Source organism: Odontesthes bonariensis, chromosome 23, assembly GCF_027942865.1.
Source record: "Odontesthes bonariensis isolate fOdoBon6 chromosome 23, fOdoBon6.hap1, whole genome shotgun sequence".
Classification (NCBI taxonomy): domain Eukaryota; kingdom Metazoa; phylum Chordata; class Actinopteri; order Atheriniformes; family Atherinopsidae; genus Odontesthes; species Odontesthes bonariensis.
Window position 1 is genome coordinate 19178896 of NC_134528.1, and position 140970 is coordinate 19319865.

The 140970-nt window shown below is 41.5% G+C and overlaps 10 protein-coding genes across 25 annotated transcripts in view; 5 read left to right on the forward strand and 5 right to left on the reverse strand.

Moving 5' to 3' along the window:
- Positions 1 to 988: 988 nt before the first annotated feature.
- On the reverse strand, positions 989 to 14591 carry LOC142373955 (sodium-dependent neutral amino acid transporter B(0)AT2-like). Of its 2 annotated transcripts, none has more exons than XM_075457437.1 (12): positions 14501 to 14591; positions 9149 to 9368; positions 8674 to 8831; positions 8261 to 8381; positions 7958 to 8133; positions 6428 to 6538; positions 6081 to 6322; positions 5685 to 5868; positions 5375 to 5576; positions 5006 to 5165; positions 4752 to 4914; positions 989 to 4381 (listed from the first exon to the last, which is right to left on the reverse strand). In XM_075457437.1, exons 2-12 carry the CDS (start codon positions 9366 to 9368, stop codon positions 4142 to 4144), a joined length of 1977 nt encoding a protein of 658 aa, XP_075313552.1. In that variant the 5' UTR covers positions 14501 to 14591; the 3' UTR covers positions 989 to 4141. The 2 variants fall into 2 exon arrangements, with proteins under 2 accessions (XP_075313552.1, XP_075313551.1); XM_075457436.1 differs by lacking the exon at positions 14501 to 14591 and adding an exon at positions 9965 to 10375.
- A 613-nt stretch (positions 14592 to 15204) lies between these two features.
- LOC142374410 (epidermal growth factor receptor kinase substrate 8-like protein 1) lies at positions 15205 to 24549 on the forward strand. Of its 3 annotated transcripts, none has more exons than XM_075458078.1 (19): positions 15205 to 15283; positions 16023 to 16074; positions 16191 to 16349; positions 16804 to 16953; positions 17060 to 17139; positions 18177 to 18289; positions 18548 to 18603; positions 18710 to 18839; positions 18935 to 19023; positions 19109 to 19183; positions 20451 to 20599; positions 21141 to 21285; positions 22443 to 22498; positions 22592 to 22694; positions 22859 to 22984; positions 23092 to 23242; positions 23534 to 23699; positions 23799 to 23931; positions 24197 to 24549. In XM_075458078.1, exons 2-19 carry the CDS (start codon positions 16045 to 16047, stop codon positions 24281 to 24283), a joined length of 1998 nt encoding a protein of 665 aa, XP_075314193.1. In that variant the 5' UTR covers positions 15205 to 15283; positions 16023 to 16044; the 3' UTR covers positions 24284 to 24549. The 3 variants fall into 3 exon arrangements, with proteins under 3 accessions (XP_075314193.1, XP_075314194.1, XP_075314195.1); XM_075458079.1 differs by having other exon boundaries at positions 15226 to 15283; positions 16026 to 16074; XM_075458080.1 differs by lacking the exons at positions 15205 to 15283; positions 16023 to 16074 and having other exon boundaries at positions 16197 to 16349; positions 16793 to 16953.
- A 470-nt stretch (positions 24550 to 25019) lies between these two features.
- On the reverse strand, positions 25020 to 31138 carry luc7l (LUC7-like (S. cerevisiae)). Of its 4 annotated transcripts, XM_075458084.1 has the most exons (11): positions 30926 to 31008; positions 29865 to 29935; positions 28590 to 28684; positions 28312 to 28410; positions 27884 to 27994; positions 27608 to 27751; positions 27307 to 27483; positions 27099 to 27187; positions 26977 to 27006; positions 26672 to 26839; positions 25020 to 26322 (listed from the first exon to the last, which is right to left on the reverse strand). In XM_075458084.1, exons 4-11 carry the CDS (start codon positions 28405 to 28407, stop codon positions 26211 to 26213), a joined length of 927 nt encoding a protein of 308 aa, XP_075314199.1. In that variant the 5' UTR covers positions 28408 to 28410; positions 28590 to 28684; positions 29865 to 29935; positions 30926 to 31008; the 3' UTR covers positions 25020 to 26210. The 4 variants fall into 4 exon arrangements, with proteins under 4 accessions (XP_075314199.1, XP_075314198.1, XP_075314196.1 ...); XM_075458083.1 differs by lacking the exon at positions 29865 to 29935 and having other exon boundaries at positions 30926 to 31138; XM_075458081.1 differs by having other exon boundaries at positions 28590 to 29935; positions 30926 to 30953.
- A 3569-nt stretch (positions 31139 to 34707) lies between these two features.
- On the forward strand, positions 34708 to 40464 carry fam234a (family with sequence similarity 234 member A). Of its 2 annotated transcripts, none has more exons than XM_075457829.1 (12): positions 34708 to 34810; positions 35515 to 35819; positions 35905 to 36015; positions 36125 to 36307; positions 36510 to 36634; positions 36885 to 37017; positions 37482 to 37614; positions 37735 to 37875; positions 38504 to 38585; positions 38665 to 38817; positions 38926 to 39028; positions 39179 to 40464. In XM_075457829.1, the coding sequence occupies exons 2-12, from the start codon at positions 35549 to 35551 to the stop codon at positions 39382 to 39384; spliced, it is 1641 nt and encodes a 546-aa protein (XP_075313944.1). In that variant the 5' UTR covers positions 34708 to 34810; positions 35515 to 35548; the 3' UTR covers positions 39385 to 40464. The 2 variants fall into 2 exon arrangements, with proteins under 2 accessions (XP_075313944.1, XP_075313945.1); XM_075457830.1 differs by having other exon boundaries at positions 34713 to 34810; positions 35512 to 35819.
- Positions 40465 to 41016: 552 nt separating this feature from the next.
- Positions 41017 to 58158, reverse strand: LOC142374534 (meiotic recombination protein DMC1/LIM15 homolog). The gene is made up of 13 exons (XM_075458251.1): positions 58131 to 58158; positions 53991 to 54631; positions 43271 to 43315; positions 43020 to 43166; positions 42815 to 42897; positions 42616 to 42668; positions 42458 to 42499; positions 42256 to 42328; positions 41996 to 42087; positions 41749 to 41822; positions 41457 to 41571; positions 41241 to 41301; positions 41017 to 41143 (listed from the first exon to the last, which is right to left on the reverse strand). Exons 1-13 carry the CDS (start codon positions 58156 to 58158, stop codon positions 41017 to 41019), a joined length of 1581 nt encoding a protein of 526 aa, XP_075314366.1.
- An 8357-nt stretch (positions 58159 to 66515) lies between these two features.
- On the forward strand, positions 66516 to 69478 carry cox6b1 (cytochrome c oxidase subunit 6B1). Of its 2 annotated transcripts, none has more exons than XM_075456845.1 (4): positions 66516 to 66538; positions 68219 to 68332; positions 68581 to 68681; positions 69241 to 69478. In XM_075456845.1, exons 2-4 carry the CDS (start codon positions 68227 to 68229, stop codon positions 69292 to 69294), a joined length of 261 nt encoding a protein of 86 aa, XP_075312960.1. In that variant the 5' UTR covers positions 66516 to 66538; positions 68219 to 68226; the 3' UTR covers positions 69295 to 69478. The 2 variants fall into 2 exon arrangements, with proteins under 2 accessions (XP_075312960.1, XP_075312959.1); XM_075456844.1 differs by lacking the exon at positions 66516 to 66538 and adding an exon at positions 67303 to 67443.
- A 226-nt stretch (positions 69479 to 69704) lies between these two features.
- katnip (katanin interacting protein) lies at positions 69705 to 85750 on the reverse strand. Of its 2 annotated transcripts, none has more exons than XM_075456840.1 (28): positions 85639 to 85750; positions 84980 to 85090; positions 83356 to 83444; positions 82871 to 83037; positions 82306 to 82418; positions 82107 to 82208; positions 81831 to 81980; positions 81341 to 81581; positions 81018 to 81149; positions 80667 to 80818; positions 80323 to 80429; positions 79970 to 80066; positions 79670 to 79879; positions 79115 to 79252; positions 77394 to 78252; positions 76255 to 77022; positions 75956 to 76164; positions 75805 to 75883; positions 75521 to 75698; positions 75232 to 75397; positions 74833 to 74999; positions 74678 to 74742; positions 72865 to 72975; positions 72310 to 72449; positions 72108 to 72209; positions 71854 to 72014; positions 71244 to 71329; positions 69705 to 71153 (listed from the first exon to the last, which is right to left on the reverse strand). In XM_075456840.1, the coding sequence occupies exons 2-28, from the start codon at positions 84989 to 84991 to the stop codon at positions 71095 to 71097; spliced, it is 4860 nt and encodes a 1619-aa protein (XP_075312955.1). In that variant the 5' UTR covers positions 84992 to 85090; positions 85639 to 85750; the 3' UTR covers positions 69705 to 71094. The 2 variants fall into 2 exon arrangements, with proteins under 2 accessions (XP_075312955.1, XP_075312954.1); XM_075456839.1 differs by having other exon boundaries at positions 82862 to 83037.
- On the forward strand, positions 85309 to 102892 carry lyrm1 (LYR motif containing 1). Of its 3 annotated transcripts, none has more exons than XM_075456843.1 (5): positions 85309 to 85382; positions 100409 to 100600; positions 100695 to 100755; positions 102290 to 102321; positions 102424 to 102892. In XM_075456843.1, the coding sequence occupies exons 2-5, from the start codon at positions 100442 to 100444 to the stop codon at positions 102535 to 102537; spliced, it is 366 nt and encodes a 121-aa protein (XP_075312958.1). In that variant the 5' UTR covers positions 85309 to 85382; positions 100409 to 100441; the 3' UTR covers positions 102538 to 102892. The 3 variants fall into 3 exon arrangements, with proteins under 3 accessions (XP_075312958.1, XP_075312956.1, XP_075312957.1); XM_075456841.1 differs by lacking the exon at positions 85309 to 85382 and adding an exon at positions 99047 to 99113 and having other exon boundaries at positions 102424 to 102891; XM_075456842.1 differs by lacking the exon at positions 85309 to 85382 and adding an exon at positions 99611 to 99956.
- dcun1d3 (defective in cullin neddylation 1 domain containing 3) lies at positions 85922 to 98513 on the reverse strand. Of its 5 annotated transcripts, none has more exons than XM_075457183.1 (6): positions 97812 to 98513; positions 96654 to 96720; positions 94309 to 94347; positions 94076 to 94126; positions 93368 to 93915; positions 85922 to 87975 (listed from the first exon to the last, which is right to left on the reverse strand). In XM_075457183.1, the coding sequence occupies exons 5-6, from the start codon at positions 93802 to 93804 to the stop codon at positions 87432 to 87434; spliced, it is 981 nt and encodes a 326-aa protein (XP_075313298.1). In that variant the 5' UTR covers positions 93805 to 93915; positions 94076 to 94126; positions 94309 to 94347; positions 96654 to 96720; positions 97812 to 98513; the 3' UTR covers positions 85922 to 87431. The 5 variants fall into 5 exon arrangements, with proteins under 5 accessions (XP_075313298.1, XP_075313300.1, XP_075313297.1 ...); XM_075457185.1 differs by lacking the exon at positions 97812 to 98513 and adding an exon at positions 97032 to 97738; XM_075457182.1 differs by lacking the exon at positions 94309 to 94347.
- Positions 102893 to 134569: 31677 nt separating the features above from the next.
- The window catches only part of kcnj12a (potassium inwardly rectifying channel subfamily J member 12a), an 11854-nt gene continuing 5453 nt past the window's right edge, over positions 134570 to 140970 (forward strand). Inside the window, exons 1-2 of the mRNA XM_075457746.1 lie at positions 134570 to 135059; positions 140596 to 140970. The exon at positions 140596 to 140970 is cut by the window's right edge and continues 5453 nt beyond it. Coding sequence (XP_075313861.1) covers positions 140750 to 140970 — 221 coding nt within the window. The 5' untranslated portion in view covers positions 134570 to 135059; positions 140596 to 140749. The remainder of the gene's footprint in view (positions 135060 to 140595) is intronic.

Here is a 140970-nt window from a genome sequence, read left to right on the forward strand (position 1 = left end):
GATGAAATGTATTGTGAATAACATTCATTCACTCGCCTATTAACAATGAATCAGACAGATTAGAACTGTGCTGTATGTTAAAAAAAAGAATGTTTAATTGAGTAGATTTCACCCTGCTCTTTATTCTTCATCATCAATAGACAGTCTGGACACAGAGATGTGCTGTTCAATGCTTATCAGCTTAGCAGTCTGATATTTGATCCTGGTTTGGAGCACTTTTCAGTAACAGGAGTCTTAAGTGTGTTTTCCATTCCCATACTCCGAACAGTCTTGCACGGACTCTCCAAATGTTCAAGGACTGATGGATACAGCAGAGAAACGGTGAAATGGTAGGGCCCGATCGCTGTATCCACTGGGAAAAACAGTGTTTGTGAAAGCAAAAGCTGCAACAGGTCAGCTGGCTCGGCACACGTCTGAATAGCCTTGACGTTCACATTTCAAGTCACCTGCACTCGTTCGGCAAAACTGAGCCGCCAGACTTAAAGACACAACAAGAGAAACTCAAATCGGACTTGGTTCTTTCAGGGAAAGGCCAGATTAAGCAGGGTTGTAGGAAAAACAAACCTTTAGATTTCCTCTACACGCTGTCCTCATTCCAGCTGTTCAAATATTTAAGTTGGCCCAAGTCTTGATATGCTTCAGTTTTCCCAGGAAGATAATGGCGCAGCAGGTACTGGAAATGTGTTTTGGTTGTGAACAGGAGAGCAGAAATGTTCTTTACAACCCGCCAGCATCTCTGGAACTTTAAGTAAGCGATACAACCTCCTGTCTATACTCACCAATACAATAGAAAACCTCTTTGTGGGAGAATAGTATGAATATGACTGACCATCAAAATCTGATGACAGTGGTTGCTTTTTTACAGAGGTGAAGAAGAGGTCCTCACATAGATTAATGTAACCACAGAGTCTGTAGCTTTTAGTATGAACAAAAATGTGCACGTTTCAAAAAGCAACGGCTGACTCGAGTTCGATAGAAAAGGATTAAATAGCATTGGGAAGGTTCTTTCATTGAAAAGAGTGGCAACACATGACAAATTGAACATTAAATTCTCTTTAAAAAAAAAAAAAAAAAACTTGCTATACACACATCACACACACACAGCTAGGCAATATACACCTTTCAGCCGAAATACAGTTTTAAAACTATACACGAGCAGGAATGATTTTAATACTTTGTCCTCTGAAACCTATTAAAGCTGAAGGCACTGGAGATACAAAGGTATTCAGAAAATGAGTTTTTAAACCTGCACCTTCGAAGAAAAAAAAAAAAAAAAAAAAAAAGATTGTCTGAAAACTCCAATACATCAACTGACAAGCAGTTTTACAAATCAACACATTAAAGGGATATTATCTTTTAAATGGGGTTGTATTAAGTACTTAAGAGTAGTCAGTGTCTTACCTGCAGCAGACAGCGAACCGTGACCACTTGCAAATATTTGACAAAACCCCACTTTGAAAAAAGTGAAACATCCCTTTATTACATCATATACTGCAATTACATGTGAGGTAAAGGAAGAACACGTCAGGTCAGTGTCTTTGTCTCACACCACTAGTTTCCTTCCATCTCAAGCTGTTTTTTTTCTTTTTTTTGCTTATTCATAACTAAAAAAGAAGAACAAATGTGTTTGATCTTAAGATTCTTTTTACATATTTATATTAAGTAAACTGGCTCATCAGCATCCTTGTACAAGGTGGTCTCTACAACACCGTAATATTGGCTTTTCCCCATAAAAATGCACCATTATGAAAATGTGGATTAAAAAAAACAAAAAAAAACCAAAAAAAAAAAACACATATTTAGATATTATTTAAAGGAGCCATGGCATGAAAAATTGTTGTTTAACATTAATATGAGTTCCTCTAGCCTGCCTGCGGTCCCCCAGTGGCTAAAAATGACGATAGAACTAAACCATGCACTGGAAATTATTGTCCGCCTTTGGTAATGTGACCGTGCAGATGGCCTGATCGGGAAAGCCACCGCTTATGACGTGGCGCCTCATATGACGTCGAGGCTGTTTCCCCCCAGAGCCCATATATGGCTATGCCAAAACTGCCTTTCCCCGCCCACAGCTCTTTGGCCAGCTCATTGCGCTGTACATGGATGTAAAAAAATCTGTTTAGAGCTCCTGCATCAGAACCTCTAAAGAGCCAGTGGACAGATTTAGTTTTTTTCTGGGAAAGTGACGACAGAACTGAAGAGATTTGTGTATGTGTGCGCCAAACATTTCACCGACGAATGTTTCCAGATCTATAATTGTGTTGCTTTCCTGTATGTACAGTATAGTTACATAGCTTGTTACCACAAGAAAGTGTCTGTATCGTTAGCTATGCAGCTAATAGCATCAGGTATGCGTGTGTCATGTTAGCAAGCTCTTATCTCTGCCAACTGGGCTGTTGGAGGTGTTTACATGCCCATGAGATGGTTAGCTCGCTCATTTTAGACCAAAACCCCCTACTTCAAGCTTCCTGAAGAACAATGAATCTGCAAATTCAGTGCATTTCATCAGGATAACGATTCATTCATGGTTCCAGCGCTACGTGCATCTTTGCAAACCAGAGCAATCAGATGAGAATGTCAAAATCCTCACTCCAGCTTTCCCCTTCACGCACGCCTTTTTTGTCGTCTTGCTGCGTCTTGTGTAGCACTTGCTTGATGTTTGACTGTGTTAGGAGAGTTGTTCACTAACTAGTTCGTCATATTGTCAAAGTAAGCTCATTTCCAACAGGTTTCGCTAGTTTTACGGCATAGGGCTGCCGTGCCATCTACGTGCCATGGCGATTCACAAAACATTTGCGCATGGTACCACTGGCGTAAGTAAGGCCACACCCCCACCCTCCGCTTTGCCCCACCTTTCTCCTCCTAATTTGCATTTAAAGCTGCAGACCCTAAACAGCTCATTCTGAGGATCCTAAGGAAAGCTCATTTTTGGGACTGGCTGTAATTCTGCACCAAGGCAGAATTTTGGGGAAAAAAACTCAGATACAGTATTAGGGGACCACTAAAGCCTATAAAAATATATAAAAGCCTCCATTTATTTTCATGCCATGGCACCTTTAAGAGCTGCATGTTGGATGAAATGCATGTTTAGAATAAACTGTTCGGTTACACAGCGATCACATTTGGGTTTTGACGCGTCTGAAGCAACATTTACGTTTCACCACGAAGCTCTGCTTGATTTCAACACAATGAGCTGAATTTACTCCATCACTGGTGTAACAGTCCAAGCAAACATTTGCTTTTGTAGAGTCAGATTTTCAGAAAAGAAAAAAAAGATTCAAACAGAGGGCATCCGCAGACTTTTGGCAGTGATGAGCTGCAAGTGTGTCTCTGACAAAACATGCTGTAAAATAATGTAAAACGCCACGTAGCTGCACTGGGACTATGTACACACGAAGCCTGAAGTGACATGTGCGTCACAGCAACAATTTCAAGACGCCCAGTTCATTTTTTTAGTATTGGAGTATTGGAACACAAAGGTAAAAACAGTCTGTACCTTTGTTATATTCTAACACTAGCCCTTTATGCTGCCGCTCTTCTTTTAAACAAGTCTTCTAAGCTCCGCTTTAACATATTTACATTAAACAAGAAGCCCGTAGTTTGACCTCATGGGCGGGCTGTACAGCAGTAGGAAGTTTAACAAGACAAGTTCAATATTGTAACGATGCATGAATGACAGACAATAAGTGAAGCACCGCAGGCCACTTTTGAAACGATCAATGAAGATAAGAACAATAACGTAAGACATTTAAATAAACCGGTGTGTGAGATAGGAAGAGCAGACAGGAACATACATGGTGTTTATGGCTCATAGTGAAATACAGAAACACTGCTTTAACTGACAACTCTGTCAAATCAACAGCTGTGGTAAATCCACACAACAATATATTACTTGTTCATTTTTTTCCGATCGACTTTTTAAAAGTTGTTCTTGCTTCAAAATGAATAAAATCCAAGACCAGGATGATCCCCTTTCATAATGGTGAACTTAATTTAAGTAAATAAAAAGGGGAAAAAATCTTTTAAATATCAAAATATTCAAGCTTTTGTCCCAAAAGCTGCGTGATAATTGAAATGTCTTTTAAAATGGTCCTCTAAAATCTTTAGTGCACACTTGAGGTCGTTTCTATGCATCCAGTGTTCAGGAAATGGAAGCAGCAAACCCGTTCCTCTGGTCCAGCTCAGACATGTCAGACATGGGGGTTTCATCGGTGTTAACAATGCTGTACTGACCAGCCTCTGTGTCTCTGGATGCTGGCCTCCTGCGGTCCAGCAGAACAGAGTGGATCAAACCCACCGGGACGGGCATCATCGCAAATATGATCAACAAAGCCAAAACAGCCAGAGCCCAACCAGGGTACGGTAGATGATCATCAGAAGCCTGAAAAATAAGAGAAGAAGAAACTCAATTTAATCGATCAGTCGAGAACTTCAACCACCGAAACGGCATTTCTTTTTCATTGTGTTATTCCTTTCATGCAGAAAAGTAGGAGTGGAGATAAAGCGAGCCGTAACTTGCTTAATTTTGCCGCTTTTGTGCATACGAGCAGAAAAAAAACAAACAAAAAAAAAAACATTTGCTGTCCACAAGATAAAACGTCTCTTGTTGCTGAAGCTTTTCATGTTTTTCAATGGCTGAGAACGTTGTGCCACATGCAAAAACAACAGCGCACCGATGCAACATCACATCGAAGATTGCTGTTCTGTCATGGACGTATTTCTTCCCATTTCAGTAAGACTCCTAAACGTACCGTTTCCTGGTTCCACGCCATGTAAGTGGGGCGTTTGATGAACATGCGTACAGTGGTGGCTCCCAGCAGTCCCAGCATAGCAAACAGGCAAACGTATTTCCACAGGTACTTGTAAATGACACTGGGGCGCCAGCCCAGCATTGCCTCTATGTCGTCTAGGAATCTGGGGCAAGACACACACATGTACTCAAGTACCCAATTAACATTCACACCGACTTGACATTAGATACCCGCATGGGGAAAAGAAACCTCACCTATCAGCTCCATATACCCAAGACACGCTAAAGGTCTCGAAAACCACCACAATGATGAGGGGCAGAGTGGCAGAGTAATCGTCGAACATCGTCACAAAGTAGTTCCCACAGCGCTGGGTGAAGAGCAGGCCGATCAGAAAGCCAATGATGCAGCTGAAAACTGCAACAATAACAACAGGACTGACATGTTGGGCTAAAACAGAGCACACCTAATGCTGAAAGAGGAGCACAGACATTTGAATACACTTTCCACTGACGCATACCTGATTAAATAAAATGTATATTTCTCTTTTTATTGTATGAGTCTTATAACTGAGAATATATAGCATACAACTACGTATGCCACGTAGAGGAAAAACAGATGTTTACTTGTAAGTTTGGTCTTGTTTTTTGCCAGAGTTTTGAAGCGGTCGCTGAGGGGAGCAAGGATGCCCTCCATAGTGCCAAACATGGTGCTGAGGCCCAGGTTGAGCAGCATGAGGAAAAAGAGTGCAGACCAGAAGGGGCTGCCAGGTAGGAGTGAAATGGCCTCCGTGAAAGCAATAAAAGCCAAGCCGGTGCCCTCGACGCCCTGCACATAAACGGAACAGCCCGCTTTAGTTCTCATGTGCAGCAAATTGCAAATGCAAGAATTCAACACAGCAAATAGAATTCAGTGACCTAAAACTCAGCTTCTTACCTCCTGCATCTCTTTTTTCAGGTCACATTCTGTTAAATTTGAAGGGATCTGGCGCCCAGACTGTTTAAACCAGGCACTGTAGTCCTCTACTGTCACGGATTTGGGATCAGAGTCGCAGAATACTGGTATCAGGCTTTGGTCCACGTAACTGCAGTTGTACTGCTCTGATAACACTTTGAGGTTACTGAAAGACAAAAGAATATGAAATCCGAAAAATATACATTCAAGCATTCCTTGTGTTGGAAAAATTCACAATATAAGATGTTAGGGGAAATTAAGCACACATTTTCTGACCCTTGGGCGGAAGTACTTTCTAATTGATGCTCCGTTTACTCAAGCCCGGTCAACAGGGCTGTAGATGTCAAATACTCAGGTTTGACCTCTCATGCAACATACCTGGCTATGCATGAAATGACCTTGGTTTTGGCACGGAAGCCGAGGACAGCAAACACAACCAGAGTGGCCAGAACCGATGTGAGGAAGTTTATTAAGGAGACAGTGAAGGCGTCACGGTGGCAGTTGTTGTTCTTGGGATTGTAGGAGGAGTAGGCGATGACGGACCCAAAGCCGAGGCCCAGGGCAAAGAAAACCTGCGTGGCTGCCTGTCGCCACACCTGCACATTTGCCCAGATTTCCAACTGTGATGAGCAGAGCAGAAAGAAAAGGCGCGTCAGGGAAATAACCCCATCTTATGGTTTCTCACCTCTCATGCTCAGTCAGCAAAATATTTTGTCTCCACGCACCTTTGGGTAAAACATGTAGGCGATTCCCTCTAAGGCTCCATCCAGCAGAAGTCCTCGGATCAGAAAGCAGATTAGCACCACGTACGGGAATATGGAGGAGAAGTACATCACCTGGCACATGAGGAAACACCGATTAGCTTGTGAGAGTTCAGTGCTCCTATTCTCCTTAAGTGGTTCCCAATATCATAATCTGAAAAATCACCTTATTTCCCCACTGAACACTGAACTCCTACACACTCCTGCCCCGCATATTAATGTTCTTTCCATGTAAATGGCCTTTTAGTAGAAGAGCAAGATTACCAGGTTCACAGGCCAATTCTATTATCCATGGGCAATAATGCAAATAACATTGAGCATATTTGCAAGAAAGCTTGACTACGATTGTGTCTTCATACGATTGTGCAACATATGACTCTTGCACTCCCGTGAATGAATCTCTATACCCAGGTGTTTTCATACGAAAACATTATGTAGCAACTGCATGCATGGCGTAACATTTCATCACTTTACATCGACTCGGAAATTGGTGGAAAGGAGTCATTTCCATCTGCCAAACAAAAACGCAAAGACGACCTAAAAGCTACTGTGTCTCTTGTGTGTTGCAGTGCAAACGGGGGAAAAGAAGGAGGATCTGTGTTTTTCCTGAGGGACTCAACCAAATATTGAGCTTTTAAGAAGTAATAACTGTGACTGTGAGGCATCAGCAGAAAAACGTGGCATCCCGACTCTCAGTATACTACACGTGCAGCCAGCATTTTGTCACTGGGAAGTCATACATGAGTATTGATCTACAGAATTATTGTAAGTAAAGCTAAAGCATTCGAATAGTACTTGAATATCCATTGGAAAACATGGCTGTATTAGAAAGCAATGCAGTAACAGTGTTGGGTTTGGAAGTGCCTTCTCCAACCACAACATATCGTAGTAGTTACAATTTACCTTGTAACTACTTGTCACCATTTACTATGATATAATAATATCTGGCACAGTGAAATCTCCCTCACTTGATATAGAGACTTTTACTAACTTCCTAGGAATTTCTGCACACTGTGGTGTTGTTAAACTTCCCCTCCAGTCACGGTTGTTTTCGGAGTATAGCTCCTTGTGCCCTGCCTCTGTGCTCATTGTGGTGTATACATCTCTGCACAAACTGGACCGTGTCATGCATCAGACAGAAAACAACGCAGTGTAAGAGAAAAACAAGACCCGATGCAGGTCAGCTCCGATAAGCCACACATTCCATTAGTAAGGAATAGTAACCCTGAAATTCAAATCCCGACACATGACAGGGATTTGACCCAGCTGAGGAAATCCAAACAAAGCGAAATAGGAACCAAGTTTTTGTCAATAAGTTAATGTTTGTCAGATAAATTAAGAGCCAAAAGACTGGTAATTATTTTAAGTGAAGTAAGCTTTCAATTGATCAACTGTCCAGAAGCATCTGAGAGGTACTAAAAGACTGCAAAAAAAGAAAACACACCAAGACTAAATCTTTTGAAAGCCAGCTCCCACAAGAGGTCGGACAGGTACCTTGACCGAGGACTTGATACCCTTGAACATTCCCAGGCACACGATTGTCCAGGCTGCCAGCAGACAGCAGACCATGTAAGGGTTGAAAGAGCCCACCTCATCAATGGAGTCTGTGATATCCAAGGCTTTGCGGAACCAGAAATACGAGGTGGGAGAGCTCTTTTCACATTCTTTTACTGGAACGAAAAGAAGAAAAAAATTTTTTTTTTAAAATGACATGACATGACATACACATCTCATACATTTATGGTTTAATAGCTGCTCGTATTCTGGTAGTTTTGAACCCGAATGCTGTGTGTTTACCCGTTATATTCCCCTGTGTTGGACAATGTTCCCAAGGTAAAGGGGACTGGAATGAGTTCCCGAGATAGAAAAGACTCCATGCGAGGATCACATTGTAATAGAGAGCCACAAAGAAACAAACCTGAGGACAGATAAGAACAGGAAAACATGTTTAGCAAAGTGTAAAACAGCTGTTCAGTGTCCGAAGAGTTCTTATCAGACCAATAAATGTGCCGTTCCTCCACCGCCGTAAACATGCAACACATGTCCCTCTCTAGCAGTTGGCAAAATGTGGCAAACGGGAAATTACTGACTGAGGCATAAGTATGCAGAACTAAAGGAGTCCTTTTGCTCTGCAATCATGTGACACTGTTTCCTTAACATAATAATAATGAAACAGGGAAGCATCAATCATTTAACAGTTGTTGTCTTACCACACAGCTGGAGTAGCCGATGCCCGCGAGCCTCGGGGAGATATATTTCCACACTCCAATGCTGCCCTGTCGAATAGCCTGACCGGCCGCCAGCTCCAGGAAGAACAAGGGAATGCCCACAATCAGCATCAGCAGCACATACAGCAGGAGAAAGGCTCCTGAGGAGAAGCAGCCAACACTCTGTGAGCAACAGACACAACCACAATCTGCTGCTCAAAATCAGAACTGTTTGAAGAAGATGCACTCCCGGGAAAACAAATGTAGAACTCATAAGCGGCCATTATTCGCATGAATGGATAAGCACAACAGCAACAGTGTCTCCTTGACCACGTGCCTCGCAGTGGTGATGGCGCCAACCACCCACCCTCTCATCTGAGTAATTGATGCTCTGCACCCGCCACAACTGCATTTGGTAATTTACAATCTACAGTCGTGCAGCAGCCACCTAACACGGTCAAAAGGAATATGCTCTCACCTCCGCCGTTCTGGTGGCACAAATACGGAAACCTCCAGACGTTGCCGAGCCCGACGCTGAATCCCACCTGAGCCAAAAAATACTCTATTTTACTGTTCCATCCTGCTCGAGCAGGAGGCTCAGAGGGGCCCCGCTGCACCTCCTCACCAGCGTAGGCACCAGCCTCCGGCTCTGCACCTCCTGTCTTGTCATCATCAGCTGGCAAAGGCTGCTTCTCCATCTGGGAAAGAAAACGGCAGCAGAATACCAAAGAAACGATGAGGAACTGAGACTGTGGCTGGTTGTCTTTGATGTTTCGTACACTAAAATAGGCGAATGCCTTTTTTTTAGCAACTGTGCAAGTTTCCCAACGTGGTGAGAGGTGGCCTTCAATTGTGATACGCTGTGAACAAGTTTATCACTTCCCCATTACTATGTAGTGTTGACTGAAATTTCAAATCATAAAGAGGCTGCAGTAAGACGTTATTGCATTAAAGAAATTGTTTTATAGTTTCCTAAATTTTGCCCAAACAACAATGAGTGTATTATTGGTTGAAAGAGGGTGCACATTCAACTTTGTAAATTTACTTTCCGTTAACTGTGAGCAGAGGAAAAGTCATCTATTCAACCAGATGGTGAATTACGTCAAGTGTATTTTCTTTGTAGCCCAGGTTTAAGATAATCCCTGCTAAGAGAACCCAGGAGTCCAATAAGTATCCCCGCATACCGCGAACCACAGAGCAACAACGTGGCAAAGCGCATCCTCAAACTCCGGAGCCAAAAAAATGAAAAATCTGTGATAACAAAAAACAGACACTTTGTGTTAAACCACCTTACCTGCTGACCGGCAAATGTCGTCGTGGAAGAGCTAGACGAAGAAGACTGTAAGAGGGAGAACCCCGGCGATAATCTTTTATCCTTCCTTCTGCTCAGCGATAACGAGCACGTGTGTCGGCGGTTTCGACTGTCACAAAGATGCGAATCGTGCCGCGCGCGTGGCTCTTCCTCTGTTTCTATATTTCAAATGAACTGTGAGGAAATTTGGTACTTTGGTGTAGTTTTTATATTCTTCTAAATGCGTATAGTACCGCTACAAGGTATTCGCCCGCGTATTTTAACTCGAAGCCGACGGACATTGCCAGTGAAGCTTGTTTCTTCCGCCTGATGCAAAAGCAGCTGACCACGCCCACTGCTCCAGTGCTGCGTTCCCGGGATGCGCGGAATTATGTGGCACCGTGTATGTGGGGGTCCCTGGGTCCCTGTGCCACGGACACAAGTAAACCTGACAGCTAACCGACAGGGGCGATTCTAGAGTCTGTTGGGGCCCTAGGCAAAAATTCATAGGGGGCCCCTCCGACCAGCGCTCATCGCCCTTACAAGCATAGACTCAGAACTAGGGGTGGCAACGATAATTCCCAAGTGTGTCCATTGAAGCACACTATTTAATAACAAACACACATACAAAAGGTAACACAATACACTTAAAAGTCCTATAACAATATTCTAAGTACTATATCAACTTTTGCAGGCTCATCAGCTATTATGTAAGCAGAGGTGAGAATGCTGATCATTGATGACGGTGCTACTCTTCCTGCTTTTGACAGGGGCATTGTTTTCTTCTCCACTTTTGTCGTTGTAGAGTAGTTAGCGGTAACCTTCACATAGTAGCGACACCTCTGTGACGGAGAAGATTGCAACTACTGGCGCATGGACTCTATATATGGCCGGCACGACACCGTGGCGCAGGAGAGACGAACACATTTGGCCATTATGAATGCTCACAGTGACCTTATGTCTCGACCCTGCTTAAAGGGATAATCCGGAGTAAAATGCACTTTAGATCAATTTACGGGATGATTGGGAGTACATGCGTTGAGTTGACATCAAAATCATGTCATTCGGATGTGTTTTGAGAATTTCGATTTGACCGATTTTAGCCAAAAGTCGTTAGCCTGGAAGTGAGAGGGGCATATCATTTCGCCGCTACAAAACGCTATTTTTATACCTCTTCTACAGCTCCAAACAACATAACACTTACGTGGTAGTGAGTAGAGGGTCCCTAAAGCCAAACCGAAGTGTCCCGAGGTCTTCATGTGGTCGGATAGAGAGTCCAGAATGAATTTAATCAAGCCAGTACCTGCTCTTCTCTGCTGCTCAATCAGAGCCTCTTCTGTCAACAGGAGGCTACCTCACACGAGACATCACGTCACGTCAAAATTCCAACCTGTTAGTAAGCTAGGCTTTGCTGTTGCATACAACTTCATTTCACTTTCGAAAGAAATACTGGACTATGTTTGTTAAAAAAAACGGCAACGAAATTGTGAATTTCCAGAGCGAGTTACTTCACACTCGGCAATCAACTCCTACGGACTCACGTGACGTGATGTCTCGCGTGAGGTAGCCTCCTGTTGACGGAAGAGGCTCTGATTGAGCAGCAGAGAAGAGCAGGTACTGGCTTGATTAAATTCATTCTGGACTCTCTATCCGACCACATGAAGACCTCGGGACACTTCGGTTTGGCTTTAGGGACCCTCTACTCACAGGGTTGGGGAGTAACGGATTACATGTAACGGCGTTACGGTAAAAGGATACAAAATAAAAGTAACTGTAATCCGTTACAGTACAAGCAAAAACGATGTACTCAGATTACAGTTACATTCAGTGAGAATGGGGGTTACTTAACAGGATTACAATTTGTGCGAGGTTGCAGTGACAGAAGTACAGAGCGGCAGGGTCGGACTGGGGAAAAAAATCGGCCCTGGCAATTTTCCCCGGGACCAGCCCCCCCTCAGTGTTAATTAGTATCTCCAATCTAATTAAATAAAAATAAAAAACGAGCACAGACCGCTCATACAGTCAATGGCATGTACCCATAGAAAAAATACACACTCACACACACATCACACAACCTGACTATCGCCTGCTAACAACCATGATCAGTAACCTACACAAACCCAGACACATAATGGCTCGGCGGCCAGCAATCGGATAAACCAATGAAGTGAATCAATCCTGTGAAAGAATGAAAACAAGTGAATGAAACCTGCACTCACCCATTCTGAAGTTAACTCTGCCAGCCCCATAATCTTGCCCCTGCTCAGCCAACTCCTTGACGTCGGGTATGGTTGGTAACGTTACGGCGGCTAGCATTAGCAACGAGGCTGCTAGGCTTGCTAAATCGGTAAGCATTAAGCATCAAGGCTACTGAAGAAAGCTAGTCTTTTTAGCTACGTTATATTATCATCTTTCTTCTCGGCTATAAGTTAACCTTTGTTTACGGCCACTGGCCCTAACCTGACGCGCTAGCTGTCAAATCACCTGGAAGTTTTCACCGGAAGTACTGGCGCACACACACAAGCAAGGGTGTGCAAAGAAAAATAAAATGTGATGTAAAAGTCTTACTTTGCTTATTTATTACTAAAGTAGAGCACTTCATTGTCATTGCATATGTATTAATGAAATGCAGTTTGGCATCTTATCAAGTGTAACGCGTGCATATTGTATAGCATGCAGTATTTAGAGATAAAATGCAGTTATTTACAGCTAGTGTAAGGAAAGATGGTTAATAGATATGTGCAGAATAGATCAATTACCTAGGGAAATGCATGTATGTGCAGAGAATGTATAATGTAGTTATGGCAGTACAATGAAAAGAAAAATAGCATGGTATAAATAAATGTGATAAATACAGATGGAATCACACAGATAATAGGCTATACAGATTATCCTATACCATAAATAGGTCAAAGTAATCCAAAAGTAATCCAAAAGTAATTAGTTACATTACTTTTTTTAAAGTAATCCAAAAAGTTACACTACAATTACATTTTAAACAAGGTAACTTGTAACTGTAACGGATTACATTTTTAAAGTAACTTACCCAACACTGTCTACTCACTACCACGTAAGTGTTATGTTGTTTGGAGCTGTAGAAGAGGTATACAAATAGCGTTTTGTAGCGGCGAAATGATATGCCCCACTCACTTCCAGGCTAACGACTTTTGGCTAAAAACGGTCAAATCGAAATTCTCAAAACACATCCGAATGACATGATTTTGATGTCAACTCAACGTATGTACTCCCAATCATCCCGTAAATTGATCTAAAGTGCATTTTACTCCGGATTATCCCTTTAAGATTCTCATCAGTAGGTCAACTGAGAGAAGGTCCACTTTTGGAAATGCGTGAAAGCCCTGAGTCATGAGCGCAGACTTTTCTTTTCTTATTCTTCATTATGTACAGTTTTGGTTTAATTATGTAGGGGCAATATGATTTAACATAGTTCCAATACAGAGGAATAAACGATGTGCTGAAAAGCCTGCATTATGAGTCTTTTGGAGTACATTTACAGCATAACACAGCACATAAATAGATAAATACAGTTTTCAGAAGCATGAAGCCTACTCGATACATATGGAAAATCTACTTCTTCATCTTTCTTCTTTCTTTTGTCACTGTCAGACTATCATTTCTCTTCATTCTGATAAACCTGCTCTCATTTGCTTCCAAAAGAGCGCCGGGGCTGCTTTCTGCAGAGTGCAAGGTAGGGCCCCTTTAAGGAGTTCTGCGCCGGCGGACCACTGTCATTGCAAACTCTCCCCATTGTCACTGCTTTGTAGTGACTCAAAGTTGATCATCCCCCCGGGGGCTCCTTTCTGGCCAAAGGCCCCCAAGCATTCGCTGGCGTCGTCTGTTCGCAAGCAGCACCTCTGGTAACAAAGTACCGTCTCCTACATGTTGGAATGAAAGACTATCGTCTCTATTGGATTTAAAATATCTCCACTTAAATACACATACACATTTTCTTTTCAACTACTTTTCTTATTGTTATTTTTCCTGTCTAATCAGAGCGAATGAGTCAAATGACTCATGTACATATGAAGTATGCAGGCAGGGACAATTAAACCGATTCAGGTTTGATCAGATGCCCGTTTAGTGATGAAGCTCTATCGCACGGGCCAACACAGCGCTTAAAATGGAATATTTTAACACGTGCGATTGTTTGAAGCCGGGTAAACACGAACTCTCACAGTGAAAAAAGAAGAAGAAGGAATTAGAGGAGTCCCGTATGGTCATATCAATAGACACTTGGAAAATAAGCCAAAAGTTCCAACTGTAGGGATGGAGGAAAGATTTCACCTTTTTTTTTCTATTTGAACATGACATTTATTTTTTTTTGACCGCGTGACATTTTAGTGGTCAAACACACGCACTTTCATACGCACATACTGTTTGCCACGTATGCCTGCTCTGGAGTTAGATATCTCTCTACTGTAACCTCCAACTCAGAAACTACAGTGTCATCGAAGCGCACGGAAGTGCCGACATGAATTCAGTCATGGAAATTACATGAATATTGCCAATAATAAATACCTTGTGTTATCAATTTGTAGACCTTCTTGAGAAAGTTTCCCAAATGTCCTTAAGCAAAAGTCAACTGGTAACCTCTCTCCCAGCTCTAACCAACTCCGCCCAGCATCTCCTATTGGCTCAAACCAGGGCTTGTTTTCAGATTTATGAAGTACAGCACTACATAGTGGGAAAAGGGTTTAAACCCTTTCACGTGAAACAGATAATGTACATATGTGTGTATACTTTGTTTTGTTAGCCCGTTGGGACCATCTCTCTATGAAATACTCACCTTTTTAAGACCAGCAGACTGTTATCTCTGGGGTCCTGGTTAAGTTCAGAATGAAGGTGTGTATGGGTGCTTTTAGGGCTGACTTATACCCCTGGACGCACTGCAATAACATCGAGGCTGTTGTAAGAAGCTAAATCACTACTGTCTGACATGGGAAATGTCACGCAGGGGAACTGTTACATTCCTACTTTTAGAATAAGTTGTATGATTTAACACTTGGGAAGGGGGGAAAAAAGGAAAAAGAAGACTTTTTCCTAGATTTTCTTAATGAATTATTTTCCAAAAAATGTTGTCCTTTTTGGTAGATATGTGCAAGTGCATGTATTCATACTGCATTCTTACCAGAATAAACATTTTTATCTCTAAGGTGAGGTTCTAAGCTGGGCGGGACAGGGTGACGCACCTGTGCTTTGTCATTACTTTCAAGAAGGGAATGATACACCTGCCGTCACACTGAGACTCAGCAGGTTTTTAGTATCGCATCAGAAGCAAAGCGGTGGGAGATTTCAACCTTGGTAAGCTGGTTCAACTTTTTTAAATGATTTATCGGTAGTTTTTGGCATTTTTCACACTGAGCACCTATGGGATTCTATGCTGTAACTGTGTCCCAAACACTGAGGTGAAAGAGATTCTGAATTTCAATGTAAAGTTTCTCTTTTATGACTCTTATTAGGAGAACTTATTAAGCTTATAACATTTTGCCACTGCTAGTACTGTATTTGTGTCACTTTGAATGTCAGATTATCAGGATATTCTCATTCCCATCTCATTCCCATCTCATCTCATCTTTTTTTTTTTTTTTTTTTTTTTTAAAGATTTTGCATTACATAAGTGCATAACACCAACAAATCGCTTGGCACAAATTGTGTAATTCAATATTTTGGCTGTTAAAGTATGACGAACATGATGAAACTCATCTAAGGGAAGTGTCAGTGATGTTTGCCCTCTGTGAAATGGTGAGCCCAGTATTGATGGAAGCTGAGGGGCAGCGAGATTGAACGGTGAGATTGTAATACTGTAGCCAGACTGGTTGAGCAGCTCACGCATTCACACAGCACGAAACTTGTGTCACTGAAGCAGACACATGATAGGCTGACGCAGAGTGATACAGGGGAAGGGCCTATTCAAATATAACCTGTTAGTTCAGAGACAGGCTATCAACTATGATCTAGTCTTTCTCTGAATTATGTTTTGATCTAATTTCCAGCGTTAGATTAATAGAAAAGCTCTCTTGTTCCTCTCCTTAAACCAAAGCAGCTGACACAGAGACCAAAGGATGACAAGCACCGCAAGACATCTTGTGAACGTGAGTCATATCTGCTATACATTCATGTTAGTTAACCCTCTTCCTCAGAGAGTATGTGATATTTTGTGCTGTTTTTCCTCATTTCTCCATCGTTGCTTCTTCCTCGTTATTTGCAGCACCTTGTGACATTTCCGCTCCAGAACGGGGGTGTCCAGAGTGTAGAGGAGGCCCAGGCACGGTTCTCGTTCCTGGCTGAGAACAAAAAGTTATGGAGTCAACAGATGTTCCTGGATGTCGGAAGAGAGGCCATTCATCTCAGAGACTTACAGAGCCAGGTGAGAGCAGAGCCTGAAGGGTGCGAATAGTAAAAAGGCCTATGTTACCATCAAATTCATAGTTTTTTTTTCTTAGTGAGGGAAGGGAGGTTGAAAAGGTCAAAAACACATTATGATACTCATAGAGTAGAGTACATCTCTGCAGTAACTTTTGTCACATTCTGTCTAAAATGCCCCGTCCCTGATCAGAAAGGCTCAATGTTCTCTATTTGATTTAAAGAATATGTGAATGCAGGGCAGCTCAGGAACAGTTTCTTGTGTGGGAGAGAGTAACGATCTTTGGTGTGGACTTTTGTCTTTATTACGTTGCAGATATTTTACATACATAAAAAGCTAAGTTAAAAACGCAGCTGGGGAATGGTGAAAACTCAAAAAGCATTCAATCTTTTAAATATGCTCTCATCTGGGAAGTACTGCTAATTTGCATTTATAATGACCTTCAGTTTCTATGCAGGATGAGCTGGAGAACTACCCCTTAAAAAAGGTCTACCGCTGCAACGCCATTGACACAGAGAAACACTTCCCCTCCTTGCTTCTACTAGTCTGCCAAAGTGCAGATCAGGAGAAGCCAGATGTTCACTTCTTCAACTGCGAGGCCGAGAAAGTGAGTATCTCCCAGCAGCTCCCCGGTGTTTCCTGGCTGACTCAGTGAGACAGTTTGTGTGGTATGCTGCTACAAGTTTTACAAGTGACGCCACTTATATTCACAGGCAGAGCAAATCTGCGATGACATCACACGGGCGGTTTCGGCTTCCTCCATCAGAAGCAAGAAGCTGTCAGATGCCCTTAGGTACAGTAAACGTAAGGGTCTTCAGCTCTGAAGAAAACAGAAAATAAAAAGGAAACCCACTGATTTAATCATGCTTCAAGCACTCAAGTGCCAAATTCCATGTCTCTATTTTAGTGTCTATAACTGTTTTTTATTGACAGACATGCAACAGTCTCCATTGAAACTGTTTGGTTTTCTCCTGTTTTTCTGCTATCGCGTCTCATTTTCCACTGAATCAGAGCAGCATTGTGTCACGAATCCACCTGTCCTATGGGAGGGAGGGAGAAACACAGGCAGGACAGTGTAAACAGCTGAGAGAGACAAAGACTCGTTTTACCGGTTTCTGCATAACTTAAGAAGGTGTGACGGAGATTAAAAGGCCGTTGTGACAGAAAGCAGAGAGAGAAGAGGACAGATGACAGTAGCAGCGAAGAGGCTCATGGCTTAAATGGATTATCTGCTTTGAAAATTTTTGCCTTTAAGGATTGTGAAGGACAGATTCATCTGGTACAGTAAGTAGGACCAGTGGTGGGTTTTTGTATTAAGATGCAGATTGATGTTGTAGTCAGCTACTTGAGGTATTTGCATATGAGTAGGCAAACTTAGAAATATCAATCTAAAGTGGTACATGACTTTTACACAACTGTTTAGAGGCGTGCTAATTTGTGTAAAGAGAGCTAAAATTGTTTGTGGTATAAAGTAGAACCATGATCTGGCACAATCATGCTGTTTACTGTACTCCCAAAGTAGAATAAGGGCTGCAGGATTGAATTTCATAGGCAACAAAGTATAAATTGAGACGGGCATTGTTTGCCCTGATTAACTGATCAAAGATCTTTTCTATGCTGCATTTAATCGAGGCTCTCAGAATGAGGATGAATCGGTCAGGCATTTAATGTGTGTTTTTTAACGTGTGTTTGACTTGTTATGTTGAAGGGCGTTCAAGGCGACAGTACTGAGTGATCGGCTGCACCATTAAAAACAAGAGGGCTGCTTTCACCCTTCACCTTATAGTCAAAAAATGTTAGAGGTGTTGAACTTCTATTCTTGTCCTCCAGGCTTCCTCAGAGTGAAGGAGAAATGTTTGCCACCTATGAGATACCAAGCCACCCCATCCCACATGCTCCAAATGCCCCTCCAGCCAACCCCCCACCTTACCCTGGACCCAGAGGTAAACAAAACACATGTATTTTGTGAAAGTATTTAGAAAGTTTAGGTATGTTGGGAGGGCAAACAGGAGAGAAGTAGGACTCAGCGATGGGTATTCAAGGTAAAGAGCTCTCAGGAGCACAGGGGTGGCTTTGTGAATTTGTGTTTGTAAGGAGCTGCCACTCAGGGGCAAAAAGGGGGCAGGAATTCCGAAAGCAAGACAGAAAATCACCATGAATGAAAATGGCTGACCTGAATCCTCTGCCTCCTTTCACAACAGCGAACGGCATGAACGGCGGCCCTGACATCACTTTCCTGCGAGCAGAGAGAGAAGTGGTACGCTCTCGCATAACATTTGAAGTGTTTTTTGGTTTGTTTTGGTTTCCCACAGCCACATTTCATATCTAAAAAGCACAACTAAAACTGGTTCGCCGTTCCTCAGGGGATCCTCAATCACTGTTTCGAGGACATCGAGGGCTTCATGGCCAAGCTGCAGCAGACTGCAGAGGCTGCAACCGTGCTGAACCAGAGGAAGAAGAAGAAGAAGAAAAGTAAAAAGCAAAGTATTGAAGGTAAAAAGGAGTTGGAAATATCCCCTCAAGGTGTCTCAACACTCCTATGTTTACTCATGAGAACTATTTTGTCTGTCAATGTGGCTGAACAACAGAGGATTTACTCACTGCAAAGGCCCGCCCACCACCGGAGGAGGAATTCATTGACATCTTCCAGAAATTTAAATATTGCTTCTGCCTTTTGGTGTGTATCCAGTCAAGTCTCTTTTGATCTTTTTGGTCACCTTACCTTGCTGTTAAATTCTTTTGTTGAACCTTTTTATTTTTAGGGTCGGCTTAAATCAACCATCGCCAATCCTTCATCAGAGGAACTTGTACATCATGTGTTCAAACCTCTTGATATGGTGAGTCAGACTTAAAAACGCCACCTCAGCACCTGCTGTTGCGATTGCTGTAAACATGAGATTGTGTCTTTTATAGCAACATCCTAAAATAAATCTAGCCACCATGTATATCATGGTCATGGGCAGAGTACTGAACAGGTCAACCAGACACGGGCCTGCGGGGTCCAAAGAGTGAGGGGGGCCCCTGCTTTCATACCAGATCTAAAATATATACCAGGAAAAAGTTGGACCACCTTACAGCATGCATTCGCCACAGTTCTCTTTTTGTGAGCTTGTGCAATGACAAAACATTGATTTCTGTCCAACAAAAAGTGAACAAAATTCAATGTGGATGAGAACATAAAACGTCAAAATGACAAGCACGTAGAGCATTTTAGTACCTTGAGGTACTTTTGGATGTGTCGTGTCAAAATAATGGAAGGAGCTAAGTGTAGTTCAGCAATGTTGTTAGAAACCACAAGTTTTTTAGTGTTTGCACAGGGCAGTTCCCAGTGGAAACGCCTTACTGAAAGTTCACTCAATAAATGAAGCATTTGTTTGATCTGGTTTGCATGGCAGTATTTGTATGCAGGCATGTGTCTTTGGCGCACACTTCTCAAACACTTGGTTTGGATTTTTCTGTATTCTTCCAGAAGGAAAGGATATGGTCCTGTCCACTGACTGCTGCTTCAAAGTAAAGCAAATGTCTTTCAAAAATACTGTCAACCGAAGCGTAATCAAATGTGTAAAATGATGTGACAGAGTAGTTACTCAGATATTCACAGTTGAATACATTTCCAGTTGATTGGGGCCCTAAAATTCATTTAAGCAGAAGCTGAAAGGATTTGATTAAAATGTAGGCACTGCCTATATTTGCCTATATTCCCTTTTAAGGCAGTATTAATTTTCCGTGACTGCTCTCAAAAGCATCAGATGTGGAATTTTAGGTGTGCCTCAGCTGATGTCTGATAGATGTGAATCAGTCCTCATCAAATAAAGAAAAGCAGGTGCGTTTTATTAGTGTTTACTGACACACCTGAGTGGAAACACGCAGTGTTTATATCAGGGCCTGTGGGAGTCACCTCTCCCACATTGTAATTGTACCCATTAGGCTTTTATTCGTGTCTCTGCCTCTGATTTTTGCCCTCTAAAAGAAGAAAGGGAAATAAGTTCAACTTGACTTTGTTAGACTCATCCGTGCCTTTTTGTTGTTGAATGTCGGAGCTGTCTTTGCAGATTTGTGAGCATTAGCACTATTGTTTATTTTTCTGATCTTGGTGGATTGCAGATGGTGAAAACGACGGGGGGACCTGCTCTCGGAGCCTCGGTGTCCAGCCCTGCCCTCACCGACTCTGCTGTGTCCCTGCTGCGAGACAATCTTAGCGAGGAGGAGAAGCAGCTGTGGACGTCTCTGGGTCCCAACTGGACGCTCCCTTGGTTAGTACCAAACATCACCAACAAATGAGGCCTCGGTAATCATGGCCAACGGTGATGCTTTATACTTTGCAAGACTTCTGTATTTGAAAGATGTTCGTGTATTCAATGTATTTTTGTGTGATCTTATCAAATGTATTTATTTCTCCAGAGTAAATGAAGCAGGTAGATTTTCTAATTTCATATGTATCAAACTATGGCTGCATATATTCTTACCTCTCCACAGCTGCATGTAAGCTTGGAAATGCAGTCCTTATTAGACAGTTCATCCTGATCACCACTTGAAAGTATTAATTGGGAAATTTAGTGCCATCATGATGATTGTGCATTTACAAATTTTGTCCAAAGTTACAATTATCAGGTGCCAAAAGTGTCCACTTACACCTAAAAAAAACTAAACTTAGGCATCAGTATGTCCACAAAGAATAATAAAAAGAACTGTGTGGAACCTTGTTTGACAGAGGTCGTGGTTTTGGTTTCACTGCCGCTCTAAGTAAAATCCAGCTGCGATGAGGAATGATTCAGTGACTCTCTGCTCTCTCAGCTCTCAGCTCAGAGGACCTGTTGCTCCATATACTCCTGTGTTCTTGGATGGCTGGAAGCCGGAAGCATCTAGGGCGGACGGGCAGGTTTGGGAGGATCCGGTCGAGTCACAACACAAACTCGAAGCCCTCCAAGTAAAACAAGAGGTATGGAATACCTGCACAAGATATGGCTTAGAGCTCATTCCATTGTATGTCAGCACAGATGAGCGCTTTAAGGACAACGCAAACAGTAATGTGTAATTAGCGAGTGCAACAAGCACGTATATAGTAAGTGCTGAAAACTTTTTTTCCATTTCAAATCAAATCAAATCAAATTTATTTGTATAGCACATTTCATGTACAAAACAATTCAAAGTGCTTCACATAAAATAAAAGCATTGCAACAGGGAGTGTAAGAAGCATTAAAAATACATCAAAGAACACAAAGAGAAACAAATAAAATGATTTGAATTCATTTAAAAACAAGCAACAGTCTAGATAAATTAAAAGATATCGTGCAGATTTCATGCATAGACACATGAGGAAAGAAATGTTTTTAACCTGGATTTAAAAATGTCTACATTTGGTGAAAGTTTAATCTCCACTGGCAGTTTGTTCCACTTGTTGGCAGCATAACAGCTAAATGCTGCTTCTCCGTGTTTAGTCTGGACTCTGGACTGGACCAGCTGACCTGAGTCCTTGGATCTAAGAGCTCTGCTAGGTTTATATTCTCTGAACATATCACAGATGTATTTTGGGCCTAAATCGTTCTGGGATTTGTAAACCATCAGCAGGCTTTTAAAATCTATTCTGTGACTGACTGGAAGCCAGAGTAAAGATTTTAAAACTGCTGTGATGTGTTCAGATCTCTTAGTCCTGGTTAAAACTCTAGCAGCAGCGTTCTGGATGAGCTGCAGATGTTTAATGCTCTTTTTGGGAAGTCCAGTTGAAAATAGCATTACAGTAATCGACTGTGTCTGCACTGAAATCATCAAATATTTTGTTTACAGTCCACTCAACCAATGTGGCTCACACTGTAACAAACAGCAACAACTGGCACCAGAAATCTTAAACCTTGGGCTTGTTTTTCAAGATGTTTGCTCTCAAAAATACGACCAAACTAAATCTGGATGAAACTTAAACCACTTTCATTTTCAAAGATGATCAATGAGCTGTTTGTCTAATTTGCATGCTTATAATGGAGAATCCTCGCCTCTCTATCAGGACAAACAATACGTTTGTTTATGAACCTGTTAGCACCATATAGACTGGCATCTTGTCTATTTCCTTGTATTTTGAACTTTTCTTGTGTTTACCCACAGCAACAAGAGCCGCTTCAGCCCCACGGGCCTCCAGATGTCCACATCAGCAATGAGGAGTAAGTCATCTCAGATGAGCAAATCTGCTGCTCTCATTGACTTCGACTGCGTGAAAACTCTCCTCTTATCGTGTCCTTGTTCTGTCATCTCAGGGATGCCCTCCCGCCAGAGGCTGACAGACTCTACAGCTGCAGTTACGACTTCATAGCCAGGAACAGCAGTGAGCTTTCAGTGCAGCAAGGGGAGACTCTTGAGGTGATGAAGTGAAAGGATCTCATTTGAGATTTTACAGATGTTATTGTTGTTTCAAGGCCCCATCTTGAAGCTTCTCTGTGTATTTCCGATCATCAGATTTGAAGGCTGGAAATGCTATTTGCAGTTGTTGACGCACTTTTGACAGTGTCTCCTTCATCCAACAGGTGATTGAATCATCCAAGCGCTGGTGGAAGTGTCGAAATCGGTTCGACCAGATCGGCTTTGTGCCCTTCAACATCCTGGAACCTATGGCTCACATAGACAGCCCCGTCAGCAACAGACCTCCGAGTGTAAGACACAGCAATGCGGGCCGACCACCCGTCACACAGTTGAGATCACCTGTGCATTCCACAGTGAATTCCAGCATAACCTTCCCTCTGCCTCCCTGTTCCTGCAGGCTCCAGCTCCGCCTCCCCTCACCAAGAATTTCTCTGCAGTGCCACCCAGCCCTCCTGCTCTGCAACGCGCCCCCTCCCACTCCCCACATCACCCTCGGAGGTTACCAGCATACAACCAACATGTGCCAGCTGGAGATGAAACAGACAAAGGTGCCAAACTACATGTTTTGTTTCATTTGAGTTAGATGCTGCGATGAACTTGACCTTTTGGATTGATCATGGATTTGATCATTTTGCAAGTGTTGCTTATCTTTATGCCAAAAAATGTCAGATTCTGTGAGCAAATGAAAGTTTCATTCGAAGAATACTGTCTCACGGGAATATAACTACAGAAAAGCCGAGCATTACCTGGAATGTCTACGAAATGAGCAGAATTTTCAGATTTTTGCAACACCTCTTGTGAGCTTTACAATCTTTTCTTTTTGCCCTCAACCTTTTCAGTCATGCTGGTGAACGACGAGCTGCTCCAGCGGCTGACCAATGGAAAGACCAATCTGAACAAACCGCTCATCATACCTCGTTCCTCGGAGACCTCCGTCCCTCTTGATTATCACTCCCCTCCAGAGGAGGTGGCCGAGTGGCTCAGAGGGAAAGGCTTCAGCGAGCCGTGAGTTTGTATTCTCGTTGTGCTTGTTTATTAACTGAGAGCTTGAATGTTTATTGTCCGAAACTTGGTTGTGGACTCATGTCTGTTTTGCATCCCCAGGACGGTGACTTGTTTGGGCGTGCTGACAGGCGCACAGCTGTTCTCCCTGAACAAGGAAGAGCTACGAGCTGTGATTCCAGATGAGGGTACCAGAGTCTACAGTCAGCTCACTGTGCAGAAAGCGCTGCTGGAGGTACGTTTCTGAGGATTATCGGCACTTTTTTAACCAGGTCCATGTTAAATGTATGACATGATTATGAACCGATTATTCCTATAGCTGAGTCATAAAATATAATTTACTCAGAAGTCTCTGCCTCTGAAGCAACTGTTTTTTTGTTTTTGTTTTTTGTGCATCTAGCAGATGTTTTTCATCTCCTTAGCTCACGTTTATATTAAAAAAAAAAAAAAAACACTGAGCCTCTCCTCAATCTGTCTGAATGTGGTTCTGCTTACTACAGGATGCCAGAAGGGCCACAGAGTTGGAGGCAGTCATGGAGAAACAGAAAATGAAGGTTGATCTGAAGCTGGAGAGCAGCACTTTGTGAGCGACAACAGACACCATGAAGAATTTCAAATGAAGGATCGCGTTCTTCTGGTACAAGTTACCACTGAGGAGTGGATTGCATAATTATTCATCGTATTTATCAAAGAACAAACCCATGACAGGGACTTCAGTTGCATTTAGCCTGTTAGGAGCATCATGTCAAAGTGGTTATTAATGACGGAAAAGTTCAAGCTTTTGGTGGCCAATAAGAAATTTAAGTGTTCAATGCAGGCGAGCGCGGAGCAAATTAAATATTTGAATGTCAAAGTGGTCCTTTTGTAATTATTTTCCCCTTGTTTTTCTTGTGAATCGTTCATCAATTCAACCTCAACTCCAAAATCAGTTGGGACACATGAGCAAAATGTAAATAAAAACAGAATGCAAAGAATCTGACGGGCCGAGGTTTTATTTACTAGAGGAGGAAAATGTGTCAGATGCTGAAAGGGAGATGTTTTACCATCTCATGGAAAGTATGAATTCATCTTGAATTTGATGGCAGCAACATGCCTCAAAAGAGTTGGTGATCGTTTTTGTTCTACTTTTCTTTAAACTACTCGTTTATGAGACTGGCAAATCATTTGTTTTCATCTACGTTTTACAGCGTCCACACTTGTGAAATCGGGGTTGCATTTAAAGACTACATTCAATAAAATTGATCAATCTTTGTAACATACTGTGAGTGCCAACAACTAAACCATGACTAACACACTGTAAAAAAGAAAAAAAGTCAGCAGACAAACTTTTTTGTTTTGTTTTAATTGAGACTTTAAAGAAAGAATTCCAGCAGAAGAAATGGCTCCACACGTTAGGTCAAGCAGTGCATCCATTCAAATCTGTTTGCATTCAATTACAATTCTAGTCACAAGTAATTAGGTCCACGTTGGACCAGAATTTTCACACGTGACTTTAGTCGCGCATCTGTGCAGTTTTAGCACTGGATTTCCCAAATGTCTCACTTCTGCACCTACCGCCTCACACGCCAACACTAATTCTGGAGACATTATTTTAACTTCCTGCTCAATAAAAATAAATCAAGACTGAGAGAACTTATAAAAACAAGAAACTTGCCACAAATACAATTCAAAACAAACCTTTACTGAAACTGACCAAACTCACAACCTTCACTACTGGAAGCATAAAATTAAACTTACATTTGTTGATTTATTTCAAAAGAAAAATACAAACGGGGAAAAAGAGAAAAAAAAAGTGGAGATCGAAGTCAGATTAGAACACGAGCAACTTTCAAACCTTTGTGGGTTTTAATTTGAAAATTCAAGTGGGCTTTCATAACGTAGCGATGGAGACGTTTACGTGGACAGACATTCGAGAAACTGCATGTTGTCATTACAAAAAAAAAAAAAAACTTTAAGGAGAGGGGAACAAAAACTACTCGACAGGACAAGGCTTTTCAGACCGCTACAATCTGATGGCCAAAACATTTACACAATTCCTTCTTTTTTTTCTTCTTCTTTGTTTTCTCTTAAAAAAAAAAAAAAAAAAAAAAAGACCATCGGCTCATAATAAAAGATTACTGATCAGTTACATTATATGCTCCAGTCCAGTAGACCACTTTGTGTTTGTTTTTCCCCATTTGACTGATTTTAGAAAGGTGTTGGAGAACAAGACGAGGGATGGATTGGATACAGACAGCCACCAAACTACAGATGCGGTTATTTCGATATACACTCCACTACTGATCAATAACCAGCCTCTCAAATCCAGAAGTAATCTTGTGTATTTTGATACTAGAAAAGTGATTCCATATTACAGTTGATATGACGGTCGGTCGCAATGACAACTAAAGCAAAGAAAGGCTGGAGAACACAAGTGTCAAGGCAGGGACAGTGTTTAACAAGAGGGCAATATAAATGGACACACAGGTGAAAGACGGGAAGAAACTGTGTGTCATAGTGGATGGTGTTTGGTCTTTAGAAGTCCCCCATGTCCCTGTCGTCTGCTCGGCGGGAGTCCGACCTGCCGTTCATCCTGTCTCGCTCCCGTGATCGGTCTCTGGACGAGCGCTCTCGGTCCCTGGACGACCTGCGACATAAAAACACATTATGAACTCAGGGAGTCACAAAAAGGAGGTTCGTTGGGTAACAGCCAAATATCTTGCATCTGTGTGCAGGTAACGCTGGTAACATGATGACTGATGTCAGTTTGCTCTATGAAGCAACAGGTAATCAACACCCAAACGTGTAGATGTTGATCTGCTCGCTTTGGATAGAAAAATCAACCTGGTCATAACAGACAGAATCAATCTTAACGAGGCGGCTTAAACATTTCCTCTGAAAAATATCTTTAAACCAGCTCGCAAGAAATTAACTGGAGCAGCTTTGAGGAAGTTAAAGTAAGAGTTGGGAGGAAATGTGCGTGTTTGTGTACTTACTTGTGTCTTGAGCTCTGCTCGTGGCTATGGCTGTGACGGTGTCCACGGCTGCGTGAGCGGGACCGGCTGCGATGCCGCCTCCTCTTCTCCCTGGAGCGTGAACGAGAGCGCCGCTTGTCTCGGGATGTCGAACGCGAGCGCCTCCTTCTGCGGTCACGTGAACGGGACCTGATAAAAGCACCAGAGACGACCTTAAATCTAAAAATCGATCTCACTGCACATTTAAAAAATTTTTTCCCTCCCAATTAGTGTGAAACTGGTGTGACCAATACAATTTAAACAGATGGGTAAGTTCTCTGCCTTACCTTCTATGCTCTCTGCTCCGTGATCTGGTCCTACAAAAACAACAGAACAAAAATGAGATTAAATGATAAAATGTACACTGAACCTCCACTAATGCCACCAGGATTTATAAGTCTGTCCTCACTTTCTCTTCATCTTTTCCTCTTTCTCCCTCTCTTCTCGTCTCTTTAAGCGCTCCTGGTTCCTCTTCTCTTGCTTGTCGACCACAGTTTTCTGATTATTAAAAATGAAAACGGACTCTACTTATTGGTGAAACAAAATTTGAAAACAGTCAATCACCTGTCTTTTGTTTTTTGTTGACAGCACGCGTGGTGCTGCAGGCTGCTACATACCTTTAGTTGGTCCAGTTTCTCTCTGATCTGGATGAACCCCAGGTGAAGCTTCCCACCAAAATGGTCAGCCAGACGACGGTCGTTGTCATGGAGTCCTAGATAAGCAGAGCACACCTCACACACCCGGAGCTTCTGCTGCTGAAAGCTGGAGGCTGGCATGGAGTTTCTGTATTCTTCCTGAGGCGGAACAAGAAGGGTAACAAAAGAGAAAGAGAGGCATTGAAGGATCAAAGGAATAACAGAAGGAACAAAAACACGTACCACTGAGCTTTTAAGTTGCTTCAAAGCACTCATTACTAACCTCCGCATCCTTCTTCCTGGTGCGGACCTTCTCCACTTCCTGCAGGACCTTCTGAGCTTCATCCACGTTGCCTTCAGCTCCGAGCTGCTCAGCCTTGGCCAGGAGCTTTCCGATTTCCTCATTCAACTCATGCACCTTCTCTGCCTATAACAGTCAAACCATCACAGCTTAGGTCAGGTTACATGAAGAGATGGAAAACAGGGAAAAATTAACACTGCATTAAAAAAAAAACAAAAAAAAAAAACCTTGAGCTTCTTGAGATCTTGTGTCATTTACCTTTGCTGCAACCTCAGCACTGATCTCTTCTTGGGTCTCAGCCAGACGCTTCTTGGCTAGTTCTGTCCTTCGGTCACAGTCAGCAATGAATGACTCCAGGTGATCCACAGCCTTCAGATGAGAGAAAATGAGTTAATACCCAAAGACTTGCAAATCTGACCAAGTAGAAAACTTCAAAACCAGAGCTAAGATGGATCAAATCTCCATTTTCATTCTTGAGCTTTAAGTTAAAAAAAATAAATAAATAAATAAAAAGATACATGCTGAAGTAACAGTCCAACTGTTTAGACTTAAAAACAATTTAATGCTCATTTCTCTTGCAAAGCGATCCACACCTTCATCTTACTCGAGTAAACCTGCTTTTTAATTAAATTACCTAACAAGTCTACACCCAGCAAACACAATATCTATCGAGGGATATCACTCACATCAAGCTCAAAGAAAAGATCTCTTTCCTTGGAAGCGATTTCATAATCTGCCCGAAGTGCCAGGTCATGGATCTTTGTACACTCCCCCAGGTCCATACGCTATCATAAAAACAGAAGTGAATTATTTTGCACAGGTTGAAGTTACTAGAAGCAGATATTTTTGCTTTTTCTCACTATTGTAGTGGTGATATGTTCTTCAGAATCAAATGTGTTATGTCTTTATAGCATTTAAACAGCACCAGAGGACAGATTGAAACCATTTTCAATGGCCCACTTACAGTTCCAGACAGGATGTCATGTGGACAGCAGTTGAGAAGGTGACTTTTGCAGACTCGCTCGTCGGTGAACTTCACCCTCTGCCGCGTCTCATCCCCTGAAACAGTCCAAAATAACAACAATGAGGAAGATCTCACATACTTGATAGCAGGGGCGAGGTATCCAGTGCTTTCATACACATTACTGTAAATGCAAAGCATTCATGTGTCATATGTGTCAACGTAATTTAATTCAATGACTTTTTGCCCATCTAAAAGAATGAAAAACCAATTTTGATATCACAGACGAAACTTTTATTACCATTTCTAAACAAATAGTATTGGTGACAAACAAAAGGAGAACAGTGCTTCTGCTGGGCTGTTGCTCGTCTATTTCTGTGTGAAGTTGAAGTAAAAGTAAATGTGGTTTTACGTGTATATGGTACTTGTTTTTTTCTGCTTACCTTACCCAAGCCTCAATAAAAACACGGAACTTTAAGAACACCATTTAACTTACTATAAGGCTCAATCTCCACAATTTAATGCGGAGGATCAAAGGATTGTGCTAGTAAGGGTGTAACACAATGCTAAAATAACAACATGACTGGAGCTTCAAGTAACTAGTGTCAAAAGAACTATCTTGTATTTGCTGACATTTCACTGCACTGAAACTGACTATGCAGGAAAGATACTTGTTGAGACTGACGCCACATGTAAAGCTGTCGTGTGAATGTTCCATTCAAATCCTATATAAGTATGAAACATTGAATGAAAATTCAAAACAAATGGAAAAAAATCCAAGGGAAAAAAGTGGTTTATACACACTGTGATCTGCACCACATACTGTACCCTTCTGCATCTTCAAGACCTCAGCTGCAGAATTTTAAACCCGCTGTAGAAAAGTATAAATGGAAACAGTTTTCTTGCCCATACCTGTAGTAAGAAGTTGGGAGTCATACACAAAGTCAGATTGTAAATTATGTTTTTCAAAGTTTTTTTTTGTGTGGACTGCAACAGACTGCTTTCTGAAAAACAGACGTGTAATGGACTGCACTACGTGTAACAAACTGAGAATTGCTCGCTGGGACAAAACGCGACAAGACGTCTTAGCTCAAGCTGTGCATCACTACTCCAAGTTGCAAGTCAAGTAAATTCCTATGTACTTGTGTGCCACTGAGGAATTACCAACTTATGTTTTTGTATGATTAAAATAAATCATATCTACAAATAACTTTCCGGTAGGCAAACATATTGTTTGGATATTAATCATAACAGCTTTAAAAATTATGTGTGACTCACGGCTCGATGAACATGAGGCTTTTCTGCAACTCCTTTGCAGATTGATGTAGGCTGGCAATGATACACTGAACCTTAATGAATAAAATAAAGGGGCCACAATTGTTCAGTTTGTATGCAACAAATGTATGGGAAGAATTTGATATCATCACACATACACCCACAAACTCACAACACAAATTCACTCTTACTGCAGAGATTGCATTATCAGCTTGGTAAAAGCTGATCCATGGGGCTGTAATAATATTCAAAATACTGACCGACTTAACCTATTACCTAATCAACGGCAGGACTGCATTTAACTGCCATTTTCTACTAGCAGTAATCGGGCCTTAATCTGTTTCACACATTAAAGCCTGTATACACATGGATCAATGGACTGCAACACGTTGGTTTCCGGCAACAAACGCTATCAATTTGACACGATTTTAATCTATACAACGCAATAGAGCCTTGTTACATACTATTGTACTCAATACTTTATAAAAACATCGTATGTATATACTCCAAAACTTTAGTTTGTCAGATGATTACACCTGTGTTTGTGAGTTAGACTACAGCACAAACTTGATTCTGAACATTTTACTCAACTTATCCATTCAGTAAGTGTTTATAAGCAACCTGTTAACCTTGCAATTAACAGGTACAAGAGGCAACGTCAGAAATGTACGTCCATTTATTTACAGACGTAAAGACTAAGAATGTTTATCACTTAACTTTTTAACAAGGGGTCAACACCAGGGATAACTTGGATATGGTCCAGCGTTCGGCGTCATGGCGCCTGACGGTTCCGTAACTTCACAATAAACATGACCCGAGCAGTAGCTAACTTAGCTTAAAGGCTAAAAAAAAAATAGAAAGACAAAACTAAACCCATGTAAATACAACATAGGAACAGTTTTTTTTTCGGACGCCTTGGACCTAACGTTACTGTAATTTAAGCAGCCCTCTGCGGTATATCCATTCATGCAGGTCTGTCCATCACACGCCAACACAAGCCAGCCTCAGCAGAGCCTCCATCTTGGCTAGCTAGCTAGCTCAGTTAGCATGCTAAGGCAACTCACCATCCCTTGCTGTTCCCATTAGCTGGTCGAGCAAAGCTCTCATTTGAGCTTGGGCAGACATTATCGTGGATGTTCCGATGATATTTCTATACAGAAATCAAGCAGCTGACAACAGTTCCTCAGTTAGCAGGGTTACTCGAATATTTTATTCATCCAACCATCACCCCTCGAAGCTTTCCTCTACTTCGTAAGCTCGCCAGTTTCCGTCTCAAATTAAGGAAATGACGACGGAGCGAATAAGGAAGTTCAGTTCCGATAGAGCTGCTCCATATCTGCAATCAACCAATCGTAATGCTCGAGGACAAGTCGCTCGACCAACCACAGCGCACTGAATACGATCCTTATTTCCTTAACAGTTTCCCCAAACGTAGCCTCTCAGGCTGAATTATTTTGATAGCCTGTCTGACACTGGTATCACCTGTAACGATATTATACATTTTGGATGAGGTTAAATTATGTTAACGTTAAGAGTTAGTTGTTTGGTTTGAGGGTTAAGTTTACAAATATTTAAGCCAGGACTACCTGTCAGATAAATTCAGGGTTTAAATAACGCCTACCTAGTGTGGTTTTTAGTGATTTGTTTACGCAACTCAAGTTTGGGGAGAAATATGTAGAAATATGTGAAGGGAGTGGAAATCTATCCATTAATAATGAACAAACAGTTGATGAAATGAATGGAAATGTCAGTGCGTTTATATTTTCTGCTGCTAGTCAAAGTATTCCTATTAATCAAAATCAAAAGAAACAAATTAATGTTCCATGGTGGAACGATAAGTGCTCTAAAGCCATCAAGGATAGGAATAGAGCCTTTAAAATACTACGTAGAACACTTACGATGGACAATCTTATTAGTTATCAAGGGAAGAAGGCTGTAGCTCGGAAAATAATTAAAGAGACTAAGAGGGAATCATGGAGACAATTTTGTTCTTCAATAGGTAGAGAAACAACTTTGAATGAAGTTTGGATGATGATAAAGAAGATGATAGGAAAATATAAACCTCCTCATATCCCTGTTTTAATCAAAGATGGGATTCAAGCCATTTCAGATATTGATAAAGCCAATATGCTGGCTAAAGGTTTTGCAGATATACACAAGGGTAACCATCTTGAGGAACGATATAAAAAACGGAAAGAAGAAGTAATGAAAGTAAACCGGAATATCTTATACACCAAAGAATCAAATATGTCTTTTATGGATTCAGAGTTTAATATGACCAAACTTAAAAGGGCATTAAATAATACTGCATACTCTGCTCCAGGGAATGATAACTTATGTTATGTTATGTTCAGGAAATTACCGAACAATATTTTAGAAAAAATACTTAATCTTTTTAACAAAGTATGGAATGAAGGGAAATTACCATATATATGGAAATGGGCGAGAATCCTTCCATTCCCTAAACCAGGGAAAGACTCAAGTGACCCAGGAAATTATAGACCTATTGCACTCACTTCACATCTTGGCAAACTAATGGAAAAACTTTTAGTAACACGTCTAAATTATTTCTTAGAATACACCAACCCTCTTAAAGGATATCAAACAGGATTTAGGAAGTGCAAGTCAACAACTGATGCTTTGGTAAAAGTATGCAATGAAATTGAAAAGTCATTAGTAATGAAAGAAGTGATGGTTGCAGTGTTTCTGGATATTGAGAAAGCTTATGATACTATGTGGAGAGAAGGTCTTTTGATCAAGCTAGAAAAATTAGGAATTCATGGGAAAATGTATAACTATATACTTAACTTCCTTTCTCAACGGTCCATATGGATCAAAGTAGGTGATACACTATCCGATGAATTTATTGTAGAAAATGGTATTCCTCAAGGAAGTGTTATTAGTCCGATCTTGTTCAATATAATGATTAATGACATATACGAGAAACTGGGAGAAAATAATGAAGGTTTATTATATGCAGATGATGCTGTCATCTGGAGAAGAGGGCGCAACATCACATATGTTAATGGCAAGATGCAAAAGGATATTAATATACTTGAGCAATGGGGAGTGGATTGGGGTTTTAAATTTTCTGTACAAAAATCCCAGGTTGTGTATTTTACCAGGAAGAAAGTTCATGAAACCCACAAACTTATGCTATATAATCAGCAACTTGAGAGAAGGGAAAAATTTAAGTATCTGGGAATGTGGTTGGACTCCAAACTCACATGGAAATATCATATCAAATATATTGAAACCAAATGTAAAAAGGTAATTAATCTTATGAGGATGGTCACTGGACATAACTGGGGAACTGACAGGCAATCTTTGATTGACATATATATAGCACTGATCAGATCAAATATTGAGTATGGTTGTATAATATATAGCTCAGCATGTAAGTCTTCCCTTAAAAAAATTGAAAGAATGCAATTTAGGGCTCTAAGGATTGCCCTAGGTGCCTATTCAACAACTCCTACAAGTGCTTTATTAGTAGAAGCCAAGGAACCTCCTATTAAGTTCAGATATGATAAATTGTCATTAACCTACTGGGTCAGGCTGAAGGGAAGTTCTAACAACCCATCTCTCTCTGTATTTAATGATTGTTGGGAATATTCTAAAAAGTCCAATGGGTTTGGTTGAAATATTGATAAATTAGTTAATAATTATGGTCTAAAAGAGATAAAATGTGGACCAGCATTAGCTTTAAGTTGTATTCCTCCGTGGGTGCTCCCTGATCCAATAGTAAACATTGATTTATTGGCAGAAAAAAGAGAACATAGTATCAAACAAAGTTTTACTAATGCTTGCTTAAACTATTTGAATAATTATTATGGATATATGAAAATATTTACAGATGGATCTAAAAGACTTCAATGGTCGGTGTGGTATTGGTATTTACATCCCAGAATTTGATAAGAGATACAAATACAGAGTGAGTGACTTCCTATCAATATACTCTATAGAAATGACTGCAATAATAACAGCCCTACGATGGGTGGAAGAGATCAAGCCTCTTAGAACAATTATCTGTACTGACTCTATGGCAGCACTACAAAGTTTCATAACAGGAAACACAACACGTGAGGATCTGATATTAGAAGTGAAGCACCTGTTATTAAATATTTCTAACCTAGGATTAATAATTCAGTTTTGTTGGATTCCAGGCCATTATGGCATTATGGGAAACGAAATGGCTGACAAACTAGCTAAAAAGGCAATGGAATCAGAGCAAGTTACGATTCAAGTTCCAATGGGCAAAGGTGATATTAAAGCATTTATCCAAGCAAAAATTATGAAAAGATGGCAAGATGAATGGGAAGCAGAGAGTAATGCCAGACACTACCATCAGAACCAGAGAAGTATAGGAGGGAAAAGAATTACATCATTGGGTCTTAACAGACAGGAAGAAGTCGCATTTACCAGACTGAGATTGGGTCATACAGGCCTTAACGCTAGTTTATATTTGATAGGGAAAAGTAATGGCATGTGCTCAGAATGTCAAGTGTTAGAAGATGTCGCACATGTTTTATTTAAATGTAAAAAGTTTGATCAATCCAGACAGATATGGAAAAACCTTGAGGCAGAAAACGAAATTAACAATGTATTGCAGGAACAAGAAATGAAAGAAATAAGAATCAGATATTTACTTATGTATCTAAATGATACAGGTTTATTGAAAAGAATTTAATAATGTTTTATTTTTAATTTTATTTCTGTTTATTTGGTTTTGTTTTAGTTTACTTTGTTGATTTGAAATGAAATGTCATAGGCTATGTCCTTATTACACACTCCTGTGAAGTAGTTCAGTAGGTGGCGGTATATGTCGAAAAGATATGACCCGCCATTAAACAGAAGAAGAAGAAGAAGAAGAAGAACTCAAGTTTGTCTGTCAGGCCTGCTGCTGCTTGTTATCAGCCACACCAATGACCGCAGGGAACAACAGCAAAGTAAGGAAAAACTTCTCCGGTTTGCGTAAATGTATGTATGTGTATATATATATATATTTTTTTTTTTCACACAGATGGTGGGTATATCTTACGGAAACGTGACCCATAGTCCTGTTTTTGCTCAACAAGTTAGCTGATTAGCACAACCAGTTCTCAAACTTTTCTTGCCCAATCTAGCTAACAAGATCTCTTTCCGATCAAGATGAGACAGTTTGAGGAATTGACGTGATTTTGACCTTGGATTTGTTTGCTATGTCTTGGTGACACCGTCTATTGTTAATATCTTTATCATTTTACACGTTTTAACTCTTGGGATTATAGAGCAATTAACAGGGTGTGTTAACCTTAGCAAGGATGTCACGAGATTCGCCCCCCTCCCAGTGTTGGTTTTGTGTGTGTGGGTGTGTAGGGGTAGTTGAGAAATCTCTGGAGTCATTGCTGGTCCGTCTGAATAGACGCAGATCCACAAAGGGTGATACAGCAGAACTATCTCGACTGTCAGGCTGCTGCCTCCGCATTTATCTTTTTTCACTCTGTCTGTTTTGTCTTGATATTTTCACGCATGTAGATCTGTAATCCCCTTCACACTGGGACTAGGCCGTGTGCCACAGCGGTAGCATTCACTCTAATCAATTAACTGGATTTTGAGTTAACATAATGTCAAGGCATGGTTTTGCTCTAGTCTCCTCTCCTCTTTCAAGCAGATCTGTGGGCCAGTAATGCATTGAAAAGGCAGCAATGGAGACCACAGACCATACCACTGAGGGCGACCCCCTCAAGAGTGGAGACGAGGGGGTAGAAACTCTGACAGCACCGTCAGCAACAGAACTGAAGAAGAAGTCTTGTAATGAAGGCTTGGGTTTTGCCAAACTGACCCACTGGAGAACCGCAGTCTTCTTTCTGTCCGTGTTCCTGTGCCTCATTGTAGTGTTTGCCTTCTCTTTCATCATCCCCTGTCCTGTAAGACCACAGTATCTTGTTACCTGGAACAAGACTTTCTCTGAAGCAGGTGTGTATCCATGTGTGCGCTTTTCACCTCTTGTGAGAATCCAAACTGTGAGACTAACTACCACCTTCTCATTTCCTCTGCGCAGCAACCTATAACTTCCTTGCAGTTGAGCATGCAAGCGATGACAAGGTGAGGGATGTCCTGTTTGTCCTCGAAAACACAATGGGCACGCAGAACAAATCATGTGCTGACCAAGGTATAAAGCGTTTGTCATCTTCATGAAATGAAAAAGACTCGAGTTTGACTGGCTACGAAGTGACTGTGCTGTTCAGGTGTAATTCAGATGAACACCGTGTGTTTTCCAGGTCTGTCGTCACCATGTGTGATTATGGTAGCAGTGGATGGCACAGATGGAGAGACTCTGTGGGAGAGGCCGCTGGATCCCAAGTTTTACTGGGCCCAGTGTGGGATGGACAAGGACACGGAGAGAGCCTGGCACTGTCTGCTGTCCCACGCTGACAACATCACAGCCATTGACAAATACACGGGTTAGTGACTCATTGCCCGTCTCCTTGTTGTGTATTATATACGTATTCATAAAAGATGAGAAAGTTTTATCTTAACAAATGGAGAAGCAGTTGAGCACTGTAAATTGTGTAAAGAACCACGGAATCAAGGAATAAGAAGGCTGTGTTTTATAAATCCTGTCAAACCGAATAAAAAGCTGTTGGTTGATGTGTTTGATGTCAGGTGATGTGGTTTGGCAGCAACCGAAGCCTAACGTTCTGCAGAGCTCGTTGCCTGTGCTTAGCGTCCCAGATCTGGATGGGGACAAGGTCAGGGATGTGGTTCTGGTGGCATCTAACAACACACAGGTGAGCTCCAGTAATTTCATTCCTTGAGTTTGTAAAAAGATTTATTTCCTGCCTTGCTTTTTTCAATCTTGTAGTGCAACTAATGTATGCTGTATGTTACGACTCTTAATTGTTAGATAATCGAGTATTTTTGCTCCGCCCCTGGTTATACTGTATACAAATGATGGGAAGTGGCAGTGAAATCATCTTTCTGTCGAAGCAAATCAGAATCCATTAAAAACAATATCGGCGTCGCTGATGTCATCTGCAGACTCAGCTGGTGTTGCTCTCAGGGCGGACGGGTGTCCAGATTGGCTCCACTGTGATTCTTGATTCAATGGAGACGAGCGGCCATCTTCTCCATCGCACTAAAGAGGGTTCGTACTACATACTTCTGCAAAAAGGTACGTGTCTGAAATAAGTTGTTACAGTAAAGAGAAAATAAAAAAATAAAAATAAAAAAAAGTGCTGCAGATGTGCAGTTAAACATGTGAAGTGGAAGATTTACAATCACAGCACAGGGACAGGTCCTCCAAAGCCAATTGCATCCATATCCCTGAAAACATGGCGTCTTCCTCGCCCCAAAAGTATGCAGCCTTCCGGTTCAGCCAAGACATGATATTGGGATTATGGTGTGTACGTAATGCAAATAAGTTCAGCGCACCTTTTTTTTTGGCCAAAGTAGTCAGACAAAGATGTTTACGTGGCATTGTCTTATTCAAAGTGAGGCCATAGCCACTTATTTATTGTGCCAGCTTTGGTTTTGGTTACCCAGGGCTGATACCACCAGTACGGAAAACTGCGTATGTGTACACTTGGATATTTGACATCCGGTGGCAGTAGTGAATAAGTGTGAACTCACTCACAGACACTGGCGTGTATGGACTGGCACTGTGGAAGATTGCTGCCGAGGCCAAAGCCGGGATGAACGCGGGCCTCAAGACTGACAAAAACCTGGAGAAAAACGCCAGCGCTGAAACTGGCCTCGTCCCCATCTACGAGTAAGAAGCAGCCTTCACTGACCCCCTCCGTTATCACTCGCAGCATTTCAGCTTGCCGTCACTGCGGCTTTAGCCGGAGCCTTTTGAGGCTATACGCAAACATTTGTTCTTACTCCATAGGTCTGAGGCAGCGAGTGTGTTGAGAACCAAAGAAACGGACGATTCGTCCGACCTGCTGCTTGTGACTGGGACAGGGGTGGCGTTGGTTGATGGAAAAAAGTTGCAGCTTCGGTGGAGAGTCAACACCAGCTCAGTCCTCAGGTAACTTGGTCCGTTTTTAAAGTCTTTCACATGCTCAATTGCAGATATTAGAAGAATGAATGTGTGCACTGGTGTGTTGCCTCTTCGCTGGTTGCACTATTTAGTCGGACGAGAAGTTTGCATCACCTTGTGGCAGCTGTTGCAGTGAAAGGAAGGTTTGCTGTTGAGGCCATCCCCGACAGGGAAGGGGCACAAGCTGATAAACACAAGCTCAATCTGAAAGGATTTTAACTTGGTTGGTTTTATTTCAAAAGCTCCAAAACATTCTGCTCGGGTTTCTAAAATGTAAATATTCGTGGCTTTTCTTGATATTTATCTGAAATATAGTTTTAGGTCGTTTTAAAGGTTTCAGACACAAAATGATTAATTGGGGGGGAAAAAAACAGTAAATTTGTTGCTCTAAAATTAATATAAAACTGTACATCATGTTAATATATAACGACTTGTAATAACAGTTGTGGAGAATGAGTTTGTTGCTATGATGCCAGCCTCTCTTTTCTCTTTCCATACGTCCTAATGACTCAGTTAGGTGATTATTTATGATTCATGTTGATCATCAATCCTGTAAAAGCCTTGGGAGTACACAGTAAATATAACAGTCATACTATTTCCTCCATTATTCTTTCAGCCAGCCGTCTTTTGGCTACTTTAACAATGATGATGTCATTGATGTTGTGGTCGAGGAGGACGTAGGCAACAACACAAAGAGGGTAAGTACACTTTCTGTGCCTCATACGCTGAGGAATTGAGACCGCGCATTAACAGTACCGCTGTCTGTCGTCAACGTAGATACTCATCCTGGATGGGAAGTCTGGTGGCGAGCTGTGGGATGTCAACCTTTTGGCTGCTGCCAACTCCCCGAGACCCGCCTCAGTACACACCTCCAACTACTTCTCGGTCTTCATGTTTTGGGGCTCGATGCGTTCAGAATCCAATTCATCCGTAAGCACACTGCTTTCATCATGATGCATTCAACTGTTTGGTTACTCAGAGATTCACAAACAAAACATGTTGTTTTTTTTTTGGCTTCTCGAACGTTTCTTTTTTCAGGAATTGTTAACCAACGATCGGCGCGCTTACATGCTGCATCCTCTCCATTCTAAAGTTCTCCTCGAGTCCCCCAACGTGATGGACCACATTGTAACATTCAGAGGTGCTCTTTGCTCTTGTATTTTAACGCCTTTCTGATTTAAATGGCAACATGCTACCTACTGATTCGAGGTGCGGTGAAACGCACCTCTCAGGTATTTTGGTGACCGTGTTTGTGTGTTTTTTAAAAAAATTTTTTTTTTTTTTATCTTAGCCACACTCATGGAGCGCGGACGCCACGCTGCCTACCTCCTGCTGATGGGTCCTGAAGAGGACGGAGCTGAAGGCACTGTGGTCCTCAGCAAGCATAAGCTGAAGCAGGACGTCCCTTTTTGCAAAATACTCCGTATCGGCGCTGGCGGGGTTTCAGAAACCAATGATGACATCCTAGAGGCCTTCAATCGACTCCGCTTCAGCTGAAAACCCATCTGTAACTTCTGTGCTTCCTCAGTTTAGTTTTTTTTTTTTGTCTTTGGACTTTAAAACCAAAGTTTGAACACTAGTTATCACTTTCCAACTGCTCACCACCAAAGAAAATCCTTCATATCTAGAAGAATTGAGCTGTCGACTTTATTTGACAGGGCTCTTCCGTTAATCTTTTCTGGCCAAAGTGGGCATTGCCCGATTTTTAGACTTGACCGCACGTATGCTGTCAGAAGTTTAAGAAGCTGCCGTTCGCTGTCAATCTCTCCAGACAGATTGCTTGTCTCCTGCTGAAAAACCCATAGAGCCTGCCTCGCTGTTTCGTTTCTTGCACTTTTTCGGTATCGGTGCAATGCTCTCTGAATGTTTAGAGGCTGGGTTATTATTAGATCTATGCAACAGCGTGCCACACTGTGCTTTAAAGGTAGCGGGCGCATGCTACTGCAGGGGTTAGTTCATGAGTATTTGAAATGACTATCGCCTTAAAGAAATTGTTCCACAGTGATGGGGCGAGTTCAGTTGGGGAACAATTGCTGAAACGGATGTAAACGTATAAAAGCAGTCAAAGGTTTGACTGGGATCATCTATACATACTGAAACTTGAAATGCAACAGAACCCCACAAAGTGTACACTGAAAGTGATTGTTGTTATGTATGAGCTGTGTTAAAGTGTTTAGATGTCAGTGATGCTGTTGCCAACAATCGAGACAAATGTTGGTTACTTCCTTCCTTCAAGATGCTGTAACTGGTGCAGCCAGTTTCCAGGACATGGGTCAGGCCTCGTCATGGAGTAAACGAAATCTTCAAGAGGAGATGTTGAAGAACTTTACCGGAGTCTGAAAGGTTCTTGAGTCATTGCTGTTGGTTTTACAGCTTTTTGTAAAGCTTCTCTCCCTTCAGTGGTTTTTTTTTATTCGGTACATGGGTGAAAAGGAGTTTTTTTGTTTTTGTTTTGTTTTGTTTTTTTTGTTTAACATTAATATATTGATCCTGTAGAGCAGGCCTATATTGTAGCTGATATTTCTCTGAGTTGTGATGAACTGTTTGAATGTGGACAAATAAACCTTTTTAATATAACGACTTTTGTTTAGTTTCAACATTTAATGTCAAACGCACAAAAAAAATACTGCAATTGCTCCCAATTGTCCCAAACGATAAAGGCCAAATGAAAAAACGGGTGTTTTGCCGCCATCTTGTGCATGAACTTAAAGGGATAGTTCGCCTCTTTTGACATGAAGCTGTATGACATCCCATATTAGCAACATCATTTATGAACATTGACTTACCCCCTGCTGCGTCCTGTGAGCCGAGTTCCAGCTGAGTTTTGGAGTTGATGAAGGTAGTCCGGCTAGTTGGCTGGGGACACAAAAATAAAGCGTCTTGCTTCTCAAAACAATATGCGTTCAAAAGAGTGATACAGTTGCATCACAAAATCGTTGTCCAGGAAAAAGTCAGACCTCACATCGCTTGGCGCTATTTTTGCCTCCCTTGGTATCAATGCGTCCAGCCACCTAGCGATAGCCGCACATGTTACGGTGTTTACTGCTCGGTCTGCACAGTTTACATTGGATGCATTGATATCAAGGGAGGCAAAAATAGCGCCAAGCGATGTGAGGTTCCCGCTTAAACTCACTGATACCTGTCAAATATCTTGGCAATTCTCATCTCTCCACGTCCTTTCCTCAAGCTGATCCTTGTAGTGGAGGCATGGGCCAAGATGTGCCCACCGATGGGCTTCTTGGGATCAGCTTGAAATCTGAAATTGAAAAGAAAAACACGCATCACTCTTTCAAAACCGTGTTTTGTGAGGACAAAACACGTGGTACTTATTCAAAATGAGGATATTTGTTTACGTCATTCCTGCTCCAGGATCAGCTGTCATTTGGTTGGAAACAAACACTGCTACATTGTACTCTAGGGAAAAACATACATGACAGCAAATAAAATATATCCTCTGTGGTGGTGGGGGCCAAAAAGCCGTCACTGATGGATCTCAACACAGATTTACTTTGGATAGATGTACATAATTCATCTTTTTATTTTTCTGATATACAACGCCTTGTTCACACCTTCAGAAATCTTCTGCAACCTGGAGAGCATCTGGGCCAATTTCTGCTGACGCTCGGCCAGCTCCCCACGACCAGAAAAGTCGACTCGAAACAAAGCCATGATGGAGTCGATGATCTAACGGAAGCGAGCAAACGCGTGTCAAGACGCCCTAACTTTATGTTGCTGTAACGGCTGTTTGGGATTGAAAAAGAATAAGGTAATGCTCCAAAACTGCTGTCTTTACAGAACAGATGAGGGAACAGACAGGAGAGGCAAAGTTGCAGAAACTTTCGATCAGCTCTTACTGCTTACCAACAGTTTGAACACCCCTCCTTCTTCATGAAACTTGGCTGCTACAAAGTCCAGCAGCTCCATCTGGTGTTCACCTGAAGGGAGACCGGACACTTTAACATAAAAGACCATTTAAAAACACATGAAAGAATACAAGTGCACCGGGTTATAGTGTTTAAGGACAGTCTTTACAACCCACAAACGAAAAGCTAAAAAAGTGCACTACTAAAATAGTATTGTTGAAATAAACTGTCGAGTGTGTTCGCACTGGTGTAGGCTCGGCCATAAAGCACATTGTCCAGTACAGCATTGTGGTCCACATTAAACCTGTCAGCGATGTCTCCCAGCCTGTCAGGGGGACTTGAGTCAGAGAACTATGAGTCAAGGATAATGGGGGTGCAGATAAACAGTTACATGATGAGACCTGCTGGCACAGTGTCTTTCATTCATACTCGCAGAGGACATTCACAGTATCGCCCGAGCTACACATGTCAAATATTGGACAGTTGTTACCACTGAAAAAGATACAAGGTATTCTCAGTGTCAATGAAGATGACTTTCCCACCCGAGTAACCGTCCTCGCCTGGCAGCTGCGCAGTGACTGGTCAAAACAACACATGAACTGGATTTTAATCACATTTGTTCGATTCTTACACCAAACCACTTAAAAAAAGGAGGAGACGCTTAAGACGTTAAAGGAGGAGACGCTTCAAAAAAGATTGTTGCTCACCACAAAGTGTGTGAGACAGCTGGGTCTTCCCTGTGCGGAACTCTGTCGGACAAACGCAGCAAACAACATGTTTGATTCCTTTGAAACTATGGAGTCTAACGTATTCAACAAGAGGAAGACGTTACAAAAGAAAGCATTACGGCCAGGCATCTCCTCACCTCCAAAGGCCTCTGTAATAACCATACTCTCCACACCTCCACCCAGCAGTTTGCTGCACAGACACAGATGACCGGCATAAGTAAGAAGACAGAAAAACTAACTGCATTAAAGCCAAGGATAAAACAACCCCAGCCCAAGAAGCTGCAGTATCTAGTCTGATCTTACATCATACAATGTGTTTAACGACTAAATCTTAACTCAAACTCTTGGCTCCCAGTTGAGATGTGGAACACCTGCTTCCTCTTCGCACTGTACTCAAAGGCCGTCTGGAAACCGACATTCTAGAATGTAAAAACAATCCCTTGAAATGATGAACTACGCGAGTCTGTGAATCACTTTGGCCCCACAGGAACATCAAGAACTTGCAGATTTGAAGACTTCAAAACAGAGTGTCACATATTACCAGCATTTTTCCTGCAGCCTCCTTGATTTTCTCCACTTTGGCTTCTGACAGGCCCTTGATGTTGCAAAGAGCTTTGCGGGTGGTCATCTGGATCCCCTTCACAGTGCAAATACCCACTGACTTCATCTTTTTTATGTCCGCCACATTCTGGAGTCACAGGTCGGGAGCGACAGAGGAGAGAAATTCTCACGCAACAGTGCAGACGTGACTATTAATGCCTTAAATATGTCCCAGCCCTGTTGTTTACTCACAATGCCATGTTTCAGTAGGAGGTCAATGTCTTGGAAGAAGGACTCCTGAAGAGTTCAGGGAAAACAAAGGTTATTGTTGGCTATGTTACCAACAATGAGCTCAGAGTCAGTTGAAGGACTGCTGGATCATTTCAACTTAAAAATTTTGAATGTAATGGAAGCTGTTGCACCGATAAGAATTAGCACTTTGAGCAAACAGAAAACACCATGGAGAAACACCACTACAGTCAAAAACCTGAAAACAGAATGCAGGAAAGCTGAACGTAAGTGGAGGAAAACAAAGCTTCAGATTCACTATGAGCTGTACAAACAAAGCCTGTGTAGTTATAACAATGAGCTGTGCAAGGCCAGACAGCTGCATTTATCTGAAAAGATTAATAAGAATGTCAACAATTCTCGAACTCTGTTTGCTATGGTTGAAAAACTCACAAATCCTCCTTAACAGTCAAACCCAGACCTCTCCACAGAGAAATGCAACGAATTTGCCAACTGTTTTAGCCAAAAAAATCTAAACAATTAGACAAAACATTCACGCAACACAGACAAACAAGAAAACTAATCTGTGTCTAAAACCTAGAAATAACTCTGACGTTATGTCACAGTCTAATATTGTTGATTTAAAAATCCTAGAGGAAACAGTTTGGCATCTGAAATCAACAACTTGCATTCTGGACATAATACCATCCGACTTTTTAAAAACTGTTTTTACCTCAGTAGAAAGTGATCTCCTACGAATAGTTAACAGCTCACTGGCATCAGGCATTTTTCCCAAGTCACTAAAGACAGCTGCCATTAAGCCACTCCTATAGAAGAGAACTCTAGACGCCTCTATGATGAACAACTACAGACCTGTCTTTAACCTCTCTTTAATATCCAAGATTATTGAGAAAGTTGTATTTAACCAGCTCAACGACTTTCTGAATGAAAGTGGAAGTCTTGATAACTTTCAATCAGGCTTCAGACGTTATCACAGCACTGAAACAGCTCTGGTCAAAGTGTTAAACGACATCAGGTTGAATACTGATTCTGGTAATGTTTCGGTCCTGGTTCTGTTGGACCTCAGCGCTGCGTTTGATACTGTAGATCACAGAATCCTGTTGCACAGGCTGGAAAACTGGGTTGGACTTTCTGGAGCAGTCCTTAACTGGTTCAGGTCCTACTTAGAAGGCCGGAGTTATTTTGTTACAATTGGCAGCTATGAATCTGAGCGAATGGCCATGACTTGTGGAGTCCCCCAGGGGTCAATTCTTGGACCTCTTCTGTTTAACTTGTATATGCTCCCTTTGGGTCAGATATTGCAGAACTTTAACATCAATTATCGCAAGTATGCAGACGATACACAACTTTATGTGTCTCTGTCACCGGACAACTGCAGCCCAGCAGATGTACTGTGTCAGTGTCTGGAGGAAGTAAGATTAAGATTAAGATTAAGATCCGGATGAGAGAGAATTTTCTACAATTAAATGAAGAGAAAACTGAGATCATTTTGTTTGGTAGCAAAGAGAAGCGGGTCAGTGTTTGTAAATATCTTGAGACTCGGGCCCTTACAATCACTGACCAAGTTCGTAACCTTGGAGTGTTGATAGACTCAGATCTGACTTTTAGCAACCACATCAAAGCTGTGGAGATTAAACTTTCACCAAATGTAGACATTTTTAAATCCAGGTTAAAAACATTTCTTTTCTCATGTGTGCATGAAATCTGCACGATATCTTTTAATTTATCTAGACTGTTGCTTGTTTTTAAATTCATTTAAATTATTTTATTTGTTTCTCTTTATATTTTTTTATGTATTTTTAATGCTTCTTACACTCCCAGCTGCAATGCTTTTATTTTATGTGAAGCACTTTGAATTCATTTGTACATGAAATGTACAACGAATCTGTACTATTATAGAATCTGTGGTAAGACCACAGATTCTCTTACTACCAGATTCGCAACTCACGGTGCATTTCCGGTTTCCAACGAGGCGATTTTGGTTGCAGTTCCAGCCTCTTTCCACGTGGGGCGCTCAATTTTTGGAGACCAGAATGAATGGAGTCCTATGGAGCTATACGCCCTAGCGTGCCCTTGTCTCAAGATATAATTTTTTCTCTAGTAATTCGAATGTTGTGTTCGAAAGAGGATGTTTAGAAAATACCCATGGCTGAGTTTTAGATTTTTAGAGCCACTCATTTGCTTAAAAAAAGGATTTAAAGTGTATATGATGTCATACATAGCTTACGACCGGAGATGCCGCTTTAAGCAAAGTCAAATGAAAGTGACCGTAACTGCGGAAAAGGTTTGGAAGAGCAGAGGTAACATAAGCGGTCAAGCGGAAAAAGTCCATCTTAATTCTGTTGTCGCTTGGTATGGAGCCAGCCGTCAAGCGGTGCCTCTGGTCGTAATTCATTCTATCGCCGGTCGACCAGCTGTCATTAGCACAATGCTAGCGCAGGGACATATGTACTCGTTCAGTAGATTTTTGACTTGAAACCCATGTTGAGCTCTCAGAAACTACATTCAAATCTGAGCGCTCTTGAGGAGACTTAGGTGAAACTGACCATTTGTAGCATCTAGCTCTAATGGGCCCAATTCATTCTGGTCTCCACCGACGCGCCCAGTGGAATTCTGGTGGAACTGCAGCCAAAAAGCAGGTACAATGGGGCTTAATAGTAAGTGGCAAGGCTGTTAGATAGGGCTGTGGTAAGACGTCCTCTTATGGTCCGGGATAATTAATTATTAGGGACCGAGCAGTGAAACTGCAAGGACCCTATTGTATCTGTAAGGTTTATTCTTATTCTTTGCAAAAGGTGCTCGAGAACTCTAGAAATTTTGCGAGCACCACCTGCCAGTCGACGACATGAAAGAATCTAAACTTTATATTTTTGGGAGTCGCTCATTGACTCTGTAGCGCCCCCTACGATGCTTAAAATTGGTCCCCGCATTGGGGTTAGTTTCGCGTGGGACGACGAAATTCGGTGCACTCATTCATCATGCCCAGACGCACAAAAAAGTATTTTGCCGCCATGGTCCCACGTCCACAGGACGTGGGAGGTGCGTTTTGGTGCCATTTTTGCCCGATTCCACGCCTTGCTTAAGATCGAACTTGTCCTACAGATTTAATGCTACAGGTTTCAAACTTGGCCAGGTTACTCTTAAGACATGGGGGGGGGGGGTTCATAGGGCAACTTTTTCAAATTTTAGTCCGTGGCGACGCCTCAAAGTTCGATGACTCGCCATCATTCGCCACAAAAAATTGAGTCGCTTATAACTCCCACATACATTATCCAGTCTGTCCCAAACTTCTTACGGTGAATGCTGGCCCCAGCTTGAACGCGCACATATTATCATACTGACATCCACCTATAGCGCCACCTGCTGGTGGTTAGAAACGTCTTGTGTTTTTCACACCTCGAATTTGAACAAACTCCTCCTACAGATTTAATACAAAAAGCTTCAAACTTGGCCAGGTTACTCTTAAGACATGGTGGGAAAAAAATCATGGAGAAACTTTTTCAAACCTCAAAGGGCGTGGCCAGGGGGTGAAAATAATGTGATGGCGTTTGTGATTTGAAAGCCTTATCATCATCGCAAGGTCATGAAACTTGGCATAAACGTTCGCCCTGACGACCTTGTACGTATGTAAAGGGTATCGTGTGTGGGCGGAGCAAAATGTCTCAGTGGCGCCCCCTAGAAATTTTCTAAAACCCCTCCGCATTGGAGTTATTATGTGCTCGTACGTACGCAGAGGGTATCGTGCGTGTGGGCAGAGCTGCGCGACTACGACGTCCAGCGCATGCCCCAACGTACGCACATCTCGGTCCCGCATACAGCTGCTTGCAGCTTTTTGGTTTGTTTTGAGTTTAATGTTGATGTGTTTCAGAATTGAATCTGGTTTCATCTAATTTTGCAGGGCCGACTTTGAGGTAGAAAGCTGTTTAAAAGATACAACATCCCAGCCTGCAAAGAAGCCGAATAAGTGTAAATTATACATAAAGTTAGCTGGAGACAAATTAAGCTCTTCGCTTAGAAAGTAGGATTAAATTACACGATGAAGATCCAGTGTGTCGCTGTTTCACTATCTGAGGAGGCTTTAAGGATCTGAAGTTTGACTATTAGCTGAAATTTAGTTTTCAGTGGGACTGCAAGACAAGAAGACCTTCAGCTCTGCGTGTGGGAGCCATTTGGAAATCTTCCAAGGAAATGCGGACTTTGCCCTCTCCTCCATATTTATGGACTAAATGTTAAAAAGAAAGTCGTTCATAAAGTCACAAAGCATGTCTCAGAACAGAAAAAAAAGACCCTGAATGTATTTACTCTGTGAACATCTTTTTCAATGATTAGGTGGGTTTCATAAAAGATTTGGTAAAGATTAAAACGTGACTCTGGGATTAAAACAACAACTGAGCCTCTTGCTAACTTTTCAGATGATATGAAATGTTTTTTAGTAAGTGTTTATATCTCTTAATGAGTTGTACTTATTACACAGATAGGCACATGTCTTTTACAACATTCAGCAGTGATTCTACTGTCAATGCAAAAGAAAAAGATGTCACATAGTAAATAAATGCAGTGTCAATGAATAAAAAGTCAAATCCATCTCTATATTAGATCGACCAGCTGCATGCAGCTCAAACCTGTTACTGATAGTCACATCATCTACAGATCATTTAGAGTTGACCTAATATTCATGTTTGTGAAGGAGAAATAATGAAACCAAGGAATACATTTTGTATATATAACAAGAATATAAGAGATGATTTTATCAAATATTTTTGTGTGTTTGTACTTGCTTTTGTCAGGTTGTAACATTTTTCTTAGTAAAAACATGTATTGAAACCTCTTTTAATGGGATTTTTTTATTTCTCTGGTAAAAGAAACCATACAATTCAGTTCAATTCAATTCAATTCAGTATTATTTATACAGCACAACAAATGTCATCCACACCCATCCTGATGCATGCTGGTCCTTTACTTGCTCCCCTGGTTACGCATGATGTGACCAAAATATAAAAATGTCCACATAACTAAACAGAGAAACACAGCTGAATATATAACAGAATTTTAAAATTGAAACATAAAACAAAGAACAGTTATTAACAACAGCAAATAAATATCTCATACGTGTCAGGAAGGAGAAATTACAGTGAATTATCAATTAGCAGCGTTCAACAGTAACAGATTACATGAAACTGAGTTTCCAATATATAATAGTACAGTAACTGTAACCAGACTTCAGATTATGTCCAATTACATGTGGAAAAAAATGTAAATGCAAATACAAGTATCATATGATTCTATCAAAAATACAACAGTTCACACGTTTGTTTACAAATGTTAATTGAGTTGCCTGCATGAACAAACACATGGGTGTGAGCATAGTCTGATGAAACTACACCTTCAGATGAGTCACACAGAGCTCACTGATGTGTTTTAATGGTTTGTGAACAACAGCACAGCTCTGTGGTGCAGAGTTATAAACCTTTGTGTTGTAATCCACAGATTTAATCCTTCAGCACTGGAAAAAATCTAAGTCTTACCAAGTATATTTGTCTCATTTCTAGTCAAAATATCTCATTACACTTAATATAAGACACAACTGCCTAACAAGTACTATTTCAGCCAGATATAGGGAGTTGTTTGAAGACAATACATCTGGAATATCTTGTTAAATGAAAAAGTCACATATTATATGATACAAACTTTTTTTGACATTTGAAGAGGTTTTTAAGCTAATTTCAAGATCACTTTTATCTCAAAAGTCCTAAATATCACATTTTATTTCAAGAAATCTTCACAAGCCAATTTTCACTGGTTCCATTGGCAGATTTTTTTGCTTATTCCAAGCAAAAACGTCTCGTATTTGTTGTTTTTTTAATTTATTTTTGGAGGGGCATTTTTTCCATTGAGGTCAGTGTTTTTTGTTGATAATCACTGAACATTTCTGTCGAAGGGCAGTTTTTAATGAACCCTGTACTCATTAATCTGCCTCATAACAATGAACCCTTCTGGGCACGAGTAATTCACTGTGTGAATGTTGGTGTATCAGCATTTAACAGTTGTGTGTTTCACGTATCACCACTAGGATGGGCTATTGTCAGAAGACATGTACACACAAGTATTAAAATCTCTTCAGATTTTTATGAATCTAAAATAACCCTCCCACTGTCAGTGACCTTGGTACAGTCCACGATGAGGTGTATGTGCAACCATCTGAAACCTAATTTAACATAAATCAGACACTTGACTTCAGGGTGACAATATATCATTCTATAGATAACATGTAACATTACACTGTAATCTCAATGAACTTTTATTATTCCACACATCAATTGTAGACTATAACCAGGCACATCTAATAATTAAATAATATAACGTGCTTAATTGTTTCCCTTGTTATCCAGCAGCAGGCACTTTAATGTTAGTTTGACCTTTTGCATAAGACCATAAGGCCAGGTCTCCAACAACTTCACTCTTTGTGGAGTGAGCCTTCCTTCTCTGTGACTGACCAGAAGCTCGTTCTTTTGGTCTCTTCAGTGCCTTGATTTCAACCTTTGGGAAGAATTCATGTAATCTTTCAGGCTCAATGGCTTTGCACACCTTTATAATCTCATCCAGCCCATACCAGACCATTTCATGGGCCTTCACTTAGCCTTTAGGTGTCTTAATGCTGACTTTGAGAAGGTATCTTTTTGTGCTCACTTTCAGGGTCATCCCACTAACGCCGCAAAAAAAAAACAAAGTCACATTCTCACTTTGCAATCTCAGCCTATCAACAGCCTCGTGGGTAATATCATTTGTGTGGTCCACCAGGTTCCCAATCTTCTGTGAAAGAGCTGTGATGTCATGTCATGTTAAGGAAACCTGAAGAAAAACCTGTTCAATTACACTCTTGGATAATACAATTTAATTTGATGCACTTTAGTAGAAATGAGAAGAAAAAAAGCTTCTTCTGAGTTTTAAAGGCATTCTACCAACAGGATGATATCTACTGTAAACTGCCTCCCATGTTTGTTCTGTCATATCTGTGGAATGAGGCTATTAGTCAAAGAAGAAAGACTAAATCAAATGTTATAGCTGATCATTTAGAATTCAGATTAGTAAAATATTCCTTATGTGTCTGACACAGACTGCAGAAAGCTTTGTAGGGTCTGCTTTTAAGAGTGTTGCATCAGAAGATACTCGTTCTCTGAGGCAAAGTTATTGTTTGGTGTTTCATTCAGCAGAGGAGAGGGTAAGTGTAAAAACTGTTCATTTTTATTGACTCCAGCACCAAAGCAGCATGTAAAATGTAAATGCAAACATTTTTTTAAACACATCATTTACGAATAATGTCTTTAAAGAACAACACTGTCCCACTGGTTGTCTTTCAGTCCCAATTGTCTGCGTCTTGTCTGGACTGTGTTATTTCTGCAGGTGTAGGTGAGCAGATCTTCTTCTCTGTGTGTCTGTGAGGAGCTTCACACACGGAGACGGCTTCATCTGTACACCTCGGTGTGGGATGCTTGATCGTTTCAGCTGGGGCCGATCCATAGTCCGGTGTCTGGGAGCAGATGTGGTGCTGGAGTGTGTTCAGGGGACGGCTGTGCTGCTGGAGCTTCCTGGGACTGGTGGATGTCCACTGTGAGGTGCTACAAGGGAGACAGAAAGAAAGTCCTGATTTAAGCTTAAGCATAACTTTGTGACAATTTTGTCATCTTTTGTTTTTAAAATAGCAGCTTGTTTTTTTTTACTTTGTTCTATAATATCAGCTAATATCATCTAACTGCAGTATATAATGTGCCTTTTAACTAATCTTTGTGACACTAAAAAGGACCTACCCCAAGTCCTCCTTTATTTCTTTTTTTTTAAACATCAGCTTCTCTCATCCGGCTGGGAGCTCCTCGTCGTCACGGAAACCCTGGGTGCATAACAGCAATGTCGGGTCCACAGTCTCTCTCCTTCGGACCTGCGCTGGAGTCTTCTCTCATCCATGATCACCTCGGTAAAACACAGCAGGAAAAGGAAGGAAAAACTGCACAAGTACTCAACATGTGTGAGCTAGCACACATTGATTTCTGTAGATTTCGTTCATTAGTCAGACGGAATCATGCACTCACCTGTTTTGCACAATACGTTACCTGCGGTAGCTCAGGTGTTCCAGTTTGTCCTCCGTTGGTGTCAGAGTTGTTGTTTCTTTGTCATCCGCTGGTCCTTCCATCAGCAGGAAGCCCACAGAGGCTCAGGCCAGCGTGACATGTGTTCACACAAAAGAGGAACATCAGAGGTTTATTTATTTATTTATTAGTTTATTTGACAGGGACAATACAATCGGACATAGCTACAATTCCAAGCTTGTAGCTGATGTGATTCATATAGAGTTTAGCAACAAGTGCTAATTTGCAACTCCCGTCCCTGGTTAGGCTTTTCTATGCTGACACAAAATTAAAATAGACATTAAAATAAACCTAAAATAGAAACCTAAAATAGACATTAAAATAAACCTAAAATAGACATTAATTTACATAAGAACCTTAATCTATAAATACAACAGTGCAGTTCAAACTTTCATCTCATTCATTCACTCTCACATTTTTACAAGTGTGTACAATTTTGGTTTGTTTTAAGCCAACATTTAAGTTTAAAGGTGAACAATTTAAACTCACTGATGGACTTAATATCTGTGGGCAGTGAGTTCCAGAGTTTACAGCTTTTGAAAGAAAAGACCGACTGTCCAAACGATGTTCTGCACTTAGGGATTGTACAGTTGTGGTTGGAGCTGCCTCTTGTTGTCCTGCTGCTGTTTGGTCTCTTTATAAATTCCCTGAGTGGTTCTGGAGCCAAATTGTGAAAGCATTTAAAAAATAATTTGAGAAAACACAAATTGCTAAAACTGTCAAAGCTCAACAAATTATGTTTGTAGAGGATTTGACAATGGTGATAACGGATTGGTTTTCTGTCCATAATTTTGAGTGCTTGATTGTAAAGTGAACCAATGCGCTTTGTGGCTGAGGGAGCTGCCTGGGCCCATGCTGTCATGCAGTAGGAGATATGAGAAAATATCATCCCATGCATGTACAGCAGGGCCGCCTGGTTTGGAATGAAGTGCCTAATAAGTCTAAAGCAATTTATATTTCTTTGAATTGTTTTGGATATTTTCTTTATGTGTGCATCAAATTTTAGTTGTGGGTCAAGAACCAATCCTAAATATTTCATTTCATTTACATGTTGTATTTTGCAATTTTGAAAAAACATTTTAAAATTTTGATCTAATTTTTGTTTTCTGATTGAAAAACACATAGAGACTGTTTTTGTAAGATTAGGGACTAATTGATTTTTGAAGAGCCACTGACTAACCTCAGCCATGCATGCTGATAAAACATCTGCAGCTTGCTCTGGTGTCTTTGCGGCTGCATAAAAAACTGCATCGTCCGCGTAAAGTTGGCAGCGGACACCTGGGCAAAAGGTGGACACTTTATTAATCCTGCGAGGGGGAATCCTTTAACTTCCCCTCGCAGGATTAATAAAGTACTTTGATTTGAATCAGGCCTGGATCAGAAGGAGGGACCCCCTCCTGAAACTTAGCCTGTGAAGACAGTTCCACCTTCCTGTACTTATATGACTGTGACATGACACAGGTAGCAGTGAAGAGAATGCTTACTATTATATCGAGTTTGCAAATTAATTACAAAGCCATGTCCTGCAGATAAACCGGTTTGTAACACTCCACAACACACTCGCTCACAGTCCTATCTTTTGCCTGAAAAAATTCCAAAGGTGAGTTCAGTGCGTCCCCCTCTTTCTCTCTGACATGCAGCAACCACTCAGTCAAACCGATAACTACCAGGTGACCACGACACCGTTACGTATTATGATGATTCCACCTTATAACAGAACACAAGTTTTATAAACCATACGTAATCTTTACATCCCTCAATATTTCCACTCGTCTCCCGACGCGTTGTCTGACTCTAACCCAACATCAACACCAGAGTTTGGGTGCCTTGCCCAAGGACACTTCAACATCTGAACTTGAGGATGTGGGGGTCTCTCACTCTCTCGCAAGCTGTCAACGTAACATTTGATAACCGATCCACGGCTCAAATAAATCTAATGCTATCAGTAAATGGTATATGTATCAGAAATTCTACATTTTTGAATAAATAAACATGAGGTTAGCCCCTGAATAACAACCTACACATGATATTTCTTATCAGTTTTGGGTCTTCTTCTTTTGTCTGCACCTGTCCTTTTGTGCTTTGCCACTCTGTCCATTCATCTTCCTGCCACGTTACTTATTTGGAACGCCACTCTTTGACTCTCTCCTGCGGTTTTTATACATTCCTGGACGTCTTCATTAGCTCAGACCAGTTATAGTTAAAGCTCACTTTGTTTGCCATGCCTGCCTTCTGTGCCCTGCATTTGAGTCCTCTTCCTGCTACACATACGACATTCTCATCACATTTAGTATTACAGCATTACATTGGCCTGGTGCAAGACGCTGCCGCAGGCTGGGCCAGCCCTGCCCAATGTAAAACACCGCTCTAAAATATTGTATTCCAAAATCTAGCGACCGGATAAAGAAAGACCCTGGTGCAATACGCTACCTAAGACATTACCAGTCCAGCTAGACTCAAATGTTACCTCCTATAGTTTAAGAAAACAAAATCTAGCAACCGGTAAAGAAAGGCGTTGGATGACAACTTTAGTCTGAGTCGCTGCTGTAATCCCATCTCGCCCTCTTAACATCCCAGCCTACACTCTGTGGGAAGCTGAGGCCAGAGGTTGATGGAGGTGGCTTTGGAGAGAACTGCTCCTCTCCAAAGCTCTCCTCACAACTCTTCCTCGGCCTCTTGGCATCGGGCTGCGATTCTTCGCTTTCCTCCCTGCTCCTCTTTCTGGAGGTGCCAGGGCGAGAAGCGGAACAATCGGAGTCCTCTGCATCGCTTTCCTCAGGATCAGACCAACAAACTTTTCCCTCAGAGGACGAGTACACCGATTCCTCACTGGTACAGCTATCTGTATCCTCTACATCGCTTTCCTCCAGATCAAACCAATCTTCTCCCTCAGAGTACAAGTACAGTGTGCCCTCACTGGTACAGCTATCTGTATCAGAGTCCTCTGCCTCATCAACATAATCCCAAACCTGATAATAATCGGCATAATAATCCAACCAAAAAGGGAAGACAGTGACGTCATCATCATCAGAAACTAAACCAATAACACCTCTCTCCAGCACATTCTCATCATCATTATAAACTACACCAATAGGACCTCTCAGCACATTCTCATCATCTGAGGAGACATAGCTAGCGAGACTGTTACCGTCATCTTCATCGATGATGCGGGGCAGCTCGATGTATTCCTCAGCTGCAGGACGATCTCCGATGTAGCCAAGACCTGCGAGAAAGAAAGTTGAATTTCAAACATTTTAGTACTTCTCTTTAAAGGATGTGCTGAAACACCACATGTAAATAGTGGTTTATCAGAAGTGTGTGTATGTTTATGTGGTTGAAGCAGATTAAATTGAGAACTGCATCTCTCTAGGATATACGCTTAAAAAAACCCACCAACAACGCAGATTCTTAGGATTAAACGTTTTTCTAGCACAACCACGAAACATGGAGAACAGCGAAGGAAAAAAAACACACACATAAACAAGTACACCAGCCAGTGACCTTCACATTCTGACAGGCAACAACTCATGCAGGAAGCTCACGTAAGACTCGACTTTGCAACCGGTTTGATAAACACCACACACACACACACACACACACACACACACACACACACAGATGAGAACGCCAGTACCAGACATGCAGCATGCACCATCACCTCAGAGTTAAAACACTTAAATTTGCCTTACCTTAGAAATAAAACGTATTTGGTTCCAAACTAACAGTATTGCATAAATATAGGGGACTTCATTTTGAACAACCCAAAGCATTTTTATTTATTTTGGAGGGAAAAACAAAATAACGCCCAGATGAAACAAGTTCAGAAGTTAAAAAAACAAACAAACACGGCAACCTGGTGAATGTACAAAAATATAATGACTTTCATCAGTACAAAAAGGAGGCACAAAAAGCTGTTTGCTCACTTATAACAGATCCAATTATTGTGTATTTTGATAAAAAAAACAGACCACAAAGTTAAATTTCATATATCACGTAAACTCAGCTGGTTGACCCCGGGACGTTCTGACCTCTGTTCAGAAAGCTTATTTTAATAGTTCCATAGTTTCCATAGTGACCAACAACAACAACAACAAAATGCATTCAGAGCATTTTATGAAAAAAACTGAAGTCGCCATTTTGTTTTCTAAAATTGCAAGACAAAATTGGACAAAACAGATGCTCTCGACCAAAAAATAACATTCTTTTTAAATCACTAAACCGCCATTAGACTATAACATTCTTCACTTTTCCCGGGAATTCAAATAAACGCGGACCAACTTTATGCTACATCCAGAAACTTTACAGTGTAAACTCATGATGTTGCCAAACTCTGGGGAAATTTCTGTGTCTCGACGACCTTTATATCCACCAAAGTGATGGCTCCTATAAGTGCCATAACAGACAATATTCCTATTTTGTGGGAATGAGTTATTTCTAATGAAATAAATCATTGATATGAAGGAAAAACATTCATTTCATTTTGCTCACCGGTTGGAAGTGGCAGTCTTCCGACCAGGTGTTCCTCTCCGGGTGCTGGCATCATTTCTGGTTGAGTTTTTTCTTCTTCCTTGTGTGATTCACCAACTTTTTCAGCAATAAAAGGCTGACCAGGTTTTTTACCAAAGCTTTGTGGATGTTCAGTCCAAGTTCAGGTAAAAAGGAAGGAAGTAAAGAACTCAGCAGCCTTTTATAGAGGCTCGAACTCGTTCCGTTCTGTTTCCATGGCTTTTCCAGGCACGCAAGTAGGCCTACGTGTGCGTGAGACACATTTTCATGATAACTTGCTAATTTATTTGCGCTTAAAAAGTGATATCAAAATCCTTCAAGAGATATTAACCTACAGCAGCTGATGTGTCCACACATATAGAGACGCCATGACATGACAGGCCACATCATGTTGAGCCAAAGAACAGCCGATATAAGTATCATAACTATAAACCATAACCTGATAAACTCTACTAACAAGCTCTCGATGTTTCAATCGTCTAAAAGCCTGACATCTGGCAGCAAACAGCGCCGCACATCTCTCTGATATTCATAGATACCAGAAATGGTCAGCTGTTCCAGGTTACCGTTAGTCACATAATAATTTAGTTGAAACTAATAAATTAATATAGGACTAAAACCAGCCTTGAAAGTAAGCCGGTGCGACGCGGTGCTGCGTTCCTGTAAAAGATTTCGGGGTGGTGCGGCGCACCGGTAAGATTTGATCAGGGTTTATTATGCTGAATTAGAAAAAAAAAAAAAAAAAAACACCAAAAAAAATACAAAAAAATGCAGTAACACTCGCCTTTTAAGAAGAAAACATATCTAGGCTACCCACAATATGTCATTTTTGACCAGCTCCGATGAAGATAACAGCTTGGCTTGCTTAAAATAGTCAAAGGATCTCCGGCGTGCGCCAGCTTCCAATTGCATCGACTGACGCTTTCAAATCCACCCCTAGACCCCAACAAAAAATATTTGGAAATAATGGTAATAAATTTTACTAATGGGAAAGCCATCCAGTAGCCTATGGTAATCAGTTTTCAAAACGTCTGCAAATATCCCATATATTTTGGTCTTTCTGTTGGTGCCTTTCTGGAGCTTGCGTTCCGTTTGTTTCCATCTCCTGCCCGCGCTTGCTCCGCAGTTAGTTCGAGTGAATGAAGTAGTCTCGACTCTCGTCTTTAAAACTGTGTGGACCGTAAGCTTGTGATTTAAATGTGAGCATGCTTTGTAAAGTAAGCACGAGTTTTCCTGACACCCTAAAAAGTATTCATATGAGCCCTCTCACTCCCTGTAATATTTACATTTTAACGTGTTAAAATATTTACAGTGTATCAACTAGACAGCCAATATATGGGAATGTTTTCAGAAGCTGATTCAGGAAGTGCGTGCTGCAGAAAAGCATTGTGATACGGAGAGATAAAAGAATGCAGAAAAGAATAACCGAGCTATTTAAAAGAAAGGACCGAGTTATTGAAAATGAAAATCAGGAAAAAGTCAGAAAAACAGATGGCTCGCTGCATGCAGAGTAACGTTGCAGGTACAGGACCGTCAACAAGTGATGCTGGGCCTGCTGCAAGCACCGCTAACCCCCCTGTTTGGTCAAAGGAGCAATTTGAACAGGCCTACTTTGATTTTTTTAAATATTTTTCTTGTTTTTCCATCATTTTGCATTTTTCAGTCCAGTTCCAAATGTACTGAAAATAAAGTACTCACAGTAAAATATTTACAAACTGAAATATTTTGCAATGTCATTTTTTTCACATAGAACACTTAGGTAGGCCCACAAGAATGTGAAGTAGTTAAGAATATTAAAAAGTCATGAAATTGGTGTGAATCGCCTCTGAACAACCCCCCCCCGGGTAAAACGGAGTTAAAAAATAACACAGTGAGTGACACACCGGACATTGTAGCACCGGTAAGAAATGAAAACTACTTTCACCCCTGACTAAAACATTATGAGTCTCAGAAAGTTTTCATATCTTTAAATAAAATTGAAATACTAATGTAATTAACGAACATGCGGTACAACTGTTGTACAAACCTAATGTGTCACACGTGTGTTTTTTTTAAATCTTTTTAAACAATTATTTTAGCTTTATTTGTATTCTAAAACTGTGGTTTTTTGTTCGTTGCCTCAGGGCAACACTGTGCAGTTAGGCCACTCAGGGCCATTGCCTCAGACAGTGAGGAACAGTGGATCCCTTCATCAGCCCACTGGATGGTGGGCTTACCTTTACCATCACTGTGGTAACCAGCCATTATGAGCAAAAGGGGAGATGTAAAGCTCCTAAATGCACCGGTACACAAAAGTCAAGAGCCAGAAGTGTGATGTCCATCTCTACTTTAAATAAACAAGCAACTGCTTCTTGAGATTCCAAACAGAATGAGACTGCAATGGCAATATCCCGACTTGCACTACCAACACCCAACCACATATGCACTGGTTTTAACACACATAAACATGCACACACCCACACGCTCACATACACACATATAGACATGCACGCACACAAAGAAATAAAGAAATTAGTGTAGATAGAAAATAAATGGAGATACATTTTCCAGGTTAAAAGTATGAATTTCTGAATGTTTGGTTTGTTCTTCTCACATATTTGTGACTTCAAAATGTCATGTATGCTCACACACACACGCTCTCTCTCTCCCTCTCTCTAACACTCATACACATACACACTTTTCTAATGAATATATTGTTTGTTTTACTTGTATAACATTTCTCATAATCACACAAAAACCTTGGAGTTTTAGGACCCTTATAGCACAGTGTTGGCCTGAGGCAACTAACCCAAATCTGATTTTGGGGGGTTCAGATTTTATAATGGATATGTTACCAGGGACCTCCAAGCTCCCAAAAAATGGGGTGAAATATTTTTTTTCCAAAAACAAATTTAAAAATTCATCCCATAGAGGGTTAACAGTGAGCACTGTTTATTTATGTATTTATGAAATATAATTTAAATGTGACACAGCAGCAGTATTTCCCTAAAATATGTTTCTTCCTAATTACTCAAATAATATGATCAAAGATAGCTTCAGTAATGACTGCAGTCATGATGGCCTTTATATAGAAAAACACATTTGCTGTCATTCTTTAATTTGGGTTATAGACTGTAACAGAAACACATAAAGCTGAAATTGACATAGAAAACACCCAACAATGTCCTCTGAGGTATGATGGCTGGTATCACCTGAAACTCTGCACCAATCAGACAGAACGAAGGAAACTTTCAGAGGTGAAACATCTTCATGAACTTGGACAGAATCCAAATTCTTAGGACAAAAATTTAGGACTGCCATGACCTTAATGACTGATCTTGTACAGATTATATCCAAAGAGACTTACATGATTTAATTTCTGTATTTTCAAATGTTGCAGAATGAAGACAAAAAAACCTGAATTGTTGGCCAACATTTGTTTATAAAGATTATTGTTAATTTTATTCTGTCTCAAGTTGTGGCTTATTCACAGTATTCCTCCTCAGCAGTTCAGTGCAGGTTATGTAAAGTCTGTCAGAGCAGAAGAAGATTAGAAACAGTTAATGCTGTTTGATATTCTCGTGTTTGTGTTTGACACTGTTTAGTGGAGGGAAGAAAAACTGACTGCCACACAAAAGTAATTCAAATATCTTCCTTAAGGATGATTCATGGGTGCAGCCTTCATATGAAGTAAAACTAAACAACACCAGTTAGATGAGATTCTTTACTCTCACACATCTCATTCCCATTTCCTGGTCTTTTATTGAACATTACAGCACGTTATAAAAAAAAGACACGGAAAAGCATCAGATAACAACGTCTGCTGCACAACCAACAGGGTTTTTGGATTTAAACTCCTGACAACATTTCCCTGTTTGTGAAAAACAAAAAGCAGCAAAAAACACATTTTAATGTTCTCTGTGCTGTCTCTCATATTACAGGCTGCTATATGCTTACACTCTGTCAGAGTTAAATTGATTTTTGTTGGGGTCTGGGAGTTCTCCCTTTGCTTTCGGCTGCTGTTTTTTCCCTTCTCCAGTAGGTGGCGCCTCTACTCTGGCTGGCAGAGGACTCACAGGTGTATCTCATCAGACCTCATCAGGAGAGAGCTTAAGAGGAGCCTGCTACCAGCACCACTTCGCCAGAGTGTTAACCCATGTGGTATGTGCTCCAGCCCTTTTCCTTCCTACTCTATAGAAACCAACTTATGATCGTTTGTTCCCTTCTCCAGGTCCTCTTCCGAATTCAAAGGCTTTTTCCAGAAACCTAGCCAGTTCTCGTTTTCCTGCGTGTCTCCAAGTTTGCCTCACTTCCAGAGGTTCCATGCTGGCAGCTGCCTCTCAAGCTCACCTGGATTTCCATCATCAGTCGAACCCTGCTCACCCTCTCGCCAGCCAGAAGACATCCACCTGCGCCACCTACACTCCCTGGATCAAACATTCACCTCCAAGCAGCTTCTCAGGATCACCCTATCATCAGTGCTCAACTTCCAGACCTCACTCATCTCTCCCTGGCAGTTACTCACCATCCCCTCCGTAAGCAATAACCTCCGTCTTCACTCAAGTTCTTTTCATTCCTGTTTAACTAACTCCTACTCCTCCAAACAGTGGATGACCATACCTGTTCTTCCAGTTCCCGAGCAACAATTCCTGTTCATCATTCACCCTTTAAAATAAACATTTTGAAACGTCCTTTTGTCTGAGTGTGTTCTGCATGTGGGCCTACTAAGCTTAAAACATGACAATTTTCAATGCTGGACTTTTATAAGATGCATTTATATATACATGACTGGATCATTTATGGTGTGTAGGTTTATTATGAATCACAATCATGTAGATTTATTAAAGACATATTTGTAACTGCTCAGGTTTTGTTCTTTAACGATGAAACTTTTAGAAAGTACTGATAGTTATGTGGTTGTTACACTGTGATGTAAGTTGTTGTAGTGAACCAGTGTGTGGATGACTTTCATTATTTCCTGTTTCTATGAAGTGTGTGTATAAATGTCTGTGTGAGTGTCACTGTAAACACCAACTGAAGACCACAGAGATTATATGCTCATAAAGCTATGTGTCTCACAGGCTTGTTTGATCAAATAACTGATCTACTGCAGCCATTACTGTTGTAAAGTCTGCTGGGAGGCAGAAGGTTATGTGAACAGGCTGTGCCTCAGGTGGGCTTTGTCTCTGAGTATGTTTGGGCTGTGAGCAGACACACCACCTCACTAACTCCACTGGTGCTGAACCAGCTTGTGCTCTAAAAACATTCATGCAGAGCTGCTGCAGCTTCATCCGTCCACACTTCAACAGTTTTTACTGAAGGTTTGATCCTGAAAACAAAACGGCAGCAAAATCAGGGAGTTACTTTCTGATAGATCAAAATAAGGATGTAGTTTGAACTCTGAATGCAAAGAAAAGGACCTTCAATGCCAGTTCCCTGCAGTCGAACCTTTCAAAGTGGTGCTCAAACGTTTCCATGGAGTTTTACTAACCTTTTCTTTCCTTTTCATTCTAAGCTGATATAAATGTTACGGTAAGATAACGGCATCAGAACACATTAATCGGAGGATCTAAAGCAGTGAGATCTGATACTAACACGTGAATGACAAATGACGTCAAAGATCGTTTCTAATCTGGTGAAATAAAACCACGTTTCAACACAACAGATTCAATCCAGTTTACACAGTGTTTCAACAGTCTCGTACATTTTCACCAGAAATCTGTAATAATGGGCTCATCTTTGATAGAGGGGAGCACGATCCCAACACCTCTGTCTAATTCAGGCCTAATTATTGGTGACTGAGTGGATAGATAGAATAAATAGTTACACTTTGAGGTGACTCAGCACTATTTATTTTCATTCTCTTCAGTCTCAGCAGGTGGAAGAATCCCAACAGCGTGAGGTCTCATCGAGGGAGAAAGGACAGGACATGAAAGAATTCCACACTAAGGGGTAGATATATCTTCAGCATGAAATACAGCAGCTCTCATAGACTTTCTGTGAGAGCAGGGTGTGTTATATTTACTTTATTAGGGACCGAGCAGTGAAACTGCAAGGACCCTATTGTATCTGTAAGGTTTATTCTTATTCTTTGCAAAAGGTGCTCGAAAACTGCACCACCTGCCAGTCGACGACATGAAAGAATCTAAACTTTATATTTTTGGGAGTCGCTCATTGACTCTGTAGCGCCCCCTACGATGCTTAAAATTGGTCCCCGCATTGGGGTTAGTTTCGCGTGGGACGACGAAATTCGGTGCACTCATTCATCATGCCCAGACGCACGAAAAAGTCTGGGGTCGCCATGGTCCCACGTCCACAGGAAGGCGGCCATTATGGATGGAAAGTAAGTTTTTGACCGATTCCACGCCTTGCATAAGATCGAACTCGTCCTACAGATTTAATGCTACAGACTTCAAACTTGGCCAGGTTACTCTTAAGACACGGAGGGAAAAAAATAATGGAGAAACTTTTTCAAAACTTAAAGGGCGTGGGCGTGGCGACGCCTCAAAGTTTGATGACTCGCCATCACTCGCCACAAAAAATGAAGTCGCTTATAACTCCCACATACATTATCCAATCTGTCCCAAACTCCATACGGTGAATGCTGGACCCAGCCTGAACGCGTACATATTATCATACTGACATCCACCTATAGCGCCACCTGCTGGTGGTTGGAAACATCTTTTTTTTCCACACCTCGCATTTGATCAAACTCCTCCTACATATTTAATGCAAAAACCTTCAAACTTGGCCAGGTTGCTCTTAAGACATGGTGGGAAAAAAATCATGGAGAAACTTTTTCAAACCTCAAAGGGCGTGGGCGTGGGCGTGGGCGTGGCGACGCCTCAAAGTTATGACTCGGCATAAAAACTTAAATCGCATTTAAGTTTTAAGTTTTAACTTTAATCGCACACCTCACATTTGATCAAACTCCTCCTACAGTTTTCATGCTAAAATCTTCAAACTTGGCAAGGTTACTCTTAAGCTAGGGGGGAAGAAAAGTCTTGAGAAACTTTTCCAAACTCTGAACGGTGTGGGCGTGGCCAGGCGGTGAAAATCGTGTGATGGCGTTTGTGATTTGAAAGCCTTATCATCATCGCAAAGTCATGAAACTTGGCACACACGTCCACCCTGACAACCTCGTACAAATAAAGGTTATCGTGTGTGGGCGGATTTAAATGGCTCAGTGGTGCCCCCTAGAAAATTTCAAAAAACCCCTCCGCATTGGGGTTATTATGTGCTCGTATGTACGCAGAGGGTATCGTGCGTGTGGGCAGAGCTGCAGCTTCAGCGTCCAGCGCATGCCCCAACGTACGCCATCTCGGTCCCGCTCACAGCTGCTTGCAGCTTTCTAGTTTTATATTACGTTTCAGATGTTTATTCTTTATAATTTACTATGTCGTGACCTTTCCTAACTGTTCTGAGAGTTTACTGTGAGTTATTAGACCATAAAAGTATGTTTAGAGTTGTTAATGTTGCTAACTAGCTTAAATGTTTTCCCTCGTGTCAGGTGTTGTTGATTGTCCCGAGACGCTAACTTTCCCACACCACTGCGCTGTGTTGCAGGAAATACTTTGGGGAGTTTTTATTTTTTTATTTATTAAGGCGTCACACTTTTATGGAGGACTGTTTATGAAGGAGACTCCAGTTTTGTGATGAATGTTACATGAGTTAGGCCTGTTAATGTATTCTTAAAAAGAGAGAGAAATGAGTTATGTTCATGTATTCTTAAAAAAAAGAGAAATGTTACTTGTTTAGATAACAAAGGAAGATTATTTTGATTTAGTATTTATGCTATTTTGGTTAATTATTTATATTTCAAGAAAATGTTTTTTATTCTTATGTTGAATTCAACTGAGGTTAAAAAAAAGAGAGAGAAAGCCTGAGAATTTTATGTTCAAGTTAAGGATATTAAATAAAATGATTTTCATGTAATAACCACTGTGTTGCTCTACTTTTGGAGAATCATCGCACAAGTTGTATGTGTGAGGGGGTATTCGTGGTGTGACAAGAAAGCTCAGGGGGTACTCAGGCCAAAAAAGTTTGGGAACCACTGCACTATACGATCACATTAGAATTGGTTTCTGTATTTCACTTATGTTTGTTAGACGCACAGTGGAAAGAGGACATTACTGTGGTGTTCAGTGGCAGTCCGACCGACACTGATTTACGCCCCGGGCGAAACCCGGTGCTGGCGCCCCCCCTCACCCTGTTTTTTTTTTTTTTTTTTTTTTTTCACCCCTGCGATGCCGGCCCGGGCGCCTGCACCTCTGTGGCCGAAACGTAACCACGTATGGCCTAGCTGGTGCTCGTTGTTGCTCAACCAGTCTTTTTGTGTTGTTATTTAATTTTCTGTTTCTTTTGTGTTTCATGAGTCCTTGTTGAGTGGGATATCAAAATGAGCTTCATACAAGGGAATGCTAGTACGCCTCTTTTTCTTGGTAGAGGTAGGGGCAGAGGTAGGGCTGGGCGATATGGACTAAAAGTCATATCTCGATATTTTTTAGCTGAATGGCGATACTCGATATATATCGATATTTTTTCTGTGACGTAATTGGGGTTTACCCCAAAGGGTTATAGCATATTAGAATATTTTTTTCCCCAGAGGCAAACCCTTTAAAAAACAAACAAACAGTCAATTATAAGTTTAAGCCACGTGTCAAATGTCACATAGGCACCTTTCTTAATGTAAACAGAACCTTAAGTGCATCTCTTTGTGCACATTTCAACAAAAATGTAAACAGAACCTTAAGTGCATCTCTTTGTGCACATTTCAAACACTGAAATAGACAGGGTATCTCTGTGCACAAATAACAAATGAAAACAAAAAGTAACAAACCAACTTCTGTACAAGTTACAGATTTTGTGCCAGGAAAACTAACCTGTCAACACTGTCAGGTTTTAGGGATGCCCTGTGGCAAGTTACAATGTTCCCACTGCAACTAAACACCCTTGATGAAGGGAAGCTGGTGGCTGGCACACAAAGGTACTTCTTTGCCAGGCGGCTCAATGCTGTGAAGTTAACTTCATGACTCCTCCACCATTCATGACTCCTCCACCATTTCAGAGGGTCAGCATCACTCTCTACACAAACTGACAACAAGTAGTAGGCGATTTATAGTTCGGAAACACGGTAATTAAATGTTTCCCATTTATATGGACTAAAAACGCACAATGTGCTGTTCTACTAAAGTTAACTTTGCTATTGCCACACTTTTCCAAATAACAGTTCAAATTGCAACAACGGCCATTAAAAGCCCGTCTGTCTTTAAAAAAGTTAAACGAAAATCTGTCATCCTGTTGTCAGGACAACCACTTCGAACATAAATGCGGCGGTCGGAAAAACACGGCACGGTCAAACTTTGCCACCTAGCGGACAGTTACTGTCATAGCATTTCAAATAATATACTGGATTACTGTTGCGTTTCAAAACACAACATGCCCAAAGATAAACATTTGCATTTATTAAATTTTCAAAAAAATTAAATCTATAATAATCTTCATGTCACTCTCTGAAAGGTCAACAGCTGTCTTGTTTTTGAAGATCTTTGTGTCATCAGTTTGCATTGACGTCCCAGGAGCCGCACTATTTCAGCTTTTTTACGTACCTTTTGTCAAACGTGCACCTTGGTGAGTGTATTTCCAGCGCTACCAAATGTTATATTAGTTCATGCATCTGATACACATTCAAAGGTACATATCAATTGTCTAAAAGTGTTTGTAATAATTTACATAGCTGACATCCAAAATAAAGCAAATGCTATTGAAGAATTTTGGAATAGTCCTGGCTGGAGTTTTGAACATTTCACTTGAGCTTTTCCATTGTTGTAATGTTGGCTTAAATGTGGGGCTATTTCCACCAAAGCAGCTCAGTGCTATTTGGAGCCAGAGCCTCCCTTAGGGCCAGTTCTTTTGTTTTTTACCCTCAAAGCACTGGCCTCACAGTAGCACCAAATCTCACCTATGTCAAGAGCTGCAGGTATGGTTCTTGAGAGCATCCATCCATCCATTTTCTATACCCACTCAATCCAGTACAGGTTCGTGGGGAGCCTATCCCAGCTGCTATTGGCAGGGGTCAGAGGTCCACACAGAGATAAGCAACAATTCACGCTCAAACTCACTCCTCGGTTTGATTTAGAATCAGTTCAGTTCTTTCTTAAACCAACTTAAAACCAGCTCAGTGCCGGTTCAGGGATCCAGTTAGGGATGGGTTACTTCAACTTCACTTTATGTTGAGGGATGTCTCTGAATTTGTTACTCATTGTTTCGCCTTCAGTTTGCACAACCCGCTTACTAAGATGACGTTTTGTTCAACAGCCATTTGCATTGCATATGCTGGACAAATAAAACTTTTTAATATAACGACTTTTGTTTAGTCTCAACATTTTATGTAAAACTAAAGCTCCTCAAGTGTCCCAAACAAAAAAGGCCAAATGCAAAAACGGGTGTTTTGCTGCCATCTTGTGTATGCCGTCGAAGAAAACAGCAGCTACACGCGGGCCGGGCCGTCAGGGTTCCATGGATCTGTGGAAGTAAGTCACGTACAGCAGGGGCGGGGGAGCGTGCAGTTTAAATTGCAGCGCATCATTTTGCTCTTTTACAGTGACGCACGATGCCAGACAGGTTCCTGTCACACATTTCAGGGGTGAGAAGTCGTGCCTTTTAGGGAATAACGGGGCAAATCATCCCGCCAGCATACTCCTGTTAGAAATGTACACGTGGGATAGAGGAGAAGCTGACAGTAAGCTGGAGGGGCGCAGAGGCACGCGGATGCACCTAACGGACACACTGGCGCTTCATCAGTAGTCTAGCCTATAGCGGGAACTTCACTTCACTGCGCCCAAGTTTAGATGAAAGTGCATACGTGACAATATCCAGTGAATTTGACTGAACAGAAAAATAAAGCTAACCCACATCCCATAATGTTTTCTTGAAAGGCTGTCTTCCCCTTGCTATTAGTTTGAATAGGCCAAAAGCAGGACTTTCTGCGCCTTCATCCGACAGGAAGAGATATTCCAAGACAGCTCCTGGGTAAAAAGATTTGCATTTATAGTCGCCCATATAAACTATTATTTCTTCACCGCGACGTCTAGAGGGGTAAAAGGGCAGTCCATGTAAACTATTCAAACTCACGTCTGTTAATAATTAACAAAAACACCGAGAAACCAAGTAGGCTACTTCCGCCTTGATGAACAAAATGAACATCTGTACGCGGAGCATGAACTTAAGCTCTTAAAAATAGTGCCACGCTGCTCATGACCGGCTCCAGTCCAACCCAAAACACCTTTCCATTATAATGGAAAGGTAGCCTATATGTGTGGGGTTATACCCACGCATCAGTTCCCGCGGACCTGCGTGGAGGTATGCACGAGTCTCATTTCAATGTGACCTGCGTCCGTCCGCCATATCCTTATGATAGGACTGCACGGCTGCAATATCTCCAAACCGGAGCGCGAGCGTGTCGTGCGCGCTGCTTATCAGAGGGAAAGACACACTATAACCGTCCGGTATAAAAGTCACTTTGAGCTGGAGCCAGCGACTGCGACAAAGGTAACGTTCACCTGCATGCCTTTTGAATATTTTCAACAGCCTTTATAGATTCGGAAACCTTAAACCGTTTATCACATGTCAGGATATAGGCTATACGTTAAGTAGTAGAGTAGACATTACAAATGGCACTGTTGCTGTCTCTGAACTTTTTAATGGCTTGGCTGGCAGTCATTTTTTCATCTTCTTCTTCTTCTCCCCCCCCCCCCCCTACCAGCCACTTTAAGCGAGTGTAATGAGAACCAATGCGACGAGATAATTAATTGCCTTTTTAATTAAAAGAGAAAGGAAAAGGAAACTGCTCGAGTGTCTGCGGCCTGAGAGACAGTGGTTTCTGTCTCCCAATGTCGTTTAATACACATTTATATGCCACAAAAGTTGGGTCAAATACATTTTTAGTTCATTTGATAGACAACTGTATGTATATACTTTGCCATGAGCGCTAGGCTACAGTTATGCTTAGTGGAGGGAGTAGGATATGTGACGACAGTGCCATATAAACAGCTTCGGGTACCGCATGCAGCACCCCGAAAATCTCCCCCAAATGAATCCTCTGCTGAACCTGAACATTCCGAAATTCCGAAATAGACGTGGATCCTTTCACTGCGCAGCTTACCTACACACCAAAGGCTACTCCAGATAGAAACCATCTCTATGCATTTACCGGTCTGCCTGACACACAGACACGACGTTGTTGTTGGACACGGGTGCTGGTAATTAGGCTCCGCAAAGGACTTCTTTTTTCCATTTCAACAGTCTGACTATATTCTCTTGGCAGAGGTGAAAATGGCTGATGGGATTCAGGAAAAAGTCGAGAACTACCGCACTGCTCCCTTCGATGCCAGATTCCCCAACCAGAACCAGACCAGGAACTGCTGGTCCAACTACTTGGGTAAGAGCAGATGACAAGCAGTTCAGTGTTGTGTGAGACACTCATCCGTCGGCCCGGCAACTTTGGAGCTTCTCAGCTGTCAGGTTGTTAAAGACGCAATGGAAGTTACAACACAGCACATTAGCTCTTCATTAGTGTTGGACCCCTGAACTCTGGTGGAGCTGATCTAGGTCGAGTTCAATCAAGGGTCACTGACGTGTTTTTTTTTTTTTTTTTTTTAAATATCCCTTTTGTCTCTCTATTAATAGACTACCACCGCTGCCAGAAAGCCCTGGATGCCAAAGGGGTAGACACCGCCCCTTGTGAATGGTACAGGAGGGTCTATAAATCTCTCTGCCCCTTATCCTGGGTAACTATCCTATCATTTTTCAACTTTTTTTTAAATGAAACAAAACCACTGTGCAAAAAAAAAAAAAAGATTTGTGAGCAAGTTCAGGGGTAATGGCGTCCTGCTATCAGTGTGCCAAGTTTGTTTCGAAATGGGTCAAGCAACTCCATCCTTCCCCCGCATTCCCGAGAGTCTTGGCCCAGTCTGGAGAATGAAAACATTACCCCCCAAAATATAATGCTGCCAGAGTAAATATTCATCACGGTCACTGTTGCTTTCCTTCTTTGTGCGTATGATGCTTTTATACATCAAGAAGGACGGCACTTCCTGGAATAGTAAAAAATTTGACACATTATGAGGAAAAAAAAAAAAAAATCACACAATTAAAAAATGCTTGGAATCTCCCTCATCCCAGTCAGTGATGTGGTGGAAGGGGTTTTGCTTTTGACAGTGGAGTTATATTCTGATCACCTCCTTTGACAATGATTAAGAGGAGCATATTTTGAGAGTCCATTTTTCAATACAAGACACATCTACTTGTCACAAAGTGAGTTTTCCTCTCAAACTTTTGTCCTTTTAGACCCAGAAGTGGGATGACCAGCGAGAAGAGGGGAATTTTCCTGGAAAAATCTAAGTAGGCCCATCTCCAAAGCCGTTTGTCTGCAAAGATGTAATCTTCTCGGCAAAATGTTTGTGGAAGTGGCGCTTTTCCACTGCTAATGCTCCTTCCCGGGAGCATACATACAACTGAATGGTCATTCCTTACAAATACCACGAAATGTACTGCAGATTCTGCATTAAAGATGTCTCAGGATATATTTATGGAGCTCGTTTGTCTCGCGTGGATTTCCCTTTTTAAGGCAAGCTCTGCTTTCCACTAGATAATAATAGATGCCCTTTTGTAGGCTTAGTTCAGAAAGTGCATTTGCTGAAACGAGGAGACGAAGGTCTGAACGCGAACGTGGCACCGAGGAGCGGCTCATGCGCTCAACATTCACATTATGAGGAGAAAGAAGTGCAATTTTTCAAAAAACTGAAGATGAATTCGATTTGAAGATTTTATTCGTTCAAATGAACCTACATCAAATATACAGATATAATAAAGATTAGAAAAATAAATATTTGAAAACATTAAATGTCAAACACAACAGTAGCCACGGTCTCAGAGCAGATTTGATAGAAATTGCAATGACTTGTTGTTGTTGTTTGGGCGTGTTGAAATTAAATACATAAAACTGCATTTGATGTACAGTTAACTCCCACGAGAGAGGAGTGGGGATTCATACTGGGACTCAGGAGGCTTCAAAAGAACTCCTCCACGGTTTTAAGCTAACAGCTAATGCTGAGGAGACTCTTCCATGCAACAAGTAAATACAGTAAATATTGAATGACAGAAAAGTACGACACCGACTACCAAATATCATAGGGGTGTTGAAACCATGTTTATCCCTTTTCAAATACCACACTTCTCCAGTTGAGGTAATTTCATAGTATTTGCATATTAGAAGTTGCATTTTCTCTATTCAAAATCAAATAGTGCTTTCTACTAAAATGACTAAAACTGGTTTAGCAGCTCAAGAAACGTTTGCCTCTTCAATAAAAAGGTCACTTGGACTGCAAACACACTTTCACGGACCGACGCTGTGCAGAAAAAAAAAATATATATATATACTGACTGAATTATGAGAAGCCAAATACATGTTTTGATATACAGCGAAGCGTTGCATAACTTCAGTTCCTGTTTTAATTCAATTTTAAATTTCTACTAAAGTTTACAGCTGTTTTTAATGATCATATTAGCCTTTGATATAAATCTTAGGAAGGTGAAAACCTCGGAAAGCAGTAAAATCATCAGGTTTCGAAACACATTAGCCTACAGATGTACAAACTATCAATAGATATAAATTAGTGGCTGCATAGCATTTAGATTAGTTGATGCATTGGCATTTTCATACCCATTCGGCCTTAAGCTAGTCGGCGCAGAATTAGCCACATCCTCATGTGGGTGTATTCATCTGGCCTTGCAGCTTTTTTTTCTTTTCTTTTCTTTCTTTTTGGGATTATTTACAAGCCACAAACAGCATTAGAATATGCAGCAAAAAAGTCACAAGCAGCAGCCACAGATAAGAGGGTTTCATACTAGGCACAATAATAGGGCTGATAAAAGGCAGCCTCAGAATTCTCCTGGCACAGTGGGTTCAGCGTTACGTGTATCTGTGGGTGTTTTCTCACAGCAAAGAACAGAGGAGTGTACAAACCCAATGCCCGAGCTCGCTCTTCTTTGTAGGCGCAATTTTAAACCATGGCAGCGCTGTGAGACCTCAGGTAAAGGAGGTTATCAAAAGTCTCCCTCCAAAAGGTGGAGGCTAACAGTCATCCAAAGGTCCCCCCCCCCATTCAGTTCAGCTCTTCCGGGTATGAATATTGAATTCCGTTAGTACCTCCTCTTTCCGTGTTTCCCACCATCAGTCATGCAGGTTTTAGGCCGAAGAGCTAAATTAAATAACAAGCAAGTGTTAGGTTGCCTTTCACAAACTATATTCTTTAGTAATTTATTCAAGTCCAACCATTTCTCCAAATCACCTGGATCTGCGGTCTGCTTCTTTTTGTTGTGATGAACTATCTGATTCTCATTGGTCATCTTCACATCCTGATCCTCCACGTGATTACTGCAACACAGCAAGAACAGTTAAGCACAGCAGATAGATGTCAGATAATCTGTCAAACCTGTGAGGAAGAAAACACACAGCTCAGAGTGAGCGGGTCTCACCCTTATGAGACCAAAAAAAATGGAGTAAAAGAGGAAACGAGGGAGAGAGGAGAGACTGAGACGTCACAAGTCAAGCATGTGGTACAGAAGGAGTGGAATGCCAGAGGGATATCTGAGGGCACTGGACAAATCTTCATTACAGGGGTTGACCACAGGAGGGTGCTGACGCGAGGCTTTCAAGGCTCAGTTACTCACTGTTGGTGAAGTCTGCTACCACGAGGGCTGAGGTGGACAAGAGTTGTTCAAATCAACTGAGTTACTGGAGCAATGAGGTTTAACCTAACCCTCTTTGTTTATCAGTTCATTTGTCTACGTTGGATTGTCAATAATTGGACAGTGAACTGTAAAGAAAACATGCATTTGGAAAAGAAGGCAACCACTCGAGACGGCAAATGAAAAAAAGAAGAAAAAAAAAAAGGGTACCTGATGACTGTGTTCCTCTCACGGTGTGTAATGTAGACGTCGTCTGTGAAAAGGATGGTGTGGTAGGGTACCACCGGGTCACACGTAGGCAGAATGCCTCGTGACAAGTGGCTTACGCTGTCCAAGATGCCATTATACACCAGGAGGTCGTCCACCAGCAACTGTGCACACAGACAGACAAACATGCGCCTCGAGGTTCAAATGTAACAAACAAGACTTGAGTTAACGCCATATTCGACAGCAGAGTGTCTTACCCCAAACTCTTTCACGCCTCTTTGAGGTGTCTTAGAGTAGTTCCACAGCTTGATCATAGACACCGTCACTGGCTGATCAAAGATGACGTACACACGGTTTACCTACATGGAAACAAGCGACATCCACTCAATTCTCCTCCGAACTTTGATCTGGGTCCAATTAACTGCTACAAACAGTCACTCCAACGCCTGACTTCCTCACCAGTCCAGGAAGCACCGGAGCTAACCACATATGTCTGCCGTCATGGGTATCGTTCACACCGTCTGTTAATTTATCTGGCGTCCTTACGTCCCCACTAACGTTGTCCAGTACGTTCACACTGTCTGGGAAAGCTGCTATGTCTGGGAGTCACAGTGTTGAGGACCGATTAGGAACTCTATTTAGCGATTTTCCTACATGAACACTTGTGAAAAGTTTTGTATTTCCTGCAACACTTATGTTGCCACTGACATGATACAAAAACAAATGTTTGAAACATTCCCCTTATATCTGAATTTTTTTACAAAATGATGACAATGCCCCCCTGATTAAAGCAGCTCCATTTGATAAGTGTCAGAGCCACCAGACCACAATGAGCCAGGCAAAGAGAGACATTTACAGCCCTTCACACCCATAAAGATTATTTTTTCTATTTAACCTTTTTAGATACAGAATTGCACCTATATTTTTGAATCACATCATGTAAAGATCGAATACAATTCAGGTTTGTATAAACACAAGGATTACATTTAGTACATTAAGTCTCAGAAAGGATACTGTTGTCGCTGAGACTGATCTTCTCATGGTGCTGGTTGTAAAACTCCAGGCCGTTCAGACCAATGTAGTATGGGTCTCCCCAGGTTGTTAACAGCTGCAGCTGAAAGATGACTGACAGTTGATGGTCAAGGAATATACAATAAGACGTAGATGTTTTGTACAGGTAAATAAGTGTCATGCAGCTGTTCGTTTGCTTTGGCTTCTTTTTTCTTTTTAACCGGAAAAAGAAAAAAAAAAAGATAAAACGCCTTGAAAACCATCTTAGACTGCATATCATTTCAGATCACATACAGAACTAAATTAACTCTAGATGAACGAAATGAGACGTGCATAACGCGCGCGCACACACACACACACACACACACACACACACACACACACACACACACACACACACACACACAATCATGTCTCTATCATTAAGAATAATAGAATTATTTCAACAGGACAGGTAAGAAAAAAAAGAAGCTTTTTAGGTCTGGTGTTGGTCTGAAAGCCAATTAATCTTTGCAATCTGATATTTCTGACTTTCACGTAAATGCCAGGTGGCATCTGGCTGCAGGACTTTCACGTAAATGCCAGGTGGCATCTGGCTGCAGGACTTTCACCAGACAGGGAAGCGGCCTCTGATTTTGACCACTTAACTGTGTAACCACGCATCTTTGAAAAGTACATCAATGACAAAGCAGACCTCTGGCATTACAATAATCAGGTAGGACTGCAAAAATAAGTTGTGACAGACCTAAGACCTCCATCAGTTCCCTTGCTTAGTTTGAAAGAGAGGAACGTTGTGCTGTCGGTGAAAATTTGACCTCTCAGATGAGCTGATGTTAGAGATAGTGTTTATTCACAATCACAGTTACAAGAGAGGAGATGATGCAAAGTTCAAGGCTGTAAAAATTTGGGGTAAGTCTTTTATGTCTGTAGGATTGCCAGAAAAACTAATCAAAACCCCCCATTTAACTTCAAACGACTTTGCGGAAGATTTAGTGACTCTTGAGTGATGATAAAGTGTTTAACTTTGCAGCATAAAAGAATCATTATCAGGACCGTGATCACGGACAGGAGGCAAAAGGCACCCGAACCCTAAATAATCTCACTGAGCAATAAACCTTTTAGAGATGAAATAGACAAAAAAAATAAAAAATAAATTCAAAACAAAAAACAGGAGGAGACTCTTAGAAAGTGTTCAAAGCTGTGATAGTTACCTCAGGGAGTTCTAAACACTGAGCATACAGGGAACACAAACCCTGGTTTTATGCTTCTTTTTCCCCCAGTGTTGTTATTTTAAAACTACAAAAGATGGAATACAAAAAAAAAAAAAATTGCTTGTAATAGGAAATTAAAAAGGTGCAACCTTAACTTCATACCTTTTGGAAATCATGCCAAAAAAACCCACAGATTCACTTAGACATTTTGAGCAGGAGCGCCAAAGCACAACATGCCACGGGTCCTTTTATAACCTCAGCATCATTGACATGTGACTTCACAGCAGCAATTACAGGAAATGTGGCTGCATGTATGAAAATATATTACTGATGCTTTTCTTTTCCCGCACGGTGGGTAAATATTAACTTAATTACCAGAACATATCTTCATCTCTCGTTGTTTTTCTGGATTTATTGAATTCAACTAAGAATGTTAATGTCCACGTTGTTAGCAAAGCAAGTGAGACAGGTAACTGAATGTTTCTTGAATTCAAATCTGACCAGAGAATTAGCAAATGTAATATTATCTTGGAACAGACAGAAGCAATAAAAGCAGCTGTCCAAACAAGAACTGTGTGCCGAGTCACTGCATGAAAAAAGGATACACCCACAAGGCATGATGGGAGCTTCATAGTCCATGCTGGCCTGTTCTTGTTTCCTAGTGTTTGCTCTAAATAAGAAACAACACAGTAATAAATAAGTAAGTGCCACTTTCTAATATACAAATCAAACACACAAGCGTTTGAATTCTGGTTCAAACCTGTGGGAGTCTTCTGTAATCTTGTTTTGAGTGGGAGTCTGAAAGAAGTCAACAAAGAGGATCTCCTGGGCAAAGTCAAAGTGACAGTTCCCTGGTCCTTTCCTGATCAGAAATCCCTCCGTTGGCGAGATGGCAACGTCATCCATGAACAAATGCAAGACTTTCACCTGAACCAAACATGTAGCCATTTTTTTTGTTCGTAAGATTTCTCCATATACGACTTTCCTTGCTAAACAATTTTGCAACAGCAAAACCACTCTCATGGTATTATTCCGTATTTCAACGTTTCATAAATGATTATATTAAACTTATGATCATTAGTGTTATGAAATTGTATTCTCTAGTCAATTCTGCAGCATCATAATAAAATGGTTTGAGGGTAGCAGTCAAGTGTCTCACCCCTCTGTATGAGTCCTCAGGTGACTTGTTATAATTCCAGATACGGAGGCCGGCGACGGTCTGGGCCTTGCTGAAGGTAATGTTCAAAACGTGGGGCTCTCCATAGGAGAAAGGGATCAGCCACATGTGCTGGTCGTCGGTGGTAATGTTATGGCCATCAATGAGCCTGGTGGATGAGAGAATGCACTCAAGACTGCACCAAACACAGCACTGATCTAATCTAAGTCAGTTTTTTTTTTTTTTTTTTTTCCATCATAGATGATCAAATGTATTGTATTTATTGACATACTTGTCAAGTGTGCGCAAGTCATGTCCGTACTCAGGTAGGTCATTGAGGTCTCTTGGTGAGGCAGCCATTATACTGAGATCTAAAGGTAAGCCTTCACCATCTTTCCCCACAACTTCCAGTCCTGTCAGGCCCATATAATGGGAGTCACCCCAAGTCATCATCAGTTCCAGTCTAAGGCCTGGAGGCAAAAGGAAACAAAGACTCTAGAATAAAAAAAACTGTCCAAAACACACAATAGGACGAGAAACGGACATGTGATAATACAATATCATTAGTATACTCACACTTTCCAGTGTACATCCCAGGAATATGTTCCAAAGTCTCCTCAGATTGGCTCACAGTGGGATTGAGTTGAAGTTTCAACTAGAAATAAAGCACACATTTAAAACAAACACTGTGAAACCTGAACGTATTGATCAAAGAGCCTGTACTTACAGTGATGTCTTCCTCTCTGAAACCGGCCTGTGTGAAAGGTCTTTCTTCACCCTCTCCATCTGCTGTGCGCGGTCTCTGCAGCTCCTCTTCATACACCGAGCTGTCAGGACCCTCACCTTCACCGAGGAAGGTTTCATCGTAACGCGACATGGCCTCCAGGATCTCATCATCAGTAGTAAACAGGATAGTGTCCCCGAACTGGTCCAATACTTTAGTGACAACAGAGGGAGGAAAAGGCCAAGTTGATAAATGGTAAATACAAACAGAGTATATGATGTTGTGCATTTCTGCTCAGATACCTCCAGAAAGCGTTCCAGAGGCTTTGGCTATTTCTCCCCTGAAGATGCACCTTCCATCCATCAGCATCTCCACCTCTCTCACACCACGGAATGAGTGGATGCGTGACTTGTTGTAGTTCCATACTCGGATCATGGCAACCTGGTACGGAGCTCCAAAGTCCAGGAAGATGGTGTGGCTACGACCAGGGGTGAACGGAGCGAGCCAAAGATGCATGTCATCCTGAGTGCGATTGATGCCATCGATTAAGTTGGTGACAACCCGTGGATCCTTACCGTATGCAGGAAGAATGTTGATGTCTGGAGGGTCAGCACGGATATGAGCAGGTCGAAGAGGCTCTCCACTACAGCTGAACACCTCCAGGCCGTTGAGACCCACATAGTGGCGATCCCCCCATGTGGACAGAATGTTAATTACCAACCTTTGGCCCTGCGGCAGAACTGGGATTTCAAAGTCATCCTCCCGCTCTAAGGATGGATCATCGTCAGGGCCTTCACATAGCGGCCCCTGACTGCTAAGTGAAGACAGTGGACTCCTGGGTGCAGCAGAGGGGTTAACTGGGACTGTGGGAGGACCGCGTCCCTGGCGCAGAAGGAACTCATCAAAGATGTCACCTTCGAACCCCATATTAGAGATGCGTCCACGTTGACATTGGTTGAACTTAGTGAGAGAGTCCCATGACTCCATGAGGGTGTCATCCTGGTGGCTGTGCAACTGGGCCCGAGAGCTGCTCTGCCTCCTGCTTGTGTTCACCAAAGATATCGGCTCCTCTGGAAGGCACACAAGCATTAGATTCGGAACTACAAACACACTAAAGGAAATAAAAATCCTTTTGTTACAAAACTCTCAAGATAAAGACATAAAAAAGGTACTTCTTAAAAACAAAAAAAGTCCAAAGACCATAACGAGTGTCTAAGAACAAGTCTAAGAAATGGACTTCCATTTTTGTAAAATATTTGCAAGAGCCACATCATGAGGTATCTAAAACCACATCACCCAGACAGTACTCCAAAAAAAGTGAAAAAGAATTCCCTCTAAAATGATCACTGAAGGCTGATTTTTTTGGGGCTCACTCATTAAGAAAAGAGTAACGTCTCTTGTAACACATTTATAACATAGGAACAAGGTAAGCACCACCTACCAATGTTTGCCGCTGACATAGCTCTGTGGTGTTGCTCCTCTGCCTGCCTGCCACTGACTGAGGAGTTTCTGAATGAGCTCCTTCGTCCACTGATGGGCCTGTCTGGCTTTTGCTCCCCAAGCTCCTCCAGCAGGTTGCAGCTCAGGTCCAAGGAGTCAGCCTTCCACTGTCCTCCATTCATGGTCCGATCCACCCCTCTGCACACCCGGCCTGGGTTACAGGGCAGCTCTGGCAGCATGGATGAGGATGAGGCTGGGGATGCTTTAAGTTCTGTTGAGTGCTGAGGTATTAGCCAGCGTGGCCTCTCCCTGCTGGCTTCACAGCCCTCAGGTGCACCTCTGTTCAGGGGCTGTAGCCACTGAGGGGCGACCCGAGAGGAGGACGGCTGGGTGGTGACGGTCTGCTCCATGGGTGCTGGCTGCTCCACTTGCTGTCTGGGGGAAAGAGGCTCTTCTGAGGCAGACAGGTCAAAAGAGTTTCTTTGTATGGAGAGGTGATGAGTGGAGGATGAACCAACCACTGAAGAATTAATGGGAGGTAGCGCAGTATGTGATTTCTCCTGCATGTCTACCATAGCCTTGTCTGCTGTGTCTGACAAGGGATTCAAACTCTTGTATCGCTGAGTGCAGCTGCCCTCTCCCCCGGTCCTGTCCTCATAGCGATGGGGGCTTGCACCCCGAAGATTGTGTCCTGAAGACACAGGGCTGGAGAACAGTGAGTCTGAGACCTGGAAATCCTGGAGATCAATTGTGGTGCTGTAGTCAAAGACTTGGTTTCCACAGCCCTTCTCCAGCTCACCTTCAAAAACCAACGTGCTGTTAAGATACAGCTTTATGTGGCGCGCACCAATGTCAAGCTCCTGCAAAAGAAATAGAGCCCTGATTCACCAGCATTGTCAAACAGTTTTTTCTAGATTAGAACTTGAAGGACCAGTTTATGCTGCAAAATGTCCAAACAAAGCAGATTAACATCTTAAATCTAATGCCAAAATAAACTCCAAATATTAACTGAAGTTAACTGAAAAGCCTTAGGGCTGAATTGTATCACATGAAAAAGTCTTGAACTTTACATTATGTATTTGTATACTGAAAGATATTCAAGTTTTAAACCAAGCTGAATTAAAATGAAAAAAAATGTCCAAATTCCTCACACAGACTACAGATTAAATCACCAATTTCATACAAGAGTTTGCTTACAGGCTAGCTGTAATTAGTCCGATCACAAACAACAACTCGAATCTGCTCAATCCTCCAGGCTTCAAACCTCCATAAACCCCATTCAGCTAAATATCTACTTCTCAAGAGGGGTTCCTTACCTTGCATGTTAGCCCCCGTTCGCTAATACCAATATTGAATCATTCCAGATGGCTACAGTGAACAACAAAGAGATAGGAACGGGTCTCTGTACCCTTCCATGAACAGAAGTGACGCTGAGAGGCAAAAGCCCATGCTCCACTAATCCTCTGGGGCTAATCTCTCAGTGTTCCACATTTGGACAAAGTGACAGGCAGCTCAGCCAACCACTGCTTAAAGAACTGAACCCCTGACGTAAACACCATCATCTCATATAATGAGAACACAAATGTGTAGGATCATCTGCGAGCTAGAGACACCAAAATCAACAGCGGGATAAACCAAAAGATTTCTGAAACAGATACCAGTTGTGGTGAATTAAAGGTCCTAAAAAAACGCATAACATAAACTGAAATAAAATGCACTTACATTGAGACTTTTGTTGTAGTTCCAGATTTTGATACAAGATATTCCAAAATCTGGGGAGCACTCTGTGTTCCTTATGATAAAGTAGAGCTGGATGGGAGGGTGGGAGGGACACGTCCACATGTTGCGCTCTTTTGTGGTCTATTAATCCAAGCGAGCGGACCCCAAAAAGACAAAGAAGAAAAAAAAAAAAAATACTATTTAAATTCACAAAGAACCGCCATAAGCATTTCTCTCTGCAGTCAGACCCAATGTGTAAAGACCCTGAAGCTGTTTGTTCCTGCTTCAGGATCCTGTAAGTGTTGATAAAACCTGAAATGATCCATTAAAATGAGCATTTTTTAGTTTAATCAACCACACATAAATGTTACAGTTAGCACAGTAAAGCTTTCTCGCGGCAGATATTTTGACGTCATAGCAGGAAAAGCACAGCTGTAACTAACAACATTGATTATGATTCTCTACCCAACAGTTTTGACAGTAAACAGGCTCGCACAGATTTAAGTTGCGCAGCAGAAATCAATCCAACAGGGTGCTGAAGCAGCAGCAGAAACCCACCTTCACCTTTCCATTGACAAGCGCCCCGAGATTCCCTGGGTAGTCAGCATTCCTGATGTCTAGGTCATGAGGTGACACGTACAACTTCTTGTTTCTGAGGCAAAAGAACTGCAACTCAGTAAGCCCGACCAGCACCGGGTTCCCCCAGTTTGACAGGATCTCCATAGTAACATACAACGCGGGGGTGACCTCTGTTGACGACTGCCGCCTCTTCAACAACAACAACACAAAACCACCGAGTGACACCCAGCAACTTGAGGATTACTCATTTTGATCTGCGAGACAGTGCTACTCACTAACCGGCTGCCTGTTGAAGTCTGTTCTGACACTCTGAGGATGGTTGTGGCTGGGTCCAGCCTCAAGTTTCTCCAAGGCTTTCAGCAGTTTTTGTTGCTGCCTGAGAAGAATTATAACACTGTCAGCTCATCTGCTTAGTGTGTTGTGCCTGACCTTCATATTAGTGGCGGGTGATGGCCGAGCACCATGGAAGCCACACCAATAAATAACTCTTCAAGGTAACATGGCGTGCGCACAATTTATTGTCTACTGTCAGGTTCAAATGTAATTATAGAACACCGAAAACTGTGTGTGGTTACCCAAAGCGCCAAGCATCTCTCTATCCTCGTGGTGTTTAAGTGTGAGTGTCAGCATACCTGGGGCCCATGAGCGTTATTCTTTGCATGGCCAGAGTGACATTATTCTCATCCTTGTCATGTGTGTTGTGATGCTTTAAACCATTCATCATCTGGTGTCCCCGGGCCTAGAAGAAAAGGAACCAAAACAATCATTTGGAAGGCAAATACATAAGAATAGACCTGCTGATACCAAAAGCACACCCAATGCATGTGTAGAACTACAGGTGAACAGCGAGAGGAAGAACCAGGGTATAAGACAGGAGATATTGTAAATCAGCTATAAAACACCTGCTAACAGCACAGTAAAAGCAGCAGCCAGAGTTAAGTGAAGATACAAGAAGTGTAGTAAAGACCAAGCAGACCGTATTGCGACTGAAGATCTCGGCTTTCTGCACAGGCGTGTTTTCTCTCTGTATGGCCTGGCGCACCCTGTACGCAACCTCATCCGAGTCTCGCTCTTCAAAAGAAGTCTTTCTGGCTGCTGACAGGGGCCTCTCCACCCGACTCCTTGGCCCTTCAGGAAAAAAAATCAAACACTTTTGAGAATCACGCATTTATCCATTCTTTATTGAAACACTTTTCATTGGACCTGTACAAAAAGTTTCATTCAGTGTCAGTCAGATCATACTTTTTTTATTTACTTGTTTTTTTTTTTTTTTTTTTAATGAACATTAAGCCTTAACCACACTTTTCTAAAAGGTGAAAGGACTCACTTTGATAATCCCAGCTCTCTTTTGAAGGTGGCCTATCTAGTGTTTTGCTCTTGACCAACATAGGCTTGGTGGGTATAAAGGGGTCAATGCTTTCTTTCCTTTTTGCCGAGAGAGAACGTTCAATCTTACGACCTGGAAAATAGAGGAAATTAATTTAGAACAGGAGCAGAGGTATCCATTGATCCGTTTCTCATGTGCTGATGAACAAAACAAGAAATCTGGACTGTCACTCAGTAGCAGCTGATGCACTTGCCTCTTCGCTTGACGTCAGTGCTGATGAAACAGATAAGAAATCACACTGTCAAATTTCTTTACAAGTCTACCTGTAGGTGAGGGTCCAAAGTCCAAGACAATGAGGTTTGTTGAGTCAAAATGACTAGGAGTCCCACTTGGTCGAGAGTTAGAGGAGGACTTGGAGGAGGAGAGAGGCAGCCCCAATTCATCAAGACTCTCAGTGCTCTCCTCCCTTTCGATCTGCTCCTCTACCCACTCTTCGTCTGACTCCTCCCCCGCTGAGCCACTACTGGTCCGTCGCATGCTAACCTCCAGGCTCCGACGTAAAACCTAGTTTACGAAGGTCAGTCTTTACGTATGCATCAATACTCATCAGTCATCAGTCTGAGCCCCAACAGGCACATACATAACAGACATGGATACCGACAGTTTAAGTGCTGCCTTGATTTGAGTGACTAAACCTGAAATCTGTCATAAATTAACACCAAACGGTGTGGAACAAATTCAGATAATTCATTACATCTCGTGCCATTTTGACCGCATGATATAAAAAAGTGTGCATAATTTTTTTTTAATTACCTTCACTTCCTCAAGGTTGAGCAACACCTTTTCACTGTGCTCCTGGTTTGCTGGGCCTCCCTGGCTCTCAGGCCTGGAGCTGAAGGAGTGTGAAACTTTGCAGGCGTCTCTTTGGCAGCAGAGACTACGTGGTGAGCGCGGACTTGAGCTCTGCATTAAAGATTTGATAAAGGATTGGAAATGGCAGAGACAGAGAGATGCAAAGCAGTTCAGACAGCTGCATCTGACACATAGCTCTGGCCACATACTGGCCTATAGTAGGAATCCTCACTCTACCTCCATGTCTACACTTTCGTAGGGCTCAAAATCTTCAGAGTAGCGCTTTTCCGGAAATATATGCAAACTCGTTCCATTTTCAGTTCGAATTTTAACAGAATCCTGCAAACAGCAGAAAAAAAAAAGGAACACGTGACCATCGCATATACTGTTTTTCATTTAAGGCAAACTCACAGATTAGGACACTGTAGGGCCATACCTGCACCCATTCTTTCCTCTGGACCTTTTCTGGGGCGGTTTGGCTCCTCTTCCTGTTGGTCTGATCCAGATTACGACTATCTTCAGTTAGCTGTTGAGCGCTTCTACAGACATCTGCGGATGAGTCACAGCACAGAGAGGAGCGTGAGCACAAACAGCAGACTACTGCCTCGGAGGAGAGGGAACACACGGTCACATGTGCAGATGGTCCACAGCACATAAAGGAAGAACTAAAAAAAATAAATAAATAAAATTTGCTGCCAGCTACAACTGTCACTATCACTTATTCATTGGGACTGGGCACGGGATCACACCATGCAAACTACAAGCTGAGGAGCGGTGGCCATTAGCTGGGGCCCCATATGGTCTACAGATGACAAAAGCTACGAGAAAAAGGATGGGATAGTACCTTTGACTTCAGGGATATAACAATATTTACTTAATTCTCCCCTATGCACAAGAGGTAAAAAAAAAAAAAAGAGAAACAACAAAACAATGTGGTTTTATACAATGAGATGTGGCTCAGAATGTAGATGGAAATAAGTCTAGCAGCGTACCGGCTGTACCTGCGGGCTTCCAGGTAGGCACAGAAGGGACTGACTTGTTGTTGGGGCCCCTGAGGTGCTTCTGACTGGATTCAGCATTGGCTCCGTTAAGGTAAATCGAAAAACCTTGCTCAAGCTGCTCCAACTCAATTTGTCTGGGGTTTTTCACTCTGAGGCGCTTTAAGATCCTGAAAAGCAAAGACTAACAGATAACCATCCTGAAAAAGATAACAAGCAATATAACAACCCATCAAAAGATTTATTTTTTTTCCAGGATAAGAAATTATTTTAGGACTCGTACGTGTATATTCTTTAATAAAAATTAAAAAAAAAAACATTCCCCATCTTCTCCACCTTTTTTAAACACAGATATCCTTTCGCCTCTCATTGGAGGGAACCCAACCAATCAGTGTTGTTGTTGAGCACCCCTTAAAAGTCATGGCGGAGTTGTGCATCTCAGTGAAATCCAATCTGACCATCTGCAGCAGCGTGTGCTCACACTTCACCTGTTTTTGTGCTGGAGGGCGATTAAATATTCATCCAGAGTGTCATCAACAGCAGAGGCAAGCTTCTCCCCTTGGCACGTCTTAGTCTCCTTCAAGACCACATACATCAATAAACACACATACACACAATGAAGGGTCAGAAAAGCTGCTACTTGAGGAGGGGGGGCAAGCAAAACCAAACAACAACGAAAAAAACAGTCCTATGGACATCATCCTTGCACTTGTGCTCACATTCATGACCTAAGTCAAGTGAATTTTGTGCACCACAACATCCATGCATGCAACTTGCTCCTCCAGTCTACAGTGTCAGTGCCGTGTAAGTAATATGTCAGGTTGCTGAGTGTGTGTTGAGTTCAGTGTTACCACAATATGCAATATCGCAATACAATATCGCTGAAGGCCTTCAGAATAGTGATTACAGAAGAATGCGCTGCTGAAAGAATGAATAAAACCGAGGGGCACTGCTGACTCAGCGCGATCCAAGATCCTGTCAAATGTCCGTCCACACACGCTTGCTTGTGTGCTTTGTAAGAATCAAGTTGATCTTTAAAAAAAAGGGGAGCTAAACTGTGCTCATTTGGGGCTGACAGCTGCAGCAGAGTAACTGAAAGAAGAGTGTTCAGATCCTGCAGTAATATGCCTCTGCACAATAAAATGGTAGCCATTTCTCAATGATCGCTGAATAAATTCTATTAAAAAAAAAAACTGCTGAAAACAGATGTCAAACATATGAAATGCTGTGAAAAATGGAGGGGTTTAAAAGCCTTTATGAGCCTTTTATTTAAAATAAGTGTGTAATATTTAATGGTAAAATCACTCTATGAAAGAGTTAGTTTTAAGATTTGTGTCACTAGTATCTTTGACCGCCACCCTTTTACTGAAATTCTGACAGATTAGATCCTGAAATGACATTACATCCATCAAGATTCAGTCAGTTCAATAGCAGAGGGTAAGAACTTCAAGATGATCAGCCGGTGTGTGTAATCTACTTTTGGAGAAGGGGTCACAAATGGTGGTAAACCATGTGGAAGTGCTGGTGAAATGAGGACATTGGCGTTAGCACAATCAAACTGTCTTCATACATTAAAATACAGAGACAAATTTACCACTGATGCCATAGGATCAATATGAAAGGCCTAATCCTTTCCTCGTACACTTGGTTCAGACACAATTGGACTAAACTAAAATGAAATCATCCACTAAAGCACTGGATTCTGCCTGCTTCACACTGGCTGGATCAATTGAACAGCTTAAACAGGGGTGTGTCTTGGAAGGAGGATCAGATGTCTACCTAACAGTCACTCCCAGCTCATGCCATTCCTTACACAGATAATCATGCAAGACAAACACATAAACCGCAAGGCTCTTACTTAATAGCCAACTAGCATCTGTCAGTGTCAAGAGCAGAGGAGAGGCAGAGAAATATGAAGGAAACAATTGAAATTACTTGTTAGTGACAGAGTTAAGAAACAGTGACAGCTCAGACACACTGTGAAATAAAGCATGCATTACAGTGGTTAACGCCTGGATGTTAAGAACAGTGAGTATTGTAGAGAGTGAAATGACAGATGATGTGACCTTAAAAATACAGTTTAGACAGACTGTTATATAACCCTTCTCTTACCTTTTTATCCATTGTGTGCTGCAGATGATGTTCTGTAGTTACTATCCCATTTTTAGAAGCGGGCAGATCATTCAAACATATATGTAAAATCTGTGCGGTGCTTTTTCCTCACTGCAGGGTGACACAGATGAGAACACCAAGGTTAGCGTTACAAGAATGAGCTCGTTTAAAAAACAAAAAAAAATGTCACCACACCCGACGGGGCAATTCAACAGAACAAAGATATAATATGTGCCGTCTTCGTAGCGTTACGCGCCTTTAAACCTTAGTTTTTTTGCGAAAAAACAATTTTCAACAAGTAAATATACCGTGAACCTGAGTAACGGCACAGGGGGGTTGACGTGTGGCAGCGCGTGCCATCGTTGTTTGCCATTAGCAGCTAACTAGCAGGTTACCGTTACAGGTAAGCTAACGCTTTTTGCTTATTTGCTTATAATGGTGGACAGTTGAACGTACAAACCGGTTCCTGTGGTTAAAGACAGAAGCAACGTTTTCCAGCAGTCCAACTAGGCTAACACTGACGCTACTGACAAACCGAAAAGCTAATGGGTTAGCATGTCACTAGTTTACATGAGAAACACGTAGAAAAAGTGGGTATTGCTTTTATATTTTCGTACACGCTTTACCCAGAGTCCGATAAATAGAACGAGTGTACTTACTATCGTTGTATAGCACTACTTTGTCAGCCGTTGGCTTTGAAATTGCCTTTATTTATTTATTTTTTCTTATTTTTTTGTGTTTTCTCATGTGCCCACTGTTGTGTTGGTTGGTTACCAGGATAGTTATCCACCAATGCGAAGAGTCTCATCCGTGTTAGACACGCCCTCCGCCGGCCCTCTTTGCCTTCTCCTCCGACATCTGTGCAAGCTCCACCACTAAACCTTTGCATTGCTGCCATGAAAGCGTATTTTCAGTTTGAATAACACAAATTTCTATGGTCAAAACTTCAACACTGTTTTTATTTAATATAAATCAGTACATTTCATATAAAAAAAAAAGAAGAAAGGGGGTGAAATAAAACCACTGTAGATGTAAACTTAAGAAATAATGTAATGGTCATGCTCTTACTCTGAACTCTTGTCACAGCCTATTGATTAACCAGCATGTCAAATTAACACTCATTCCAAAAGCAGCCTAATCTATGGTGATCGACACAATTTGGAAAAGGTTTCAAATGGTAACGATGAGGTTAAATCTCTCTGCAATGTTCCAAGTACAGCAAATTAGCAAGCCATTAGTTTCTGTGCAATTTATTCCAACCATTACCAGCAGAGGTTAACATTATTTGTGAAATGCACACACTTTAAAAAAAGCTTTTTTGACGTGGGATAATTGAAACACCTGCAGTATGACAATATAAACTTTGTGAGGCACCCAGTCGAATGGTACTGAATGTAATGCAGATTTAAGTTACCCAGACCTAGCTTTATTATCATTAATATTATCTTTTTTGTTTTTTGTTTTTGTGAAACAGAAGTCCTTAAGTCAGATTGAGTGCATCTGAGGAAAAGCCAACATCATCCAGTTGGATACACTTAACTCTTGCTTGAAAGTAGGTGAACATCAGTACGGTGGATGCAAGAGTTTAAAAAAAGAAAAGCACAGCAGCTGCTTCACCAAACTAAGCTGCTCGCTGTTACAAGAAGCACTTAAAAAACACTTGATGTAGAGAAGAAGCTGGGCCTGTGACCAAGGAACCCAAGTTGGGTTTAAAATGATTCGTCAAACTAATACCGTATGCAGGAATGAAACTGTAATTTGTTTTCCTTTTAAAAAATAAATGCTCTCAGTGAATTATGAACTATTACTGCTTGAAATGTAATCGCATGGCACAATTGTGAAAGCAACACCAGTGAAACCAATCCATCCACACAGCATTGCAAAATGTAACCTTACAATCTACCTAAATTAAGACCAATCCAGATAACGTCAATGATCCTTATGCTACGTATCATATTTGATGGTGAGAAAATATTTGCATGCAGGCTGCCAAAATGTCCCTTTTTCTTTATTAGAAACCAATTCCTTGTACAAATCTCACATGCTTGAGTTAACTGGGTCTGAACTGTAAAACTGTGGGGAAAGGTTATGGCTTTCTGTTGTTCATTCTTAAATACCGAGCTTTTTCAGAGCCAACTGCTGCTGGATTATGGTAGGAAGGTGTAAAGTAAAATGGACCACATGTCCAATTCCTTAAAAAACACATGGGAGGAGGGGGAAAGGTAAAACAATAACTTAAATAGAAGTGCTTAAAACAGTTATTAGAGCCCTTTCAAAAACAGCAACAACAACAAAATTTAAAAAAAAAGAAGCAGAAATCCCATCCCAACATAAAAGGAGAGCTAAATGAACAGCTGAAATGATAATACTAATATTCATCCAATGATTCACAGATATACAGTTCACTTATAGGTCATTTTCTTCCCTCCCTTACAAATGTCACGTTTTCTGGTCAGTGGCCTCCCCACGTCTGTGAGCCTCGGCTTCCCTCTGTTTCAAGTCTATCTGTAGTGGGAGTGCACTCTGTCTCAGTACACCTGCCCTCCTCCCCTTTTGCCAGCAGGGCCTGTTCTTCCGCTTTTTTCCTGCGCTCCAACTCCCACTCGACAAAGGTGTCAAAGAGGCTGGGCCAGGCCTCATCCTCGCTGTAGTTGCTGAGGTCAGGCCCAATAGTCTGGGTGAAATTGAGGAACATGTTCCACGTGTCCCTTGAGATGCCGCGAATCCCTGAGGGGTTCTCAGCTAGGAAGTCCAGCCAGTGCTCCAGGATGTCAGGCATGTCCTGTGTGAAAACCAAACGCCACAAGGCGATGGCGATTTCGCGTTGCAGTGAGCGTTGGCCCTCGTCAGCGTCCAGGCCAAACTGGAAGGTGAAGCGGTAAAGGTCCTTGAAGTTCTCTTCACCCTCGGCCTCTAGCAGCATGCAGGAGAAACGTGAACAGATACCCTTGATGCTGTCTGCCTGGATGGCCTTGCAGCCCTCAACAAACTCCCTCCTGATGACATAAAGAAAACAGGACCAGATGTCAGAACAGACCAGCAGTGGAGAATTGATCTCAACAACAGGTCTAGAATAACATGATTTACTAGGAAGTAACAACAAATTTGCAGAACCAGACAGAGCTAAAACGGTAAAACACTGCAGAGATATATAATACAATCACAGAGGGTGTGTATCTCTGCTTTAGAAGACAATCCAATATACCCCTAAATACATGGGGGTATGATACAGTTGAGATATAACAGATTTCTTAACAGCACAATGTATGTTTAAATACATTTTAAAAGTCCAGAGTACCACAACAATTCCTCCTTTTTTTTTTCTAGTGTCACATAAATATGCTTTGAGTTAGTTATCAGACATTTTGAATTAGTTTTTTTTTTACCTTGCATGCAATAACGGCTGATGTAAAGGCTGCTAAAACTGTTAGAACTAAGCAGATGTTTCGGGCGTGTGGGTGTGGCGATCGCTGTTTAATGATATGCAGCTTCTACCCACCAATCACGTGCACCGTCGCGATAATGGTACAAACCAACTCCCGTGTTTCACACACGTATGGACAGAGTAAACCGACTTAAAACTGTAGAATCAGGTCACCGAGTGGTAGAAATTACTTTTTTTTTTTTTTTTTTTTTTTTTTTTTTTTTAAATCCAAGGATCTCGATACTGATATAGTTACATCTTCAATTTTTAAAATCCTATTTTGATTCAAATCAGTTCATCCTTGCTCCCAAAAAAAAAAGTTACAGGCTGTATCTATCACTGCAAGAACTCACAAAGGATACAGTGTTGTGGGCTTTGACTGAGGCACATATATTTTGTTATTTGAACCCAACAACAGCGCAGGCTTTTCAAAGTCAAATGTCATATAAAGAGCTTCAGTAAGCATCACTTGACAATGAAGCATGTTGGTTACCAGAATGTGGTATTGTCCAAAGCCTCTGGATAGAAAAATGCTGAGTTCAATTTCAGAGAGGGGGAGCAGGGACAAGTGACCGAGTCACAGCAGGCAGCCCTAGTCACCTGTGACACCAATTACAGCAGGGGGAGGGGGTTCAGAGCAGGACCCACTTCCTGTGTGCTACCTACCTGACAGTAACGCTTACCAAACCGACCATTTTAAAACACCTTAGAAGAGAAAATTTGGAGAAAGGGAGAAAAACTGACTTGGTGGCACGCATTCAAAGGAGCATTTTGTGGACTAGAACTTGGTTTCAGGGTTAGAACAGAATAGGATCTGGGGGAAGAGGTGTGGTTTGATAATTAGTTGCAATTGATCAGGTCAAGCTAAAGGGCTAAGAGGGGTACACGTTCCTAACTGTAGTGCTGAAAAGTTCTGAACGAAAAAAAAACACAACAGAGCTTCTTACGAAGAAGCAACCTGCAGCAGCATGCAATGAGCCATTTATTGGAGGTGAGCAAAATGGTGGGTGTAAGAACCAAACAATATGTGCTCAAAACAAAAATATCCATCCATCCATCCATCCATTATCTTCCACTGGTCCGGGGATCGGGTCGCGGGGGCAGCAGCTTGAGCAAAGAGACCCAGACGTCCCTGTCCCCGGCCACTTCCTCCAGCTCTTCTGGGGGGACCCCGAGGCGTTCCCAGGCCAGCCGAGAGACATAGTCTCTCCAACGTGTCCTGGGTCTTCCCCGGGGCCTCCTCCCAGTGGGACGGGCCCGGAACACCTCACCGGGGAGGCGTCCAGAAGGCATTCTCACCAGATGCCCGAGCCACCTCATCTGACTCCTCTCGATGCGGAGGAGCAGAGGTTCTACTCCGAGCCCCTCCCGGATGACCGAGCTTCTCACCCTATCTCTAAGGGAGAGCCCAGACACCCTGCGGAGGAAGCTCATTTCGGCCGCTTGTATTCGCGATCTCGTTCTTTCGGTCACTACCCACAGCTCGTGACCATGGGTGAGGGTAGGAACATAGATTGACCGGTAAATCGAGAGCTTCGCCTTCTGGCTCAGCTCCTTCTTCACCACGACGGGCCGGTGCAGAGCCCGCATCACTGCAGACGCCGCACCGATCCGCCTGTCAATCTCCTGTTCCATTCGTCCCTCACTCGTGAACAAGACCCCGAGATACTTGAACTCCTCCACTTGGGGAAGGATCTCGTTCCCGACCCGCCTGGAAATTCTGTCCATAAAAATTATGAACAGAATCGGTGACAAAGGGCAGCCCTGACGGAGTCCAACCCTCACAGGAAACATGTCCGACTTACTGCCGGCAATGCGGACCAAACTCTGACACCGGTCATACAGAGACCGAACAGCCCATATCAAGGAGTCCGGCACTCCATACTCCCGGAGCACCCCCCACAAGAGTCCCCGAGGGACACGGTCGAACGCCTTCTCCAAGTCCACAAAACACATGTAGACCGGTTGGGCGAACTCCCATGCTCCCTCCAGGATCCAGCGGAGGGTATAGAGCTGGTCCACTGTTCCACGGCCAGGACGAAAACCACACTGCACCTCCTGAATCCAAGATTCGACTATCCGGCGGATCCTCCTCTCCAGTACCCCCGAATAGACCTTACCAGGGAGGCTGAGGAGTGTGATCCCCCTATAGTTGGAACACATCCTCCGGTCCCCCTTTTTAAAGAGGGGGACCACCACCCCGATCTGCCAGTCCAGAGGCACTGCCCCCGATGTCCACGCGATGCTGCAGAGGCGTGTCAACCAAGACAGCCCCACAACATCCAGAGCCTTGAGGAACTCAGGACGGACCTCATCCGCCCCTGGGGCCTTGCCACCGAGGAGTTTTTTGACCACCTCGGCAACCTCAGCCCCAGAAATGGGAGGCCCCAAGTCCGAGCCCCCCAACTCTGCTTCCTCATCGGAAGGCGTGTCGGTAGGATTGAGGAGGCCCTCGAAGTATTCCCCCCACCGACTCACGACGTCCCTAGTTGAAGTCAGCAGAGCCCCGTCCTCACCATACACGGTGTTGACGGTGCACCGCTTCCCCCCCCTAAGCCGCCGGATGGTGGACCAGAATCTCCTCGAGGCCGTCCGGAAGTCGTTCTCCATGGCCTCCCCAAACTCCTCCCTAGCCCGAGTTTTTGCCTCAGCAACCGCCGAGGCTGCGTTCCGCTTGGCCTGTCGGTACCCATCAGCTGCTTCCAGAGTCCCACTGGCCAAAAAGGCCCGATAGGACTCCTTCTTCAGCTTGACGGCTTCCCTCACCACTGGGGTCCACCAGCGGGTTCGGGGATTGCCGCCACGACAGGCACCGACCACCTTACGGCCACAGCTCCGGTCGGCCGCCTCAACAATGGAGGCACGGAACATGGCTCAATGTCCCCCACCTCCCCCGGGACATGGTTGAAGCTCTGCCGGAGGTGGGAGTTGAAACTCCTCCTTACAGGGGATTCCGCCAGCCGTTCCCAACAGACCCTCACAATACGTTTGGGCCTGCCAGGTCTGACCGGCTTCCTCCCCCACCAGCGGAGCAAACTCACCACCAGGTGGTGATCAGTTGACAGCTCCGCCCCTCTCTTCACCCGAGTGTCCAGGACATACGGCCGCAAGTCCGACGATACGACTACAAAGTCGATCATCGAGCTGCGGCCTAGGGTGTCCTGGTGCCAAGTGCACATATGGACACCCTTATGCCTGAACATGGTGTTCGTTATGGACAGTCCGTGACGAGCACAGAAGTCCAACAACAAAGCACCACTCTGATTCAGATCGGGGGAAATATGTCATACCTAAACTAACAAAGATACACAAAATTTTTTTTTGCACTTTTAAACTATCTAAAAACACACACAGGTAAATAAAAGTATGTGGCGTTTGTCCAACTAAAGCCAGCCTTTTACACAACACATGTAGACCTGTTAGTCTGACTTAAAAAGGTTTGATTCAGTAATATTTCATCAGGACTAACACACCCGAATGATCAGCTGAGTCATACTACTCCTGCATAAAATGATTCAGTGTATTGCAAGCATACAGATCCAGTCATTATTATAGCACTGGTCCAATTCACCGTTCAACATGGTACTAATTTGCCTCCGGCTAAATTAGTCAATAGTCTTGGTGCATGACACAATAGGCCAACTGGAATAACACTAACTCTAGTCTAATACTGACCAGCTGTTAGGGGGCCCATTGCCACCTATCAGAGGGGAGTTTTCAATAAATTGATTCCCATTTTATGCTGGTATACTGGGACAAGGAGCATAGGCTAATAAAATGGTCCAGCTGAGCTATAACCATTACTTTTACACACATATATATATACATATATATATATATATATATATATATATAGAGGGAATATACTGTTGTGTACATTAGTACATAGGTTTACAGTCTTGAATTAGATTGTCAGTGTTGCTTTTTGTTATTATGATAGTCAGTGATAGGAGTTTTTGGTTGTACTAAACATTCGTCTTTGCACACCCATATGGATCCAGGGTTTATGTGCCGCGCTATGTTTCTTTTCGGAGCAGTACAAGTAGCGAGGTTCACAAAACAAGGTGAAGACCTTTTTCCAGATTCCTGAGAGCGAAGCAAAAACACACCGTAGCAGGATTCTCCAGAAATCCATCAATAACCAGCACACTAGTGTACATGCAAATGCTCTCATTTACGGCATCTTTAAGACACCACCTCTTACATGTGATAATGTGCCAATTTTTTGGCCCCAAATGTTTCTAATCATTTATACAGGAGCCAAGTCAGAGAAAACTGCTTTGCTTTGTGACATCCAACAGAGCAGGAACCTTTGTACATGTTTCAGGTCATGTGGAGGGGTGTCAAGAGTCTGAATTAATAACATGAGGAGTGTGTTTGGGAGTGGTGGCTTTGTGAGTCGGAGTAAGTGAAGCAAGTCTACCATTGAAAAAGAGGAGTTTGTCCAGTGGTGGCTTTGTCACACAGGGCGAGCTTCAAAACTCAGCACTGCCCTGTTTATTACTCATTCACCTTGTTTTTCAAGTTACTAGTAGTTAAAGGCAACAAAGTGGCATTGTGTGTCTTTCAGCATTTGTTTTAAAAGTGAACAATATTATGGGAAAAAAAAAAGAAAACTGCTTTTTATGTGCCTCAGCGCATATGTATTCAAGGAAACTAATACCTGAGGGAAATGAATGAATAGCACTGTCACTTCGTTCCGACCCCGCCGAGGTCTGACATGTCATTCAGGGAGAAACTCAGATTCTAAACTCAGCCACGTCACAGCTGAGTTAGAACCATCAAACTTAACTTTGCAACAAAATCCGTTTTTTTTATACATGTTTACAGCTAAAACATCTTATCATTTACTCAAAACAGAGACTGGAATATTTGTTGGTTATCTGGAATAAAGAGAGCAGTAGCAATGGTAGTGAGGAAAAAAAAACAAAAAACACACTCCATTCCCAAAAACGCCAGCTTACCTTGTAAACTTGCACATTGTGGCTGCTTGAAACTTCCAGGCAAGAACAAGCACGCGAAACTCTGCCGGGTCGACGCACAGATCAATACAAAACCTCTCCATGCCCTCCTCCAAGATGGCATCTTCCTGTTCATCCTTGTAGCAGCAGAACAACTCATCTATACGCCGCATGGACAGTCCTTCTCCATCCAGACATTCCTTGGCTGAGTCCCCCGTCATGGCTTGGATGATGGGTGTCTCCACTGTGACCTCTGAGGGCTTGGTGCCGTTTGACAGCTCACTGGTGGCTTTGCTACATGGGGCACTAAGCTCTTCTTTGTGGCCCCCACCACCAGCACTGCCACCTTTCTTGTGGGACTTGGAACCGCTCTCCTTGTCTCCACTCTTGCTGCCGAGTGAGGACGTCGGATTCTTACACTTAGTGACACACTGGCCCATGTCTTCCTCCCTGGTCCCTCGTCTGTCTTTCCCCCTCTCCTTCAGTCCCCGTCCGAACCACCAAGACACCTCTGCTTTGGCCTGCCAAGACGTCTCAACATACCCTCAGGCCTACGGTGCAAAGCAATTAAATGTTGATTATCACGGGTTGCAGCATTCAAGTAAATCAGTCTTGCTAAAGAGTAGAAAATATCAAGGTGTAAACATTTGTCAAAACCTTTTAAGTGTACAAGGACTTTTTGAACTTTTAAAGGACAGGAAGATGAGCTACCTGTGCCAGATCAGTCACGAACGAGCTCCTCAACTGGCAAACTTAAAAACCCTAAAAAGTGAAGACCAGAAAAAATATATAACAGTCTACATGTGTACATACAATCTTAATAAAGTGCAGATTGCCATAGAAACAATGACAAATGAAATAATAAAAAAAAAACATTACTGGTAACCACAGAAACCTAGAGGTGGCTCTTTGTGGTTTCGTGTTGAGACACAAGATAAACAAACCTTTCAAATGTCACTATGCGTTTGTCACCCCCCCTGCATCTGCAAAGATTTAGCCATAAGTAATAAAAATATATCAAAGGGGGAAGCACATCTCCATGTCCAAGTTAAAAAAATACTCATGATTTACTTGTTTATTCAGAATAAAAGTATGGCAACATGGTTCGGCACAAAGCCTTCGCCAGAACATCAACAGGTAATCCTGACTGACCTTGACCTTTGTGACTTCACTGCGTTTCAGTGGATGATGCTCTTGTGTATTATCCCCACATAAGACTTGTGTACAGCTGTGCAATTGTGTAAATAGATAAAGGTATATAAAAAAAAAGCTGACTTGACAAAAGAAGCGCAACCACCTTTTAAAGCAGGTAATCAACATAGTTTACTATATTCCAGCAGTAAAGGCAGCAGTTGAAAAACTAAAGCTTTTATTTATAATATTTTAAGTATTAAAGTGATGGTTCGGAGTAGATTCACCCTAGGGTCATTTGAACCGTGACATCTAGCCAAGTAGCCCACCCGAAGGTTTTCCGATATTGGCTGAACTTCAGCTGAGTTACTGAGTTATCCCGAATAGCTTAGTACAAGCGCTAACGGAACCTGGCAGTATCTCCAAAATTACCACACTAAAATCACATGCCATGACACCAAACTTCTACAGTAGTACAAATATGGTCTGTACTCACAAAACGATGCATTTGGAAGTTTGTACATAGTCCAGGAGTTTATTATTATCAACACAAGCCTGATAGCTTTTCTGCTGCTAAAGCTTCGTTGACGTCACTTCCTTGATCTGGGAGCTTCAAAGTAAGATGAGGGTTGATCTACTACTGTAGACAACAAAGCAAGGCTGCTCAATTTCTCCATTGATAAAATAAATTCACAACTCTACAACATAAAAATTCATAAAAAATTCATGTAGAATATAGCATATACTTTGTTGTCTACAGTAGTAGATCAACCCTCATCTTACTTTGAAGACAAAGCAAGCAGTTTCTCTGGGAATTGCCCCTTTTGACCAATGCACCTTTACTTCCACAGGGAACCGCTGAGAGGCAAGACTAGCCTACGAAAACTTACAATAAACAGTTATTTGGTTATTTCTAACATTTGGCAAATCAATGCACGGTAAATTACTTGGCTTCGCGTGTCCCCATTGTTTTTTAAGAAGGCTTTTAAAAGTATTGATGGAAAAGAGAGGAGGAAAAAAATCTCACAATAACACCGCTTTAGTCAAAGCGATAAAGTTGTGCGTGATGGTGGTGGTAATCTTCATTTGGCTCGTGATCAGCTTCTCAGAGGATTTGTTTAGATTGTGTCACCGTAACAAAATAACGGTTCAATTCAAACTTTATTGCTCCACCTGAATTAAGCAAACATTTGATTGGTTGTGACATAATCTGGACAACCTAGGGTGTATATCTATATGGCGTTTCCCTCTCTAGACACACCATTTATAGCTTATTTGTAAACATCACAGCATGGCGGACAACAAACAGATAAGAGTTGACATCATCCTTAAAGATGCCCTGTTGTAAATTCCTTTCAGACTGCTAACGCAGATAGTTACTGTTTATGCATGTTGCGCAAGTTAATTACGTGGGTCAAGTCTCTGGTGCAGTGTCAGCATTTTGTGAAACCTCTCAACAGACGCAATGAGGAGACTTTTCTCTGTTGGGTTTAAGCCGTTTCTTTCTGGTGATGAGAGATCCCTGCAAGATGTCAGCCTTGAGTATCGTGAGAAAAATGTAAAAACGACAGTAGCATGATGTGCGAGGCATTTTCTGCCGTCGCTAATGCGAAGGCTGTTGCAGTGCAAGGACGTGCACTGGAAAACGGTAACTGAATTTAGTCGGAGAAGACACTTGCCAAACTCTTTAGTGTTTTAGTTTCAACCGATTACTACTGCTCACTACAATGTTGGACCTTTGTATCCAGGTACAACTGATCATGTCATCACTTGAGTTAAACTAAATCTGCTGGGAGAATTGTGGCTCCGACAGTCTTTCTACCCAAAAAGATCATAATAGGATTAACAAACCTAGTGCTACTATGTCTGAATGGTTAGTTTTCATATTGTCCCAGTTAACATCCCCATGGTAAGTAGGGTTTCACCTGGCAAGTGAAATAACAACAACAAATGTGACATCAGATACTGTTGTCATTAGTTGACACAAAATTGTACATGAATGAGGGTTTTGAGGTGGAAGGATCATTTTTCTTAAACCAATCCAATTACTCAAAGTGGCATGGTGTGCGTTATCTGTTACCCCATCTATACACACAATATTTAAGAGACAATCCGGTGTATCCGAACTAGCAGAGCAGCTGATGAGGATGCTACTTACAAACACTTCTTCAGACAGCATCGTCTTTCAGTTCTGCTCCATCATAGTGACCTTGAAATCACCAATGCTGAAAAGACACATTATCTTGTCATCATAAGCAGAAATTGATAGTTCGTCATTCTCAAACCTGCAGGGACTATTTTCGTCAACATGCTTTGGTTATGTAATTTGAGCCCAACTAAACTGTTTATCTGTGTTATCCATCCACTCGTTTAAACAACAACAACAAAAAAAGAGTAGTATTTCTACTAAATATATACTGAGCACTGCGGATTCTAGCAGGCCTTTTACATCCCTGGTTCTGAGGTTTCCTGTCCGACATCACGTGCTCAGTAAACAACATCTCTGACACACTTTTTATGCTGAATTACAACTCACAGGCTGTGCTGTCAAGTCCAACATTTTAGGATACTTCTGAAACCAACCTCGACCCTGTGTCGTGATAAGCGATCACGTAGAGCCACGAGTCTTGCTCTAACAATAACAAAAGTATTCAAGATCAGAGCAAATCAACCGTGCTGGTCGATGCGCTGGACATGTACAGGCAAGTCTCTCACAGGTCTGGCCAATTTCATCTCACCGACATCGGATGGACCTGTGAAAGCCTACTTATCCCCAATAAACTGGCATTACAATTTAGCAAGCATCAAGTAACTTATCCAGCCATGACTTTAACCAGATTAGCCTGTCTTAGAGCTGTCCGAGGAGAAGTAGAGTTATAAGTAGAGTTTGTAACATCTGCAACACTGCTGTCAACAGACATCCTCGGTTACGTTTCTGTGACCGATCTCCACTAACGTCTGCATTAACGTTGTTTTAACAAGTTGTTTGTTGGAAAGAGGCGAGCACTTTAACAGGATCAAGCGAGCTTAACAGCACATGTACAACACGTAAACAGTGTTAGAATAATAATTTAAAACCGACAGTTTGAAATATCATACACCTACTCTGGCAGCACTTGGAGAGTGGCTATCACTCAACAATACATAGCCGTCACCGGGCCATTTAACAGCTACATCTGATCTGCCTGGCCCTGACAACGTCGCCATAGCTAGCTAGCATCAGCTCGGTTCACTAAAAGTTAGCTCTCGGCTATGCTAGGTCTTTTTCGATTGATACAGCGGAAAGTAACATAAATGTCCGAGAAAATAAACTTACCCTTGTGGAAAAATCCGTTGAGAGGAATTTGGATCTACATCACTCCAGGAGTGCCAGTGAAAATGAAATAGTTAAATAAGTTAGCCAATTGCGCCTAGAAACGAACTGAGGAAAACTCGTCGCGTTTAGTCAGATTGCTAGCTTACTAGCAGGCAGCGACAGAGAAAATAAAACCCCCCAAAACTTCCACATCAATGCCAAATTCTATTCCGCCATTACAAAATGAATAAACAGAAACCTAGCTGCCGGAGTTTGCCTTTAAACCCATTTTCAGTTGTGTTTTCTCTTTGAAATTAGTGAAAAGACCAACTCGGACTAGAGCAGCCCATTTCTTTGTGCTTCCTCCTTTTAGTCATTCAGTGTAGCTACATTATGGACATTTTCCTGCATCACTTCCTCCCTACAAGCAGCCAACAGCTGATCTTCATCTGAGCGACGGTGTAACATCATATTCCGTGACCCATCAGACTTTCTGACCTTCTTAGGAGTGTTGGGAAGTCCTACTGAATGTTTGAACAACTATGTTTTTAGATATCTATTTTCACTGATGTTTTTCCAAGCATGTCAGGACCATAATATTCAGAAAGATGGATAAAAATGTTTCACATGCTATTCCTATATAATTTGAAGCGAATATGACACAAATGGGAAAGCATTTCTGCTATGACTACACAAAGTAAATTCTAGGTGTTTGGGTAAAAAAAAATGGTGTTATGTATTACACCTATTACAGCTATTAAACTTTTTTTTTTTTTTACCAAGAAATGTGATGAACAGATGAATAAATGTATCATTGTTATTACTGTTAGCAGTGGTAGTATCACCAAAATACTTAATTTAATGTTTTTTTTTTTATTCCAGTGCACCAGATCCTTTCGTGAGTACAATTTAAAGCTGCAAAATGTGTATTTTTTTTTTAAGTTTGCAACGACAACAACGATAATAACAACAATATGAATAAATAATAAGAGCGTTTTTCTTCTAAGATCACTGTCACTCCCCTTATCAAAAACACTAAATAACATGGCTTCCCGGTTTATGGAAAATTAATTGGGCATTGGATGTTAGAATAAGCGTAATTTCTTTCCGAGATTTTCTAGAAATGGGGTCGTGCCTAAGAAAATGTGTTTCTGGTTGAATATCGCAACGTGCACGACAGGGGGTTAATATTTTGCTTGAGTCTTGTGTGGCTGTGTTCCTTTAAAAAAAATCGTGTGAAATGTTTCTTTGGGGAAACGTCATCATCAGGCGACAACTGTGTTATTGCTGCCCGAGCGAGCCTCTCTGGTTTAACTACAGCCGGTAGGTCACGTTCCGTACCGTGTTTTAAATTAATTGCCATGTGCTCTCTTGCAAATCAAGGTAGTTAATGTAAATGGAAATCATCTTGCTATTATTAATGTTGTCGTAGTGTTTCAGTTTTCGACTCTCGGGCTTTTGGCGTTTTATGTGTGTAATTTAGCCCAGTGAGCAAACAGAAGGAGGACCAGCACCAGTACCCTAACGGGAAAGCTTTGCGCCTTCTTTAATTCCAATACATATTGACAAATACACACAAAAAAACTCAGTTAGTCATGTAACAGTTTATTACACAGACCAGCCTTGGTTTTAGTGGCTTCTAGCGGTGAATGATGGGAACACTCAAAGCGAGGCAAAAAGCCGCAGACACAGTAGCCTTAAATGTCCTTGCTTCTCTGCATGTCGAGTCGATTGGATTTGGTTGCTTGATGAAAGATTTGTTTTGAAATATAAAATGAGCTCCCCAGAGAAGCAGAGCCCTTAAGAAGTAGGAATAAAGTGGGGACTGGATAAACAAATAGTTAAACACTTTAAGAACATTTCTTAGCAAGTTATCACTGTCGCCTCCCGGCACAAATGTCGCCGGTTCGAATCCCGGCTGAGGCATTTGTATGTTGAGGATGTATTTTCTCCCCGTGCATTTTCTCCGTGTTCTCCAGCTTCATCTCACAGTTAATGTTAGGTCCATTGGCGTTTCTAAATTGACCTTGAGTGTGCATAATTTGTAAACTCGTTTGTCTCCATGATGGACGGATGACCTTTCCCCAGATCACGGCCCCCATGATTCTGTAGTGGAAAATCAGTGCATTGGCCATAGAACATGACTGAATACCACCGGCAGCAAAGGTAGCACCCCAAAAACACAAGCAATGGCTACCATGCAACAAGAAAAAGCTGAAATGAGACCCATAGTTTCCACTGCTCAGTCTAAGTCTTAGCTTGGGTCTGACTTATTAAAATGTTAAATTCTTGTTGGATATCGTGGAAACAAGGTTCCGTACTTAATTAAATAATGACTTCTGCTTTTATATAAGTTTTACAGTCCCATGTTTTTCTAAACACAAACTAATAAACCACTAAGAACATCTGAATGAAAACACAAGTAAAAGACTTGTTATGCTGTAGTATGCTGTGCAATAGTTAAAAAGTATTACAGTAATGGGATGTCTAGCTGATGGGTTTTAAACTAGCGACCGGTTGCATGATACTAAGAGTGCGAGTGAGCGACAGAATCAGATCATGCAACATTATTATTCATGTTTGCAATGTCCTCACACTTGATTTCCCTAATCTTGCAGGTAGCCGCTGCTCCCTCCTATTTTCGAATCCTGATGACGGCGTCTACTCGCAGTACAGTACTGTCTTTGTACATGCGTGTGTTTCGCATCGCCCGGACCTGGCAGGCACAGAGTGGTGTTAAAAGTGACACAGACACTGAGAGAGAGTACGTTGTGCAGGAGGCCCGGACTCTGTTCCGACAGAACCAACAGGTGTAAACAGCAACACTGCGCTCACAGATGTGGAGAAACCATCATTTATTGCACGCTTGAAGACTAAAGACTTTTGTCTTTGCTTCTTTTTCAGCTCACAGATCAAGAATCGATAAAGAAATGTTTAGAAGAATGCGAAGCAAGGATAGAAATAGGTAAGAGCGAAGAGAATCCACAAGATTTCCATAAGTCTAACGTTTCAACATGAGCTGATAAAGGGTGAAAATAACACTTACTGGATCGCTTTCCATGTTGTATGAATTCCAAAATGCCATCTTTGTTTTAGTCTAGTTCAGCCCAAACTTGTAGTGCAGTTGGCCAAAATTAGCGAAACATCTGCCAAGTGCTGACTTGTTAAGCCGTGCAGCACCTCTGATCTTTCACTCAGTCTTATGATATATCTGATTAAGGATACAAATGTGTGATACCTGTGCAACTCTCTGAAAGCTGAACCCCCGTCTAATTTTTGGCTCACGACATCCGATTCAAATCTAGCTGAGAGCTCGAGAGTCCCACCGAGGATTATGATGAAAGATTAGCCACTGTGTGAAGTAAGTTCAGCTGAAAGTCATAGAGTGTTTCAGCATGAGCAAGCAGAGGAACTGACCTAACGATATAAATATCTTTGTCTAAAAGATTGAATTATGAAACGGTAGGGCTTACACAAATGAGTTTATGAGTGCTGTTGATGGCATCAAAATAAGTAATGGGACACATAAACTGTTTGAAAACAATATATCACCATCAAAGCCACATTTAAGGTTCATGACTGCTTTTCAGATATGTGCGAATATAAACAACAAATAGCCCGACAGCAAGTGGCCAGACGTTGTTTTTTTGGATAATATAGAAAAACTGTTTCTTGCGTACCCCTTCTGTGCTTGATATGAATACATTTTGTCGGACAGTGTGTGGCAACCGTGTTCATACAAATTTTACCATGAACTATTGGTACATCCTTCCAAAATGACTTCACATCTAAAGGGACATTCCTGTTCATCTTATTAACTGTTTGAAGTACTCTTGAATGATAAGTGTCAACATCTAAAGCAACTCAAAGGGAAGCGAGCACTTTTTACACCGCGTCACTTTCACATCAAGTGGTTTATTTACTTTGTTGCTATTTTCTTGGGCAAAGAAAGTCCAAGTTTGAACACAATCTGCGGTCTGTTGCAACAAGATCCTGGTTGCAACATTGTGTGGTAATGTGGACCGTGATGCTCCGATCTGGTTGTGTAACGGTCTAATGCAGAAGTGACACAGTGTAAAAAAAATAAATAAATCTACAAAAAAGTTTGTCGCTGGAACCACCACAAACTTTTTTTTATTACTTTTTTTATAAGGTAAAAAACTTTGGCTTTTCATGGCCCCCCATTCTGAGGAGCTTTCAGTTTAGTTCAGGCAGCCTTCTGATTCTCCCCACTGTCCACTGAAGATAAGACGCTGGCTACTCTTGGGTGCCTCAGAGAACCTCGCTTTCAGTAAAACCAAACAAAAAAAAAAAGAAAAATGGAATGTTCCTTTAAGACGCACTGAAAGTCCACATTAGAAACCTCGTGCACTTTAGACAGCGGGACAGCACTGAACATCCACTTTCACAATTATGTCTTGTAGACTCTGTTTTTGCATGACAGAATTATTATTATTATTTTTTAAATTTCTTTTCCTTTCATTTCTTTTTTTGAACAGCTCTACATTACAGGAATCCATACCCAAGAGCTGTGAGTAATAATCGCACATTAGAAAGATTGTGTGTGAGCTATGGTGGTGTTTTTGACATTTTGATCTAGTTGATCTACTCTGCTCTGTGGATGTTCTTGTAGACCTACCTACCACCGCTGGGTCTGGCCACTCAGAAGGGCAGGAAGCTGCGAGCACAGCAGCGTCTCAGGAAGCAGGCCAAGCCGATTTACTTACAGTCCCATGATGACACCTGATGGCTGATGTCCTCTATCCTCATCTCGTGGGTCAGGTTACCAAGGACAGGAAAACGGAGTGCAGTCAGCTGGTGATGTTATGGCCAAAGTTTCTGCAAGCGCTCACTGATGCAAGAAAGAGTCATCATTCAGGGGGGGAAAAAACGCCATATTTCATTGTAATTTCTTACAGCAATCATGACTTCTAAGTGTCTGAGGAGAGTCAGACTGGGTTTAGTTCGGGAGGGCTGCCGCTGCGGAGTGACGTCTGTTGCAGATCACGTTGTATATTTTATTTATCATGACGTCCAGCACCTATTTTGTTTATTTGTGTAATAAAGTGTCTTTAAGTGAAGAACAAACAAAGTGCAAAGTTTGTGTTTTCAGGATCAAACCCACTGACCAGCTGTAGAATCAGTGGGTCCAATGCTTTGCTATATGTTTTAGGATCGCTTATAGCCTTAGTCAATAAAAAAAAAAAAAAAAAACAATCTTTTTAAATTTCCACAATTCTTTTCAATGAACAGGGCAACAGAAATAATTACTGGTTTCAACAAACATGAAATAGTAGACCTGTTTAGGCTTGAATTAGCTTCCATGCAGGTGACAGCTGTTTGGTGTTTCAGCCACTGTAGCGCACGTTACAGTTTCTTCCCTTGGAAGTTTTGAAGAACAAACACAACCGGGTAGGCTGTCAAAAAGACAAAAGAAAAGCCTTTAAGTGCATCTGCATCGCTGCCTTAACAGACTTCTGCACCTTTGCAATAATAACACACCTGTTTGCTCTGAGGAGCTCCGGTAACGATGACAAAGACTACAGAGAGTTGTTGTTTTTGTGGTTTTTGATAACGTCAGCAGATTGAGTTTGGCCTAGAATTGCAGAGTTTGTGCCTCAAACTCGAGTCAAACAAAGGACTTGGCATATTTCCTGCTTTAAGGGAGAGGCGAAACATCTCTTTTATTTGAGCTTTTTGAGAAATATGTTGCACTGATCATTTACACAACTATGACTTGACTTCCGCTCTTTTTTTTAGCCATGGATGGATGCTGACACTTTGGCAATGAAGCATTTGCACGTGAAAATAGTGTTTGCACCACATCGAAAACATGACAATGATAGAAACGGCAAAGACGAGGCACAATTTTCCGAAATGGAAAATGAAGACCACTCCTCCAGTGAGATGGAGAAAATTAAATATGTTTCAAAAACTGCTGAGAAAAATCAACAGCAGCATCACCTTTGTAAATCCAGAGCAAAGGACCCTGGTTGTTAAAGATTGATAAAAAGGAGAAAAGAAAAGCAATGGTCAGAAGAACACAAAACAAAGAGGCAAAAAGGGCAGCAGACAGGCAATTTCCTGCTTTATGAACACACATCCTGTAGTATACAGTAAAGAAGGACAATGGTGCGTTGGCTTTTTTTTTTTGCTTCATATCCTTTGGATGTAGCACATTAATCAATTTTGCGCTGGAAAAAACCCAGATCAATCCCGTTCTCTTTTAAAAGCCTCAGCAAGGTCTTCAATAGCTGTCAAGCACAGCTGCTGTTAATTATAGCGCTCACAGTTTAAAACAGAGGCTAACTGGTTGGGGACAAAATCAGGAAATCACTGTTTGACTGACAGTGTTTTGTTCTATGTTGCCTTCGTTCTTCTACACTTCAGCATATTTGGGTTAAAAATGCCCTTAAAACGTGCACATAGGGTCTGAAAAATGCGAGGCACTCACATTTCTCACCACACATTCTTACTCTATGAGTACCGTATATCGTTTATGCATCTTGCCTCCTGGAGCCCAAAATAATGTAGAGTTGTTTCTGTTTTCGAAGACAGCGTATGATAAACAGCTGTAATGTACTGAGATGGAGATTCTGACAGTAATATAATATGAATAAAAATAAGATATCAACTGAAGAACCATATACAAAGTAGCATTTCAAGCATTTCATCGACTGGCATTCCTCCAGCCACTCGTACTATAAATTTAAATTAATTAGTCATCAGTGACTTTCTTTTCAGCAGGACTCATGTTAAAATTGTCTACCGACTGTTTACTCATGCTGCTATGACATAGCAAATGGTTGTTCAGCTCTATTTTAAGTTATTTTCCTTTTCACCAGTCAGTCTTTTCCAGCATTATATATCACTTTATGCATGGCATTCAATGATAACAAGCAGTGTCACGTGTGCGACGCAGAAAAACTGAGAAATGGGAATATGGCACACAGACTAAATGGACAAGGAATTTTGTGAAGTTTTTTCCCCCTCTGCTCTGTAGAGATGTTTCTGAAAGTGAGGATTACAAAAAAAGAAAGAAAGAATGGGTACCATAAAAAACAAGGTACACTTACATGAATGAAAGGCTTCAGTAACGTAGTAGAATTCAGGGACACGGCCACAACTCAAAAGTACTTGAAAAGCCCTCTGTAGCTGCTATAGTCAGTGGGGACTAAAGTACATTTTATGTTCTGTCCCACTTTCCTGCACTAAGTGGAAAATCAGAGATGTGGATCAGCAACCACAACCTCTGATAATCTCAGTGGGGCAGGCATTCATAGTTCAGTATTGTTCTTTGCTCATACAGCACAATGCCGTCTATTGCTGAGCTGTGACGCCTCCAAACTCAACGTGTAGACTTTATTCGGATTTTTTATTTTTATTTCACACTGCACTGAGTCACCTTAACAGAAAAAAATGCCTCCTCTCTGCTTGTGCTTTCTGAGGACATTCTTTGTACTTACCCTGCACACAGCCGCATGATGGAGCCCACTGAACACTAAAGTAAGGGAAGCGTGGATGTGCTGTTGGGTGACGTCACTACAGTGGCTGACAGGCAGAGGGCACCACCTCAGGCATCTTGAGTGTGGCGTCTACAATCGTGAACGGAGTGCTGGTCGAATGAAACGGCCTTGGTTTAAATGTGGTACTTACTTGTCGTGTATAGACAGCAGTGTCCTCGCACTGCAGGGGACTGAAGGACTGCTACAGAACCCAGGGAGTGACGCACACAGAATATAAGGTTTGTAATGAAATCTTCGAGGGAGACCGTCTGTAAAGTAATCTCCTGAATGACAAGGAGGTCAGACAAGGAAAGAGTGGGAAGACGAGCCTGTAACAACATCAGTTAGCTAAACCTAGAAGTCAAGGTGAAGACATACTAGACTCATTCTGGGCATCGACTGTCATCCTATTAAATTTGATATGAAACCTCGAGGAAGGCTGTACTGAGAGGAATCTCTCAATTCTTGTCAAATATAATAGGACCAAACCAAGATTTAACAATGCTAAGAAAATGCTGAAATCAATCAGTCTACCTCCTCTTTATCCACCAGGGGTCACACCACTCACAGAGTTGAATGTCAGCTGTCGGCTCAGTCCAGAGATGCCAAGACTGAATTTGACCAGAGTGGATCACAGCTACTGCCACACATCAAAATCTTTCAAGTGATACAACAAATGACAAAAACCCTAAAGGTCAAACATTTGTCAAAACAATCTGCATCTGAATCCCTCGTTGTAACTTTTAACAAAGGCCGAATGACAAATATTTATTTCCACTTCTCTACATGAGGTAATGAGTCATCTGTTTGGTCCTCTGAGGACTCGATTTCTCTCATTCCCACTCACCTGCTTCTGATGCAGAGAAAAATACGGTTCGAGTGCAGTGGTGTTGTTTCTCTCTGGATGAGCATCCCGAGAATAAGTGACCACTGATGAATAAGCAGAAGGGGTAACAGTGGGTACTCTCTCCATGTGTTTATGTACAATACAGCATTGATGGAGAACAGTGACTCTCCTGTTTGACAGAACGAGTCTTGCTGACATTACATTCATCTGAACAATTCAGTTCTTTGTTGGAGCACAGGTTATGCATGTCTGACACTTTTTTTTTTTTTCTGTTACTTCCAAAGAAGCTGAAAATGAGAAAACAACAGTACATCCACATCTGTCTTAAACGTAACACTCTATTAATGATGATGATGATGATGATGAGTAAATGAAAAATCGGGCATCAGTCCATAAGGAGCTGTGAACGCACACGGCGAAAAATGACAAAGTCTGACGTCATGTGCATGTCTCCAGGAGTCAATTAGCATCAAAACAGATTTTTAAGTGAACAATCTTTTAGGCATGCTGTCGGCGTGCCACAAGGGCCGGTAACGACATGTGAACATACATTCATTTATTAGTATTTAAGTTGATGACATACAAACTGGTGTATGTCATCAACTTAAATACTAATAACTGTAGCATTTTGATCATGTCACCAGACGACAACATGCTTATCCCTTTGATTTATGTTGTGCCACCAGAAGATCAATTTTACTCTGTGCAATACTTAGAATTACGAATAGTTTCTTGCTAAACTAAATACAATCAGCCCCCCCCAAATGTTTTTTTTCCTAGGAATCCTGCCGTGGTCTCATACAGCGGACTGCATATTGTTTTCCATGGGGATCATTCAGGTTATGTGGACATTGTGTTTGTTTGAGTCATTATCAATGCTGCTGAGACCTGCTGGGGACTCATCTCGGGGGTATTTTCTTTCCTCTCTCAAATGTAAAAAGCTATTTGAACCTTATTTGAATCAATAAACATTCTCATAAAGAGACAAAAATATTTTCTATCCGTTTCTGACTTGTTTCTTTGTCTTTAGCGTGATCGATGGAATGAGCTCAACAGAAAAGTAATGCGTTTCGTTACTAAAAGAGCTGCTTTCTACACTTATCAGGGAGTGAGGGATATTGCTGCCATCTATGTTTCTCAAAAATCATTTTAATGGGGCGGTCGGTGGCGTAGTGGGTTAAGCAGCCGCCCCATGTACAGAGGCTACAGTCCTCGCTGCAGCTGGCCCCGGTTCGAGTCCCGCACCAGACGGCCCTTTGCTGCATGTCTTCCCCATCTCTCTGCCCCCTGCTTCCTGTTTCTCTCCAACTGTCTATCCATTAAAGGCATTTAAACCCCCCCCCCCCAAAAAAAAGAATCATTTTAATGGCAAACAAGTGATTTGAGTGCAGTTTTGAAACGGTGAATTGAAGTGGTCAATAAAAATGGTATGATTACGACTGACCTCTAATTATACACTTGCTTTTTTTCCCCTTAAACATTCCCACTATTCAAGGATATACATGCAGCTTTACATAAACAGGGCTATTTCTAAAAATGTGTTTAGTCCGTCAGTAAGCAAACTTCCAAAATCAAAGGTCTTAAAGCAGTTGTATGACCCATTTCTCCTGTGATGTCACACACTGGAAACTGGATCATGGAAAAGAATGCAGCCATTATTAAAGGACGTCTGTTGTAAATATAGATATTTAGAGATTCACCTGAGAGTTGTGTCATTATGGAAATGATAAATAACCTTCAGCACAAGAAGAATACAACAGCTCCAGAAGGAGGAGAGTGATCCATCATACAGCAGCCCCTTTAAGCCCTTCGCTCGCTGTGCATTATTTAGGGGCTTCAGAAAGACCCTGGGGGAAATATGGTGGAAGAAACAGTGGGAACGTGGAAAAAAGGGAAACGGATAGGGTAAAGAATAATGCAGGAGCTGGAAATCTAACATTGTACTTAAGGAGCTACAATAAGGTAATTAGATGCTTGTAATTGGGGACATCCATCTCCTTGTCTTACTTAGTTAACCTGCTGCTTTGATGTAGATCGCCTTATCAGCTATCCTGTCAACACTCGAACCATCATGAAATAAATATTAAGCTTGTTTTCTCTTCACAATGCAGTCATAAGACACAGGACGAGGCAAATAATAGCGCCCCGAGAATAGCAGGTCATCTCAAATGGGGTAATTATAAAAAAAAGACTCAAATGATCAATGACATATTGGACTGTTGAGAACAAAAAATAATTTTTCCATTCATCTAATGTTCTAATGGTCTATTACACCCACTGACTTTAACTTATCTCCATATTTTCTGATCCAAAATGGACAACTACGCATCTTTAATGAACTCTTTTCAAAACATGCTTCTTGATTAGATTGGTGGCTCCAACTATTCAGTTATGAACAGACGTTACATGTCCTGTTCATGTACCGATTTCAAATTATTATGTTTCATTTATTTATTTATTCCAAACACATTTCTTCATGCATCACACTTGCATGATGCTATTAGTCCTACATTTCATGGCTAAGTAATTCCTTCATATTCATACTGGATGGATGGACTGCACACTATGGTTACAATTGTGTAACATCTGCATTAGCCGCCATTCAAAACATGTACATGTCGACTAGACCACATGGGATTCAGTACATGAAGTGTCATCTTTCAATTCAGCAGTAGGGAGGAGAAACAAATGGTTTCAGCTGATCTTGAGGTAAACGTTTTCCATTAGTAAAGCCCTCTAATTAATAAAAAGTGCTAAACAAAATAATCAGTTGGACGGCTCCTTAACTTTTCTATTTAAAGTGTTATATTTGGAGTAACTCGTTAACAAAAAGATGAAAGAAATCATGATGAGATGCTCTTTCATGACTAAGCCCTTAATTGTTCTTTCATGCTGCCGCAGACTTTTGTCTCATCTCCAGCTCTCTTGTTCAGTCCCGTCCCACTCGCTTTTTGTCTTCGCTTGGCTTTTGTTTGGACTATAAATTTCACATTGTCTCAGCTCATAGAGTAGCTACTGTGCGATAGAAGGTGGAGGATTGGGCTGTGTGTGGGTTGACTTGAGTAGTGTAGCGAGTTTTGCTGGATTCTTACAGAATGAGGCAAACAGGTGCGTATACATATGCGTGGTTAAGCTCTGTCTACTGGGACGCTGCATGAGAAAGTGTGCCAAGGAGTCAAGGTGAGGTCAGGGGCGACTGGGGGATGATTTGCATATGGTGAACGTAACAGCAAACGTAGGACATCAGATGTTTTCTGGAGCACATGCTTGTAATTTCCTCACACAGGATGACCGAACATCTATAAGTCACTGTGTTGCTTCAGTGCAATAAGAACCACTGTGTCCACTGCTTCAATACAGAGAGCAGAGCGAGCGCCACAGTGTGTCTTATTCTTTGTCATCCTGAGTCACGTGCCTACAAATGTTATCCTGTGCTGTGTAGAGGTGTTTAACAATGACTCTAGGTGCTGAGGTCCAACTCTAGTGTTGGGTCACAAGATTCCTGAGTAACTTGAAGAAGCCATCAAATATTTAGCTGGCCTCCTTTTCATGATCATAGTATGTAAACAAACATATTATCTTTGTGATTGACACAATCTTTTGGCCTGGCACGCCAGTGAAAGCCTAGACAGCTCAATAGTGTCAAAAGGAGAAGAGGGTCACAGAGGAGGATTAATTACCAAATTAATTCCAGCAAGATTTGATCAGACTACTGGGAATATTACACTTACACTATGGGCACCCTTTGAAAAGCACAGTTTGGTTTCTGCAAAGTAAGACGGCTAGGCTTAGTATAACTAATTGTGACTGATAAAAGGGAATGTAAAAGAAAAGTCCTTCTCAGAGCAGCTCCTTGTGTTTTCCATGTAGTGGCTGTGGTTTTTAAGACCCCCTCTCTGCTGAAAAATGTACCCTTGTTTCTCAAGTCCATGACTTAATTCTACCTCACTCACCATGTTGCTTTACATTCAGGGAAGCACATCATGCTGGACAGATGTATGGTATAATACTCAGATTAGATTAAACAAATTTGATAATTGTTTCTTTTAATTGAGGTGGATGCTTGGCGGTGAATGGAAAACTCATTAAGGGGGGTAGATGAATAATGGAAGAGGGCATGTTGGTGTTGGACTAGCTTGGTTTACATCTCGCTGGAGCACTGCTGTGGCTGCTTGTCAGGGGAGGGGGTTGTGGGTTTGGGGCAGATGGAGTGGTCAGACACAATGCAGGGGGGAGGAGGAGGAGGAGGAGGAGGAGGAGGAGGAGGCCAGCAGGAGAGAGTGCTCAGTTGTCTGCATGACTGTGTGGTGAAAGTGAGGAGATAGCTTCGCTGATATCAGGCAGAAATGGAAAAAGGTTAGTCAGCCAGACAGCGAGCTGCAGGGATGCAACCATGACCACCAGCAGCCCTGACAGGAAACTCAACCTTCCGCATTGTAATTGTTGGAACAAAACGTGGGTGGGAACTGTTTCATGCAATAAGATGGGATCCCTGATTATGCGTGATTAATGCATATTTTGATTTCGTTGCATGCTACATTATCACAGTTTAAGTCAGCTGTATGCGAGTGTGTTTGATTGCGCCCAAGGAAAGTAAAGATTATTTCTTCTCTGATTCCTATTCTAAAATGCATGCGAGAGTAAACATCTGTTTGCACTTCCTTGTGGTAATTCATCAAGACCTCGTGGAGATAAACTATGCATCACACCCTCACCCAGATGCATACAGCATGTATTACCAGGCTAAGGCGATTCATATCTCGTTTTTTTTCCTGGGCTGTGCGGCCCCAGAAATCTGGTCAAATGGTCAATTCCCGATGCTAAAATCCCATTTGTGTTACTACAGTGTGTGGTTCTAGATTGGATATATATCCAATATGGTTCTGGTTACACAACATAAGTGAGGACACTCATCTGATTTCATGCAGCTTTTTCCGTAGGGAGTCGTGTTCCCATTAAGGTCAGATGCAGGAGACACATGTAGTTATGATGAGTGAACCGTCAAATCCAGCTGTGTTTCATAAAAATTTTATAAAAAATGAACCACGTGCCTTGTAACGTGAACGAAGCCCAAGTTCAAAGGTGTGCGGTGAAAGTGACAAATGATGCTGACTGCTTGTAGGTTGCTGCAGGTGTTGGGTTTCGGGTGACCAGTGTTGCATGGTCAGTGTGGTAACCAGAGCGGGTATCTCCTTTGGATTCCACTCTCTGCTGTGATCAAAAGTGTGAAAAATTCTGATCCAAAATTGTCACATCCATGGGAAGAGTTGCATGGAAATTTACAATACTGAATGCCAGCATTCTGACACACACACACACCAAATACATGTCAGCCATGTTCAGAGCTACTGCACCTCCAAATTTGCCATGTTTCCTCCTCCAAGGTGTTAAGCAGTGTTTGGAAGTGAAAATTAATATCACAGGTCTTAAAGTGTGATGTTCTGCACATCCTTTACATATGTCTCCTTACGAGGGACAAGGCACTGATGCGCTCCTCTAATTTTAGAATATAACTATGAGCTTTAGGAAAATCATCTGTGGCAGGATTTTTACAGAGTAAAGTCAGACTTCAGGGGTTGAGGGGAAAAGATGAAATTGAAGCGTAAATCACACATTTATTTTAGAGGAAATGGTAAAAAGGATAGAAATTGTTATCATTTCATTCCTCAGGTCTTGTCATTACGTCATCAACACTTTTAACTGGATCCAAGCATGAAGGAAATATTAGTCATTCTCTTTCACAGTTCACTTCAGTTGCTTATTTGGCTCATCAGCTGCTTCTTTTCAGGCATTGCATATACAAAAGCCTTTCATTCTGCCACTCTGTTGTTTTTATGTCTATTCAGAAAAGAAATGGGTCTCTCGTGTGTTGTTCGTCACCTGTGGATTAACTCATTTTAAACTGAGAGGAGGGCAATGGGTGCAAACGGAGAGAATGCGGGTGGCAGAGATGAGGTTCAGCCGGGGTTTGTTCTGTAGTAGCAGCAATGCCAGTGCAGCATGTAACCCGGTCAGAAACAATGCATTCAGAGTGGCAGATGATTCATTTTGAGTGTGATTGCGAAGCACTGAGAGAGCAGACAAAGAGAGCGTGGTTGAGAAAACACTCACCATGAGTGGGAAGACTAATAATTCACAGTTCGGCATTTAAATCAGAATCAGATTCATCTTTACTGCACCCGTGTTGTCATGTGTACATTAGCATTCTGAGCGGTAGCATGGTTTCTTTTTAGGCTTTTGTTGTGCCCATTTTAATGTTAGAAAACATTGTTCGAGTTGTGCATCATCCCACCAAATAGAGAAGAAATTATGAGGTCATACATGAACAAAGAGAAATATCCAATACTGTTGCTTATTATGTTTCCAATAGCTCAAGAGCTCCGAGGTTCTACACAATGCTGTATGAAAGACTTCATTAAGACTTCATTTCCCTGCAAAAGTTTTGGTACACCTATGTAGATGCACTGTTTGATGGTTTGCATCACAGTAAGTGGATTTTTAGTCAGCTCCTCTTTCGCTTCATGGTTTATACAGAAATTGATTTTGTCCCTGCTTTTTTGGGGGGTAACTTTTGAATCCTGCGTTGGCTTCACACCTGCTTTGTGTTTAGCTGATTGCGCCACCATACCACTGCTGGCATCCACACCTGGTTTGTAATCGGCCACGTCTCACTTTGCAGAGATACTCCCTGGTTCCTGTTTTTTCTCTGCCAGATTGTCTATGTTCCCTGAGATGAGGGTTACGGTCCTGAGTCCTCGTTTTCATCTTTTGCATTGTTCGTATTGTAATTCTGAGGTCTTGGAGACTCGCGCTGTTGCAGAATTGCAGAATTCCACCTCTGCTTTCCAAATATATTGCCTGTTATGTTTTTTTTTACCTGTCAACTGTCCTGTGTTTGGGCTCTCATTTCGTCACCCACACATATATCTTAGGAGTCATCATCAGCATCAGCTGCCATCAGTGGTTCCTAATGACAACAGTGACCTTCTTTACAAGTCCTTATGAGTGCATCTATCATGTATATCAAAGTAGAAATTGAAAGATGTGACATAGGACATGCAACAGTTACAATTATTTCTTTTGAAAAAAAGTATAAAACAGACTGATGGTACAGGCTTATCTTTTAATTTATATTGGGAGAACATTAGCATAAATTTGAATAATTTGGCCATGTTTCTCAAGTTGGACCCACTCAAAAGGTTCGAGTCAACAAATCTTCATTAAGCAGAGGTTCAAGAGGCAGAGATGCACCTTCAAAAATGTGCCGATTAGCTGCTGGGTTCTTTAATAAAAAAAATAAAAAAGGGGTGAAAAAAAAGCTGTTTTCATAGCTGCTACAGCACACTCAAATAAATACTTAATATGAGGGCTTCTGTATATTTATATTATGATAAAATCTACTCTATGTAGATTTTTTTATTTACGTCTTTCATTCATGGTACGAGGTGTGCTGGTTGTGCCGACTGCTGTTTGCACACCCTGTTTTCACCTCCAACACGTCACGGCTTCACAGCTTCTTGACGCAGGTTCAGTTTTCATTTCATTTGTAAAAGACACTCTGAGACATGCAGTTATAGAGACATATAGTCTGCAGGTGACATCACAATCATTGCGGTATCTAAGGTGGACAACTTTGTAGCAAAAGGGTGAAGTGTGCCAACTAATGTGTAAGTGTAAAAAAAATGGTGGTGTTTTCCTAAACCTGATCAAGGAGTTTTGATACTTGCGCCACAGCGTTGTTCTAGGGACAACAAGTGCCTTAAAGAAAAGTTAGGAGTAAAAATATCTTAATTTGAAAGCAAAATCCCCCCCAGGGCCAATAAAGAACTAAGCATTTAATATCAGTTTATAAAACATCTTTAATGGATTCTGCAGACGTCAAAACAAAGAGCAGGGAGAACTGGAACGCATTATGAAGTGAACAGCCAAAAATCCACATGTGTTTTGCTGAATGAGTCGACCGTGTCAGTAGAAAAAAAGATGGAGTGGTATTTGTGACTTTAATAGGCTGAAAGAATTTCTTTTGGGAAGTTTATGGACTGGATGTTTGCCTGTGTGGGCAGGTCAGTCCTGTCGCTTCACATCACTCTTAGACTGCCTCTTGGCTGCCTCAGACGTGCCTTACTGAAGGTCACTGCTGGTTTTGAATGGAAGGAAGAGATTGTTTATGACCAATACATGAGAAAAATCTTAAATAAAAAAAACAAAAAACTGACTAATCAACAACCAAAGTTTGGATAAGATATAATTTGCTATGTTTCTATCGGCAAACATTCTTTGCGCAAACGGCTCATTGTTACAAATACTGTTAAATCACTTGAATCGTTATTTAGCTGTACTGTATTGGTCAGGAAAAGAATGGGGTAAAACCTGCCTTTGTCTGACATAAAATGTCACAGATTATTACTTGGTGTCCAGCTTCACAAATCTAGCCAGTCAATACAGGTCATACGGACACCAGGCTGTCCTAGATGCTAAAAATATCTACAGTTAATTACTGAAGTAATAAGATTAGATAGCTTGATTGGAGAGGAATAGACAAGAACTGCGGCAAAGGAAAACTAATCCTGCTCGGCAGCTGTGAGCTAAATCACAGATCCATACACAGCATTAATGGAGTTTTGATTCATTCAGAAGATAAGAAAGTTGTGATGTTTAATAGCTACAATATATGAGCACTACTGCAATAAATCACCCGAGGCAACGATACAAGACCCAAGCAGCTGTAAAGTCCCTTTGTTTTAACACATCATTGAATCAGATTCAGCAAAAGAACTCAGCTTTGCATGCATTTTGATGAGACGTCTGGATGAATCCGTCTTTAGCCATCGGCTGAGATAACCAGCGTCCATAAAAAGGAAGAAGCGGGAGGCAGGAAGGAGGCAGATGGCAAATGTTGGGAATTTGCAATGAAAAGACAAAAGAACAAGAAATTATAGGGAATGTTTACCAGTGCTTTTGAGTGGGGCTTGTGGGTATTGATGTTTCATGTTTATCCAATTTCACCACTGCAGTGGCTGTAATCCCCCGGTTGTTTCATACATGTAGAGTTCCCGGTTGGTTATAAAACACAGATCAAATCTTTTGACACTGAAATGTAGTCTGAAAGTAGCATACCCAGCTCTGATTCACAGTAGCTAAAGAGAAGGAAACGCCCCACTAACCCATCAAAATACAAAAAGTCCCGTTGTACTTGGGGACTCTCACTTCTTTGACAGCGCTGTAGTTACTTTGCTGGACAACCGCACGCTCAGCAGTACTGTGGTCTATAAAAGCACAGAGCACTTTATCATTCCTAAGGGACAGCGCAGGAACGAACACAAAGTGACGCCCCATTTTGGATCTCAGAAAATCCGAAAAAGAACTGGGAAGAAATTAAATCTGTCTGTCCCACTAAGGTGAAATTGGTCAACTGCCATGAGGATGCAGAGCTTGGTGAGAGCAGATCGTTGCTAAACAAATCTAAAGGCTATTTGAAAACTGTAACCCAGTTTATCAGGATGTTACACTTGAACATAGACAAAGTCACAGAAACAACCCATCTAATGGACAACAGTCTCATTTTCTTCTCTACAAGTCATTTGCATTAAACTTTAATTTTATAGTGTTTAATAAAAATACAGAATTGTAGTTTTGCTATTGGTAAGAATACATAAAAAAAAAAAACAGGTTTCTCAGTTTCTCGCTGATAAACCTTTTATCAGACGGGGGAAAAGACCACCAAGTCTGGATAATTAGGAATCTTCTTAAAGGTTATGAAGAGAAGAAGTGAGAAAATCTACTGCATCTTATTCTAAGTCCTAACGCCCTGTGGACACGCCGCTCCTATTGTGCCCAAAGGTTCCACTGGTGAAGTAATAATTGCTCCGGCCTGAGCGCCACAGTTCACATTGTATGTGTGTGATTAGAGCCGACATCCTTACCCCTGCAGATCATCTTAACACAGCTCCAATTACTCAGGAGTTGATTAGACCTTCCCAGGGGAAAAGGCTGCGATGAATACAGAGTACTCAAGAGAAACAAATAAAACATCAAAAATATGCCTCTGATTATCATGAGAACAAATAGCTTAGGCTCAAAAGGTCTCCATTTGAGACAGGTGACAGTCAAAACACAGTCTTTGTCATTCCAATTAATGAACGTGTCAAGTCTAAGGGCTATTATATGTCAAATAGACAAATGGCTGTCATGGACTTTGGGCGTGTTAGTGAACATCTGTCTCTGGTCTTATTGGTATGTAATGCACTGAGCTGAAGGCTAAAATGCTAATCACAAGAAACGATAGCCGAATTTGCACTGTAGGAACCTTTGGCAGTTCCTATAACCTTTTCAAGAACGGGGCGGTTTTTTCCCGCATTCGGACATACAGGAACTCGGGACCATGGCCCTCAGTTCCTATAACCATTTTAGCTCCTTCTCCGAGGCTGGGTCTGTTCTGGATTCTATAGAACACATCTGACGGAGGTGTTTGGTGGTCGGTAGCTACGCCCCATGTCATGCTGTCACGGCTGAAATGTTTACTCATACGACACAGACACAACCTGCGCGTGTTTAATAAGTTAAACTCAAACGTTGTCTCCTTTGTCTGCGGCGCTCTGCTCTCCTTCCTTCATGAAACGAAGAAGTAACCCGCGCTCGATCCTGACTCTCTCTGCGTGCTCTTCCAGCCTCGATATTAGACGCCTGATGTGATCGTCCATGATTAATATCACCATCATGCAGACCATAAACACGGTGGCCTCCCCGCTCTCCATATTAGCTTCTTGGTGGTGTTTTTTTCTTCTCAACTTACTTTTCGCGGGTTTTGTTTTGTTCTGTTTTGTTGTTGAGTGTGGCGCTAAAGTAACACGTCACTGTCGCAGACGGTTGTATCCCATCAGTCCCTATCAAGGTCCCGACTCATGTGCGAATGCAAACTGAAACAGTTCCCCTGGGAAAGGACAGTTATCAGAACGAAATTCGAGGAGGACCGTTCTTAGAACTGCTCTGTCCGAATGCGGCTTTAGACATTCAGGCAAAGAATACCAGAAATCTATTTATCTATGGAGCTATATAGATAAAGACATGTCTATATACACAGAGAATAATGACTGATTATAACCAGCTCTGTAATTGAATGTGGCATTAACTATGTTTTGTTTTTTTTTACACATGAAGCTTAAATGCTTACTAAAAGCACTACTAAACTATACTAAACAATACATATGTTCCACTACTTACAATTTAAACACTGCACGGATACACACCTTAATCCATAGAATACCTGACACACAGGGTCAGCCCCTCACAATGAGAATGAAGGAGCATCTGTCTGGAAAAGCATCTTTCAACACCAGTGCAGAAGAAAATCCATCACAGAGGCGTGAAAGTAACCATCTATCTACAAACAGAGGTCTCGAGACACCAAGATGCTAAGCAACAAAGAAGCAATTTGTGTTTACTAAGGGGTGCTACTCTCAGATTTTATCAGCTCAAAAAAAAAATCTCTCACTTCAGTACGTTTAATTGCCTTTTCTGCCTTCTATGGACATGTTCATCGCAGCTGAACAGTCCTGGGTGACTGTTAGGAAAAGGTTGCACGTCTGCGCGTGTCATCGCTCTGCTGGTGCCCTGCCTTGGAATCTCACTGTAAAGGCCCTGACACTGAGCCAGGCTGACAGCCCCATACACTGTCGTCTTTCCTTCCCACCCCTCCAAAAAAGCCTCTGCTCCTCAACTATGGCAGCTCCAGAATCAAATAGCTTGGTTACCGAGTCCTATAATCATCCAAGACCAAAAAGAATCAAGTAAATCAACTAAAAGATGCTTCTTTATTTTTTGGGGGGATGGATACAAAAATAAACCCACTCCATTCAACAGTCATGTCTTCCAAAAGATTATTATAAAGCTTCAAATAAAAACTGCATGCTTTCCTCCCATATGGAAATTCAGAAACCCTCCCTGTGGGGTTGTCATGGGGGGGTTGATGTAAAGTACAGACTGCTGAAACACAATCCAGCAGGATGTGTGGTCGGAGGTGATAAAGCAGCTGAGGCGATGACGCTCAGAGGACAGTCAGAGGCCAGTGATCAGGGTGCCACCATGGCTCTTCCATGCCACCACACCCGCTTCTTCACCAGCCAATTATAGTAATTAGAGGATTGTTTCCAGTTGCTAAAAGATTAACCGCTTAATTTCCTGGCTGATAAGACACTGAAGGTCTTTCTTGACAAGCTTCAGTATCAGCTTGGAGAGTGAAACAGTCAGAAAGCAAATAGATTTGAGACCTAACAACACACTCATCGTGTCAATATTTTACTAAGATTTTATGAAATGTGATGTAGGATTTTGTCTGTTATCGACGTTGCTGGTGAATCAAATCCACGTCCGAGATAAAAACTCTGTGTGGATGAAATAGTGGTTTGTGGCACTTTTCACATGGAGTCAAATAAAAGCTTCACTGAACAAGCAGTTTTTCATTAAAAAAAACACGAACCAAGTCGACATCATTTTGTAAACGGAAATGACAAATGCCTCTTAGCAAAGCGTGTTCTGTCTGTCATGCATTAATAGCCGGGCCACTGAGGTTACTGTACAGTGCTGGTGGCACACCCACTTGAGTTCTTGTGTGTGGTGAAAGAGCCAAAAATAAAACCAGTCCTCCAAAATGAGAGCATGAAGCATCACCACTTGGGATCTTTCTGTCCTCTACTGTTATTGCCTTCTGAGGCTCTAATGCAGCATGCGGAATAATTTGGAAAGCAGCAGGATTCACATGTGACAAAAAAGTCACCCTGGAAAATCAACTGTAAAAAAAAAAGACACATAATGCAATTAGGTTGATGAAATGAACACAGGGATAAGTATGACAGAGAATAAAGCACAACTGTACTGACCTCCTCTCAGTTATCTACAAAAACAGCTGTTACCGAATTATAGTGGAGTGTTATTTGAAAGGAAGCGCATTGTTTAGAGAGGATGAGATGGAGTTACAGGTGAGACAAAACCTCAGGGGGTGTTCTCCGTTTCTAATCTTTCTGCCGTGCGTATTGTCAGGTTAATAAGAGCCTCTCTCCGTCAATGTAACGGAGAAGAGTGGTGACTGCCAGTTTGCACCTCTTCTGTCAAGGTGCTGTGGGTCTGTTAGTGGGTCTGGGCCAAATGTTGACATGAGGTCTCACCCAGGAGGGCGACTACGGTAATGAGAGCCCCCCATCATGGTGTCTTCTAAGTTGGATAATGTTATGAGCATACAGCTCGAGGTTTTAATGCTTCAAGAGTAGATGCGCCCAGGCTTAACGTTGCATAAGGCTGAGTGCTTCATCTCTCAAGTCTCCGCTGTGACGAAACTGTTCTTCTTTTGAGCGTGACAACATGTCTTTGTGCTGCAAAGTCCCAAAAGGTATGGCAACTTTGGGCCTAGATGAATGTAAAGGGAGAAAATGTTTGGCAGACTTACTTTACTATAACTTTCTTGCCTTTCTTTTTGCCGTAAAGCACGTTTTAATACTGTTTTGACAGCTGTGAGGGAGTAAATGTTTTTCTGTTGTCTTGGTGCCCAGATATCAATCTTATCTCATTCCCCAGGCATGAAAGACCAAAATATTGTCAAACCTGGAAGCCAGGCACATAAAACTCTGTGTAGACTTGTTTTCCACTCTTTAAGTATGAATGAGTGTAGGCAATCACTGAATTAATCATTTACATATAAAATCAAGATCGTGGCTCAGGTAGAAGAGGGGTCGTTTTTCTAATTAGACGAATGATGGTTTGATGCCCAGGCCCTCCACACACTGAAGTGTCCTTGGGCAAGACACTGGAGCGTCATGTTGCCCCCGATGTGCTCACCGGTGTGTGACAGTAAAGGAAAAGAACAGCACCACATATGTTGTGCGCAAATATATGATAAAAAGGGCTCTATAAGTGTTTATGTGAATTTAGGCAAATAAAAATCATTGTAAAGTGCATTGTTGAAACTAGATAAGGTTGATTGGTGCTGTGCGTCAAATGAGGGCCGTTTACCGTTTGGGAAAAGCAAAAAGTAAGAGCAATCAGTCAAATTGAGGTAGAGACACGTACTGGAGAAGTAGGTGTAAATGCGTTATTAATTACATGGACTTGTGTATTTCCAAAGTAGTTTGTGAATAATAAATTGTACATGCTAATCTAGGAGTGTAAAATTAATGTCAATAAAAGTAATTATGACTTTGTACTCTTTCCTCTACACAGTAGGAGGCTTGACACTGCTCTCAGAGATGGTGATGAGTTGAGATGCATGTTCCCTGAAACTCACCACACATTCTTTATAATTCTTTATAAATATACATTTGTCAGTGGGAAAAGAAGCACGATTGGGTTGTGCCCTGTGATGATATTAAAAAAAAGCCAAAATGTACCGAGCTTATTGTAGTCTGATGCTAAGGGGTCCCGACAAAGTGTTTTGTTAAAGTGAGATCAACCTGCAGATGCATATCTGAATGCCTGATAATCTCATTACAAAGAATGCTTAAACTAGCAGGAACTGTTGAGTCTTCTCTGGTTTGGTAAAGTAGTTTGAGGTGAATGACTGATATAAATCCATGCACATTATAGAATTCTCTGAAATAAAATGAGGGCTGCCTTTAATAATTTCACACAGTCTATTTCTCACTTCTTATCCACAAGCCCACGGTTAGAGCTGTTAAAAAGGGAAAGCGACTCAGTAAGCTCGGCCTCACATGGAGACAAAGTGAACGGTCTCGTCTTAGGTTAGTGACACGCACACACAGGCACACACAGTTCAGAATCCATGGCTTCTCAGGACATCAATATCCTGGGAACTAACTATCACTTAACTGCTACTTCCCTAACACTAACCCGATTTGAACTACTTTTATTCTTTTTACAAGATCTTCACCTCGAAATAATGATTAATGATTTGGAATTATTTTTGTCCCTGTTAGGAGGACAGATCTGAATAATGTGACTTTGGAAACAGATTTTAGGAAACAAAAGCACGAGGAATACCTGGGCCATACACACACACACACACACACACACACACGCACAGCTAAATGTACTTTTCTATTAGATTTTCACTGACAACTGACAAAAAGTACTGGTAAAAATTCCCTCACGCATATGGTGGCAGTCCAAAAAAGTTGCTGAACATCCCCTTCCCCGGCCATCCCTTTGAATCCGGCCTCTCTCATGGGAACAATGAGAGAAATGTTTGGCCTCTGGAACCAATGAGCGGGGCCATTGAGTGCCGGATGCAGTGAATTAGCGTAAAGCCTCAGCGGAGAATACAGCTGACGCAACGACACTGCTGTGGCCTAGCTATCAGCTCTTGCCATGCAACACTGGGACACACAACAACTGATGCTGTCACGCTCACATTTAGGGATATATTGATATGGATGCAAAATAAACAGCTGCTTTGGACTCAACCTTGGGGCTGTGCTGAAATTTCCAAAATTTTACAATCATTGACACACATCAAAGCATTTATCTTTCAAAAAAGCACAATATGTTGACCTCGTGTTCATGACGGCTAAAAAATACGTGCACTTTACCTCAAATATTCCTTACATCATATTCCAAGGTCCTTTTGTTTGACACCTCAGCTGTTAATGGCGTCCCACACAAATCTAAAATAAATTTGATTCCTGATCAAATTGCTTTTCTGCATCTTCTGCATCTGTCTGACTGAGTCACGACATCTAAAGACATCCTAACCTCTTAGACTTTAGAGACTCCCACTTATTTTACTGCACTTACAAACCGACACGTCTGACTAACTGGTTTCTGGTTTTACTCTCGGACGATTTCAGCGTCAGCCTTTTTGATCACAACTTCTCAACTTTTGTTGTCCCATCAAATTAGACATTTTCCCTTTTTAGGTCTTTGTGTCAAATGACTCCTCTTCTCCCCCATCTGGGCATTCTTTGTATTCAGGCTCAATAGACGTACAGAGTTTGAACATGGGAGTTTGTTGGGTACAGTCTACATGACATCTTATCCAAGTGATACCGACATTTGAGTTCTTCTACACAACTTATCTGTAAATTTTAAGGCTGCTGAGTATTTGTCAAAAAGGTATACAAAGAGGTACAATTCTAAAACTGATGGAAAATTCAACAGTGCTGTACATTTTTAAGCTCTCTTCTTTAAGTCTCTTCAAGTTGAGCAGAAAACAGTGGCTGCCTTTTCAAGTCCAATAATCTCATAGCTGTAAAAACAATAGAAACGATCATTTAAATAAATATAGTACATGGTACCCGCATGTCCTCTTTAATCCAGCTCTTATATAAAGCAGAGCCTCTGAGCCCAGTCTTATGAATGGCATCTCACTGCATTCTCCAAAAAGCCTCAAGCTAAAAGGGCAAGTGGTATTTCACCATATGCCTGCACAAACCCACCATATGAACCACTGGTTAATTAATTTTTTCAGTGCCACGGGCCTATTTTTCAGCTTCTCAATATGCCATTCATAATACCACACGCAGAAAATTCCTGGATGAAATGTCAGTCATCAAATGATATCTCTGACTTAAAAAAGCTCGTTCCCAATTGGTATAAACCTGCTGTTTCTTGTGTCTATTCTAGTGACAGTACAGATGAGTGCGTGTAGGTGTGAAAGTGACTGTGCCTGACTGTGTGAAAGAGCATACGGAGAGTAAAGATAGGTCTTTATAAGTGTATGTGTTGGTGCGAAAGAGGAAGATACCAAAGCGGAGAGAGCATGTGAGAATTCAACGAGAAAGTATTAGTGATGCAAGGGGATAACGGGGTCTGCGATGCCACTGAGAAAAAAGGTCAGCTGCTGGTAAATTTAGGGTAAAATTAGGGCTTTGCTGGGCTCGGCTGTGTGGAACCGACAGATGGAGGATGGGTTCCCAGGGAGCCAGACCTGCTACAAATAGCTGTGTGTGCACATACATGCAATCCTTAAAGAAGCTCAGAACAAGGAGAAGAGTTCTAACGCAGATGTACACCCACCCACACAGACAAACAAGTACATGCAGCATTTTACATTTGAAGTTTACCGACGACACTCAGAAGCTTTAATTAACCTTTGTCTAATGCAATGTATAAAAATGGGTATTCAATAAGATAGCAGGATAAAGATGTCATGTTCAGTCCCCTCCCCCTCCTGTACTACATTACGACACGAGGTTTTAGGCCCCCTCACTTCGTTTTGTCTAATGTCACGCAAGCGTTTAGCTCTTAAAATTAGAACAAGCTCTGAGGCATCTACAGAAAATGCCCAGTCACACTGCAGCTTCATCATCAAGGTTAACGGAGAAACTAGGTAACACAATAGCTGATGAAGTCAAAATGTGTCTGCCGACTCCCTACTGCTCTCCTTGTCCTTGTTCAGCCACAGGAAGCGGATTTTCAAGAAACATTGAGGATTTTTTAAAGATTTTATTCATAACAATTGTTAAATTTGTCTAAAACTTGGCAGTGTGAGACGAGCCATTTCCTCATGCAGTGGTAACACTGTCAGAACTCCAACAGCATGATTAAATAAAATCAGACGGAGGACTACCTAGATTGTTTTTTTTTTATATATTTGAACATGAATCAATAAGAAAACCATTATGCTTGGTAAATGGACTCCATTTATGTAGCGCTTCGCTAGTTTTATCAACAACTCAACACATTGTGCATCCACCTGTTGTCACCTACGTTGCACTTATTTAACTCGGTACCACAAAGCGATAATTACAATGCTCATCCACGCGTCACGTCTGTGGACACAACAAGAGATCCAATTTAAAAATAACTTTAAATCAGCTTAAACTAGCTCATCCCAGCGCAACAGTTCCAGCTATATTTTTTTAATAAAAATTATGACAAGTATAAAGTGTTCTTGCCAATCATTATCTCACCGCTAATGTTGGTGAAAGCTAGATGGAAAGAAAACAAGCTTGGATAAGCAGAAGATGTAAATAAGTATAATATTCCTGAAATAGCATCTATCTTTCTAGTCTTGTTTAAAAATGCAGGATTTCTAACTCTGTTCAAACTGTATTTCGGATTTCCAAAAGTTTAACCACGGGATACAAGATGCTTCAAGACATCACTGGAAAACCATCCTCAGTGTAGAGAAGTCTGTGGTGTGTATAAAATACTGAGCATCTGAGTTTTCAAGAAGAAAATGTTCTGCTGGTAAAGACTGCTCAGCTTGCTTGTGTTTCGGTGTCAGTCGTGACTCAAGCACAGTCAATGGAAATTTTGATAGATGTCCCATAGTTGAAGACTAGGAGGCTTAAGTGTTGGTGCGACGTGTAAAGAATACCAAAAGGGGAGATCTTCCTTTGGTGACTGATACTGTCCATGCAGGACATGATCGGGCTGTCAGCAGAACAGTGAGCTGACAATTATACAGAAAGGTATATTGCAAAAGGGTTACAGCGCATAAATACTCATTATAAAGATGGATGCACGCGTGCACAAGTGGGTGAGCTCATGTGTCACCCCACACCAAGAGGTACACCTGGCATACACCTGAATGGCGGACCCCTACAGTGAAGGGATCTGATGGCTGCGTGCTCTGAGGGCCAAACAAATTCCCCTGGAGGAAAAGTTCAATTCAAATCGACAAATCAGCAATAGGTTGTTTCTTCCAGGATGCCAAGGCCCCCACCCATAGGGAACAAGGGATCATTGAATGCTTTAACAAGTAGATACATTATGTGAATCAAATGCAATGGGCCAGAGCTCTCCATCAATGTCATTAAAACACCAAATGAGAGAATATCTACTCGAGATATGTAGCCCCAATCTTCCAAAAAGTTCAAGAGACTTGTAGAATCAATGTTCTGGTTGGTTTTTCATCTTATAAAAACAGTTGGTTGGTCCTTTAATGTGTCACTTATCAGCATATTATACAATATAGTCTTACAGTTTCCACATACTGTGAGGAGAAAATGACCAAACAAGTGATATAAATCCAACAGGTACTATAAATCCTTTGTTCATACCGCTCAATCAAACCTATGACTGTGCCCTGCAAAGGACAGCCCCTGCAAGCGCCAGAATATGAACGTTTCAGCATCATAGCAGATGTCATACGCAACAGTATAATCTAAAAAGCCCTACAGGGTCATCATGGAAGGATCATCAGGGATGGAGTAGGTGCATGGGGCAGCTAAGTGCTGCGTTTTTTCAACCACAGGGCTTTTTGTGACTTCCCAGTGAGCGCCTGACGTGATTTCGGCACTACAGAGGTCTGTGTGAGTCTGACTGAGCCAGTATTTCAGTGCTGACTTCGGTTGAAAGTTGTTGTGTAGGCCTCTGGGACATCGTAAAGGCAGCAGCTGAATACAAAAATGTATAGAAATGGCAATCTTTTGGCACCGTTTTAGGATTTCAACAATTTCACAGACACTGTTCACCAGTATCATTAATGATACAAAGTGATAGTGCCTCCTGGAGCTATTTGGCTGATAACTTCTGTCACCCACTTTTCAGTCACTGAAAATGCATCAACGTGTTAAAAACACACGGTAACTTTGTTGAGCTGCGAGATGAAAAAGAGACGATATCGAATGCTATGAAGATGTGTTTCCACACGCAATGTGGTCAATAGACGTGTCGTAGGTATCATATATGTGGAACTCAGACTATGTGTTGACAGATACCTCCAAATATTGTTGATCAGTTGAATACATAAATGTGTAAATCTGTAATGATTTGGCATGATTTAGGAGTGACAACCTCGTCTAAACTACAGACAGACTGTCCACTGGAGTCAGTGATGTTTGATAGCGACTGATGGTTATTTGGTCAAAGTTCCTGATTTTGACTCTAACATATAAAGACTACATATAGCCCAGATGTTGGCAAAACCTTTACTTTTAAACCAAATTTAACCCAAATTTAGGCTAGATGTCTATTGACCATATAGATGTCTTTTAGACATCTTTACAACCAAAATAAGTTCAGTAAATTGAGGTTGACAGCCACATATGTTCTGTCAATAACACAGCAACACTTTACTTAAACACTTTTGTGACTTCTTGTTGGCCTGGGGTTGGAAAATGATCTTGGGTCACTCTAAAATACCTTCTTTTATAATTCAATCATCATCATCATGAATGCCATTTTTGCCGTTTGCACTATTGCATGTAAACGCAACCCATTACACGAAAAGCTGTCACTTTCTGGCTGGCTTTAGAAAACAACATCACTCACTCAGGGTTAGAAATAAAAACCAGTTCAGTTGAATTAGACAAAAAACTATTGTCCTGAAGTAGAGTGGCTGAGTTAGTACAACTGCATCAATGCTAACGGATTCTACAGCATTGATCACTGCAGTGATGATCTGTCATTTGGGTCGAGGCAGAGGTCAGGGTCAGCAGACGGAAAGGTGGCTATGAGGACACTGGATCCTGAGCCGATTAATTTCGTACCCCCCATGTATCAGTGGAAAGGCGGACAAGAGCTTTTCTCCACATGCTGCCAAGGTGCGGACACAGTGAACCATAGACACTCAACTGACACCTCCCCCAGCCTTTCGCTGCACAGCACATTAGATAATGAAGCTCGTGTAAAAAAGGGAGGATTCAAGATACAGGCAAAAGTGTAAAGTCTGTGGGATTCGTCGTAGGACACTTAATCGTGTAGACATTTATCAGGTGATTTGAAAACTATGAAAAATTCTGGTGTCGGAGAATAAAAAAAAGACACAAAATGTCATGTGATCCTTTCAGAAATCAATACTAATCCACAAGCAGCAACAATGACAATGACTGTTAGAGCCAATACATTTCAACTGTGAAGATATCATACAAAACTAAGCTATAACATGTACTTTAATTGTAGCTATCCTTCTGCAAGTATAATGCATTTGTGCAAATGTTCATGTCACATGCACAAAGTTGTGGAACTAATCACCCAAGGTGCCATAAGTTGGTATAATTTGAACTTTAAAAGTCTGATTAATCTTCCTTAATAACTAAAACAAACTAAAAGTCATGAGGAACAACAGTCAACAGTCATTACATAATGACACTTGAAAAGCTTTAAAAAGATAAGGAGATACATATATGTGATGGTACAGAGCATGAGTACTCTCACTCTCTACAGAGTAGCATCAGCACAAAGAAAGGATAAAGAAGATGCTAGCTAAGTGACCAAAGTGGTACAGTAGCAATACACCCATCAGACACATCATAAGAACCGCTGACAGACAAAGGCACAGACACTGCTTAGGTAGGTCTTAAAGAGCACAAAGTGGAGTGCGAAGCAAGCCCGATCCAGAAATACCCCATACCAATAGGTACCAAAGGATCTATTGCTTGAGTCCAGGTACCAGGTACCCCAAGACACCCTCCAATGTTCTTTGTCCACGCCCTAAGTTTAAAGCTTTTTTGCAGAATGACCAGAATGACCTGCTCAGTGTAGGATGACTGGTCAAAGAGAAAAGGTAAATTAATCAAAATGTATGTTGAAATCATTTTTTGTCAACTATGAATAAATCGTGACTCTGAATTGCATATAAAATGGTGAATGTTTGTTGTTACAACATTGTGAAACCACTTATAGCGCAAGTATTTAAGTACCGGGTACAATAAGCGCTGAAAAGTTTTATTTATATGTAGAGCTACAAGGATTTCTTTTACTGCAGCTTTTATTGAATATTACTGTTTTTACTGATCAAAAGAGAAAATGAATCAGTTCTCAATGGGAATTTATGAATAAATGAGCAGGTAATGACAAGAAATGGCAGAGGTAAATAAAAAATGGATTCTGTTTACATTGATTTACTTGACAAGGAGCAAATGTCTTGTTAAGAACTGCTGCTGCAGCTGGCTGCACTTTAGTGTCACTTGAGAATCACCGATTAAGCAGTTCACTCTTGCAGTTTGTGGTATCCTGACACACTTTCAATGAATCCATCAAAGCCAATCAGGCAGGTGGCCTGCTATTCTTTGGTCACCTACGCACTTAGATCAAAGCAGGGGGATATAAGCATTGGTCACGAAGGGTTAATTCTATAATGTAAGATTGACTTATATTAACAAAGGTGGTCAAAATGTCTATCACATCAAATAAATGCGCATTTCCTGGATTGGAAGAAGCAACAGTCGCCCACAGTGAGGGATGGAGAAAATCCATGTTCAGCACAGGTGTAGGAAAAAAGCATTAATAGTCTCTGTCCTCACATGTCGCCATGGCTCCTGTGACTGTGACAGTGTAGGTGTTGTTGAAGGCATTTCTGTGGTGTTGTTTTCTTGGACACATTTATTTTTTTTTAGCACAAATCTAACCGTGTCTAACCTGTCTTAAAATGAGCTGTGGGTTCGGATAATATGGAGCAGGGAGGTTATATAATGCTAGAAACTTCCACTCTTTTATGACAGGTGACAGATAGCACGGCATACAACTGCAAATTTTTTCTGAATTTTCCCAGTGGTAGCATGAAACAGATCTAAGACAAGCATGTTGGGCAAAGGAAAATAGCAACATCATGGGCAATGTGAAAGAAAATAATGAGGTTGTTGGTCAAAACGAAAAACTGACAAAACACAAGAACTCAAAACCAAATGAAGCTTTAATTCTAGCACTCTGGGTGTAAGACGTTATTGCCACGCAATCCAACACACACTCAGCCACTGCCACACTAAACAACAACCAGCTGGCCCAAGAACAAGAAAGCCTTTTCACAACTGTTTCAGCCAGTAGGAGTACAGTAATATCACATTCCTAATCCCTGCTGACAAGAAATGAAGTTGCAGAAATAAAACGAACAGGAACGGCTCAAAAGCCTGAAATAGCTGCATCAGACAGGGATCTCAGAGAATAATGTAATTGGGGTGCTTAGTGACAAGCTGAACAAGGAGGGAGGGGGAGAGTTCATGGCTCTTCCGGGCTTCCACACAATAAAAAGATGCATTAGTGTGGGACAAATGATTGGTATGGTGAAAGGTATAGAGGCACAGCAAGGTTCCATGTCAGCATCTCACTTTGGCTTTGCAGTTCTAAAATAACAATGTGTAGGTCTCCTCATCTTTAAAAGTATACAAAAAGTGTGACATACTTGAAAAGTGTGAGCTTGAGAGCCAAATTATAAAATAGATCTTTCCCTGAATTTATCTTTAACCAAATCAGAATGAACTAAACATGAGAGTTGATTACATTTAAAGTATCATACATACCCAGAACAGCGAGTATTTCCTATGTATATTCCCCCTCTGTGTGTCAAAACCCTTAACATGGTGTTTCTTGATTATGATGGAGAGAGATTGAGCTGTCAGCTGCAATACGTCAACAGAGCTCCTGAGCAGTGACCGCCTCAGGCTAGTGTCATTGTAAAAAATGAAACGCCACAGTCACTATCAGCAGAGAGATTATGAAAAGTTTATTCTTAGGGCCCTTCTGATTAATGCAGATTACACCTTACTGCACACGGCTGGCAGTAGAGAGACCACACTATCACCAACTCCTCCTTCTCTTCACTTTCTTCACCCAGCTGCAGTTAATACACCTGCGGATGCCACCTGTCACTGCCATCTTTATTTCCAGACCCATCATAGTCCTTTTTAGACGGTGACAACAGTTCTTTTTGATCAATCTAATCAGCTAGATTTCATCATTCTCCATCGCCAGCGAAAGAAACACACTTCAATTACACTGGCCGAATAGAGGGTTTATTGAATGGAGATACTGTAACCATCTACAGTCCCCTCCAAAAGTATTGGAACAGCAAGGCAAATTCCCTTGTTTTTGTTGTTCACTGAAGACATTTGGGTTTAAGATCAAATGATGAGTATGAGACAAGAGTTCAGAATGTCAGCTTTTATTTCCTGGTATTTACATCTAGATGCGTTAAACAACTTAGGATATATCACCATTTGTATTACACCACAGCATTTTTAGGTGAGCAAAAGTAAAGGAACAAATAATCTTTAAGTAAATAACATTTAATATTTGGTGGCATAACCCTTGATTGCAATAACTGACTCAAGCCTGCGACCCATCGACATCACCAAACTGTTACATTCTTCCTTTGTGATGCTATTCCAGGCTTTTACCACAGCTTCTTTCAGTTCTTGTTTGTTTCGGGGGGTTTCCCCCTTCAGTCTCCTCTTCAGGAGGTGAAATGCATGCTCTATCGGGTTACGGTCAGCTGATTGACTTGGCCAGTCTAAAACCTTCCAGTTTTTCCGCCTGATAAAGTCCTTTGTTTTATTGGCAGTGTGCTTTGGGTCATTGTCCTACTGCATGATAAAATTCCTCCCGATTAGTTTGGATGCATTTCTCCATAAATCGGCAGACAAAATGTTTCTATACACTTCGGAATTCATTCTGCTGCTACCATCATCAGTTACATCATCAATAAATATTAATGAGCCTGTTCCAGAACCGGCCATGCATGCCCAAGCCATGACATTACCTCCACCATGCTTCAGGATCATAAGCAGTTCCTTTCTTTCTCCACACTTTGGCCTTTCCATCACTTTGGTAGAGATTAATCTTGGTCTCATCAGTCCATAAGATTGTGTTCCAGAACTTTTGCTGCTCATCTCTGTACTTCTTTGCAAATTTCAATCTGGCCTTCCGACTCTTACTGCTGATGAGTGGTGTGCATCTTGTGGTATGGCCTCTATATTTCTGCTCTCGGAGTCTTCTTCGAACAGTGGATTGTGATACCTTCACCCCTGCACTGTGGAGGTCGTTGGTGATGTCACTTACTGATGTTTTGGGGTTTTTCTTTACAGCTCTCACAATATTTCTGTCATCAACTACTGTTGTTTTCCTTGGCCAACCTGTTCGACGTCTGTTGCTCAGTACACCAGTAGTTTCTTTCTTTTTCAGGACATTCCAAATTGTTGTGCTTGCTATGCCCAATGTTTGTCCAATGGCTCTGATTGATTTTCCTTCTTTTCTCAGCTTCAAAATGGCTTGCTTTTCTCCCATAGACAGCTCTCTGGTCTTCATGTTGGTTTATCCTCCTTAACAAGAAATTCAGTCTTTATAGGTTTAAACATGCAGAGCTATTTAATGTTTGAATAATCAACCTTAAAGGCAACACCAGGTCAACAAGAAACACCTGTCAGTCACATGTTCCAATAGTTTTGCTCACTTGAAAAATGAGTGGGTTCAAACAAAGGGTGGTATGTCCTGAGTTGTTTAACACATCTAGATGTAAATACCAGGAAATTAAAGCTGACATTCTGAACTCTTGTCTCATACTCATCTTTTGATCTTAAACCCAAATGTCTTCAGTGAACAACAAAAACAAGGGAATTTGCCTTGCTGTTCCAATACTTTTGGAGGGGACTGTACATCTACACTCTTTTCCTCTCTCTCCGTCTTTTGCTTGTACCTCATTTCTGGCAGCTCTTACTGGTCTGAAAATAGTGTAAAATGTGTTATACCTGTAGCCATGGAAGCAGCAGTGGATCCTACTTAGCCATCTCCCTGGGAGGCAAAGCCCTCTCATTTAGACACAGACGTGCAAAGGATATCTGAGCCGCCACCTGTGATTATGGCGCAGTTACATAACGAGGTTTACAGTCTGGATGTGTGAACCTTGTGATCTACTGTTCTCCAACCTTGCTGCACTATGGCGTCAAAGCCTTACATTATGCGGGTGCCAGTACAGTACCTGTTGCCGACACAGACTGAGAGACGCCTGAAAAGGACGCTTTGAGCTCCATTAGTTGACGGCCTCGGCCAAACACAATAGCCTGGTGATGATCGCACACAGGCTATTGCAAATCACCCTCAGAACTCTAAAATCAGAGGCTGGAAGGGAGGAGAAAAAAAACAGGAGCACACAGAGAGAAAAAGACAGAGGGTTCCTGCACTGATGAATCATTAGTGATAAAGCTGGGCTGAGCCAGTATGGCTGTATTTAGAAACTTCTCACTCTTTAACCCCCCCCTACTAATTGTCATCTCTTTTTGCGTTTGACTGATGACTGGTTCTCTGAAAAGATGTGAGAAAAGAGGAGCTGGCTCTCAGCTCTGAGGATAATGTCACACTTTGAAGCTGTCAAGGGTGACAGTAAAGTACTCTATAGTGGCGGTGACTGAGAAAAAGCTACAGCCTGCTTCCAGAAAAAAAAAATATTTGAGGCAAAAAAACGAGAGACACCGAAGAACTTTACAGGCACATTGTCACAACAAGATTCGCCTTCAGTGTGGACAAAGAAAGACAAAAATCTTCTTTGGGAGATGTCTATTTTTCTAAAAGATTTCATATGTTGACAAGTGTTTTAGAGAAGAAGAGAGCTAAATACAGCTGACTAGCATCATTCTAATAAATTCAAATACTCCGACCTGGGAGTCCTGGCATGGCAGCACTGTCATGTTGTCAAACACACATGCACACATGCACACCCTCCGGTCAAATTGTGGTTGAGTAGTTGCTGGTGACAAGTGTGAAATTAATCTGCAATAAGACACAGCAGCATGATATTTCGGACCCCATAACATCTTTCATTAGAGTAAGGGCCGGTCGCAGGTCAGAAAGACACATGGAGACTCAGTCATGTGGCAGGGAACATCTGTAAATACTCTCACCTGCAGCTGCAAGGAACAGGAACCAAATCTTCAAAATTGTGCGATAACTGGATCTATATCAAAGAGTACAAGCAGACCGTAAACCCAAATTCAATACAATAATATGAAAGTTATAAGGGCGACTAAATCTAAATGTGTCACATGAAAAGTAAGAAAATATATTTTTTCAAATCACACAATAAGAAAATTCTTGGAGCTGAGAATTGTATATCTTGCTAACAGGAATAATCTTACCTGGTATAATATGATCTAATTTTTATGCTAACTGGTTTCAAATTAAATAAAGTTAAGCAGCCGAGTCCTTTGAGGGGCAAAAACATACGTATATTAAAGTTTCAAAGTCACATTACTAAAAATGCGTGGTTCTTGAGCTAAACTCTAATTCACTCCCTCTATTCAACGGCGCTGTAATCGCTGCAGTAATTCAGTTCAGTTTATTTTTATAACGCTAATTCACAACTAGTCACCTGAGCCCACTTTACAGAGAAATTAAACAAGTTCAGTTAAAGTCTAATTACGTGCAGTCCATACCTTGCACTATAAGCCCTACTAACCTAAAAGCAAATATCGCATCCATCCATGCTCCATACTCACTTATTTCTTTTTTTTTTTTGGTGTACTGATACCTACGCTGCTTACTTTAAGTGCAATTGCACAGTATTAATTAACCTCTTGTGAATTAGAAGTTGAACATCACTTGAGCAAGCCAACACTTGCAAAAGTAATATTCTGAATAGCCTCCATCCACCACTGGTACATCATACTCAACATACAACATGCTTGTTAGGCACGCAAGAATAAGATTTACCATTTAATTTCATAGAAATGGGACAATATTGCTCGCATAACGTCAATCAATGAAGGCATCCCAAGCTTGTTGATTTATGTTGGACGGCATCCACGTGCAGTAACGTGATCTATAAAGAGTACAAGTGCAACCACTAACCACGTATGTTTCAACTCCTAACCTTATCATTTGCCGCTGGGAGTGAAATAGAAAAGGCGAAAGGAAAGAAAGCATTGTGTGGTGTGGGATTGTTCTCGATCTTGGCTCTCCAGGGTGGGAGTTGTGGGTCTACTGCCTTGGCCCTGCAATTAACAGTGTTGAGCATGTAAATCCTCGTGCACCAAGACACTGAACACGTTTTTGCAGCTACAGCAAGACATCGAGAACCGATGTAATCACGCAGCGAGAAGTGATACGTTCAACGTCGATGTCATGAATTAGCTGTGTCAGGAAAACGTAGCCACTGTGCAAATATGGACTTTTACAGGGAAAGCTTCGTGTTTTGTGGTTTTAAACCAACATGTTCTTTTTTTCAGTTCAGTCAACAAGTAAAAAATGTTTCTTATAAATATAAGCACACATTGTACTGAGCACGAGCACATTATGGTATATAAGCAATGAACTCAAAAATTCAAATTTGGACTTAATATAAAAAAAATAAGATAAAAAAACAACATAAGCATCAAACTTACATTGGACGCATGTTTGGGTAAAGTGCTTTTTTCAATCTTTATGCAAAAATCTGGCATTGAAGACAAGTTGGGATTCATGGTGCAGAGCAAATGTGAAAATACAGCCCTTAGTTTTGGGTGGGAGGTCAGTGCAAACACGTAATGCTGCCTCCATCCACTTTTGATTACATATGATGGTGTTCTGATGAGCTACTTGTGTTTTCTGAATGATGAGTCTGTGCATCAAGTTGTTGTCAACTGGTAGTGCCATGATGTGGGAGGGAGGGTGAGACAACAAGATAGAGAGAGAAATAGAGTAGAGGAGGAGAAAAGAGAGGGAGGGAGGGAGGGAGGGAGGCTGCAAATGGCAGCTTCTGTGACACCACACGAAGCAGGGGAGGGAGAGAAAGAGAGAGGAGAGAGAACAGCAGTCCAACTAGATCAGATTGCAAAAGATTGATAGAGAGCTGGGGGACATTAGAGATTAAACAGCTTTTTGGGAAGGATAGGCTTGATAAAAATTTGGTTAAAGACATAAAGGACCGAAAGTACAAAGACCAGCTGAAGAAACTGACTCAGAAGATGGAAATACAAAAACCTGAATTTGAAGCTTTGCACCTGTTTTGCAAGTCCGGCAGAGACTGAGTGGCACTGACTCGGCCCAAGGTTCTGCTGTGATTCATCAGGGCCAGAACTGCATTACATCTGCGCTGACAAAAGCTCCTGAAAAAAAGGGGGAGAGACAAGAGAACAAGCAAGGATGAAGAAATTCAAAGGTGCTCTGTGCCTTGTGCTGACGATGATGGAGTGGTTTTCTTCAGTATTCGAGTAGCACACAAAGAAGGAGTTGCTGTGGTGGCAGATGCTAAGAATGCATCAGTTTGGTTAACAGGGACACTGGGAGACAAGATACCACCTTGCACTTCTGCAGCCTGGTGTAGGACAGGTAGACACAAAGGTAAGAAAAGGAGAGAAACCTCACCTTCAACTTAGAGTCTGATTGTCACATCAATATCTGTCAGATGTCATTGATCTGTGGTTTTATAAAAGTGGCCGGGGAAGGCTGTATCTTCTGTAGAGAATATTCGCACTGAAATTTAACGAGACATTGTATGTCAGAAATCCCTTTCAAAAGGCCTGTTATGAAACAGTACAAATGTAAATAAGACTGAGTTACACTGAGCTGTCAAAGGCTTTGCAAACAAAATGACATACGATGGCTGTATTTAAATCAATCTTGTTCAAACATACAGTATGTCACCTGTAACAGTTTGTCTCACTTCAGATCCACAGTGCTGCATCGAAGAGCCAAGACCACGAACGTGCATTGCAACATGTAGCTTTTCTACAGAGAGTAAACGATTACAGTAATCTAGATTGAGATTAATATTTCTGCAAACCTCGAATGGAGGGTTGATTGTCATGAAGTTACAGATTGATTTGGACTAACCAAGAAGGCCTTTTACTGGCAACTAGCCTCGAGATCCTAAAGGGTTAAAGCGTTCACATTACCAAGAAGGCAAAATAACTTCAAAGTGATAAGTGAAAACAAAACAAAAAGGCAGTAGATTGTGTGTTAACGGTCATGAAACGTTAAATGATCAAATGATTGATGTCCTAAATTTAGAAAAAAAAGAGAAAAATGCTTTAAGTAACTTCTTTTCTAATTCTTTTATAATTACGACAGAACAAATTAAGTAAGCAATTTCAGGCTACTGTCTTACAAATCTGTTAAGCTATTAATATAATTTCCCTTTACATCTTACATTTGATAGAATGAATAAAGACAGATTTTATAAACAATCAATAACCATGATTAGTTGTAGGGGTAGCAATTCTATAAACTTACTTATTTCAAACTCCATCCCAGCAAATAGCTCATAACACACAGTGTCCTGGGAGTGGAAAGCAGCCATCTGTACGCAGGTTTGGAAAAACGTGTTGCTGTGCCAGTGTTCTGCACTTTCTGTAAATGTGTAAAAGAAATCACTGATGTGCAGGTACAAAAAAGACACAGGATGAAGATCATGACTGATACTCTTATTGCCCTCTTCCAGTCTCTTAATCGGCTAAATTCAACAATTTACGCGAAATGGATATTTAGAATGCAGCTTGCTAAAGAAAAGCCACAAAAAATACACCAAATTTCCCCCAAAAAATTGCACCTTATTCTTCACCTTGAATGACTTAAGGTGGCTGTAATCTTTAAAAACATCTGTCAAGTTATGTATCCACCTAAAAGTGGAAATCACAGCCCAGCCTGCAGGTGCATTATTGGTGCTTCAGCCAGGGGGCTACAGGTGCAGCGGATTTAAAAAAAAAAAAAAAAGCAGATTTTATTCTACTTTCATGGAGTAAACCAGCTGTTACAACAATGTGAGAAGTGACAAAGTTTTGTGTTCTGCGATGCCTAAAATAGCATATGCACACAGAGGACAACTTGTAAATCTAGTTTAACAACCTGCAGGTTTAGTCACTGTTTGAATCAAGTCATACTTTTCCGACTTTTTAATCTGCCAGTCAAAGCCTTTCAAATGTCAAGCACGAAATGAGTGCATTATATCTAAAGGCAAGAGAAACAAGCTGTTAAACCGGTTTGCTAAAGTAACTTCCAATCAGATAGCATCTCTGCTGTCTTCAGGTGGTTTTACATTCTGTAGGAAAATACTAGGTCACTCGAGACCAGATAAGGTCCGTGTGGTAAGCTGAAGGAAAATACAGTGACATGAGCCTCGGCTATTCCTTCACAATGGCCCTGGGAGGTAGGCTGGGATCGTACATCCTCAGTAGCTCAGTTTCCTGCATCCTTGTCTTGAGATGAAGTACCCTCTCCCACAAGACTTCATTGTTCTTCCAATCCCTTCCATTATTTTGCACATCCAATTATTCATTCTATTCATGCTAATCAGCAGCAAGCTTATCGTCTCTCCTTTAGTCGCTCCTCTCAAGCCCTGAGAACACACACAGCACACTAGGTCACAAGAGGTTATTCAAGAGATAATCAAATAAAGTGCAAATAATGTCCTTTATCTATGCTGATGCATGTACTCCTGTTATGTGTACATTCTACGTTTTCCAACATCTGGAAGCCAACAGTATGTATTGCTGTGGTGTGTTAAATAAACATCTGTACAATCCAGGCAATTCATCTATATTTTTAGCAGTCATCTTTATGTTCATTTCTTTCTTTAAAAATGCTTCTTCTGTGCTGTCTTTTGAGTATTGGGTGTCAGGATATTTGCTTGATTTTGAAAAAATAGAAAATTAAAAAAACGACTCAGTACGAGGTAAGAACATTCAGTTCCATTGGTAAGAACTCTTTCAAACCGCACATTTTTCATCTAGTCTCTACTCTGTGCTTCTCATAATAATTCAAATTTATTTGTTATTTATATATGGCCAAAGAACTACTGACTGCCACTTTGATTTCTTATTCATGAGAATGAGGGCACTTGAGATTTATAGTTATTTCACGGTCAAGTCTGTTACACAGTGACGCAAATCTAGTTTCAGATTTTTTTGGTTCGTTAAAAATCTGTCTCAAATAGCTGGTGATATAGATCAATCCCTAAGTACTGTACAGACATGACCTCTCAGAGGGACAATCTGATTTAAAGAGCTTCGTATGTGTCTACAGAAAAAGCTTTCTGCAAGGTTTGGGGTTTTAAAGCATTTATCTAATGACTCCAAGGATATTAAGAGTAGTTTTACTTTCATTTAATCAATTGACTGGACACCTGACACGGCACAACTACAGGATGATATAGAAACTTCATACTGTGTGAGGCTATTCAGGACATGCCTGTGGAGACTGAAATGTATAATGTGACATGCAGAGGCAATGTTGAAGCTCAAGATTAATTTCTATTACATAACACGGTCAGAGTAGTTACTATGTGCCTTCTCTATCTCTTAATACAACTGAGCCTTTGTGCCACAACATGGGAGATCCAGGAAGGGCAAAAGAGCCTTCTTTAAGAGTTTGTGTAATGTACAGTCAAAAAGGGTAAGACATGCTTGTTTCACATAGATTTACATATTTCACAGCAGATATATGCCTCTGCAGGTGTAAAAAGTAGCAGCTTTAGCTACAGCACGTTTCCCTGATAGAGGCTTTTGTTTGACCCTAAGGGACAAGTTTAAGATCTGGCTCCAGATCAGGAAAACTTCCACCTGAAAGAGTGCGAGCGACATGGGATTTGGAGTGTGGCAGACGGCAGGACACTCGGGATTTGGGAACGCACATCAGTGAACTGCCGGGTCTTTAGGGTCCAAATCAGACAGGCAGACACACAGCGGATGAGGCCAGACGCTAAGAGATGTACATACCCAGTGGGGCCTCAGTCTAGCTCCCATGAGTAAAACGCTTTGACCCCAGGGCTCTGCATGAAGAGCACTGGTTGTCTTGAGATGAAGGACCCTCCTGCCTGACCGAGGCAATGATGTAAAAAAAGGTCCTGACAAAATCCACACTAACTTCTCTCTAAACTGACATCCTGATGCATACATCATTAATTGCCTTGTATGTCTTTGTCAAGTGATATTTATGAGAACTAAAAAATCCTGTGTGTAATTACGAATAAAACAGGGCATTAGACAAGGGAAAAATCTAGCTCCTACATGTATGCAGCACTGAGGAAAGAGAACATAAATATACTGCATCGTCGCAGCATGATTAATAACACTGCAAATTGTACAGAATAGGGTCAAATAAACAGTCCTTCTATCTCCATCTTTGTGTGCAGCATCTGGAAATGCATTTTCAATGAATCAGTGGCACACACATATGTCCCTCAAGAGTTTAGAAACATACATACACACACGTACAAATAATCTCCTCCATTTCCCTAATGGAAATATTGTAATGAAAGATAATGGCAAATTTGGGCCACTAGAGAACAGATAGAGGAGTGCAGCCTGTCTGTTGGATGTGTGATGACTGCACAGCATGCTGCTCAGAGACTATAAATACACCCAAGACGCACTAAAATCTAACATGCGATAGTCTTCCCTATTTTTGACAGGGCTAAAATATGACAGGGCAGGCATTTCTTAAAACACCAAAACCCAACCTGAGCAGTGACTCACACTGCGGTCAAGTTTTTCACCGATTGATAATAGGCATCTGGTAGAGGAGGACTTGGTCTTGACTGTCAACCTCCTTCATAATTTTCAAAGAAAAAAAGACCATTCAATGGTGATGATTAAGTATGATGGCGAGTGGTAGGACAGCAAAGCAACCAAAATAACTGGATCTATACTGACACTGCAGCACTTTTGCTGGAGATTGCAACAGGGAAAAATAAAGTTCTGACAACAATTTTGAAAACATTGCAAATCTTCACTGTAACACATCTGCCACCATCCATCGTTTCTATGTAATTGGGTAGAAAACAAACCAAATACAATGGCCTCCAATAATACAAACTGTTACTGTGTTTGTTAATGGGAAATATCATTACCAACAAACAAAACAAATCCTGTCCATCATGAACGTTTTCTCATCCATTTAACTTGTGATATCCTACTTTCCTACTTGCTCCCATTGGCTAATGGTTAAGGTTAGGAGTTAAAAATACAGGTTCAGGGTTGGAACTCACGTATTAAGTTATACAAGTGAAAAAATGGTTAGCATCGGAGAAATTGCATTGTTATGAACTATTACATTTTATACTCAGAACACAGAATGATTGCCTTAAAAAACGTTCTTGGATGTATGTGTTGGACATGTGGACAAACTGTCATATTTTACAATTTCTGGTGAAGTAAAAAATAAAATAAAATAAATACCTATATATATATATATATATATATATATATATATATATACACACATATATATATACAGCTTATGATTATCTTCTTAGATATGTAGAAAAAGTTCAAACATTAACTCAAAATCAGTATCATAAAACAGCAAAGTTACCTCCTCTTGGAGGGCGAGTTACTTCGACACTCTCAAGATTCTTTAAAGAGGAAATGGGGTGGTTCGATTCAACAACTGGTGCCATCACTGCATAGCTAATGTTTTTACATCTAACAGTACATTTGCTTTCAGTAATTCTGAGTCTTCCTTGCTCTGATCGTCAGGCCCACATTTGATTTACCACAAGAACAGTAATAATATATATTACTCATTAAGTATGATATAATATAACAACTTTTATAGAAATCTCTTTACCTGTATTAGGATGTTAAAACTATTACAGCAATAAGTGTAGGCAAACTGGCTACAACAACTATTAATAAATTAATTAGTTAATGACCATCCAGGCCAGATGCTTTTTTCTTTTTTTAATCCACTTCTAGTGATCAGCCCCTCACTACTTTTCATGGTGTGTTATACTTTTATCAGAACACCTGAACAATGTTTAACCGTTTTCATTCATTAGCTTGCATGGCTAGTTTCTCTGCTTATGTTTAATATACATGATGGATGGTGTGATTGGACCGGCGTGTCACTCATACATGTTCTCTCCTGACACTCTCAACAGGGCTTGGATTCGCACACAAAGCTCCCACCCTCCTGCCTCAATGACTAAAATGCAGCTTAGCCAGTGATCAAACTGCGAGGGGCCCTGATCACACACTTGGACTCCAGGCCTGCCCTTCTGCTCTAATTCTGCAGCTGGAGGTGCCGTCAGGAGCATGAGTGTGGGAAGGATCAACCGCTACAGCATTGTGTCATCTGAGGAGGAGGCCCTCCGCCTTACCACCATGCATGGCATGAACGGCTTTGGCAATGGCAAGATTCACACACGCCGCAAGTGCCGCAATCGTTTTGTGAAAAAGAATGGTCAGTGCAATGTGCAATTTGCCAATATGGACCATAAGTCACAGCGCTACATGGCAGACATCTTCACAACATG

Excerpts from the sequence above, each read along its gene's own strand:
- LOC142373955 (XM_075457437.1), bottom strand. The coding sequence starts at position 9,368 with ATGGAGAAGCAGCCTTTGCCAGCTGATGATGACAAGACAGGAGGTGCA. Across the intron at positions 8,382-8,673 it reads TCGGCTACTCCAGCTGTGTG|GTTTGTTTCTTTGTGGCTCT; the intron begins GTAAGACAACAA and ends ATCTGTCCTCAG. Across the intron at positions 6,323-6,427 it reads CCTACATGTTTTACCCAAAG|TTGGAAATCTGGGCAAATGT; the intron begins GTGCGTGGAGAC and ends TGCTCATCACAG.
- LOC142374410 (XM_075458078.1), top strand. The coding sequence starts at position 16,045 with ATGACAAGCACCGCAAGACATCTTGTGAAC. Across the intron at positions 16,954-17,059 it reads TCAACTGCGAGGCCGAGAAA|GCAGAGCAAATCTGCGATGA; the intron begins GTGAGTATCTCC and ends TTATATTCACAG. Across the intron at positions 20,600-21,140 it reads CCCAACTGGACGCTCCCTTG|CTCTCAGCTCAGAGGACCTG; the intron begins GTTAGTACCAAA and ends CTGCTCTCTCAG.
- luc7l (XM_075458081.1), bottom strand. The coding sequence starts at position 28,787 with ATGCTTTGCATTTACAGTAATGTGTATGAAAGCACTGGATACCTCGCC. Across the intron at positions 28,411-28,589 it reads ATGACATCCTGTCTGGAACT|CGTATGGACCTGGGGGAGTG; the intron begins GTAAGTGGGCCA and ends TTTTTATGATAG. Across the intron at positions 27,484-27,607 it reads CCAGGAAGAAGGATGCGGAG|GAAGAATACAGAAACTCCAT; the intron begins GTTAGTAATGAG and ends GTTCCGCCTCAG.
- fam234a (XM_075457829.1), top strand. The coding sequence starts at position 35,549 with ATGGAGACCACAGACCATACCACTGAGGGCGACCCCCTCAAGAGTGGA. Across the intron at positions 35,820-35,904 it reads CAAGACTTTCTCTGAAGCAG|CAACCTATAACTTCCTTGCA; the intron begins GTGTGTATCCAT and ends TCCTCTGCGCAG. Across the intron at positions 36,016-36,124 it reads CAAATCATGTGCTGACCAAG|GTCTGTCGTCACCATGTGTG; the intron begins GTATAAAGCGTT and ends TGTGTTTTCCAG.
- LOC142374534 (XM_075458251.1), bottom strand. The coding sequence starts at position 58,158 with ATGGCTGGTTACCACAGTGATGGTAAAG. Across the intron at positions 42,088-42,255 it reads ATTGACACTGAGAATACCTT|TCCCCCTGACAGGCTGGGAG; the intron begins GTATCTTTTTCA and ends CTCTGACTCAAG. Across the intron at positions 41,144-41,240 it reads GATCCTGGAGCAGGAATGAC|ATTTCAAGCTGATCCCAAGA; the intron begins GTAAACAAATAT and ends TTTCAATTTCAG.
- cox6b1 (XM_075456845.1), top strand. The coding sequence starts at position 68,227 with ATGGCTGATGGGATTCAGGAAAAAGTCGAGAACTACCGCACTGCTCCC. Across the intron at positions 68,333-68,580 it reads CTGCTGGTCCAACTACTTGG|ACTACCACCGCTGCCAGAAA; the intron begins GTAAGAGCAGAT and ends CTCTATTAATAG. Across the intron at positions 68,682-69,240 it reads CTCTCTGCCCCTTATCCTGG|ACCCAGAAGTGGGATGACCA; the intron begins GTAACTATCCTA and ends TTGTCCTTTTAG.
- katnip (XM_075456839.1), bottom strand. Across the intron at positions 80,819-81,017 it reads AGAGAGCTGGGATTATCAAA|GGCCAAGGAGTCGGGTGGAG; the intron begins GTGAGTCCTTTC and ends TTTTTCCTGAAG. Across the intron at positions 71,154-71,243 it reads GAAGCAGACCGCAGATCCAG|CTCTTCGGCCTAAAACCTGC; the intron begins GTGATTTGGAGA and ends TATTTAATTTAG.
- dcun1d3 (XM_075457186.1), bottom strand. The coding sequence starts at position 93,804 with ATGGGCCAGTGTGTCACTAAGTGTAAGAATCCGACGTCCTCACTCGGC. Across the intron at positions 87,976-93,367 it reads ACAATGTGCAAGTTTACAAG|GAGGGAGTTTGTTGAGGGCT; the intron begins GTAAGCTGGCGT and ends TTATGTCATCAG.
- lyrm1 (XM_075456843.1), top strand. The coding sequence starts at position 100,442 with ATGACGGCGTCTACTCGCAGTACAGTACTGTCTTTGTACATGCGTGTG. Across the intron at positions 100,601-100,694 it reads TGTTCCGACAGAACCAACAG|CTCACAGATCAAGAATCGAT; the intron begins GTGTAAACAGCA and ends CTTCTTTTTCAG. Across the intron at positions 100,756-102,289 it reads CGAAGCAAGGATAGAAATAG|CTCTACATTACAGGAATCCA; the intron begins GTAAGAGCGAAG and ends TTTTTTGAACAG.